Source organism: Sminthopsis crassicaudata, chromosome 2 (assembly GCF_048593235.1).
Source record: "Sminthopsis crassicaudata isolate SCR6 chromosome 2, ASM4859323v1, whole genome shotgun sequence".
Classification (NCBI taxonomy): Eukaryota; Metazoa; Chordata; class Mammalia; order Dasyuromorphia; family Dasyuridae; genus Sminthopsis; species Sminthopsis crassicaudata.
In genome coordinates this window covers 603,311,981-603,456,159 of record NC_133618.1, presented here as the reverse complement: position 1 = coordinate 603,456,159, position 144,179 = coordinate 603,311,981, and the positions used below count along the sequence as shown (strand labels likewise).

The 144,179-nt window shown below is 34.4% G+C and overlaps 1 protein-coding gene across 3 annotated transcripts; it reads right to left on the bottom strand.

Moving 5' to 3' along the window:
- Positions 1-44,453: 44,453 nt before the first annotated feature.
- Positions 44,454-134,203, bottom strand: KIF20B (kinesin family member 20B). 3 transcript variants are annotated; one of them, XM_074295822.1, is made up of 35 exons: positions 134,044-134,203; positions 132,128-132,266; positions 124,130-124,277; positions 120,640-120,726; positions 120,414-120,530; positions 118,621-118,759; positions 118,276-118,460; positions 117,313-117,349; positions 116,555-116,779; positions 116,126-116,237; positions 115,712-115,783; positions 115,467-115,613; positions 113,397-113,559; positions 112,512-112,781; positions 111,809-111,948; positions 109,280-109,421; positions 106,141-106,267; positions 103,849-103,910; positions 103,348-103,467; positions 99,680-99,845; positions 89,515-90,751; positions 87,517-87,655; positions 78,738-78,857; positions 75,609-75,669; positions 72,315-72,440; positions 70,492-70,631; positions 69,410-69,565; positions 66,755-66,931; positions 63,549-63,716; positions 62,258-62,383; positions 54,009-54,209; positions 51,590-51,685; positions 50,014-50,167; positions 47,106-47,248; positions 44,454-45,206 (listed from the first exon to the last, which is right to left on the bottom strand). In XM_074295822.1, exons 3-35 carry the CDS (start codon positions 124,274-124,276, stop codon positions 45,129-45,131), a joined length of 5,580 nt encoding a protein of 1,859 aa, XP_074151923.1. In that variant the 5' UTR covers position 124,277; positions 132,128-132,266; positions 134,044-134,203; the 3' UTR covers positions 44,454-45,128. The 3 variants fall into 3 exon arrangements, with proteins under 3 accessions (XP_074151923.1, XP_074151924.1, XP_074151925.1); XM_074295823.1 differs by having other exon boundaries at positions 50,014-50,116; XM_074295824.1 differs by lacking the exon at positions 132,128-132,266 and having other exon boundaries at positions 134,044-134,191.
- Positions 134,204-144,179: the final 9,976 nt, after the last annotated feature.

The following is a 144,179-nucleotide window of genomic DNA, read 5'->3' as shown; positions in this document are numbered from 1 at the left end:
AGAAAAAAAGTATTTTACATATGATTATCATTAAAATATTACTGCTACCGTGTATGAGTTTTAGTTCTGCCCACTTCACTTTGGACCTGCTCATATTAGGCTTCCCAAGCTTTTCTGAAAACCTCCTTCTCTTCATTTCTTACAGCACAACAATAATTTTTCATTACAATCATATACCACAACTCATTTAGGCATTCCCCAATTCCCTAAATGATGGGCATCCCTTGATTTCTAATTCTTAGCCACCACAAAAAAGCTGCTGTAAATATTTTTGTATATATGGGTCCGTTTCTTTTTTCTCTGATGTCTTTAGGGTATATGCAAGATATTGGTATTGCTGGGTACATATTTTATGCCTTATAGGCATAGCTTCAAATTGTTCTCTAGAATGGTTGAACCAGTTCATAGCTCCACCAAAATTGTATTAGTATAGCTATTTTTTATATTCCCTGCAACATTTTTCACTTTCCTTTTCTGTCATATTAACCAACTTGACACACATGGGAGATGTTATCTCAGAATTTTTAATTCACATTTCTCCAATTACTCATAATTTCAAGCATTTTTTCCATATAACTATTGAAAGCTTTGATTTCTTCTGAAACTGCCTGGTCATGTCTTTTGGCTGTTTATGAATTGGGGAAAGACTTATTTTTTATAAATTTGGCTTAGTTCCCAATATAGTTGAGGAATGAGACTTTTATCAAAGAATAATTTTTCTTCAATTTCCTGCTTTCCTTCGAATTTTGGTTTTGTTTGTGCAAACAAATTAATTTAATATAATCAAATTTATCCATTTTACTTCCCATATTTCTCTCATTCAGTCATAAATTATCTTATTTAGTCATGTGCTCTTCTTTAGCTATAGATGCGACAGGTAAAGTTTCCCATACTCCCTTAATTTGCTTATGATATCACTCTTTCTGTATAATGCATGTACCCATTTTGGTTTTATCTTGGTGATGTAATATGTTGGATTATTTCTAGTCACTGGCACCACCTTCCCAGTTTTTCCAAGATTTTTTTTGTCAACTAGTAAGTTTTTTCTCCAATAGCTTAGATCTTTAGGTTTTTCAAACTGTGCTCATTTACTTCTGTATATTATATAACCTAATCTATTCCATTGATCAACCATTCTATTTTTTATCCAGCACCAGATTATTTTGATGATTGCTGTGTTATAATATAATTTTAGATCTAGTACTGCTAGGCAATCTTCCTTCATTTTCCCCATTGATTTCTTGATATTCTTAACCTTTTATTCCTCCAGATGAATTTTGTTATTATTTTTTCTAGGTCTATAGAAATATATCATTTTAAAGAAAGTATTTCTTAGCAGCTAAAATGGATAAGTTAATTTTAACCTTGACTCCTAATAGAGAAGTTATAGAGATATTTAACTCCTCCAGACAAAGATTCTTTACTTCAATCACACTCCACTATTGATCATTTTCTTTCTTAGATGACTCTAAAGTCTTAATCAATAAAGTTTTTTTATAAAACTCAGATCCTGGTTTTTTATGGGCATAGAAGATAGAAACAGATGAAGGGAAGAAAAAATAGCTTATTGTTAGATCTTACTTTTATTCACATTATGGTTTGGACTATATCCCTATAATAATAATAATTATTATTATTATAATTATAATTATACCTTATATTCAGAGCTATAATTAGTGATTATGGTACCCAGGATAAACACTTCAAAATTCATCCCAAGAAATTTTTATCACTACTATTGGTATGACATGGAAATACCTATGACCTATAAATATAGCAACTCAATTATGTACATGAGACACAGAGGTTTATAGGGAACATGTAGGTTCTTTCTTAGGTATATCTAATTGGTTTTCCACCACTGCTGTCACAGGCTGACAGCCACCAATAAGCAAAGTTGCATAGAACATAGAAATTTCTAGAATGGAAGATTTCAGGCATAGGGGATTTAAAAAAAATGGAGAGATAAAGGGAGGATAGAACAAGCAAAATGAGCTCAGATGAATAGATCAAATAGGCAAATATACGGCAGCCTCCCAGAGGCTATGATAACTTGGCTAAGTGATTAATAATTTATATTTGTATAACATATCTAATAACAAAGGTGATTTACAGATATCTTTTTGTTGATCTTTAAAATAATCTTAAAATATGGGTAGAGTAAATAATATTGGTTCTACTTAACAGATGAGGAGGTTAAATAAGTCTCAGAGGTGATGGATATGATGATAGATAAATCAGGAAAAGAGCACCAAGGCCAACTACTGCAACTTCATCATTCTTCAGATGAGGAAACAGGCCTAGATGACAGGTCCAAGGTAATACAAGTAGTAAGCAGCAGAGCTGGGATTCAGGTTTAGGTCCCATGACTTGACCAAAAGCTTAACCCTTCCATATTGTCTTTCCCTCCCACATTGATCCTTTTTATATGGGCAAACCAGGCCATTTTTTCTCAATTCTTATCCAGCCTTTACAGAATGGGGGATGCTTCAAACAAACTGAGAGTTGGGAAGGATTTTAACTTAAGAAAGCCAAGATATTGCACTAACTCTGGGGCCATCACAAGTTATCTTGACCTATATCTTAACCCCCACTGACTGTGGAGAAGATTGTAGAGAGTTGGAGCTCTGGAGAAGTATACTCACAACAAGGTGTTAAATCACTGGAACTGATGAGATGATGGTTCTCTAGTATATATATATATATATATATATATATATATATAATGTATATATATATATATACTTAGTACTTAGCATGAGGCAAAAATGTCATGCAACAACCAAAATGACCTGATATGATCTTGGGTTGTACTGGGCAGCATAGCTATCAGGAACAAGAAGGTAATAGTAATCTCCCTCTACTGTGCCCTATCCAGACTCCATCTCTAGTAAAAGGTTCTGTCCTGAGCACTACAATTTAAGGAAAGTAAACTGAGGAATGAGGCTACTAGCAGGACTACAACTCCTCAGTTTCAAAAGGAATAGTTGAAGGAGTTTGGGAGGTTAACTTTAGAAAAGACAACTGATTTCAAGTATTTAAAAGACTCTGATGTGAACCAGGAATTGGTTTTAATCTGTTTAGCCCCAGAGGGTGGAGTAAAGATCACTATGTCTAAGTTTGTTGTTGTTCAGTCATTTTTTTTAGTCAAATCCAACTCTTTGTGACCCCTTTTGGATTTTCTTGGCAAAGACACTGGAGTGTTTCCTTTTTCCGTCTTCAGCTCATTTTATGAATGAGGAAATTGAAGAAAACAGGCTTACATGACTTGCCCAGGGTCACATAGCTAGTAACGATCTGAGACCAGATTTGAACTTAGGAAGATGAATATTCTTGATTTTAGATCCAGTTCTCTATAACCTCTGGGTGAAAATGCCAAAAAGGCAAAATATAAACTTGATGTTGAGTAAAACTTCCTAGTAATTAGAATTGCCTCAAAGTGGAATGGGTTACATTAGGAAGGGGTACATTACTGCTCATTGAAGGACCCCAAACAGAAGTTGGATAACTATTTCTCTGGTATATCCTCTGCCTGAAGTAAAATTTACTGTATGAGTTTATTAAATAATTGCTGAGTTGCTTTCTAACACTAAAATCTTGTGATTCTGTTTTTATAACTCTTTGGACAGCCTTGTGGGTATTTTGCTTGCTTGCTTGCTTGATTTTGTTTTTTTATTCAAAGGAAGGGATCTATAGTATTATAGGGAGCAAGCTTCCCTATTGTTTTTTTGATGATGCAAAAATGGCCCACCCTGATAAAAAGTTGTCTATGGCTTCTGTTCATTTCTCAAATGAAAACAATTCAAATTAATTTCATCATGAGAACACTACTTGAAATTATTAGCGATGCATTGTGAGTGGTAAAAACTATGACTGGTAATCACTGACATAAAAATGTCCTTATGAACGAACCATATGCAATTCCAAGCTTTAATATTCATCTATGAAATCACTTGAATTTGTAATTATCATACTTAGATATCAGAAGGTACTTCTTCAACAGTTCAGATGGCAACACTTCCATGCTTTCTAATTCACTTTAATTTTTCTCCATGTCTTTTCATAAATACTACATATCAAATTTACCATATATGTTGGCAACTTTCATCCTGCTTTTGCAATATCTCAGGTGCATAAATATAGGACCTCTCATTTTCCCTTCATGACAAAGCCATCTCCTCTTTTGGTCAAATATGTCCTCAAAGATTACTTTTATAGTAATTTTTATTTATTTCATCATTGGTTTTATGTTATGAACCTTTTGCATGCAAATCTACCATCACTATCAGTATCCATCTATTCAAATAATAATGATTCAAAATAATCCATCAATAAAAAATGTCTTTATTTGATGTCTGTTATGTGCCCAGCACTCTCCTAGAAACTGAAGTATTAGGTTCTATGACATTATAATCCTAGAAGACATGGCTCTACCTTCAGGAAATTTATGAAGTGTAAAGTTTAGGAAGTAAAATAATGAGGCTAATTTTAATAAATATACAAAAACACATGAATCAAAAAGAATATTATCCAACAAGGAATCTCCTTGGAGAACTATATATTTCCATTATACTAACATTGTTCAAACTATTTTGGGAACTTTTCCTTAGGAATAATTTTCAGATCCTACAACATGTTCTTTTGAAAGAAGCATCAATCATTTGGACATTTTAGTATGAGAATATATACATTCATCTTTCCTACTAGCTTAGTGGTGTCAATAAAGAACTCTTCCCCTCTCTGACCCTCAATTCCCTCCTGCCCAATGGGTTGGATGAAACTATCTCTAAAGTCCCTTCCAACTCTAACATTCTATGATCTATACTTTAAAAGCAGCTATATAACATTTTTATAGTCATACCTCACATACTGTGAAGATGAGATTAAAACTCATAAAATTAATTAACATTACAGAACAATAATCAGCTACCATGGAAAATTCATGAGCTTCTCTCATCACTTGAACCATTCAAGCAGAGATTTCTTTAGTGTTTATCAGTTTTGTTACTGAGGAGATGCCTGCCTGGAAATGAGGTTGTACTAAAGGAATTTTAAAATCAATTTTAAGATTCTAGGTGCCAAGTGATATGGGATCAGGTGAGTATAATATCAGTTCAGAGAACAGAGAGATCAATAGGAATTAGAGTAATTAGAGAAAGCTTTGAGAAAAGGGCAGCATTTGTCACTATTAAGTGAAAAAAAAATTTTTTTCAAGAGAAACTCATTATGCTAGAGATTTATCTGATATGTTTAACATACAATCAACATGCATATTTTTAAATATCAATTAAGTTACAGGAACCAACAAATCAAAGGGAAAAGGTTAGTCCTTGCTCTCAGAGAATTTACATTCTTCTAGATGATACAACATGTACATAGAAAAAACAAAGAAATATTTACATGACTTCAAAAGAAAGGTCTTCTAATAACCTGGGAGATGAAGAAAGGACTTATATAGGAGATGATGTTTGAACTAATCTTTAAAAGCAATTAGGGATTTTAAAAAACAAAGACATGGAGGCCTGAGACAATATGCAGATAGAATGGGTGCATAAACATGTTAAAAACTTCTTTTTAATACAATTGAAAAGAATAAGAAATTATTTTTCTTTCATCAAAAATACCTTCTGGACTTTTCCCTTCAGGATAATTTATAAAAAGCCACGAACAAAGATTAAGATATTCAGAAGTGGATTAAAGGCAAAAAGAAAACTTTGAACCAAAGGTTTCTCTCATAACATTATCTTCCCCATCCCATGAAGTGATTGGTCTGTGTCTAGTAAAAGTAGTCTTCTTATTCAGAAAGGTTTAAGATTTTGATTGTTATGTTGGAGGCAATGTGGGAAAATTGGGACGCTGATACATTGTTGGTGGAACTGTGAACGTACCCAACCATTCTGGAGAGCAGTTTGGACCTATGCTTATTATAATTAATAGACCTATGCTTATTATAATTAATCATAGTTATCTATTACTTTGTTCTATTATTATTTTGTAGCATCATATATTACTGTTATCAATGATTTAGTATTTTATCAGTTACTGTTATCAACTACTTTGTTGTTATCAATTATCTTGTGTTATTATTAGTTACTGTTATCAATTACATTGTTATCAAACTGTGCATACCCTTAGATCCCTTAAAGAAGGGAAAGGGACCCACATGTGCAAAAAATGTTTGTGGCAGCCTTCTTTATAGAGGCAAGAAACTGGAAACTGAGTGGATCCCCGTCAAATAGAGAATGGCTGAATAAATTATGGTATATAAAGACTATGGATTACTATTCTGTAAGAAACAATCAGCAGGATGATTTTAGAGAAGTCTGGAGAGACTTACAGGAACTGATGCTGAGTGAAATGAGCAGAACCAGGAGATCCTTATACAAGGCAACAATAAGATTATATGATGATCAGTTCTGATGAACGTGGCTCTCTTCAACAATGAGATGATTCAAACCAGTTCTAATTGTTCAGGGTTGAAGAGAACCATGTACTCCAGAGAGAGGACCATGGGAACTGAGTGTGGACCACAATATAGCATTCTCACTTGCTCTGTTGTTATTTGCTTGCATTTTGTTTTCTTTCTCAGTTTTTCTTTTCCTTCCTTCTTGATCTGATTTTTTTGTAGCAAGATAACTATATAAATATGGATATATATTGGATTTAACATGTATTTCAACATATTTAACATGTTTTGGACTACCTGACAGCTAGGGGAGGGGATGAGGGGAAAGAAGAGGAAAATTTGGCACAAATGTTTTGCAGGGATCAATGTTGGAAAGATTACCCATCCATAAGCTTTGCAAATAAATAAATAAACAAAATGAACATAAGTAAATAAATAAATGAATAAATAAATAAAAATAAACTTTCTAATGCAAAAAAAAAGATTTTGATTGTTGAAAATTGATTAGAACTAGCTAAAGACTGAGTGATTATTAGTTAACTATTGTTCTGGGGTGGAAGCCAAAATTGCATTTTAACATTCCTTGTCCAAATTTTCCATTAATTTTATTTTGGATATTCCTGGAGAAGAAAGACTTCCAAAGTCATTTTGGACACTTCTTTCTGAATTAGAAATATACGGATCTAGAATAATTATAAGTTAAACAAAATTGCTTCTGGCAGAGGTACCTAAAACAGAAAACAGTATTAATTTTTTCTTCAACAATGAGAAAAGGTGAGCAGGTCAATTTGCCTGGGGAGGATAGGAGGAAGAATGAAGGAAGGGGAGTGATTGAATTGGTAAATAAGAATCAGAGTTTAAATACTAGGCTAAAGATATTACATTTTATCCTAAAAGGAAAAGGGAGCTACTGACAGTTCTAAATAGGGAATAACATAGTGAGGTCTATATTTTAGTAATATTATTTGGGAGATTTTATGGTAGAGATGACAGTGTTATCAGGGAAGAAGCTATATTGCAATAATCTTCAAGGCTCCTGTAATCAATTACTTGGCCCTCTTATCAATAAGTATTTTTCAATTGCTGTTATTAATTACTTTTTTGTCATCAATTATTTTGTATTATAATTAATCATAGTTATCTATTACTTTGTTCTATTATTATTTTGTACCATTATATATTACTGTTATCAATGACTTAGTATTTTATCAGTTACTGTTATCAACTATTTTGTTGTTATCAATTATCTTGTGTTAAATATTAGTTACCTTTATCAATTACTTTGTTCTGTTATCAGTTGCTATTCTCAATTTCTTTGATAAGATCTCTGATCAGTTACTTTGATCCAGAATTGGCCAACTTTCTTTTCTAGTTATTCTTACAAGTGTCTGGTCTAAGTTATGGCTTACAAGTCATTAGGATAAGTACTGTATCCTTTTCATTGCCCTCTGGACCACCTTCTCCTGAGATATTGTCAATTTATAATTTGCAGCTATTATAGCCAGGTGAGGCAGTTAGGCAGTCCAGTAAACAGATAGCCCACCTGTTTGTTTCTGTTGTACAATGGGAATAATAATACCAACTCTTCAGAATTGTTGTGAGGTTAGAATGAGATACTTATAAACCACTCAGCACAATCAATAAGAAACTTCAACAGTCAATAAACATCGATTAAGCACCTACTTTGTGCCCAGATCTGGTCTAAGCAAAATAGTAGGTACTATATAAGGGCTAATATTATCATCATTAATATTATACACCCAGACTAGTGTAGTAGTGCTGATGGTAGCTGAGATCTAATATGGAATGAAATAAGACACTCATGGAACAGAAAGCAGTTTTTTAAAAAGGAGATTTATTTAGTCAAAAGAAGGAGGAAGACGTTCAATGAGGATACCATATTGATTCAGTGGAGCTCAACTTTCCTACCTTCCTGCCTCTGTGCTGTCTGTCAAGGTGTGGGGACCAAGCATTAGACCAGCTGGAGTTTATTATTTGTAATCCTCAGGCTACCAGGAAGCCATAGCAACAATCTGAGCCTTCATCCTTAGAGTCAACTGAATCTCAAGGATAGTTTAAAGAAAGCAGCATGGGGCAAGTCTTACAAGATTGTTCTCACCACATTATAGTACAGTACAGTTCACAACTGCACCAAAGAAATAGCATTGTTACGAAGGTGGGGGGTTGCAATAGCAAACCACTTAGGATCATTGAAATCACTTAAAATTTCCCCATGACAGAGATTTTGATGGAAATCTTTCTACAGTTGTCATTACATATTTCTCTACTTCAGTAAACACGGGTTTAAAAGGTTAACTTAACCTTTTCTTGGTTGATTGTAGGTTATTATTCCAAATATTAACTATTGCTAAATAGAATATGGATATGCCTTCCAGGAGTTACTAAGGTGAATAGCCCCTCAGACTCATTTGTATTTGTTGTTTTGTTTTGTTTTTTTTTCCTTCTCTTCCATCTTGTCATATCCATACTCCTTAGCCTCCCTGAAGTAAGGCAGTTTCTAGATGCCCCAGTTACTGCTTCATGTCTAAGAAAAAACTTGCTGTCTCTGGCATCTTTCTCCTTGGTCAGGTTGGGGGTTTCCCCCACTATTTTTATTTACTTTTCCTTTCTGTCATTTTCCCCATATATCATCTCATTTGGGTTTCTCTAGGGCTTGACTTCACCAGCTAGTAAGAATATTCTTTCCTTCTGGTTGGCACTGTCAAGTCACAAGTTTACTAATCTTTGATACTTCATTTTCCAGTTATTTCTACTTGGTGAGTAAATGGCTCTAAACACTTGAGATTGCCAGGGCATCTGAAAAATATATTAGAGGCCTTACTAACATTGCTTACTCTAAAATTTAAATTTAGCTTTTTTCTTCCCACTTAACAGTGAGAATTGGCAGAATTCTAGTACCTGATAAAAGGTGCACTTAGGAGACAATGTAAACTGATTTTATGTTTACTTTCTAAATGACTTGCGAATAAAATACTTAATAATTTTGTCCTAAGATTGTAAAAAGCTAATACTTTTAAGAATATGCTCTTGGTAAACTCTGGGCACTTTAAATCCTTTTGAGGCTAACATAGATTGACACTTTCTAATGCATCCATTCATTATCATATTTTGTAATATTCTCTCAGTTCCCTGTGCTCCATGAGGGCAGGAACTGTGTTTTATTTAAACTTTGTGGATCTCTCAGGGGTCTAGTGCTCTTCATCATATAATGGAGCTTAATAAGCATTTGCCAAATTGAACTGAAACATTCCTCAGCTTTCAATGCTCTCAAGAAAAATCATCATATCCATGGTTATTCTAAATGTTTGTTCTTCAATGGTTGGGTGGTGATTGATAAAAGATACATGTTAGTCCATTTCTTTTTGCCTTTGAAGCAGCCAAAAATATAAGCCTCTTTGTTCTGCTATCATTTTAAAAGCTTTGTGAGCTCTATTAAAAAGGTGAGTCATTTGAGTTGAAGTGGGAAGAATAATGAAATCCTTTTTTCACACTATTTACCTTCAGGTATTACAGCTCAATATAACTATCCCCCTTTCCTCAACATATTATTTTCACCTCAGAGCCTATACCTGGAATGCCTTCCCCCCCTCACCTCACTCATCTCACTCACCTCATTGGTTCTTACCCATCTTTCTAGATACCACTCAAATTTCACATCTTTCATGAAGCTTTTCCTGATCCCTCCAGTTGACAGCAATCACTCCACTTGAGCTCATAGCCTAAAAATTGGTAAAGTTGACAAAAAATGCAGTATTGGAGGGGTCATGGGGCAATGGATAGAGAGCAGGGCTTAGGGTCCAGAATATGTTCAAATCTGGCCTTAGTCACTTATTAGCTGTGTGACCCTGGGCAAGTCATTTAATCCTATTTGTTCCAGTTCCTCTTCTATAAAAATGAGCTTTCCTAGAAAAAGAAATGGCAAACTATTTTAGCATCTTTGCCAGGAAAATTCCAAATGGGATAATGTAGAGTTGGACATGACTGAAAAATAGAGACTTAGCAATAACAAAAAAAAAGTGTACATGTATTATACAGAAAGAGATTTTTATGTGTACTGAGTCTTGTGTCATTTTGACTTTTTAAAATTTAAAACTTAGAATCTGTCTTAACATGAGCAGAATGCAAATATGCTTCTATTTTTCCATTTTGGCTTCTCCAAGCTCTTTTAAAGCCATTCTGGAGACCTTATATTTCCTGCCTTAGATACTCATTAAAGTAAGATCTAAGAAGTTATATGATTTCCTCATGATTGAATGTCATGAACTCTGTTCCATCTTTGTAAAATAGAGCTGATGATCATATTGCCACCTCACAGTGTTGTTGTGAGGGAAGTACCTTACATAGTTTTGTTAAATACAATATGTTACATAAATGTGAGTTCCAAGATTCTTGTATTTTACAAGTATATGCAAAAGTATTTTTATTTTTTATATATTTTTTATTTTGGGGGGGGGACTTCCATCTTCATGCTGTACCTGATAATTTTTTTAAATTTTATTTTGTTTTTTATTAATTTTTATAATTATAACATTTTCTTTGACAGTACATATGCATAGGTAATTTTTTTATAACAACATTATCCCTTGCACTCCCTTCTGTTCCGAGTTTTTCCCCTCCCTCCTTCCTTCCACCCCCTCCCCTAGATGGCAGGCATTCCCATACATATTAAATATCTTATAGCATATCCTAGGTACAATATATATGTGCAGAACCGAATTTTGTTGTTGTTGTTGTTGCAAAGGAAGAATTGTATTCGGAAGGTAAAAATAATCTGGGAAGAGAAACAAAACAAAAACAAAAACAAAAAAACAATGCTCACAGTTTACACTCATTTTCCAGTGTTCCTTTTCTGGGTGTAGCTGATTCTGTCCATCATTGATCAATTGGAATTGGATTAGCTCTTCTCTATGTTGAAGATTTCCACTTCCATCAGAATACATCCTCATACAGTATCATTGTTGAAGTGTATAATGATCTCCTAGTTCTGCTCGTTTCACTCAGCATCAGTTGATGTAAGTCTCTCCAAGCCTCTCTGTATTCCTCCTGTTGGCCATTTCTTACAAAACAATGATATGCCATAACATTCATATACGATAATTTACCCAACCATTCTCCAATTGATGGATATCCATTCATTTTCCAGTTTCTAGCCACTACAAAAAGGGCTGCCACAAACATTTTGGCACATACAGGTCCCTTTCCCTTCTTTAGTATTTCCTTGGGATATAAGCCCAGGAGTAGCACTGCTGGGTCAAAGGGTATGCACATTTTGAGAACTTTCACAACTCCACCAACAATGCATCAGTGTCCCAGTTTTCCCATAGCCCCTCCAACGTTCATCAATATTTGTTCCTGTCATCTTAGCCAATCTGACAGGTGTGTAGTGGTATCTCAGAGTTGTCTTAATTTGCATTTCTCTGATCAATAGTGATTTGGAACACTCTTTCATATGAGTGGAAATAGTTTTAATTTCATCATCTGAAAATTGTCTGTTCATATCCTTTGACCATTTATCAATTGGAGAATGGCTTGATTTCTTATAAATTAAAGTCAATTCTCTGTATATTTTGGAGATGAGGCCTTTATCAGAACCTTTAACTGTAAAAATGTTTTCCCAATTTGTTACTTCCCTTCTGATCTTGTTTGCATTAGTTTTGTTTGTGCAGAAATTTTTTAATTTGGTGTAATCAAAATTTTCCATTTTGTGATTAATAATGGTCTCTAGTTCTGCCTTGGACACAAACTCCTTCCTCCTCCACAAGTCTGAGAGGTAAACCATCCCATGTTCCTCCAATTTATTTATGATTTCATTCTTTATGCCTAAATCTTGGACCCATTTTGATCTTATCTTAGTAGGTGGTGTTAAATGTGGGTCCATGCCTAGTTTCTGCCATATTAATTTCCAGTTTTCCCAGCAGTTTTTGTCAAATAATGAATTCTTATCCCCAAAGTTGGGATCTTTGGGTTTGTCAAACACTAGATTGCTATTTTTATTCACTATCTTGCCCTGTGAACCTAACCTATGCCACTGATCAACTAGTCTATTTCTTAGCCAATACCAAATGGTTTTGGTGACTGTTGCTTTATAATATAGTTCTAGATCAGGTACAGCTAGACCACCTTCATTTAATTTTTTTTTTCATTACTTCCCTTGAAATTCTCGACCTTTTGTTGTTCCATATGAATTCTGTTGTTATTTTTTCTAGGTCATTAAAATAGTTTCTTGGGAGTCTGATTGGTATAGCACTGAATAAATATATTAGTTTAGGGAGTATTGTCATCTTAATTATATTTGCTCTGCCTATCCAAGAGCACTGAATGTCTTTCCAATTATTTAAATCTAACTTTATTTTTGTGGCAAGTGTTTTGTAATTTTGCTCATATAATTCCTGACTTTCCTTTGGTAGATATATTCCCAAATATTTTATACTATCGACTATTATTTTGAATGGAATTTCTCTTTGTATCTCTTGCTGTTGGATTGTGTTGGTAATGTATAAAAATGCTGAGGATTTATGTGGATTTATTTTGTATCCTACAACTTTGCTAAAATTCTGAATTATTTCTAATAGCTTTTTAGTAGAATCTTTGGGGTTCTCTAAGTATACCATCATGTCATCTGCAAAGAGTGATAGTTTGATTTCCTCATTTCCTACTCTAATTTCTTGAATCTCTTTCTCGGCTCTTATTGCCGAGGCTAGCGTTTCTAGTACTATATTGAAAAGTAATGGTGATAGTGGGCAACCTTGTTCCACTCCTGATCTTACAGGGAAAGGTTCTAGTTTTATCGCCATTACATATGATGTTTACTGAAGGTTTTAAATATATGCTCATTATTATTTTAAGGAATAGTCCATTTATTCCTATACTCTCAAGTGATTTTAGTAGGAATGGATGTTGGATTTTATCAAATGCTTTTTCTGCATCTATTGAGATGATCATATGTTTTTATTAATTTGATTATTAATATGATCAATTATACTAATAGTTTTCCTAATATTAAACCAGCCCTGCATTCCTGGTATAAATCCCACTTGGTCATAGTGTATTATCCTGGGGATGATTTTTTTGAAGTCTATTTGCTAATATTTAAGATTTTAGCATCAATATTCATTAAGGAAATTGGTCTATAGTTTTCTTTCTCAGTTTTCGATCTACCTGGTTTAGGTATCAGTACCATGTCTGTGTCATAAAAGGAATTTGGTAGGACTCCTTCAATCCCTATTTTTTCAAATAGTTTATATAGCATTGGAGTTAGTTGTTCTTTAAATGTTTGATAGAATTCACATGTAATGCAAAAGTATTTTTAGCCAGAGATAGGATGGTAACAAAACCATCTGGGAATTAATAGTTCTTCTTGGAAAAAGAGGAAACTAACTCACAATTGGCTCTCAAAGAGAAGGGTGGTGAAAGTTTTCACAGGGGGAATAGTGAGAGTTTTGGGGAATACTCTTGAAAAAGAGGAGGGAAGAAGGGAAAAGTAAGCATCATCCTTTGCAACAAGCAGCACAAGCTAGTACTGGTCACATCTATATTTCCCCTTTATAAGACCATGAGACATAACCTTGGAAAAGCTCAGGGGAATGTGACTATATATGTTTTATCAGGTAGACACTCACTCCAGTAGCCCAAGCACAGAAAGAAATAAATCATCCCAAAAGAACAACAGACAAGTCCTACCCTGCCTTAGTCTTCATTCTATTTTTCTTAAATCTAATTTGTTAAGGAATGCATTTAACAAATTTAATGTTATTTCTCAGAAACATGGATAATCAACTCTGACCTAATGTTGATGAGTGTCCCTTTATTTGAAGCATAAGGGTTCAAAGGAAGGCTACAAAGGAGACAGAGATGTTTTTCTAGAGCAGAGATTGGAGTTTGACCCCTATAGTTAGAATGTTTTTCTCCCTAACTGGGATGTAAGTACAAATCATTTCATAACTACTTTTCAAAGTACAGAATCTCTTTGAATCAAGTCATTATTTATTGCATAGATCTACCTGTTAGATGTAAGTCAAATTACACCTGTACAGCATATATAAATGTGAATCATGTTTTTTGGTAACTCCATCTGGCCCGATTTTCATTTCTTCCCCCTTTCATTTTCTGTTAACATTTTCTGTTATAGAAGAGTAGGGAAGGTAAATATTTTAAGATAAAGGCATTTGCCTAAAAGTTTTATATTTTATTTCATAGGATCTTAAATCAGAACTGAAGAGGTTATTTAAGGCAATCTTAGGCCAACATTCTCATTTTACTGATAAGGAAATTGATGTAAACAATGGTTAAGGAGCTTAGCCAAAGTCTCAGTAAGTGTCAAAGGTGGGATTTGAATCCATATCCTCTGATTCCTGAACCCTAATCTTTGCATGAAGGGAATATTAGGGAACTCATAGAGAAACTTGCAGGAGATGCAACAGTGAGTCTTGCAGCAGCCTCTGAGTATAGTCGTCTTGTTTAATCAAGAAATTCTCTATTGTGCTATAGCAATACAAGATTATGCAGAAAATCCCTAAGAGACCTGCTGGAGACCAAGAAGAAGAGATGAGATAGAATGGACATTAAAGTTGGCAATAAGATTAGATTCTCAAATGGTATGTGACAAAGCCATTCTAAGAATCAGTGAGCTAATTTGGGGAAGATTTTCACCCTTAGAAAATCCTAAGCAGAAATCCAGACGAAGATATTGAATGCTGAGACCCCTGAACCCCATTGAAGAAAGTAGAGAAAGACTGAAAGAGGCTGGAGTCCCTTTCTTCAATGGCTAAATTTCATTCAAATACTTGCACAGAAGAGAGAGCAACCTAAACTCAGAACGCCATCTGGTTGCTTGCACAAGGATTGTACCCTGAATAACTTCCAGCCTCACCTCCCTGGGTGTGTGGGCACAGTGCTTTCTGCCTGTTCATTATACAATTGCAATCAAGTCTAAACTTAGAGACATTTTCTCTCATACATTTTTCTTTTTTAAAAAATTTATTATTTAACATTTTTTTTCTTTTTCAATTTTGAGTTCTAAATTCTCTGCCTCCCTCCCACACAATCACTGACCCAGTGAGAAGGCAAGCAGTACATCAATTATACATGTGAAATCATGTACAAAACATATTTCCGTATTAGGTATATTGCAAAAAAAAACAAAAAACAAAAGTGAAGTGAGTAAAAAGTTATAGTTCAATTTGCACTTAGAATTCATTTCTGTCTCTGAAAATGGAGAGTAATTTTTCTTCATGAGTCCTTTGGAATTGTCTAGGTTCATTTTATTGATCACTGTAGCCAACTCTCACAGTTGGTTATCATTACAATATTATTATTATTACTGTGCACAATGATCTCCAATTTCTTCTTACTTCTTTTTGCATCAGTTCATATAGATATTGCCATGTTTCTTTTGTCTAAAAGCATCTCATTTCTTATAACATAATGGTACTCCATTGCAATTATATGCTACTACTTGTCCAGTAATTCCCCAATTGATGAACATCTTCTCAATTTCCAATTCTTTGTCACCACAAAAACAGCTGGTTTATTTTTTGTATATGTAGGTCCTTTTCCTTTCCTCTCTTTAAGATACAGATCTACTGGCAGTATTGCTGACTAAAAAGGTATTCATAGTTTTATAGTCTTTTGGGCATAGTTCCAAATTGTTCTCCAGAATGGCTGGATCAGTTTACTGCTCTACCAACAATTCATTAATGTACCTATTTTCCCTTATCCCTTCCACATTTGTCATTTCTGACGAGTGTAAGGTAGTACCACAGTTATTGTTTTTCTCTAATCAATAGTGATTTAGAATATTTTAAATATAATTATAAATAGCTTTGACTTCTTTTCAGAACTGCTTTTCCATATCCCTTGACCACTTATCACTTGGGGGATAGCTCTTATTTTTATAAATTTGATTCTATTCTCCATATATTTGGGAAATAAAGCTTTTATCAGAGAATTTTGCTGTAAATTTTTTTAATGTTGCTTTATTGTCTATGGTGCTTTTTTAACAAAATGTAATTTACTTGATTTTCTCTTTTAATTAGGCTTATTTATGCTTTTGCTTTGTCTAAGATCAAAATTGCTACCTCTGCCCTTTTTTTTTACTTCAAAAGAAACATTATATTTTGCTCCAGCTCTTTATTTTAACTCTGTATCCATCTTTCTAATTCAGGTATGTCTCTTGTAAACAACAGATTATTGGATTGTGGTTTCTAATCTATTCTGCATTTACTTCTATTTTATAGAAGAACTTATTCAATTCACATTCACAGTTATAATTACTGTTTATTTTCCTCCACCAATTTTCTTCTGTTTCTTCTCTCTCTTTTTATCCTGTCACTCCTGAAAAATCTACTTTGCTTTTAACCACTGCTTCCCTTAATCTTTCCTCCTTTTTATCATTCCCCTTTCCCATCTGTCTATCCCTTTCCCTCAGTATTTCCCTATTAGGTAGGATGGATTTCTATACACTAGTGTCCGTCTGTCTGTCTCTGTGTGTCTGTGTGCCTGTGTATTTTCTTCCCTCCTTGAACCAATTCCCCTGAGTCTGAGGTTCAAGCATTGCCCACACATCCTTATTTTTCTTCTGCTGTAAAATCTCTTCCTCTTGAGACATTTTTTAGGTGAGAAATTTTGTCCATTCTACCTCTCTCTTTTCCCTTCTCCCTGTGCAAATCTCTCACCCTTTCATTTTTTGGGGGGTGGAGATCATTTCAACATAATCAAATTATACCTATGCCCATCTATGTAAGTTCCTTTTTGCTGCCTTAATAATGATAAACCTCTTAGGACTTAGTTCAATCATCTTCCCCTATAAGAATATGAGCAATTTCATTTTATTGGGTCCCTTATGATTTCTCTTTCATGTTTATCATTTTATGCTTCTCTTGACTCATATTTTAATGTCAAACTTTCTATTCAGCTCTGATCTTTTCATCAGGAATACGTGAAAGTACACTTATTTCTTTAAGTATCCATTTCTCCCCTAAAAGACTATTCAGTTTTGCTGAGTAGGTAGGTTCTTCTTGACTGTAATCTTAGCTCCTTTGCCTTCCAGAATATCCAGAAGCCTTTTGTTCTTTAAACATGAAAGCTGCCAAATCTTTTGTCTTACTGACTATGGATCAATTAATAGGTTTCTTTCTGGATGCTTGATCTATTTTCTCTTTGGCTTGCCCACTCTGGAATTTGTTTTTTTTTTTATTTCTCCATTTTCCATTTGACCTATTCTTTTCTTCAGTGAATTTTGGTGCCTCCTTTATCATTAAGCCAATTATGTCATTTTTTTAATGTTCCTCTTTTACCAAGCTATTAGTTTTCTTTTCATAATTTCTAGCATTATACTTATTTCTTTTCCCATTTTTTTCTTCTTCCTGGCTTATCTCTTCCTTTAACTCTTCCAGGAATTCTTGTTGGGGTTCTGTCCAACTAACATTTTTCTTTGTGGCTTTGGATTTTTATATTTTAGTTTTCCTTGCTACCATGTAGTTTTATAGTTAAACTTTATTGTTGTTATTGTTGTTTGCTCATTTTGAACTTTATTTTAAAATTGGGCTGTACTTACCTGGGAATGTAGATGCATTGTCCCATAATTTTTTCATGCTATTATTTCAAAGTTAGTTCTGGGCATATGCATGTTTTCAGTGTTTCCAAGATGGTGTGATTCAAGGAAAAGTTGAGCTATTGTGTCAAATCTTTCATCTTGTCTTCTTCCCCACTACTGGTTTCTAAAATGTTTTTTTTTAATTCTGAATTTCTCAGGGACAACTGTTTCAACTGTGATATTCTTGAGAGTTTTTTACTTTCTTTTCAGCCATAGTTTAATAAATATTTGTTTGCTTGTTACTAACTGATATTTACAAATAATAAGATGCTTTACATATATTGTTTCATTTGGTCCTCACAATTTCTCTCTGTTATTATTATGCCTATTGGACACATGAGAAAACAGAGTGAGAGAGGATAGTAAAACATAAAGCAGGTCTTTCTGAAAATAGGAGCTAACTATGCTTCCTTTAAATAATTACACACAAAATCTACAAATAATTCCAAAGTCCACAGAAGCCAAATTTTCACTTTTATTGTACTGTATTAGAACTATTGACACCAATAAAATTATATTTCTTTTTACTCTTTCCAGTCTTATTAGTAACAAATTGAAAAAGATAAGAGACTAAGAGAATCCAGAAATTAGATTCAAATAAAACAAGGGATAGCTATATTTCAACTAAGCTAAAACTAACCCTAAATTGTTTGTTTTGTTTTTCTAAGTCACCTCTAAAACTTCATCACACTGTCTTCAGTTATACGTTTTGTCAAAGCTGTTAAAAACTTATAAACTCACTAGTCTGAAACTTGCTGAGATATCAGAGTATTGTAGGAGGTTGCTCAGGGAGGAGCTATTTCTATATCCTGAGTTTGAAATGTGAGAACACCCTCCATAAATCATGCCTGACACTGTGCTATCAACCAGCATGTCAGACTTAAACTGTCAAAGTTAAAGAAGCAAAGCATGAGAATCCATTAGGGAAGGGGGAGGAAAGAGAAAGGATGTCAGGAAACTATGAAGTAAGAGAGGAGAATTGGAATGGAAAGAAAAGGGAAATGGCCCTAAAGAAAAATCTTGCCTCCATTCTTAATTCTTCTCTACTCAGAGGCCAAATCCTGTTGTCATTTAATGTTGGTAAGATCCTTAACTGCCCCATCTCCCTGCTGTTTACACATAACAGGCAATAATTAGTAACTGTGTACCGAACAGTTTGGCTACAAAACTAATTTCATTCAAGATGTTCCAAATTGGGCACAAGTCAATGAGTAAGACCATTGTCAAAAGACAAGAATTAACGTCTATCCGGAGAAACTGCTCAACAACATCAGTTTGCCTGGAGGCCAGGAGGATGGCTGCAACTTTCCTTATTTGTCTTTAGATACATGATTCAGTCCCCTCATAGAAAATTTCTGTCCCACAACTGGGAAACTATTCCTTTGAACACTGGGGTATTTGAAGCCTATCTTGTTTCAAGCCAAGTGTTTAATATCCATTAGAATGGAGGAAAGGGCTAGGCACCCGATGTCAATATAGGCAAAGTTGAAAAGAGACTTGAAACAAATGTTCAAACTACTTCTAGCTGTAAAAAAAATACATTAACATTTAGAAAAGACTATTTGTTTCAGCTTGGATGATTTGTATTATTGGTTTATGATCCTAGAGTATAAAATATCAAAGCTGGAAGGCATCTTCCACATTTCTCAAATGCCTTTTCAATTCAGCACATTACTGATATGCCTTGATTATGCAGAGTCTATCCAAAAGAACAAATGTCTCCTACCTAAATCAGACAATAGAAATGATGTGGAAAAACAAGCTTGGCTTCAAAATGCTATGTGAAAACATTTCCCCCCCAATCCTTTGCAGAGGTGGGGAATCCATATGTGTAAAACATTTCATGTAATGTGTGGATTTTCTTTTTTTTTCTATTTTCTGCACTTTTTTCTTTTTTCCTTTTTCTTCATTAAAAAAAAAATTCCTTGTTATAACAGATGGCTCTCTGGTAATGAGATGGGAAAAGAATAGAGGGGGAAATCCAAACAATGTGAAAAACAAAAAAGATATAAACAAAAATTAAGTGTTCTTTTTAAAGAAAGTAATGTGGGGAAAAAACATTAAAAAACAAAAAAAAAAATTAAAAAAAAAAATAAGACAACCAAAAAAAACCTACTAATCTTCTCTGCTACATAGCTTCTTAAAGGTTCTATACCTTGAACTGACATCACTATGAACATGTAAAATACAGGAACTCAGAAGGATCCATGTGGCTCAATGATGGAGTCAGACTGGAACAGCTGGTTGATGTGGGATGCCCAGAATAATCCCACGGTACAAAGGGTGACAAGGATGCAATATTAGTACTTCTTCCCATTCTCTAATGATTGTAGCTTGGTAGCCTCGAAATTTTGGGATCTTTTCATTATACATAATTTGGAAGTAATTATTGCTGCATAACTTGTTATGGGAAAATTATTTTCTCATCTTGTTTGATGGAATTCAGATAGAAATAGCTTTGCATGGTATGGTCATTCTGAAAAGCAATCTAAAGCTATGCCCCCAAAGTCACTAAATTTTACATGCCCTTTAACTTTCCAATACCACCACTAAGTTTATACTCCCAAAGAGACCAAAAAGAAATTGAGTCTTGAAAAGACTTTTATAAACTGATATGGAATGAATGAACAGAACTAGAAGAAAAATCTATACAATAACATCAACAATATAGAAAAAAAGAAAGAGAGTGAGGGAGGTAGTAAGGGAGGAAGAAAGGGAAGAAGGAAGATAGTCATTAATGGGGGGGTTTATTTGCTTTTTGTTTTGATTTGGTTTTTGATTTTTTTTTCTTTTTGCAAAATAACAGAAGGGAGTCTAGAAAAAAATCACAGATAAGCAGGACATGTAGAATTTATTATGTACTTTAAAAGAAAAATCAGCTGTACATAAAAGAGCTTCTTAATGTTATGTAAGTCTTTTTCTGTTCTATTCCATATATGTTAATATCAATTTTATCTGGTCTTTTCTGGGCTCAGAACAAAAAATATGATTTTTAAATGTTCTGGAGATAGGTTACATGCATGACATGTATGCAGACTATTTCATAGGTGGATAAAATCACCTTTTTGTGGCTGCATAGTAGGGTTGTATGCCCATGCTCTGTAAGCTCACTTATAGCATCCTCAATATAACTGCAGTAGCACAGAGATTCATGATAATACTGACAATAACCAAACCCCAGGAAAATCAGATACACTTAATAAGAAAGTAACTGTGCTGAGCTGCCTCTCAGAAATCTTACGCTACCATTCTGAATCCCATGTATAAAATTAAAACATCTTTTCTCATGTTCTAAAAAATTTCCGTTATACAACAACATACTAGAGATGGCTGCTTCCTTAGCTCATCTTACAACCCCCAAAGGCACCAAAAAAAAATCATTCTCTGACAAAGTAGTTGAGATAAGAAAATTTAATTCCAAATCAAAGCAACAGAAAGTTTTCTCTACATGTAGTACTTAATTCAAGTGACTTGACTGTTATTTTATCTCAAAATTTTCTTCCTTCTTAGTGATACGTTGTACTATGGTTGATTTGTAGATTTGGGGATTTTGGCAATCTTAACCTCATGAACACCAGAATCTTACAAACCTGACTTAGTTTACCCTCCCAATAACCTGAGAAGATCTATATAATCTTTTTTAATGGTGAGGAATAGAAATCCTATAGGTTAGTAAAGTAAGTTAAGTTTGACCTTGTATTGGCTATCAAGGTTTTCCATTTCCAGATGGAATAATTTCCTAGTTTTCATCGAACCTAAATTCTTACTCAGATTTTAAATTTCAAATAGAAATGGGACCACTAAACCTTATATAAGGATATCTGCTGGCTACACATGAACTTAGAAAACCACATAATAATATTATCTATGTTCTGTTGTATTTTTATTTATTTTGTTAAATATTTCCCAATTATAGTTTAATTGTTTAGCCTTACTAGAGAATGGGAGACACTTCTGCTCTAAAGCCTTTCACCAGCAGCCCAGAACTACCTTATTGCAAGATTCCTGATATATTCAAGCCCATTTCCTTCATTCATCTCGAGATTACTTTTCAAAACCACATCAACTATATTCTACTCATGCCTTTCAAATTTCTCTAAAGAAGCATCATGTACCTAGCATTGCCTTCTATCTGGCCAAAACATTTAAACAATTCCATCAGCTTATCTGTGAAAAGGGACTTCATCTTCTGCCTCTGTAAATCAGACTATGGACCTCCTATTGCTATTCTCCCTAATTTCTTACATTGTCAAAAAAAAAAACTAGGAATTATTGAACTGATGAATCAGAAGGGAAGTCATCTTATATAAACTTCTCAGTACATGGCTCCCTTCTACTAGGATTGGGCAGCTATGAATCCTTGTGTGTTTTACTGAATAAAAGTAGAATAAAGAACATATAATTGTGTGCCTGATGCTATTTTCATACTGAGAGAACAGGGTTTCAATGTGATCTAAACTTCAAAAGTAAACAGGAATAATTATTGCATACATGTTGATGAAACTGGGCATGTTTGCTCATCATGTAGGTGCTGTAAATTAATTTCTTGCCAATCTAAAATAATTGGTCATCAGAGAGGTTAAAAAAAGTTAAGGGCTTTTTGTAGTGGCAAGGAAGTGGATGCTCATTAGTTGGAGAATGACTTTATAAGTTATGAATATGAATATTACAGAGCATTATTATTCTATAAGAAAAGATCAACAGGATGATTTCAGAAAGGCCTGGAAAGACTTACATGAACTGATGCTGAGTGAAATGAGCAGAACCAGGAGATCATTGTATGCAACATCAAGACTATGTTATGATCAACCATGATAGACCTGGCTCTCAACAATGAGGTGATTCAGGTCAATTCCAATGGACTTGTGATGGAGAGAGCCATCTGCATCCAGAAAGAGGAGTATGGGGACTGAATGTGGATCACAATATATAGTTGCACCTTTTTGTTGTTGTTTGCTTGCTTTTTTCTCATTTTTTTTCCTTTTTGATTTGTTTTTTTGTGCAGCATGATAATTGGGGAAATAAGTATGAAAGAATTGCACATGTTCAACATATTTGATTGCTTGCTGTCTGGAAGAGAAGGTAGAAGGAATGGAGAGAGAAAAACTTGGAACACAAGGTTTTGCAAGGGTGAATGTTGAAAACCATCTTTGCATGTGTTTTGGAAATTAAAAGCTATTATTAACTTTTTAAAAAAATTTTAAACGGGCTTGAAAAAAAATCACCTTGTTAAAAAAAAGTTACTGAGAAGAGACCTTTGTATTTAGTAATAAGAGATCCTTGATGACTTTGGATAAATGAGTTTCAGTAAAGACACATTATAAGGGGCTGAGAAAGAAATGATGGGTAAGAAAGTAGAGGTAGTGAGCATAATGTCTATCATTATGTCTATCGTGTCTAGATAAATGTCTATCAGTAAAGGGGAAGATAGAATGTTAGCTTTTAAGTATGGTAGGATCTAATGAAGGTTTTTAAAAAGTGAGGTAGATTTGAATATGTTTATAGAAAGCAGGGAAAGAGAGCCAATAGATAGAGAGAATATGATAGTGAAAAAGAGAAGAAATGACCAAGTGGTAAAGTTTCTAAGGATAAAGGAGGGGAATAGATTGGAGGATATAAAGACAAAGAAAGTTGGACTTGGCAAAAATAAAGTCCACCACTTTCTCAGAAGAAAAAAGTAAAGGAAGAAAGGATAAATAAATAAATATAGAGGGCATGAGGGAGTATGAATGTATGGAGCAGGTGAGAAGAGATAGTTCATGTACATAGTCTCTGCTCAGTAAAATAGAAGATGAGTGCATCTTTTAAGAAAGAAAAAGGCATCAAGGGTTGAAAGAGAAAAGAAACAGTTTGGAATAGCTACTGAAGAGAGCAAGAAGAAAATCAAACAAGGAGAAATAAAAGTTTTGCAGTGAAGTCCCAAATGAGAGAACATGAACTGAGGGAGGGAGTGAGGGAAAGGCATTGTTCACTATCTCCAGAATAACATTAAACGGGGAAGACAGGTAAAATGATGGGGCTATTCTGAAGACACATAGAACTAAGAAATACGAGATAGTAAACAGTGTACAACTGTACTGGTCACCTACCTGATCAAGACTCTGAAGAAAAATATGTGAAGCCAAAGTGATGGAATGGGAAAATAGAGATATAAAACTGGAGTTTGTGGTGAAGATGACAAAAATAGGTTTAGGAGTGGGCCAGAAGAGGGAGAAAGATGGTTAATTGTGGTTATTTGATCCATCTTCCTCATTTTTGTATGACTATCTGGCAGGCAAAAAAAAAAAAAGTGGTGATTCAATTTGGATGAAAATCAATTTTGCTTTTTAATATTCCTCCCCCCCCAAAAAAAAAGAAGTGTTTTAGCCCCATCTAGTGGACATTTTCTTATTTTATCACCTTTTGAACAATCTAAATCCTTGGCTCCAATAGTGTTTTCAGCTCAATCAGAAAAGTAAGCAGTGTTCTCAGCATTACAATGATCCAAAACAAGTCTAAAGGAGCTCTGATGAAAAATGCTATCCATTCCCACAGAAAGAACTGATAGTCTGAATATAGAATGAAGCATATTTTTTTAACTTTATTTTTCTTGGGTTGGTTTTTGTTTTGTTTTCTTTTATGTGATAATATGGAAATACGTTTTGTAGAACTATACATGTATAATCTATATCAAATTGTTTGCCTTCTCAATGAAGGGTTATGGGAGGGAGGAAGAGAATTTGGAACTCAAATTTTTAAAAACAAATGTTATAATTTGGGAAAAAATAAAATATTAAATATTTAAAAAGAACACCTAAGCGGTAACTCATTACCACAAAAGAGAAAGTCCAGTATGGGTGGATGTTACCACAATTTTTAGTTAGAATCTAATAGTAGGTTCTTTCCTGAAGGAAGAAACATCTAAAGGTAAGCTTTCCCATTGTCTCATCCACAAATTGAGAAACCCTGTAATTTCCTGATTTATTCATTCTGCACATTCGTTCCCTGTTGCGTGCAGAATGCTATTCTAATTAATGAGGAGATGCAAGGTTTCTATCAGACACAGCTTCATCCACCAACTCACAGTTAATAGAAAGGAAAAGGTCACAAGGCAAAAATAACCATAATAGACAATTTTATATGATAAGCATCATAAACCTGCTATGCTTGTCCAATATCACCTTATTATCTTCTAAAAAAAAAACTTTTGCCATATGGAAAAAAAATTAGAGATTTCTTTGTTCAGCTATCCAACCAAGTGGTAAAGACTTTCAAGTCACTTATCTTCCTTGGCATTCAATTTTTTTTCCTAAAATGAAGAGGTTAGACTTAGTAATCTCTAAGGTCTAAATTTTATTTTCAGAGTATTAAAAATAATGGACTAAATAAGGGTCATGCAGGAATATCACTTAATGGCTGGAGACAATCAGGAAAGGCTTCATGAAGGAAGTAACATTTAAAATGGCCTTTAAAGGATAGCTGTGGCTTCAGTAAAGGGGGAATAGCATTCCAGTCTTAGGAAATAGAGAAAATATATACATTTTATCTCTTGGGCTTGTAGTAATGACTACAAATAGCTCTTTCCCCAGAAGTCTTTTTAATTTTTTTTAATTTAATATTTTATTGCTTCCTCAATTATATGTAAAATAATTTGACATTATTTATTTTTGCTTTTTCAATTGTTTTCCTTATGTTTCTGATTATACATGTACATTAATTTTTTTAAAATACCTGTTTCTTTATGAGTCATGTTGGAAGAGAAAAATCAGAACAAAAGGGAAAAATCACAAAAGAAAAAAAAAACAGAAGACAGAGAGGAAAAGGGGAACTATTCTTTTATTTTTCAAATTCTGAGTTTCAAATTCTCTTCCTCCCTCTCCTTTCTCCCCTCTCCATTGAGAAAGCAAGGAATTTGACATAGGTTATACATATTTAGTCATGCAAAATACATTTCCATGTAAAGCAAGCTGTGAAAGAAAACAGGGGAAAAAAGGATAAATAAAATGAAAGTTTCTTTGTTCCATATTCAGGTTCTAGTAGTTCTTTTTCTGTAGGTGAATGGTATTTTTCATCACAAGTTCTTCAGAATTATTTTCAATCATTGCACTGTTGAAAATAGTCATGTCATTGTTATGAGAATCACACCATATTGCTGCTACCGTGTGCAATGTTCTCCTGATTCTGTTTATTCCACTTTGTATCAGTTTATGTAAGCCTGGGTTTTTCTGACAACATCTTACTTCTCATTTCTTATAGCACAATGGTATTCTATCACAATCATCCTCAACAACTTCCTTTTTCATGAATCTATGTTGCTAGTCCTGTAGTTCATATGTTCAGCAGCTCTCGGAATGTCACCTGTCCCTAGTCCCTGGTATGACCTCTTTGTGCTATCCTGCTTTGCTTTGCCCGAAACCCCAGCCTCCAGTCATTTTCAATTTAACTCAATATATAATTACTAAGTGCTTACTACATGCAAGGTGAATGAAATGCCTAAAGGAAAGAGAATGGGTCTTTGAATTGGGTTTGACACACACTATCTGTGTGATTCTGGATAAATTACTCACTTTCTCAAAGCCCCAGGCAACTATCCCAAAGCCTAAGTTACAGAAGTTTATGATTTGCTTTGATACAAGGCATTTTCTCACTGAAAGCTCTCTACTACACTAGATTAAAATATAACTGAGAAATATAAAAATGCATAGATAATATTACATTTTTAAATCAAGTCAATATGCATCACCAAGGATTATGGGGCTACTTTTTTTTATTTGAGTTTGACACCACTACTCCACAAAGAGAAAAAAATATATATTAGCTGCCCTCAAGGAACTTATATTTGGAAGAGGCTATACTTGGATACAAATGATTACAGTACAAGGACAAGGAACTAACACCTAAAAGGATTGGGAAAGATTTCTCACAAGAGTTGGCAATTTATAGTCATATAAAAAATGTCCTAACATTATTGATTAGAGAAATGCAAATTAAAATAATCTTGAAATATCATTTTATATGCCTGAACTATGTTGTAAAGGAAGATGAAGATCCTAAGAGAGGGAGGACATATATTCCAGGCAGAAGGAGATGTCTTGTACAAAGAAATGGAAAAATAGAATTTTTAGATCAGAAAAAAAAAAATGTTTTGCTATTCCAATTTAGTGAGTTCATACTCTCTGAGCTTCCTTTCTTAAATTGCCCTGGCATTGGAAGTTTGAGTCGTCACAGGGTGTAGCATTCTAGAGATCATCCCATAAAGAGGACTATTCTAATATCAGCTCAGGAACCCCCAGTGGTGTGCTTTCTTTTAGCAAACAGACAGTAGATATTTTGGGTCCTTAGCAAAGCCATTTAAATAGTATAACAAGAAGACTAAGTTACAAAGAATTTTTCACTCTCCCATAAGTATACATAAGATTATATGGAGGTAAGAGTAGGTCTACAAAATTCATACCTGGCATAGCTAAGGCAACTCACAACTCTAGAATTATAGAATCTTGGTGTTTTTTTCTTTCCCCATGGGATACTCACAAAGTTTGAGGCAGCTGCTAGGCTCACTCTTCCCAAAGCACAGCATAAGCTCCATGCTGAATGGATGCTCTGCCGGGCTTGTTCATTGTAGATTCACATCTGGGATAGACCAAACAAGTTATTGGATGGGCATGTCACTTGGCCTCTGGGAAGCTGCTGTCATGCAGGATGAGGCTAATCTCTTTGACTCTGGACAGCTGCTGTGGGGTTGGGCAGGCTAGTTGACTACTTCAACGAGCCAAAGACCTCTTCACAGGGCTCAGCCTCTGTCTGACCTTCACTTCTGATGGGCAGCTGCAGTGACTTTCCCCACTGGCTCAGGTGGGTGACATGTGCTCTCTTCAGCTGAAGTATAGCAATGCTATTTTTAGCTGGAATGCGAGCTAGGGCAATAACTCTTAGCTCAAGAGCGGTGGAAGCCTCTTCTCCTCCACTTCCTCTCAGCTTCAGCTCTGAAAATTGTTGTCTCTAAGTAGGAGGTGGAAAGTCATGCCTTTTTTGTTTGACAATCCTTCCAGAATCAAAATTAACTCTGTAAGAGATATAGAGTGATCACTTGCTTATGAAAATGAGTAACTAGGAACAAAAATACAAATACAAAAATACATTTTATCCTTGGATCCTTCATAGTCAGTTAATCTATTAAAGTCTCAAATCAAACCAAAGCCATACCCATTATATTTCACATTCTCTTTTTTAGCTCCTCTAGTCCTCCAACATTTACTGAAACCTCACTGGGGTACCTTATTTCAATCGAGTTTGTGAAGGGAAGAAAATAATAGCTAGCATTTATATATATATATATATGTTAATTTATCTGAATCCTCATAAGTCTATGAAGTTGGTGCTATCATGATCTCCATTTTACAGATGAGGAAATTAAGGCACAGGGGGATGAAGAAATTTGCCCAGAACCATACAGTAGGGGTTAGGCGAGCAGGTGGGGATGGAAGACAGGTTTCAAACTCAGCTCTTCCCGACTCCAAGTCTTGTGCTCTCTCCATTGTCCCATCTAAAAAAGATGTGGGAGTCAGTTGGTAGAGGGCCTTATATGGAAAGATATGAAATTTGTATTTTATCCTATAAGCAAAGATTTTTAATAAGTCACATGAACAGTGACATGCTCTTCCCCTAGCATCATTTTTGTTCTTTCCCCTAGATATTTGACTAGATCTATGCCACACAGATCTGGGCAGTGGGAAGTGGGATCATATGGCCCACATATGAACAAATTTTCATGTTAAGAAATATGTAATATCTACAAGTACTGTTACTAGATGCTAGGGATACAAAGATAAAATGGAAGAGAGTTTGTCTTCAAAGTAAGGTGAGTAATATCATTAAATAGAAAAGAACACTGACTTTGGAGCCATGAATTAGGGTACCAATATGATGCATAACCTTGGACAGATGCTTTCCCTCTGTGGGTCTCTTTCCTCACGTGTAAGATGAAAAACTTAGACTGGATAAGCTCTAGGCTTCTTAACAATGCTTTCTTTGTGTGATTCTGTGGTAGTAGAGAAGGCATTACATAATTAATTCTAACAAATTAGATCTTGCCAAATGCAATTATGAGGTGCAAAACCACATAAAATTTAGAGATGGAGGACACCTTAAGAATCCCCTGGTTCACCTCCCCACAATAGTCCCATAAACACATACCCATTTTACAGATGAGAAAAATAAGGATCCATGATAGGATGGTAAATCTCAAAGCTGAGATTCAAACCTATCTTCTCAGACTTCAAATCCCATACTTTTTCTACCATACCATATTTCCTCAAAGTAATTGATTTCTTTACCAGCAGACTATACTTAGAATGAATAAGACCTTACAATATTCTAGTCTTAAACACCTATATTTTAAGGATGGAGGAAATGATGCAAAAAACCCAGTCAGTTAATGTTAAAGCAGAGATATAAGACTGAGTCTTTGGTATCTAGATCCAGTGTTCCTTCTGCCAGACCATATGGTCTTCTTTCCATCTTTCTGCCTCCCATTGCATATGTGTATGTGTGTGTGCATTCATGAGTATGCATTGGTAAGAGAAAAGAATGGAAAAGACATTATTGAAGGAAAATCTGATATAAATGGATTGATCACAAATCAAGACTATTAATGACAAGACAGAATATCCCATAGTACATACAATATTACAGAATGACATCACTATAAACTAAAACTCAGCTAAGATGAAGGGATAACTGTCAATGTGGGCATGAAGGAAATCAGGGGAGGGTTCTTGGTAGAATTAGGACTTATTAGTCCTTAAAAAAAGAGAAAGATTTCAATTAGCAAAGATGCAGCCTCAGCAAGGAATAGGATCCGTCCTAGTCATGGTAATGTGACAGCAAAAGTTGATGAGAGGCATTTTTAAGGGAATCTGACTGAAATCAGTGAAACATTCTCACTGTTGAAAGATGAGTAATAAACCTCTTGAAATCTATGGGACTCAAACAGTACATTCAATTGACATATTACCAATAACATTTTCTGAAAATGTCCTAAATTCCTTTGAGCTTTTCCCCTCAGCTATGATCATTTTAATTATACATAGTGGATACCAAAGACCATGAGAGATTACAATGAAAAGGGCCCGAAGTAGTTGCTCTATATTTTCAGAATTTTATTAAGAATCCTAATCCTGTACTTTTAATGAGCATTTTGCCACATTGATACTATATAAATATTGGCTAAATACTCTATATATGCAGGTGAACTCTGATTTAAGAAGAGTTCTGGGCTAAGTCAGACAAAAATAATTTGTTAATGCCTATCATATGTCAGGCACTATGCTACGCACTGAAGATGCAAAGAAAGACAAAAGATTAATACTCTCTTGGAAGCTCGCAACATAATGAGGAAGACAACATGCAAACAAATATGTATAAATCAGTTGAACCAGAAAGACTGTATGCAACAGAAGGAAGGCCCTTGAATTAAGAAGGATTAGGAAAGGGTTCCTATAAAATATAAGATTTTAGCTGGGAATTGAAGGAAACCAGGAGGCAGAGCTGAGGAGGGAGAACTTTCCAGGCATGGAGAGCCGATGAAATGCTTGAAATCAAGAGATATATGTCTTGTACAGGGAACAAGAAAGGTGACCAATGCTACTGAATCAAAAAACAGCTTTATAGAGGAAAACTGAAAACAAATAATTCAAACACTATCTATTGCTATTGCTATGATGCAAGACAGGAGGTAGATGGGGTGCTAGGCTTTAAAGGGCTTTAAATACAAAATATTTGATCTTGGGGCTTGATAGGACATCCTTGAAGTTTAATGACTAATGAGTCAGACCTCTGTTTTAGAAAGATCACTTGGGCAGCTGAATGGAGAATGGACTGGAGTGTGGAGAAACTTGAATGTGGGAGAATAACCAGCTGGCTTTTGCAATAGGTTACAAGTGAGGAGATAAGGGCCTGTATTAGGCTGGCTGACAGAAGGGCAATGGGTTAGCTGTAAGAAAGGTAAACATGACAATTCTTGGTACCAGATTGGATATGGGGAATGTGCAATAATGAAAAGTCAAGCAACGCACCTAGAGGACTGGATGATAGTGCTGTACTCGAATGTAATAGGGAAGTGTAGAAGGGGAAGGCATTATTAAGAGGGGGATTGTGAGTTCTGTTTTGGACAGACTGAATTTCAGATGTCTATAAGGCATCAGTTCGAGATCTCTAGAAGGCAGGTGGAGATGTGAGGTTGGAGATCAGCAGAAATTAGAACTAGATAAGGAGGTTAAAGACTCATCAGCAGAGAGATAATTGAATCCATGGGGATCTATAAGATCACCAGTGAAATCATATAGAAAAGAGAACAGGACCTAGAACAGAGAGCCTTGTGGGACACCCATAGGTAGTGTGCATGAGCTGGATGAAAATCCAGCAAAAGAGACCGAGAAAGAACAATCAAAAAAGGAGAAACAGGAGAGAGTGGGATTATGAAAGCCTAGAGGGACATATCAAGGAGAAGGAAGTAATCAACAGTGTTGAAACCTACATAAAAGTCAAAAAGGATAAGGATTGAGAAAAAAGATCATTAGTAATTTTGGAGAAAATCATTTCAGTTGAATGATGAGATTGGAAACCAGACTGTAAAACTTTCTAGTCTGACAAAAGATAAAAAATGATTATTCTCCCCACAAAAAAATTCACAGAGAAACCCTATAAAGAGTGAACTTCTTTTCAGAACGAATACATAGGAAACGAATGCAACTTATATTTGATTGACACATAGTTTTTCAGTAATTTAGCTATTATCAAAGCAAACACAGACAGTGACTACTTTTAGCCACAATGGGATCCTTGGAAGCTGCAATCTGTTTTTTGTCATCGTTTGTTTTCAAGAATGGATCCTGTTTTTAATAGTATCAGGGGCTGTGTTCTTTAGCATAAATAAAGTAACCGTATGGTAAGAGCAAAGTTCCAACCACCTTCAGCTTAAACATTCAGCTTTAAATATGAACAAGTCTATTCCAGGCTCTTTGAAATTGGCATAGAGTGCAGTGATTATATGCACATCATTAATGTATGCATGGCATTAATTGATGAATGAATGTGCATATGACTATACAAAGTGTATCTAATAATACACAGAAAGAAATGGTGTAGGGTAGATATCAGACTGGCCTTTTAGAATGTCGGTTCAAGGCTCATGCCAGGTGCATGGCTATAAGTGCAATACTTAACTACTTAGTCTCCCCGGGCAAGGCTCTAAGCCTCTAAGTAAGTAACCAACAACTTGCTCTTCTGTACCATTAAACGGAATTTTATTTTGCTTTGGTTGGGTGAGGGGAGAGAAGGAAATGGTGTTTTTGGTCCAGACTTGTGAGTTCTTTAATATACAGAACTTCAAGTATAGAAATCCCTTCACTGATTCAGCTTAGTTAATCCTGCATAATTTATAATCTCAGATTGTCTAGAATATGAAGAGATCAAGTAACTTGTCTAGGATCACATATCTAGCATTTCCAAAGTCAGACATGAAACAGAAAGGATTACACTATGCTAGTCATGCCTTAAGCCGTTTATATTGTTATTTGTATTATGTCACATTCAAATAACACTGATATAATGAAGTTTCCATGTATTGTTTCATTCAATCATCATAATCCTATGAGATTCTGTACCCACTTTATGGTTGAAGAAACTCAGAAGGGTGAAATCACTAACCCCTGGCTCCAGTGGCTGGGAAGGGTCAGAGAAAGGACTTGAACCCAAGACTTCCTGAATCAATCAAATGCTCTCCATTGTGCAACTCTACTTTGTACTGTTCCTTCCATCCTACTTCCTTCTTTTTCATTTCTAGAATTCTCCAATCTGTGATGTTCCTGGCTCCTGTTGCCTTCTCTCCTGTCTTTCACAAACCACTCATCAATCCCTCTGGATACACTATAGACTTGTCCTTGTCATATCAACCCACGCTCAAACATTTAATAACTTCCCATTGCCTAAAAAATCAAGTTTAAATTTCTTCACTTGGCATCTATTACCCATTTTTCATCGTCAATAATTTGCTTAAGTAGGTCAGGTTTTAGCCATTTCAAAAGCATATCATATCTTTCCCTTATTTTTATTTTTTCTTCTAGCTTTGTGCTAATTTTGATCTTGCTCTGAGTTGATAGTTAAGACTATACATGGACAGCTGACACTTACAAAATTGAGTTATTCCCTGTGTGTTACAGTATAGTTTTAATTTTTTACATAAATCCTCATTATATCCAGCACCACAGATAAGGAATATGATCAACATTGTTTAAGCACTGTGTACCAAACACTGGGCTAAGCATGATGGGGATACAATTAAGAAAAACGGTTCCTGTTCTCAAAAAACTTACAATTTTATTAAGACAAAAAACAAAGAGAAGCTAAAATATATTCACGATATAGGAGCGTGAGGCTTCCATGTAGTCTGCAAGTCTTTGAGCTCTCTCATTTATTGCCAATATTTCTTATCTATCTTCCTCTTTACATTGAAATTTCTGAATATCAAGTTATTTGTTGGTTTAATTTGGAAGGTCTTATCCTGTTATTTATAGAATTTCTCTATCTCTTTCTTCTCTTAATAGGTGTTTATGCATAAACTCCAATTATTTTTATGGTAGCATTTTGCAAATATTTTTCATGAGCACTGAAGTTCTCAAAACGCCAAAGTAATTTTGATTCTTGTTGCTTTTGTACAAGTTAGTTAATGTGTTTGCCTCAATTTCCTTAATTGTAAAACCTCTCAGGTTTGTTGTGAGAATTAAATGAGATTATACTGGTAAAATGCCTAACACATTAGGTAATATGTAAATGCTACCTATTATCTTTATAATAATTGGACAAAAATCTCCTATTTAAAGTACTATCAGTCAAGGAGAAGTTTATAATAGATGGTCTAAAAATTATGGACTTATGTCTCTTCTAGCTTGAAATTGAGGAATACAAAAGACAACAAAGTAAGCTATTTTCCTTAGAAATAGTCAAAGTAAATAAGCATTAATCACATTCCATGAGGACATTGATAATTTCAGAAGTTTTGAATAACTTGAACAATTAAACCAAAGGAAAATGAACTTAAGGAAACATCTTAATGCATTCCCTCAGACTTTATTTCATTTTTTTATTTTTTGCTTTATTTCTTGCAGGGATTCATGAAGTCCTTATAATAAATACATTTTTTACTCTCTTTTGAGTTATAGAGTATGTCTTGCTAAGCTGATCTTTTTGGCAAGTCTAAATCTACAATAAATTTTATTCTTCAGTTTATATTCTCTATTCTTGTGTCTTCTATGATTTATTCATCTCTCAAGCTTAGATCCTTCACTGGGGCTTATAGTCAGTCAGATTCTTCTCCCCAATATACTTTTGGGAGGTCTTGTTCTTCCTCTGAGTCACCTGGGTTCTTCAGTTGACCACCATCTCCCAGGAGGAATGATCCTTACACCTTTCCCTAGCCCTAATCACTGATATTTAAAGTTTTAGATCTTCAAGTGTACTAATGACTATCCTGAGGCATTCTGCTCTTGCTGCTTCTGAACACACAGTCCTACAGGTTTGATGTATTTCTGCCTGTTTTTGGTGGTAGTAGGAGTTAGTGGGGTTTTTTGGCCTGCATTGGAACTGATTTTGATGGCAGGACCCACATTCCTATTACCTGTTGGCTACTGTCGAATTCTTTTAGAGTTCTTGGGTGGAATAAGTCACTATAGTTTTCACTTATTTAAAAAAAAAATAATTTTGATTTTCATATTTATTTCTGTGCTCATTCATTGAGTTTTTGGTATTTTAAATTGGATGCTCAATCAAGGTTACAGGGGTGATTAGATGTTACAGGGTGGGGAGTTCCCAAGCATTAAGAAGTACCAGTATGAGACAGCAGCAGAGACATGGTTTTCAAATCTAGAAGTCATGAAAAGAATCAAGAGGAAAATGGGTATAAATATAAACTAGGAGTTTAAATTTACAGCTGGAGTTGGGGAAATGGGGGGATAATAAGGAATTATGCAAAGAGCGTATCTAAAATGTCCATATGCTTTGAGGCCCTGTGAGCCAGAGATTCCATTGTTGGATATATTGTCAACTTTCACAAGAGTAACATTCTCAGAAAACAGCAAAAATAAAAAACATAAATGTTGATATATTGAACTTATGGAAAATAGGAAGTTAGGTTTCCATGACCACTAAAAACTATCATCTTTCACTAGCAATTGCTGAAAACACATTTTTCTGCATATAATTCTTTATAATAAATCATTAACTCTGATAATATGCACCTTTCCTAATACAATAACCAAGAAGTAACCCATAAAATACAGTATGCAAAATTGATAACTTTTTTCTCACTAATAATTCCCTAAGAATTGTGATTTTTATGCTAATATCTCTTAAAAATACATTGATTTCATACGATATTTACTTTTCATAACATATGAAATCTACTGCACCAAGAATGCTATAGCAAATAAAATACATATGCCAAAAATATTTTTTTTACATTTAAAGCTTACCTTCCACTATATCAGATAGTGGTATAAGGGCATTGTGCTGTATTGCTGTAAATCTCTCTATCTTGGCTGCCTTCTAAAAACCAAAGGAGAGGCTGCTGGGACTTTAGTTGCTGCTGTTGGAAGACGTCAATATTGACTACATGACAAAATCACTTCTGACATTGTCCTTTATGGCTGGTTGATGACATTGGAGATTGTGAAGGAAGGACATATGGACCAGATAATTAGAGGCATAATGGCAATACAAAACTTTAGCTTTAAAAGCAAACAACGAAAATATAAAATGAATGCATGGGGAACTCTCTACAGTGGCAAAGTAAACAAGACCAATGAAGTATCTAGTATGCCAGCTGCTCCACAAACTTGCCCACATCGCACCTCTCAATATTTTCCTCTCCTTCCTATAGCCACAAATGTGCATGATTGCCAATGATAAAATGAAAACAAGGTTACTAATAAAACCATGTGAATGCATAAAGTTCCAAAAGTTAAATGTGCAAATGTTGAGGGTTAATAGTATACCAAGAGGACCAATGTCAGAAAAGAAGGTCCTATGTATAACAAAATAATTACTGCAGCTTTTTTGATGGTAGCAATAAACTAGAAACAAAGTAGATATCCATTGATTGAGAATGATTAAATACTACAGTACATGAATATAATAGAATTTTACTATGCTATAAGTAAAGATAAATATGAATATAAAGAAGTATGGAAAGACAAGTAGAACCAGGCAAACAATATATGTACAGTGGACAGCAATGTAAATGAAAATAACAAAACAATCCAAATTAAATATCATGACTTTAAAATAATCATGCTTGACTGGCCCTACAAGGAGCTATAAAATACCTCTCTTGCTTCTTTGCAAACTATGCGTCTGGAATACTGCACACAGTATCAGATTTTCTGACATTGGTTGGTTTTACTGAACTTTTTTATTCTAAGGGATAGCTCCATATAATGGGAAAGATAAATGAACAACAACAACAAAAATCAATTAAATTTTTATTTTTCAAAAATCAGTCATCTGGACCAAATAGTAACCAAAGTATTTTATTTGAATTGTTCTTTTCATTGTCTTCATTTATTATCACTACAGTAATTTTGTAGCTTATTCCTATGGTTTGCTTTCTTTGCCTTGCACCAATTCATACTTCCAATGCTTCTCTGTTATGCATATTGGTCTTTACAGTAAAATATATTCCTTTACATTCAAACTTAACAACTCGTCGGTCCACTGATCCCTACTTGTGTGGCCTTACTCAACCATTTGTCTGGACCTCAGTGCTAATTCTAAGGTACTTTAAATGCATGATTCTAGGAGAAACTCACAATTTTTGTTTCTAGCTTTTAGCTACTACAAATAAGCTGCTATGAATATTTTTGTGTACTTTGTATTCTTTAGATCACTGAATGCTGGATCCGCAATCAGGAAAAGATGAGTTCAAATTCAGGCACTTACTAACTTTTTGATTTAGGCAAGTCAAAATATCCTCTGTCTCTATAAGTTTGTCAAATACAAAATGGGAATTATAATAACATCTGTTTTCCACAGTTGTTGTGAGGACCAAATGAGGTATTTGCAAAGTACGTAGTTATGTTTGTGTATACACAGACACACACACACACACACAAGGCCCTTAATAAACCTGTTCCCTTCCCTCTTTTCTCACATAATTCCAAATTATTTTCCAAATAAGAACAGAACCACATTTCCACCATAACATTTCCACGTACTTATCTCCCTCTCAGCAGATGAAACAGAAACCTGTTTCTTAATATCCATACTCTTCCAGTGATGTTGTATGGGTGAAAGTAGTGGAACACATACACATTCTCTTAAGAAAGTGAAGTTCAGGGCGGAGAAGAAACACACGTCTCTGTGAACGTCCTCACTCCCTCACAACCAATTAGATAAATTAAGTCTCAGAATTAGCTCAGGACTGATAGATACCACAAGGACTGGAAGCACGACTTACCAGCTGAAGAGAATCTGGAGTTTCAACAGGAAAGGTCAGTTCTCAGGGGAGGAATAAGAAAGACCAGCACAGACGGTGGGGTAGGGGCACACTGCGCCCATTGCGCTGGGAGGGGCTCTGGGATCAGAGAAGCCACTGAGGTAAAGGAATCTGGCACAGGCTGTTAGCTCTTCTCTGCTAATTATTTAGCAGTTCAGAAGAGAAAGCCAAAATATTTTAAAACTCAGATTAGATTTCCCCCCCCCCCCCACCCTGGGGGTGACTCGGCAGATTCGGCACCAGGGGGTGTGGCCTCAGCTACCTCCTGAGAATAGTTAAGAGACTGACAAGTGGGTGGATACGGCCCAAGGCAACACACACTGCCTAGCTTAGCTGGAGGGAGTGGAATTCAGCTCCAGGAAGTCCCAGAGAAGCGGAACCTTTGAACTAGGGACTGCAGTTTCTGGCAGACACTTCCAGTTTGAGCGCAGGGGCTTCTCACGTCACCTGCTGCAGACATCCACTCCCCACCCGGACACATAGGCTGGGCTTCTTGCTGTCTTCACTATTCTACGCCCTCGAAGCACAGCAGTGCTGATCACCTCTGAGGCACCTCCAGGGAGGGGGTAGGGAACTCTCTCCCAGAGCTCTCTCTTAGCTCAGGCGCAGGAGCCGCTGCATCCATCCGGTCTGGGAGGAAGCTGGTAAAGAAGTAAATAATTTCCTACCCCAGGGACAGACCCCAAAAGATTTTTTTTAAGTATGAGCAAAAAAGCTAGAAAAACTATAGATTCCTTCTATACAGAGAAAGAGCGGGTACCCAACCCCGAGGAAGTTAACAGCAAAGATTCAGAAGATAACAACCTAAAGGGGAACGATTCCTGCCCCCCATCACATAACTCTCTCCTAGAAGAAGCTCTTAAAAAATTGAGGGAGATCGAAGAAAAATGGGGAAAGGAAAGGGAAGCTATGAAATTGGAGTTGGAAAAAATAAAGAATTCACAGGAGATGCAGGGAAACAAAATTAGTGAATTAGAAAAGGTTAAAAAAACACAGGAAAGTAGGATTTCTGAATTGGAAAAGATAAAAAAGTCCCAAGAAAATAGAATTTCTGAATTGGAAAAAGAAAATAATTCTCAAAAAAAAAAAATTAGGGAAATGGAAAAAAATTCAATAGAGCAAAATAATTCATTTAAAAACGAAATTGGGCATTTACAAAAAGAACTAAAAACTGTGAAAGAAGAAAATAACTCCTTAAAAGTCAGAATGGAACAAATAGAAATGAATGATTCACAGAGAACCCAAGAATCAGTCAAACAAAACAAAAAAAATGAGAAGCTGGAGAACAACGTCAAATACTTACTGGGAAAATCTATAGACCTGGAAAATAGATCTAGGAGAGATAATCTGCGGATTATTGGACTCCCAGAAAACTATGACCAAAAAAAGAGCCTAGATTCTATTTTACAGGAAATTATCAAAGAGAACTGTCCAGAGATAATAGAAACAGAAGGGAAAGTAGATGTGGAAAGAATTCATCGAACTCCTTCTGAAATAGACCCTAAAAAAAGAACACCACGGAATATTGTGGCTAAGCTGCAGAATTACCACACAAAGGAGAAAATCCTGCAAGCAGCTAGAAAAAAACAATTTAAATACCAAGGTGCCACAATAAGGGTCACCCAAGATCTGGCTGCCTCCACATTAAAAGATAGAAGGGCCTGGAACCTGATATTCCGTAAGGCAAAAGATCAAGGACTGCAACCAAGAATGAACTACCCAGCTAAGTTTAGCATCTTTTTCCATGGAAGAAGATGGTCATTCAATGAAACAGAGGAATTCTATATGTTTCTAAGAAAAAAACCAGACTTAAACAAAAAATTTGATCTACATCCACAAGACTGAAGAGAAACAGAAAAAGGTACACAGAACCCTTGAGAACTGTAACTCTGTTGTGGGTATATAAAAAATACTCAAGGATAATTTGATTTTACTGATATAAAAGAAAAAAAGGGGGGTGTAGTAAAGGGAAGGAGGTCGGTTCAGAAAAAGGGGAAGGAGTGATAAAAAGAGGGAAACTACATCCCAGGAAGAGACATAGAAAATACACCATATCTGAGGGAACTTAGTGAGGGGGAGAATCATTGTGTGAATCTTACTCTCATCAGAAGAGGCTCAAAGAGTAAATAATTAACATATTTGTTTTTCAGAGAATTTTCTCTCACCTCATTAAAAGGGGGGAGAGGAAAAGGGAAAAGGAAAAGGAGAATAAGTGAAGGGACTTGGAGGGAGGGGGGAGGGATCCTAAAAAAAAAAAAAAAAAAAGAGGGAGGGTTGCGCGTCACAAGGGGGATCTGTAAATTAAATATCGGGGAGGGGGATCAGGGGGGTCAAGGGAAAAAAGCATAATCTGGGGATAATACGATGGCAGGAAATACAGAATTAGTAATTTTAACTGTAAATGTAAATGGGATGAACGATCCCATCAAACGGAGACGGATAGTAGATTGGATCAAAAAGCAGAACCCTACAATATGTTGCCTACAGGAAACACACTTAAAGCAGGGAGATACATACAGAGTAAAGGTAAAAGGTTGGAACAGAGCCTATTATGCTTCAGGTAAAGCCAAAAAAGCAGGGGTAGCTATCCTTATCTCAGATCAAGCAAAAGCAGAAGTAGATCTTGTTAAAAAAGATAAGGAAGGAAACTATATCCTGCTGAAAGGTAGCATAAATAATGAAGCCATATCAATACTAAACATATATGCACCAAGTGGTATAGCATCTAACTTTCTAAAGGAAAAGTTAAGAGAACTGCAAGAAGAAATAGACAGTAAAACTATAATAGTGGGAGATCTCAACCTTGCACTCTCAGATTTAGACAAATCAAACCACAAAACAAACAAGAAAGAAATTAAAAAAGTAAATAGAACATTAGAAAAACTAGGTATGATAGACCTTTGGAGAAAACTGAATGGCAATAGGAAGGAATATACTTTCTTCTCAGCAGTTCATGGATCCTATACAAAAATTGACCATATACTAGGACATAAAGATCTCAAAATTAAATGTAGGAAGGCAGAAATAATAAATGCCTTCTTCTCAGATCACAATGCAATAAAAGCTACATTCAGTAAAAAGTTAGGGGTAAATAGACCAAAAAGTAATTGGAAACTGAATAATCTCATCTTAAAGAATGACTGGGTGAAAGAGCAAATTATAGAAACAATTAACAATTTCACCCAAGATAATGATAATGATGAGACATCATATCAAAATCTTTGGGATGCAGCTAAAGCGGTAATAAGGGGAAATTTTATATCTTTAGAGGCTTATTTGAAGAAAATTGAGAAAGAGAAGATTAACGAATTGGGCTTACAACTTAAAAGGCTAGAAAAAGACCAAATTATAAACCCCCAACCAAAAATTAAACTCGAAATACAAAAATTAAAAGGAGAAATCAATAAAATTGAAAGTAAAAAAACTATTGAATTAATAAATAAAACCAAGAGTTGGTTTTATGAAAAAGCCAATAAAATAGATAAACCTTTGGTAAATTTGATCAAAAAAAAGAAAGAGGAAAATCAAATTGATAGTCTTACAAATGAAAAGGGGGATCTTTCCACCAATGAAGAGGAAATTAGAGAAATAATAAGGAGTTACTTCGCCCAACTTTATGCCAATAAATTTGATAACTTAAGTGAAATGGATGACTTCCTCCAAAAATATAGGCTCCCTAGATTAACAGAGGAGGAGATAAATTGCTTAAATAGTCCCATTTCAGAAAAAGAAATAGAACAAGCTATTAATCAACTCCCCAGGAAAAAATCCCCAGGGCCAGATGGATTCACATGTGAATTCTACCAAACATTTAAAGAACAATTAGCCCCAATGTTATATAAATTATTTGAAAAAATAGGGGATGAAGGAGTCCTACCAAATTCCTTTTATGACACAGACATGGTACTGATACCTAAACCTGGTAGACCGAAAACTGAGAAAGAAAACTATAGACCAATCTCCTTAATGAATATTGATGCTAAAATCTTAAATAAGATATTAGCAAAAAGACTTCAGAAAATCATCTCCAAGATAATACACTATGATCAAGTAGGATTTATTCCAGGAATGCAGGGCTGGTTTAATATTAGGAAAACTATTAATATAATTGACCATATTAATAATCAAATTAATAAGAACCATATGATCATCTCAATAGATGCAGAAAAAGCATTTGACAAAATCCAACATCCATTCCTACTAAAAACTCTTGAGAGTATAGGAATAAATGGATTATTCCTTAGAATAATCAGGAGTATATATTTAAGACCGTCAGTAAGCATAATATGCAATAGAAATAAACTGCAACCTTTCCCAGTAAGATCAGGAGTGAAACAAGGTTGCCCACTATCACCATTACTATTCAATATAGTACTAGAAACGCTAGCCTCGGCAATAAGAGCCGAGAAAGAGATTCAAGGAATTAGAGTAGGAAATGAGGAAATTAAACTATCACTTTTTGCAGATGACATGATGGTATACTTAGAGAACCCCAAAGACTCTGCTAAAAAGCTACTAGAAATAATTCAAAATTTCAGCAAAGTGGCAGGATACAAAATAAATCCACATAAATCCTCGGCATTTTTATATATCACTAACAAAATGCAACAGCAAGAGATACAAAGAGAAATTCCATTCCAAACAAATGTTGAGAGTATAAAATATTTGGGAATCCATCTACCAAAGAAAAATCAGGAATTATATGAGAAAAATTACAAAACACTTGCCACAAAAATAAAATCAGATTTAAATAATTGGAAAGACATTCAGTGCTCTTGGATAGGCCGAGCGAATATAATAAAGATGACAATACTCCCCAAACTAATCTATTTATTTAGTGCTATACCAATCAGACTCCCAAGAAACTATTTTAATGACCTAGAAAAAATAACAACAAAATTCATATGGAAGAATAAAAGGTCAAGAATTGCAAGGGAACTAATGAAAAAAAACTCAGAGGAAGGTGGTCTAAGTGTACCTGATCTAAAGCTATATTATATAGCAGCAGTCACCAAAACCATTTGGTATTGGCTACGAAATAGACCGGTAGATCAGTGGAACAGATTAGATACAAAGGACAAAAAAGGGTACATCTATAGCAATCTAATCTTTGACAAACCCAAAGATTCCAACATTAGGGATAAAAATTCATTATTCGGAAAAAACTGTTGGGAAAACTGGAAATTAGTATGGCAGAAATTAGATATGGATCCACACTTAACACCATATACCAAGATAAGATCAAAATGGGTCCATGATTTAGGCATAAAGAGGAAGATAATAAATAGATTAGAGGAACAGAGGATAATCTACCTCTCAGACTTGTGGAGGAGGAAGGAATTTATGACCAGAGGAGAACTAGAGATCATTATTGATCACAAAATAGAAGATTTTGATTACATCAAACTAAAAAGTTTCTGTACAAATAATACTAATGCAAACAAGATTAGAAGGGAAGTAACAAATTGGGAAAATATTTTTAAAAACAAAGGTTCTGACAAAGGTCTCATTTCCAAAATATATAGAGAACTGACCCTAATTTATAAGAAACCGAACCATTCTCCAATTGATAAATGGTCAAAGGATATGAACAGACAATTCTCAGAGGAAGAAATTGAAACTATATCCACTCACATGAAAGAGTGTTCCAAATCACTACTGATCAGAGAAATGCAAATTAAGACCACTCTGAGATACCACTACACACCTGTCAGATTGGCTAAGATGACAGGAACAAATAATGACAAATGTTGGAGGGGATGTGGGGAAATTGGGACACTAATACATTGCTGGTGGAGTTGTGAAAGAATCCAGCCATTCTGGAGAGCAATCTGGAATTATGCCCAAAAAGTTATCAAACTGTGCATACCCTTTGACCCAGCAGCGCTACTACTGGGATTATATCCCAAAGAAATACTAAAGAGCGGAAAGAGACATATATGTGCCAAAATGTTTGTAGCAGCTCTTTTTGTTGTAGCTAGAAACTGGAAGATGAATGGATGTCCATCAGTTGGAGAATGGTTGGGTAAATTGTGGTATATGAAAGTTATGGAATATTATTGCTCGGTAAGAAATGACCAGCAGGAGGAATACAGAGAGGCCTGGAGAGACTTAAATCAACTGATACTGAGTGAAATGAGCAGAACCAGAAGATCACTGTATACTTCAACAACAATGCTGTATGAGGATGTATTCTGATGGAAGTGGAAATCTTCAACATAAAGAAGATCCAACTCACTTCCAGTTGATCAATGATGGACAGAGGTAGATACACCCAGAGAAGAAACACTGGGAGGGGAATGTAAATTGTTAGCACTAATATCTGTCTGCCCAGGTTGCATGTACCTTCGGATTCTAATGTTTATTGTGCAACAAGAAAATGATACTCACACACATATATTGTACTTAGACTATATTGTAACACATGTAAAATGTATGGTATTGCCTGTCGTCGGGGGGAGGGAATAGAGGGAGGGGGGGTAATTTGGAAAAATGAATACAAGGGATAATATTATAAAATATATATATATATATAATATAAAAAAAAAAAAAAAAAAAGAAAGTGAAGTTCAAAATAACTTTAAAGGGCAATGAAAAATTATTACATACTGTATTACAAATAAGATTTGCAAAATATTATTGACCTAACAGATGTCATCAAAGAAATATATGATGAGTTAAAACTAGTTTAGTGATCAAGTAAGTAGAGCAGGAGATAATTGGGTCCGCATGTTCAGTTGTCATCAAAAAAAATACAACAAAGACCCCATCAAAATGGACAGAACCCATGATAATAAGTTATGGAAGTTAATGGAAAAAGTTATATAGGATTAGCAGGTGTAAGTCTGTTCAAGATAGATCTCAGTGGAAGAACATTTTCTATCAATGAGACAACAGACCCATAAACATAGTCTGAAAAAGATGTTTATTTCTTTGACTTATTACTTGCACATGATTGATTTTTGTAAATGTTATGTGTCATGCATAGAAAGATTTAGATGGGCAGGGCATACATTGAGGCTGAGAGATAATGAGGTACTTTATATCAGAAATATAAGAGCATTCCAGTATTTTGAATGGATAACCTACAGAAAATTTATGGGAAGACAGAGATGAGTGTAGCACACAATGGGTAGGCAGGGATAGCTTATGAATGGGCATTGGTGAAAAGAATTTCCAAACGATGAGATCACTGATCCATGAATATTTATGCTTAATTTTAAAAAACTATTCCCCTTTCCAAACCAGAGCTTCTTTTTCATGTACCAAAGCCCAGGAAAAACAAGTCAGGAGGTGGTGTCCTGCTTAATAAGTCGCATTAACCTCCTACCTTCATATTCAGTCACCTGGAAATTTGTACACACAAAAAGGTTACTTTTCCAAGTCTCAGTATTCACAAAATGAATAATTCTTGATATCTTCTTTAATGAATTACAAGTATAAAGTATGTATATAAAAACATGAATGTATACAGAGAGAATTAAGGAACCATACTATATACAAATCATCTTTTAAAAAACAGTAAGGTATAAATTACACTGATTAAGAATGAGAAGTCTGTTAAAATATTCTCCAAATCTGACTTATTTGGCCGTTCTGGCTCGGAGTCTTCGTTTGAGAATCTGGTGATCGCTTTCCTTTTCTTTTGGATCCACAAAAATCTGAAATGGATTAAGATTTATGTGACTTTTTGATGAAGAACAATGGTCTTATACTTATTACTACTTCTTTTACTATTTATATTTAAATGATTATGAATTAAAAGTAACAGCAACACAGATACAGATAACTGCCATTTGTTTTGATATCCTGTCTGATTAACTACTTACCAATTTTTATAGAAATAAAATAATTTTAAGCAAATAATCGTAAAACAAAGGCATCAAATAATCCATATATTAAAGTGTGAAAATGTTAGTCAAAAAGAATCATGAAAAAATACTTGGTTATAGAAACATAAATCGTGCTGAGTTTCACAGATGTATAGAAATGGCAAAACCGTAAGTGGCTGTACAAACATGAACAGCTTTATTGGAGACCCTGATGATCAGGTGAAAGAAAGGCTTATAGCTGTGAGATCCACAGAGCAAAGGGTGAGAAGTGAGATTCAAATTGAGAAAGAAGAAATACAGAATGAGTTCCTACTAGGTCTGAAATTATCTAACTCCCTCAAACTACCTAATTTTCAAAACTCAGCCATTATGTTTTATGTTGTGTGATTGTGGATAAATTCTCCCTATGGGCTGCATTTCTTCCTGGCAAAATAAGGATGGTTACCTAGATTTACCATAAAGGGTTTTTTAAAGTTCTAAAATTCAATTATTCTAATAAGCAAAGGATTATGGACAGGAAAGTCAGCAACATACAAATACATTTCAAAATAATTAGACAGCTTCCACTTTCCCCTCCCAGTTCTGCCACTTGCAAGTTTCTTTCCTTTGGCAGACTGCCACTGTTGCTAGCAGATCTTTCAAAATGTTTATAGATTATTTCCTGCTCAATTCTCTTCTATAATTGCATTTCCATTCAACTTTCTCTGCTTATTCAAACAAGCAAATATACATGTGAAAAATCAGAACTTTTCTTATAGTCATTTATAATTCAATTTCATAGAAAAAGGATAGAGAAGAGACTGGGTTCTACTTTGAAAAGATTTTCTTTTTTTTAGCTATTTATTTATGTCCCAACAGCAGAAGTGATAATAACAGTGGGTTATAGCATCATAGAAATTCAGAGTTGAATGGATTCCCAGAAGATGTTGTGGTCCAACCTAAACTTAAAACAGGATTTTCACTACAACAGCTATCCCCAAAGTAGTGGTCTAGTTTGTTTCAATATCAAGCGAGGGAGAATACACCACCTACATCTTCCAAGACTATTTGATCCAATCAATTTTCATCATTAAATTGTTTTTACTTACATTAAGCCTTAATTTGCTTCTCTGAAGTAGAGCAAACCTAGCAAATTTTTCACGTGATAGTTCTTCAAATACTAAGAAACAGCTGTCAAATTTCCCAAAAATCTTCTCTACTTTGTGCTAAACTTCCCATATTTCGCTTTGCTCCCTGATGCTTCCCCAGATCCTTATGAAGTGAATTTTTTGAACCAAGTTTAAAATTGTATTTATCCCTTAATTGTAATTTAATGAGAGCATCTTCTTAGCCTATTAAATTTCACCTTATTCAATTTGGTCCAAAGTGCTAGTTTATCAATAACTCTTTGGATACTGAATCTGCTGTTTATTTTGTTAGCAACCTCTTCCAGTTTTGAATCATCTGAAAACCTTATGAGCACACTCTTTATGCTGGGGATTCTTAATTTTTTGTGTCTTTCCCAAAGTAAACTATGGCCTGCAGGCCAAATCTAGTCCACCACCTGTTTCTGTACTGGCTATCATTTCTTTTTAAGAATGGTTATTATTTTTTTGAAAATGCATTCCTATAGCTGTGTATAAAGTATTTGTTTCTTATACATTTGGTTAGGATAAAAAAATCATACTAAGATTTGGAATGTTAACATATTCCTGACTGCCAAATCCCAGACACAGGAATTTTACTTACCACTTGGCCAGCAATATCTAAAGGAGTGGAAATCTCACTTGTATACAATTTCCGTTTGGCTCGCTTTGGTCGGGATCCATTTTCTTTACCTGTCTCAGCAATAGCAAGCTTTGAAGGGCTCATTTTTTCCATCAGCTTCTTTGCTAGAAAGTGAAGTTTAATTTCTTAAAATTCAAATAACAAAACAATTTATATTACCTGGGGGGGAGGGGAACGACATTCCAGGGAAAACTCTCCTGAAACTAGAGTGTATTTCTTAAAAAAGTATCAGAGATGACTCCTGAAATGGTACTTTGGAAAGAGAAGGTATTAAAGACTTCCAATCCTGTTCTCAACAATTTTGACTAATAAGTTCCTGCATATAGAAGACACTGTGCCAGGAGCTAAGAAATACAGACAGAAACAAATTAGCCCCTGCCCTAAAGAAGTTTATATTTTACAAAGTTGTTTCAGGAAAAAGAGAGGACATTAACAACCAGAAGGATCAGAAAAGAGAAGGCAATAGATGTGCTGAACTTTGAAGGAAGCTGGGAAGTTGTAAGGAGAAAGGGGATGGGGTGAGGAGGAAGTAGTGCCTCCCGCAGGGACAGCCACAGAAGTAGGAAATGGAATGTTTTATCTTAAGAATAGCTAGGAGATCAGTTTGACAGAAAGATAGAGTATGTAAAAAGATAATAATATGAAATAAGGCTTTAAATATTGAGCTGATGTTTTTATGGTGGCAAAGAGTAGCAAACTGAGGGGGTGCTCATTAATTTGGAAATAGATAAATAAACTATGTCATATAAATGTGATAGAATTGTTGCTCTTATCTTTCATTTTTTTGAAGATAACTAATAGCATCACAGGTGATGTTCTGACTTGCTCATGAATTGTATTTTTATGAAAAAGTGTCCCAAAGCCATTCGTCTTATTCTCTCTTCCAGAGTCATCGAAGTCCAGTGACAGGACAAAATTCAAGATGACTGGCGATGGTCTGGGAGGTAGTGGATGACCTTGGCATCTCTGATGTCTAACCAACCTCTGAGCACTTCACAGAGCCTGCTTCGGCCACCTCTTCATGTCCACTGGAGCAAATAATTCTCGTTTACCCATTCTGCTGGGGGAAGTTAGGGGACAGCTCCTAAGTCAATGACTGCTTTAAGACTTGCAATTACTCTCAATCTAGTTTAGTCCGTCGGCCAAGACAGTTTTACTATGTCCTAACAGTTTTTGAACCACAGATAAGAACCACAGGGAATCAAGGAAAAACAAAGGTTTAGCAGCCCTAAAGAAGACAGAGCAAGCTCTTACAACAGAGGTGCTGGTTCTCCCTGAACACCCCATATGCTCATGGGATACCATAGGAATGAAAGAAATGATGCAGGAAATGGTTACAGAGAAGCCTGAGAAAACTCAAATGAAATGATACAGAGTGTAGTAGACAAGAGAGAATAATTTGTACATTAACAATACGTGAAAGACAAATAACTTTGAAGGACTTCGGAACTCTGATCGAGCAATAATCAACTATGATTTCAGAGGATAAGTAATGAATCATGTCAGCCTCATCCTCTCGGAGCGGAAACCAAGACATACTTTTTTAGACAAGGTCAAAGGCAGAATTGTTTTGCTTGGCTCTATATATTTGTTACACGTTTTGCTTCTGATAGGAGTAATATAAAGGAGGAGAAAGAAATGGGAGAGAAATTAAGTTTAAAGAACTAAAAATAATAACAAAAAGTAAATTAGTATCAGGCTAAGGGATTTGAATTTTATCCTAAAGGCAATAAGAAGCTTTTTATGATTAGATATTCTAACCAGAGAGAACAGATGTGAGTACCAAAGGACAGAATTTACAAAGATGAGAGAACCCATGACAAAATTTAAGGAACACTCACATTAAAGTGTAGGAATTGTCAAAGATTCAGCATATCTCAGCACTGGGATCTGGCAAGGAACCAGTAGTGCTAGGACAAAGGATTCCAGGACTGAGGAGGATATATCATTGAAGTGGTCAACTATAAAGTCAGGCATTTTAAGGAAGGACAGTAAAGTCAGAGCAAGGATGAAGGATCAGAACAGGGAGAGACTAAGGGTTGCAATGAAAACAAAGAATAATCTTATGAAGAGTAAAGCAGAAGATAAAAAAATAGGATACTATGATCAGAGAGAAATTTCAGAACATTAGATCAAGGAAACTACAGAAAAATGGCAAGACGAAGCATGTGGTTGTTCATCTAGGTAGCTGAGATGGAGTGAAGATGTAAGCTATGGTAGCTGAAAATCAAGTGAGAGGCACCTGAGTTTGAAGGGATATCAACATAAATGCAAGAGTCCCCACATATTAGGCAAGAGATTGGGCTGGAAAGAAGAAGTGCAGGCCAACTTCTGAACTCTTAGATAAATAACCCAGATGCCAACAGATGGCCATGGTGACAAGAACCTAAGATGCTGACAGACAGAGAGAGAACCTCATAAGGAGAAGTTGTCTCAGGACACCCCAGTGTCCTATAAAGTCAGGCAGATGAGCACAGATCAATAAATCCTTAGTGAGTGAAGTGTACATGCTCCTCTTCCTGGCAGAGTGTGCTCAGAGATCGTGAGAGAAGCAGCAGCCAATACTGGAGAAGGCAGCCAGGGTGCAATGTGTTCCAGAAAGCTGTTTCCACCAACTTTTCCTCTGATGCATTTTCCTTTCAATCAATAGGGATGTGTGACATTAAAACTGTTAGAGCTTTATTTCAAAAAAATAAATAAATAAATACAAGGAAGAGATTTAACTAGGATCATGCCTCCCTTCCTGTCTTCCCCTCTCTCCCCCCCCCATCAAAAAAAAAAAAAAAAAAGATACATGAGATTTTCTTTAAGGGAAAAGTCAGGGAAATTTTACTAGATTTTTATCCATGGAACTAATTTTTTTACAAACCTTTTGAATGAAGAATTGTTGGCGAATGTTGCAAGAAATCTCCAAACTTTTGCAGTGTTCCATCTTTTTTCTTAGTGGATGACTTTGTGCTGAGAGTAGATACCTGATTCCGTAAAGAATAATATGCCTTTCTGGATGACAGGGTAGTGGAAATCTAATAGCACACGAACATTTTTATTTCTCAAAAATTTATAAAAAGGTAGAAAAATACCGGGAATTAAATGACTACGGTTCTTCCTCATTCCTTTATTATTTAGCATAGTAAAACTTTTTTTTGGCTTCAACTCAAAAATGAGTATAACTAAAAACTAATAAATACAAAATTAACTGACAACTTTGATATTTCCTATAAGGTTTAGTATAAACAATTTCTGTTTTGTTTTGTTTTGTTTTTTAACAAATCACTGAGTCCCTTTGTAGTCTACCAATTGTCGTGTTTGAAAATTAAGCTAAATTGAGAAATAATGGTCAGTTTATTAATTAAGCTAGTAGTGACCAATAAATTGGGCCTGTGGGCTCTTAATAACTAAAGATCCCAAGGTAGGGTTTACTAACCATCATAGAATTTGGAGAGTACAAGAGAAAAAAGAACAGAGTTGGACGAGGAAAGACAACATGATTGGTTGGTTAGAGAAGAGACACAATTGGGTAGGAAAAACATGATTAATTACATCAAGGAAAGCGCCTAAGTGGGGCTGTCATTAAAGAATATTCCTGAGAACATTGTTAGTGGACCAGGGATAGCAAACTTTGTGACTCCAAGAAAAGTTTCTTAAGGAGATGAAACCCTCCTTAACCATACAATGTTGGGCAAGGGTGGACAATATTCCTTGTGGAAACATTTAAAAATAACAATTATATGTCTTAGAATTTCCTGGAGATGAAGGTACAATAGGGTAATAGTTCTCCCCATTAATTATAACTTTAAATTAATTCAAAAGGAAAACTTAATTCTTGAGCTCAAGGACATAGACAGATGGTTTTAGGCAGATGCAGACTTAATTATAAAAAAAACCAATACAGCATAAAATCAATTACATTGTAGAATCAATATAGTGGAAATCAATATAGTAGAAAGTAGAAATAATATTAATTTTGATCTTTTCACAATGAAAATAGATTATAATTTATGCCAATCATGGGCAATCATGCTCTCTTTAGGGACAAGGTCAAGGAAAGGAAATTAAAATGGAGATAAGAGCATGGGCCAAATTAGAAGAGAAAGCTTCAATGACTACTTAACAGAGGACTATGAGAAAGCAGACGTCACCACACAAGAGTAATAGACAGGTATACAGGGATCGAAGCTGGAGACTGAGGTGATGAAGGCAGGGAATAACACAAGAATGTTAAAAAATCAAGCTGAATATGACAAAGTATCCTATATATTTGATCTGTTATATTCAATCAAATTTGTTGCACCAGAGGTATTCCACATAGAGCTTAAATGTTACAACTTAATAAATTAATATTTTGAATTTGAAATAATAATTGATAATGGTACTTCATTATCATTTTTAAATTTTGCAAATAAAATTCAGGTTAATAGTTACTATTAGAGAGTTAAAATATTAACCTTTTGTTCCTTTTTGATAGAACTGCAACCATCTGAGCCTGGCAATTTAGATCTGGGTGTGGTAACATTTTTCTTATTTTCATGCTTCACAAAGTTCTGGAAAAAAATTTACAATATTAGTTTACTGTGAAATTATTCTTCACTGACTTCTCTGAAATCTTAAAAAAATCTATGTTGTTACTTAAGATATTAACTTATTAACTCCAATGTCAAAAAGATACCATAAAATATAAAATCTAAACCTGTTAAATAGAAAACAATTGGAAGAAAAGACAACTTTCTTTTTTTAATTCATTCTTTAGTGGATATATCATATATCTCACTCCATCTTCAACCCTAATAATTCAGCCCTTAAATGCCGTACACCCCCACATGTCTGAAATAGCCACAAACTAAAGATTCTTCTGCTAGGCATACACCCTAAAGAGATGATGGACAAAAAGTCCTCAAAGACAATGAAATAATGATGGCTGCACTTTTTGTAAAGAATGACAAAGTAAATTCCATGGGGAATGGCTAAACAAATTTGTGTTTTGTAGAGAGCCATAGACGGGGGCAACTCTCAGTGAGGTATTAGACCCTTCAGCCCTGAGGGAACCTGCTGAAGATGTGTGGCTCTCATCTCCCTTGGGGCATCTCCACCTTCCTGAGAAGCTGGGGTAAGGGGTGGGGGATGGAGGGGCAGCAGATGACAACCTATGTTCTATTTAAAGCAGAGATACAGTAAGAGAGGCATTTACATATTAATAAAAGGATGTTATAGTTAGCACATACTCAATGTGCTGTAGTGATGCAATTGTACTAAGATATTTAGGGGCTGAGAGGACTGGAAATAAATGGACTTCATCTTTGACCACCCTCCTGAGTTCCCTGCCTCTTCACGCCTCCACTAAGACCAAGGACTTGGGCTAGTCCCAAGATCCTCCAGAGAGCTAGTCCGGATAGCATATTTTGGCACCCCAGCATGGGGGCTTTAGAAAGCAAAGTGCATTTTGACACCCCAAATCAGAGGCTCTAGAAAGCACACTACAGTATTCTATGATGTAAGGGGATATTACTGTGCTGTAGAAATGAAAAAAATGATGAATAGAGAGAGGCATGGGAAAATTTATGTGAACTAATGCAAGTAAACAAAGCCAGGAAAATAATACATATGACTACAATATAAACAGAAAGAACAATCACAAAATAATCAAGACCAAATGTTGTGAAATTATTAAAAAACAAATCTAAGTCACTTAACCCCAGCCTAAAAAAAAAAAAAAAAAAAAAAAAAAAAAAAAAAAGGAAAAAACAAATCTGACAACTCTCCCAATTCCTTGGCAGAGATCAAGGTTCACTGGTATGGAACACTGAATATAATATTACATTTTTTTTTTCACTAGGTGATCTGATTTGCTCATTTTTTACCTCTCCTTCCTCTTTAAAACATTATTTGTCAGAGGAATGGTTCTTGGGGAAAGGACGAGAAAAGATATGGGGATATATTTAGATAATAAAGATATCAATAAAAATCTATTTTAAATCCCCAAAAAAGATGTGTTCAGTTATATGTGGGAGATTCAGCACAGAGTCCAAGTTGAAGAGGGATTCACTAAGCATGATAAGGTCCCTCCAGATTTTCTTACTTGCATACAACATCGGGCTAGCTACATCAAACCCCAGAAAACTGTAGAACTTCTTAGAATATTAAATATTAATAATAAATAAATAAATCCTTATTAAATATTGGGCCACTTTTTACTCATATCCACAGCAAGGATCATTAAAGTCTGCCATTTTAAATTGACCCACACAAGTAGAATACTAAGGAAAAAGTGCAATCCCATGTGGGAGATTATGGTTGGGCCCCTGTATATTGCAATGAAAGAAACAGGCCTCATGAAAGCATTTTAGGAGAAATTTAACCTGTGGAAGAGATGGCATTTCAACCAAAAGAGCCTTTGCTCCATAAACAGCTACAGTACAAGGTTTATGCTTCTTCCTTGGAAATATAACAGAAGAGATGTAGTAATGGAAATAGCATGGACACACAAAAACTCCCAGCACAGTGATAGGGAGGGTCTAGGCTAGACTCTCTGTGAAGAGCAGGTAGAAAAAGGGGAGTACACATACTAATCAGAGCCAGCAAAAGCACCAAGGCATATTTTCTCTTTGACAACTTTATTCTTCATCTCTTGCCTGTGTCAGGTCATTTTTTTGTATAATTCTGGAATCTGTGCTTATGATAGCTGTCAGCAGCTTCTGAAAGCATCAAGTCCATCATAAATAAAACTTGGACTTTTTCTAAAATTCACATTTAAAGTGTGATTCTAGAGACTTTAGATACAACTAAAATTCAGCAGGTCTATGAGAATTCTGGAGAAGATAAAACAGGAGCAATGTTTTTTGGAAGCTGACTTGTCAGAGAAAGACTTACCTCTTCCATCTCACTACTCTTCCTCTTCCTTGGCTTGGCTATTTTAACTGTTACTGGAATAGAACTACCAGCATGTTTCACTGACACCTTGTTAGGCTGCAGAGGTGTAAACTGGATCTCTAATTCTGATTTTGGAAACCGAGTTGTGTGTTCATTTTCTGTAGATACTTCAGAAGAGTCAAGGACTACGACTGAACCATCCTAGAATTGAAATGGAAAGACAAAAAAAAAAAAAAAAAAAAAAAAAGGCAACTTTAACAAATACCTTGGATCACAGTGACTGTTCCTTCTTAGGATTATCAAAAGGAACTGTAGAGACAAAGTGAAACTGAATGTTTCAAGTGTACTGCTAGAGAAGCCCTCAATTCAATTAAACAAATATTAAATAAAGCACCGTGGGTAAAATACAAAGAGTTATTAAAAAAATAATAATAATAAAGCACTTTTGTAAGTAATAGAGGAGATACAAATATTAGTGGTTCCTGTCCTGGTCATTTAGCTTGTGGTGTAGCTAGAAGGGCACATACACAAATGATTATGGTTATTAGAAACAAAGTGAGACTAAACATCTATAAAAGAGCCTGCCCCAGGTCTTAGGGCTCAATGAGCCACATCAAGATCCTGCAGCAACCTAACTCCATTAAAACTACTGCTAGGGACTTTTGTCTTCGGTCCTAGCGTTTTTCGCTAACTTCTAAACATAATTTGATTTCTAAATCCCAAACTGAGGTCTTGAGTCTCCTGGTCCTTTCCAGTGCTCAATACCTCCTTGACTATTTTTTTTAAAAAGCTCTAGGTTCGAGCCAACAGGCCTATGCCATCCCTCTTCCAAGACATTCCATCTCTCTCCTCTTCTTTGTAGAATCCCTAGATTTCTCCAAAATTGAGCTCAAATGATACCTTCTACAAGAGCCCATCTTGGTGTCCTCCCCTGCAAATTACCCCACATATGTTTTGTATTTAATTTTCTTTATACAAGTTGTTTCCTTTCCCTATAGAATGAGCTAACTGAGGCAAGGATTGTTTCATTTGTTGTCTTTTATCTAGTGACCAGCAGTGTCTGGCACATAAGAGATGCTTGCTGAATGAAGACCGAGATAAATCTTACCTTACAGCTGATTATTTTCCCCTTCTTCAATCACTCCCAACATTACCTTGTTACCTAGTTATAGCAGCACTTTGTTTCTTTTTCTTCTTACTCTAGCTACTTCTTACTTCATAGACTAAATGAGAGCCTATTTCCTAGCATTTATTTACCAGAAAAGAGAACATGCAAACTCAGAATACATGGGGAAAAAAGGGATTCCAGATGAGATAGCACACTAACTCAAACACAGAAGAGAGGAAATAGGCCTGATGCTAACCAATTTCTAAGATTTCCCCTTCCAGCTTTAACATTCTGAGGTTCCATGATTGCCAAGCTATAACTAATTGTCATTCCCCAGGGTCTGGCTGGGTTCATCAAGATTTTTGTTGTACCTGAAAAATCACTGCTTCTTTGTGGTCCTGAAAGAAGAACAACCTTCAGCTCAATAGCCCCACATCCATTTACCTGTCAAATCAGAGAGCCTTTTGATTGACTTAAGTTTGGGGTTTCCAGTCATATTATTATTTAATTAACTAATTAAATCAATGAACAAGCCTTCACTAAGCACCAATTATGTGCCTAAGAATTGAGGATACAAAACCTGAAATGAACTAGTCCCTACCCTCAAGCTAAAAGAGAGAACTGAACTTAAACCCTCTCCCTAGCACTATCCCCCTAATGCCCCAGGTTCATATCTTTGGAGCCCCCCCAGATTCTTCAATATCTCACACTGTTACCAATTTCACCTTTCTAGCCTCTCTAAAACGTGTCCTTTTCCCCTGACCCTACCACCCCTCTAGGGCAGGTCCTTATTACCTCACTCTAGATGGTATCATAATAGCTTCTTCTGAGCCTGCCCATCTCACATCTCTTCCTACTTTAATCCATTTTTCCATTTAGTGATTGTCCTAAAGCACAGATGATCATATCACATTCTTACTAAACTGTCAGTGGCTCCTGGAGACTATCCAAAGTAAAGTTCACTGAGCAAGCATTTATTAGGTTCAAGTGCATAGTAGGTACTTAAATGCTTGCTCAATGAACTTTGGATAGTCCACAGGGAGAGGGGTTTTTATTAACATACAAATCCCCCTGACTCTTACCTCTTAGTATCTTTCTCAAAACCAGCATGTTTTGTTTATAATCATTTATATAAATATAATTTTAAACATTAAACAGTCTTTAAAAACTTATTTAATTTCATAATAAGATTATGTATTAGTGTTGACAAAATTATGGCTCAGACAATGCTTTCCATGTCTGGTTTGAATAGCTCCCCTAAAAATGAATACAAATGCATGTTTTCCATCTAAGATTTTTGTAATTGCAAGTAAAAATCCCCATGCAGTAAATGCCAATAAATCGATATCACCTGCTAGAAAGTATGGTGATGTCATTCACCAAATATCTAGAGGAAGCAACACTGATACATTGAGGACTTTTCTCTCTAATATTAAAATCATGTTGGAGTTTTTCTTTCCATCTCTATCTAGGTCAGCATTCCCAGAGGGTAGAATCCTAAGGAAACCAACTAACTGCTTAAAGCAAAGGCTTTATAATCCATTACCCAAAAGAACATGCCTCAAGGGCTCTGAGGTGGTAAAAATTATTTAGAGATAATAACAGTTTGGAGTTAGTTCCTACTGATGGGTTTAGTCTGTTTATCTGTGCAATCTGCTGCCCTTTTCAATTTTTGCCTTTTTCTGCTGGGAACATCTAGCCATTTCCAAAATCATGTTAATTATTATCTCAGCCTAAATGAAGGAATGTTTCATAGCACCCTAATTCCTACAGATAACAGAATTATACCTTTTAAGTAGACTCCTTCCATCCTATCCTATTCATCCCACCTAGCCAATTACTGCTCTCAAATCCCTAGGAACAAGACCAAGGAAATACTACTGATAAGTCTCAGAAATGGGACCTTTTTTCTGTTTAACCAGGGAAATGTTGTGAGTCATGTTTAGTTCCTCTACTGATTGCAAATATTATCTTCCTTATAATAAACCTTCTCAGTACATAGGGCCTTTTTCTTTCCTTAATGAATATAATCTTGAGTTTACCATAAAATTAGTGATTTACAAAGCAACCAATTAAATACGGAAAGTAATGGATGAAGGAATCTAATTTCTCTTTTACAATTTTATCCTGTGGATTCCAAAAGCAATCTTAATTCATCTAATGAAAGGAAAAAAGGCACCAAGTGGTCACATCCAAACAATTCTCTTGATTGATCCATTGAGAACCAGAATCCACAAATCAAAATTCATAGTGAGAATAGAAGAATAGTGTGGAAGTGTAATGAGCCAGAACTCCAGAGAAACATACTTGAAACAAAGTGTTAACTCAGAGGAATTGATAAGACAATGGTTATCTAGTTTAGCATGGTGATTAATAGTTCTCTAGGTCAGTACAAGTACTTAGTACTTAATATAGTTCTACAAGATTCACATCTACGATGATGTAATTATAACAGAGTATATAGGGGCAGCTAGGTGGTTCAGTGGATAGAGCACTGGCTCTGAATTCAGGAGGACCCCAGTTCAAATCTAGTCTCAGACACTTAACACTTCCTAGCTGTGTGACCCTAGGAAAGTCACTTAACCCCAGCCTCAGGGGGGAAAAAAAGAATAATAGAGTATATAAGCTGGGACAAACTCAGCCAGAGACATTCATTCCATCTTCCACCACCATGGTGGACAGGACAGACTCGGGGAAGGAAGAGTTTGTAAACAAACTTCTTTGAAGGATAATAAAAACAGCCTATCAATTAAGCCTAAAAACAGCCATCAATTAAGAAAGTGTTAAAGCTCAAATTCATATTATACTTAATCCCCAAAATATATCAAAATCCCTGAACAATTCTATAGCTATATAGAAGATATAATGCTAATATTAGTAACATGAACAGATTCTCCTTGCATAAGCTTAATTTCAGCCTGGAACAACCACTACTACTTAATCAAACAAAAAGCACAAGTCTTGGTGGTCTTCCTGTCTCCCCCACAGAAACCAAGACACATTCTGGAGCACCTCCAGAAAGCTAGCCTAGGCCCCAGGCAAGGAAACAGACTGGGAAGGAGATAATAAAGAATTTGGACTTTATCCCTGGCTAGTCTCGGGTGATTATTCAACTGAAACAAAGGCTGGTCCAAAGACCTCCAGAAAACCAACCAGAACACTACATGGAAGGAATAGTCTTTTCTTTGCCCTCATCATATCATCTAATATTTCTGCTTCCCTACAGCTCTTAATACTGGGGGTTTATAAAACCTAATGAGCAGAATAGTCAAAGCTTCTCTGAAGAAAGCTCCAGGCTTTCAACATTTTCCCAGGTTGTTGGTCCTTTGTGTCCATAGTGAATTTCCTCTTAAGGGAAAGACAAAAATAGATGGTTGGTGGAGTACAGGTAAGTTCTTCCACTCTTTAAAGAGCTGAAGATCTACAGGAAAAGAAGGCTGCATGTACTACAAGATTTGGTTATTAAGTGTTGGTTTTACTTAATTGTTTTTCTGTAAAAAGGAAAAGTTCTTTTTAGATGGAGAAGACATTAAAAAATTATATCAAAAAGTTCAAATAAAACTTCCTTTAAAATCACACCATTAAGTATCAAGAAATTTAAAAATATTAAAGTAATTTCTTCTACCAGGCAACTACTAAAAACCAGCCAAACTTCCAAAACAATAGGAAACTGGATTCCTGGGGAAATGCAGAGTGTATGGCTGGGGCAGAGCCAAGATGGCAGAAAGTAGACAGGACTTTTGAGTTCTTCCTGGCTTCCCTCAGATTAACACCAAATCAAGCCTCTACATGGGTTTTGGCAACAGAACCCACAAATATTCAGAGTGTAACAAATTTCTAGCAGAAGTTATTTTGGAAAAACTTCGGGAAAGGTCTGTCTCAATAGTTGTAGCCCAGCAGAAGCACAGCACAAGGCGGCCCAGAGGGGAGAGACTTCTGAGCACTAGGGGAAACCTAGTGGGAGGCTGTAAGCCAAAATACTGTGGCATTGGCTTGTTCAGAAGTCAGCAGATAAGCTATGAGACCTGCAATGCAAATAGAGAACCCCTGAACCCCAGCTTAACAAGCAGTTCTTGCCCAGGCCCATCCAGCATGGGAACTAGGCCAGAAGCACCAGTCCCAAGGCATTTTCAAAGTGCTGTGGCCTGTAGAAGAAGCTCAGGACAATCTCCCCCTTTACCCCAAGAGCAGAGCTTAATCTTTAAAACTTAGTAAAAAAGCAAAAAGAGTTCTGACCATAGATAGCTTCTATGCAACAACAGAACCCTGAAGATAAGTTTAACTCTTGAGAAATGTATCTTTGTTAGTGGTATACTTAGAGGGTGTAGGTATAATTTGACTTTATTGTGATATATAAAAAAAAAAGAAACTAGGGGTAGAAAATGGATTGTAAAATGAGGTAAATCACATCACATGAAGAGGCAAAAAAAACCCCAATCCTATGACAGGTGAGGGAAAGAAGGGAAGAGAATGAGAATTGTGTGAACTTTAATCTCATCAGACTTGTCTTAACTTACAGGAAAGTAGGAGAGAAAGGGGGAAAGGAAAGGGGGAGGTACTAGAAGGGGAAAATACAGCACCCATGCTCAGGTAAACCAGACGGCAGCCTCACTAGTTCTACTATAAACAGGGCAGAGAATTTTTTTCTGATGATATCAATAGTAGAAACCTGCTCCAAGAAATTCCCAGGACTGTGAGGATCCCACAATAAAAGAACCAGAAGTAGCAACCAGTACAGTATGCCTGCATCTTGAAACACAGGAAAATTCCCCGAAAATCCAGCACCCTACTCCAGAGGGCCCTAATCCCAGTAGGTGAAGAACAGTTCAGGAATCCAGGTTGAGACTAAGTAGGGCTATCTACCCCACTCAAAAATACAAGAGTCATAAAACCTTAAGTGCAGGAACTAAGGTTGATGAGATAAAAAAAGCAAACTACTACAAAGAATTACAATATACCCGGAAATGACCAATAATAGCAAGCAGAAACCCAAAGAAAAAAAATAAATTTCCACAAGGAGTATATGAATACTAAGAAGAAATGAAGTAAAAAAAAAAAAAACAACAGAAAGGAGCCTGCTACAAAAGAAGTGATATGGAAAGGAGATCAAGCAGAGAAAATTTAAGAATCATTGAACTTCTTGAAAACTGATTTTAAAAAATAGCCTGTACATTAAATTTCAAGAAGTCATAAAAGAAAACTTCCCATATGTATCAGAAACAAAGGGCAAATCACTTGCTGGGGGGGAAAAAAAAAAAAAAAGCCAAAAGGAAAGTCCCAGCAAAGATATAGCCAAAATTCAGAGCTCTCAAGTGCCAGAAAAAACACCACAAACAAGGAAAAAACAAGTCAAGAGTCAAGGGCATGTTTGATTCATTGTTTTTAATATACAACCATCTGTTTCTCCCTGTATTTGGAGTCCAGTGCCAAGGCTGAGAGGGCCTGGTTCCAATTTATTATGCAATTGGCACATTTTGCTTATTAATAAATGGATGTGCTTGGAAACTCACCTTTGTTTCCTCAGTTATTTTATCTTTCATGTATCATAGTAGAAATATGTCCAACTGAGGAAACAAGAGTGGAAAAGAAATGGTAAAAAAGAAGGATAACAATGGGGAGGGAGTAATCACAAACAAACCTTAAAGAGAAAATTAAGAGGAAAAGAAAAAAAAAAAAAAAACCCTCAATTGAAGAATTGCCATGTGAATGTAAAGAAATATGAAAACATCGTAAGAAATGATGAAACCAATGACTTCAATGAATTCTAGGAAGTAGGAACTGATATAGAGTTAACACAATGTCAACACTGTGAAGAAAAACAACTTTAAATGATCAATCTCCAGAGGACCCATAACAAAAAATATTACCCATAACTTGATGGTGAGATGATGAACTCAAGGTGTGGAAGGAAACATATATTCTTGAATGTGGCCATTGTATGAATGTTTTGTTTGAATATGCTTAATCATTACAAATTTGGTTTGTTTTTGTTTTAATTCTTTTTTTTTTTTTGAGATGTCATACTTTTTATTAAGCTATTTATAGATAAGTAAACAGAGTCTGAGAGACATTAAGTGACCTTGTCCAGGACAGCACAGTAAATACTGAAGAGAGTATTCCTAACTTGAAGTCCAACATTACAGCCACGAGCCAAGCAGCCTGTCCTCATTAAAATCAGATTTTTTTTTTCCTTTTAAAAACAGCTGGGTGAGGGCAGGGAATAGAGTTCTGGGCCTGGAATACTGAGTTTAAATCTAGTCTCAGAAATTTAGTAGCTGTGTGATCCTGGGCATGTCATCTAACGTCTCTTGGGTTGCTTTTGTTTTTAGCCTTTTATTTTCAAAATACATGTGTAAATATTTTTCAACATTCGCTCTTGCAAAACCTTGTGTTCCTTTTTTTTTTTTTTAATCTCTCCCTTAGACAGCAAATAATCAAATAGGTTAAACATATGCAATTTCTCTATACATATTTCCACAATCATAGTGTTGCACAAGAAAAATCAGACCAATTGGAGGGGGGGGGGGGGATGACAAAAACAAACAAAAAAAGCAAGCATGTATATTTTTTAAGTCCTTTTTCTGGGGGAGGGATTGAGGGAGAAGGATAATAACAAATGAACAAAAGAGCAAGTCCTCTGAAGCATTTTAAAAGGTGCAGAGTGCCTATAAGATGGTTCGGATGTAAGTACAGACAAGAGGACAGTTCTGAAGATAGTGAGTTTAGTTACATAATTTTTTTTAAAAGTACATTATAATGGAGTTTCAGTTTTATACACAATTCTCTTTTTGTGATATATGTTGTATATTGAAATGGGTTTTTGGTGTTTGTTGAAGTTCAGAATTTTTAAAAAAAATTTTAAAAAGCTTTTAAAAAGAATTAAATATGACTTATCTATTCCCAAAGAATAACATAAAGATAGTAACCTGGGGTTAATCTCTACTGGGAATTTCTAAAATTATGATTTTAGACCAGTAAGAATAGTTTAATATCATATCAAATGGTTAAATATTCTCTCAAAAGAAAATAAACATTTTCAATTAAACATTTAAGTATTGGTCAACTCAAGATAATTTTTGGAAAATCAGTACCACTGATGATAACACCATCAAATTCATTAGTTCTCCAACAACAGACCCACCTCTGTTTCAGCCACGGAGAGCTCATCACTTGGATAAGGCTTTGATGACATCTCCCTCTTGACTGTGTCAGAATTGGGAAGAGCATTTCCAGACTTGCTGTTATCCAGATTTTGTTTGTCCTTTTCCTTAAGGCAGAAGATTCAAATGAGCTATGAAACTTTTAAAAATATTTTAAATACTCTCGATAAGGAATATAAATCCCAAACTGGTTTTTACAAATTGTAAATTGGACTAAACTATGCAGATGAAGCATTTATCTTCTCCCAATTCTTCAATGTAGTCACACGGTTGCTATTCTCCCAGTGCAAGAAGCCCAAGTTCCACTTTTATGGTGTCTCCCATTTTTCCCCCCCTTCTGTTTTACTTCATGCTAAATTAGCCTTGGGTCCTATTAATTCATATTCGGGTGACAATAATAATCTCATAAGTCATTTCTCTCTTCTGATCATTCCGGCAGGATCTACTTCCATGTAGACTGTGTTTCACTCTGTTCCTCCATGTAAACAACTATTCAACTGACACCCTTAATGTTAAACCAATGAACAAGCCAACCTAACATGAAAAATCTGTAACTATTGGAAATCACATATAATTACTTTTCAGTGTATACCTCATAAACATACACATGCATACAAACATGTGCATATTTATGCACTATTGTAAAGATAAAGTTTCAAAGTCATGTGCTAGTAACAAATGGTTTCTGGGCAAATGATGTTATGAAAATATCTTGCTATATTCTCAGAAATATAAAAAGATCTTCCTCTCAAATGTAGAGGAAAAATCTAAAATCTCATAATCCATGCAGAACAACTCAGATTTTGATACCTAACACATTCTCAACCCATCCTACTTACTTCTCCTGAAGTACTTACTTTCCCATGAAAACATCATATGGCTGTCTAAATAAAAATTTTCATTATTGCTGTTATTCTCAACATTGATACTTTATTAAGTGTCAAAATCACAAGAGATTAGGGAAAAAAACAATTTTTAATTCCATTCCTGAATTGCTGTATACCTACTCTACAAAAATTAGAATTCAGTTACTTGACAGGAAGAAAAGGAAGATGTTACAGAAAAAAAAAAAAAAAAAAAAAAAAAAAAAAAAAAAAAATTCATTATTTTATAGTCACATTAAGGATATATTGAAAAAATACAATAATGTTTAAAATTCCCATCATCAAAATGTATGTCAAATTATATCCTGATGTGTTTTTATGGTCATTATTCAATTATATTTTAATAAACACCTGTTCTAAAAACTGAAAACCTTCAATTCCATTTTACCTGTATGTTAGGAGACAACTGTTCCCCCGTATTCATCTCTATATCAGCTGCAGTCAAAGGTGTTACTTGCAAAGCATTAGAATTCTCACAATTCAATTCTTTAAACTTTTTAAGGACTTCTTTGTCAGCTAACACTGTCTGCGATTCTTTAATTGTAGGCTTATAATCCTGTATTTAAAACATTAAACAGATAAAATAATTGAAAGGTAAGTTGTGTTGAGATATCTTTACACATCAAAATGTTTAAAATTATATAAAACCAAATTCCCTTCACTTTCATATTTTAAAAGTAAGCCCTAAAAGGTAGTTCAAAATAAAAATAGAATATTTCCTTAGAAAACTGAAATAACCTATCCAGATACAAAACAATTTCATTAACTATTGCATCAGAGTGAAGTTGTTTTAATTGTAATCTGGATTTTCTCCTTTTTATCTTTACTTCTAATTAGATCTAATAGGTCAATAGCCCCCAATACACTCAGATAAAATATTTAAATCTTTTACCATTCATTTCCTTTACATTATGGCAGGACTTCTTAACATAGGATCTATGATCTTTGGTTAGATTTGGGAAGGGGGCAGTAGGGAGTGTTGGTGATTAAATGAGAAAACTGTTTCATTTTTCTTCTAACTTCTGACTGAAATTTTGCTTTTCTTTTAAATTATGAATGCAGGAAACAAACATTATTTCCAAAAGGGAACCATAGGCTTCAGCAGTCTCTCAAAGGAATCTGGGACAAACATAAATGTTAAGAAACCTTACATTTATGTGTAATCAATTTCATTTTCTATGATGTTGTTCAGTACTTGTCAAAAGTGGAATTGATTACACTTAAATGCTTTAAAAGAACTCATTAGTCAGTCTATTAACTTAGAACAAAGATCAAAATCAATATCAAATTATACTATATGGCAAAATATATCTTGCCTTAGTTACAGGACTAAAAGAAAAGGTAAGGGAATTGAAGAATACCTCTCTATTCTGCAGGTTATTGGGGTGATGGAGTGTTTCCTTTAAAGGGATAAAGTGTGAAAACCAAAAACCAAAAAACCAAAAGAATTTGAAAAGGTAGAGATGGAGTTTGACCTTGATCATGAAGTTGGAGGTTGAAAAACATCCAACAAAGGAAGAAAGGAAAACCTTGGAGATAAGAAACAAGTATGAAACTTTTTTTCTGAAAATAAAGAGTTAAAAGAACTGAGGAAGTAGCAGATACTGATCCATCCTCTGGGGAATGAAAAAGAAAATCCATAGAAACCAACACAGGTGCAAGATTATCCAGTAAGGATTAACAGAAGAGGCCTGGTGGTTGTAATGTCTTTCTAAAGGGTATAAATTGACTGGAGATGGACGGATGACAGCTTCCTGGTATTAAGAGCAGAGGTCCATTATTCCCCAGGTCAGAAAGATCTGATCCCAGAGCAGCTGCTAAGATTAGTCAGAATGGATGACTCTGTGAATGCCCAGTTCAGGCCACTGCTGGCTTATGCCCTTTGTTTTTGAAGAGGATCCATCTAATGGATGATGTCTTGATTTGGCATAGGAAGTGGATTTAAGTGAGGCAGAACTGCACAAAGTCATCAGCCTCCCTCTTCCAGAAATTCATTTTCAGTGGCAAGACTAGTGGCAGAGTCTAGATGGGATGCAGTGGATGACCTTGGCTCTTCAGTATCTGACTAAGATCTAGGTGCTCCACAGTGCCGGCTTCGGTCCCCTTAGAACAAACTTTTATCTTCTGCCGATTCTGCCAGGGAAGTTCCTGGCACATGGAAGGGTGTGAGTCCTGTTGGTTATCCCCATCAGGTGTAGTCCAACTGCCAAGATGGTTTTATCCAGGTGTGGCTTCTTGGAGCCACAGACGCAACTTAAGTGGCAGATGAACACCAAAGATGGAGGAGCAGCCCTGGAAAGGATTCAGCAAACCCTCACCCAGAGGTGCTGGCCCTTCCTGAATACCCCACACATCCAGTGTAAAACAAAAATGAAGCTGTAATACAGAAAGGAACCTAATATATAGGAGAAAAGTCGTTCCTGCCACCAACTAGAATTGGGGAGGGGGAGTTTTCCCCTTCCCATCTGCCATTCCAAACAACTAAATGGTAACCTTGTAATGACTGTTAATCTGTGATATCATCAAGGAGGGCTGATAAGGAATACTTTTAACAAAGCTAAATTAGAAAAGCAGGGAAATAACACTATACTACCAGTTATAATTACAATAAGGAGCTTTACTTAACTATAGGGAGAAAATGCTTTAAAAAAAAAAAAGAGAGAGAAAGAGAAAGAGAGAGAGAGAGAGAGAGAGAGAGAGAGAGAGAGAGAGAGAGAGAGAGAGAGAGAGAGAGGGGGGGGGAGGGGGGGTTATTTCTATCGGGTCAAACCAAAGCTTAATAATAAAAAGGATTTTCAAACTTTTTCTTGATCATTTTATCCAAGATCCTAGAAATCAATGCTTGTTTTGATTGCCTCTAATTCCTTAAACCTTTTAAAAAGTGAAATGGCAATGAATATAATATAATAGGAGCAAGAAATATCATCTTTCTAAAAAATACAATTGGCGACAATTTTAGAGAAATCAAGGAAGATATATGAGAACTGATGCCAAGCAAAATGAACTGAAGGGTAATTTATACAATATAACATCCACATTTAAAAAATGAACAATTTTTAAGATTGATCAATGTAGTGGAGAGGAAAGAAATTAGAGGGAGAAAAAAATAAATGCTTAACAGTTGAAAAAAAATTTAATTCTTATAAATAATAAAAATAAAATATGTGGGGAAAAAAAAACTTTTAAAATGACTGAATAATGCCTACCATGCAACAACCCATGTAACAAATCAGGAAAATCAAAAAATATGTAGAAAATCTCAGGAAACAATGGAGAATTGCAGAACACGAAATATTATATTTATAGAATTAAGAAACACAAACTATGAATTTTTACAGATAATAGATCACATTTAGGCAACCCTTTAAGATTACAAAGCTTTTTACATACATTTACATCTTATTTGACAATTATAACCAACCCATGAATGGATAGTGTAATAATTACAATGAAATAAAAATTAGGATGGTCTACTTTCCATTCTAAGGCTCTTTCTCCTATATAAACCTAAACTTCAAATCTTTATGGTAATAAGTTAACTTACAATTCCTATGGCTGAAGATGAAGAAAAAAAGAAAAGCAAAGAAAGCTAACCTTTTTGGAGTCCTCTGATATGGTCCTTTTTAGTTGCTCAATTTCATTATCTTTTTGCGTGTTACTAGAGACTAGTGTTTTGAGCTGTACTTCTAATGCCAAAACCAGCTGATCTCTTTCTTCTCGCCATTTTTGTAGGTCATTATCTTTATTTGCTAGTTGTGCAGTAAGCCTTTCCTTTTAAAAAAAAGAAAAAGAAAAGAAAAATCGTAGGAAAAAAACACTACATAATAATCATAAGCTTTGAAGAAATTTTATTAAAAGATTCCTGTTTAATGTTTATTATGAACAACTCCATCTTTATTATTAAAAGATACATAAAATAATGTGGTCACACCTTTGCATGTTGTCACTGTGAAAACATCAAGATAATGCACTAAATGACTACTTTTGGCAATTTTTTCAAAGTTTTAGACAAAATAATGTCTGTTTTCCAACGCAGTCTAAAAACAGAATAAAGCAAAACAATTCTTTTGATTTTCTGGCAAAAGTTCACAATATTAAAATTTCATAGCTCATTGTGAAGAAATTTCAATATTATCAAAATGAAAAAAATAAGAGTATGGTTTTAGGGTCAGGAGAGGAACAAAGGGGAGGTCATGACCAGATTATCCTGACACTTTTCCTCATCCATCATTTGGAGGTTAGATATCCTTGAATTATTAATATTTGGAACCATCTATCACATTTAAGTGTTCTATAATTGGAAAACTACTTTATAAATTTCAAATGCTATGAAAAAGTGAGTTGTTATTATTAAAAAAAAAAAAAAAAAAAAACAAGAATCTTAAATATCATCCATTGAGTTATACAAATTGAATGTATAAAACTCCTTGTGGTTTTGTTTATAGCCCTATGGTCAATAATACCAAATATTGTGTAGAAGTTTAAAAAAACATCATTAATGATCAGGTAGGATCTTAATTTTTATTAGATGAATAACTGACAAAGACATCTCTTAGGACATCAAATTTCTTAATCTATAAAATAAGGGTTTTAATTTACATACTCTCTAAAGTCTTTTCCAGCTTTAAATTTCTATGAATTAGAACTTATTCTATTAAGATTAAAAAAAAAAGGATAAAGAATCAAATTCTCCAATTATATTGTAAACTTCTTGGATTCAAATTCATTAAGTAGAGGGACAAAGTCTTCTACCCTCAAATAATTAAAGATGGATACTGAATGGAAGAGAAGATAGAATTCAAAAGAAGCAATCAATCAATCAGATCCTACACTTTTAGATAATCAGTGCAGGGAAGCAGGGGGAGGATTCAGCAAAAACAACATTGGAAAAGAAGGCACATTGGACAGATAGTATTCTACTTGACAGCACTGCCAGCAGCTAGTTGCCCCCCTGAACAGGGTAAAAAAGTAATGCAGTGTAATGGAAAACAACATGGAAATTAAGGCCAATACTGGGTAATTAACAAGACAACATACTTCCTTCTTCTCAGTAAAGAAACGTGTATAAAGCATTCCATATATATATAGCCCTCCCCTCATAATGAGGAGGGAAAATTTTTTCCCCCAAGTAATTGTATAATGATGGGCTTAACTTCCATGTCCTTTTTTTCATTTATATTAATGTAGTCACTGTGTATATGGACAACTAAGTAGCGTAGTGAAGAATGCTGTTAAAAATTCTCATCTTCCTGAGTTCAAATCTGACCTCAGACACCTGCTATCTGTGAATGGCTTTGGGCAAGTCATTTGTTCTTGTCTGTCTGTTTCCTAAATGATGCAAAGAATTTCCCTGTTCTCAGCACTTTCTTTGATTATAGGTGGATTAATTTTGTTCATGAAAATTTATAATCAATTTTGTCTATTTTCAATCTTTCCTTTTAATATTTTGGTTAGGAACTCCCTCTGTCCCATTTATTTCTCATCCCCCCTTCTTCCATTCATGTTTAGTGTATTTATTTTATGACTTAGGTTGAACATTCAGAATTTATTGTGGTACATTGTAAGCTGCTGGTCTTAATTTATACATTTATATATCTATAATTTAACATATGATATAGCATATATACATGCATATTATCATTAACCTAATTTATACATTCCAGTTTTCCAGCAGTCTTACTAAAGAAGGAGAAGTAACCCTTTGACCAACAGCTTATGTTCTTTAGTCTATGATCCTATAGGCTATTATGTTTGATTGTTCTTAAGTCATACTGATTAGTGTGCTCCACTGTTTTACTTTTCTTTTAATTTATCAAAGAATTTTGGTTATTACTGTGTTTGAAATCTTAATCCCCTTATTTTACAAAGGATCATTTAAATAAGTTTAGTGTATGATTTAAAACTGGTAATGTCTACCTTTACCATATGATCTTTTATCATTTTTCAGGCATCTTCTGGCTTGGTTCTGTTTACCTGATCAGCATGTCTCCTGGGTCCCTCACAACAGAGGAACCCCTATCTTCTTGCTTTTTTTGAGCAGTGTCCCACCCTATTCTTTCCTTGCCTCAGTCCCAAAAGATTGGCTGAGTTCCATGCCCCAGGAGAGAATGTGGGCTTCTCTCTGCCTGAGGAAAGCTGAGAATCTGGGGAGAGGCCAGAGAAAATACTTTTTGCAAAATAGGCAATGCACCAGGTGCTGCAGCAAAGGGTAAACCAAGAAAGCAAAGCCTCTCTCAGTCTCCCACCTACCACTTCATTATGAAGCTGTAAACAACGGGCTCGGTCTTCGGCGTACTTTTTCATCTCTCTGTTTCGATGATTCTCAGCTTCTTTTGCTTGAGTGATAAGCATTGTTTTTTCTTCCAACCATTTCTTTCTATCATCTTGATGCTTCTGTTCTGATTCCTATATACAAAAAATTAAGGGAGCTGTTAAGAACAGTTTATGCGGGTCAGATCTGCAAAAAGTTCCTTCACTTACGATCTTTTCAAAACAAGGCCTATAATTCTGCATATTAAAAAGGCTTCCTCGAAGAAGCAGAATGGACATGCTTCTGGATTTCTCTTCTAGTTGGGATTATAGTCATAAAATATTCAAATATTCCTTAATTTAGGAATGTTAAGTACAAAAGTATTCTAACATATAAACATGCCTGACATAATATTGAACTGAAGAACATCAGTGTTAGAAAGGATGCTAGACATCTAATCCAACTAATAGTCCAAAACTTTTAAGATGACATTTTAAAAGGAGAGCCATTGAATTGATATAACATTTGGTAAATCCCATGAAAGGAATTAATCATCTAGTATTCAGGCCCTGTTGCAGCATTTCTACTTTCAAAAAAATAAAAATAAGAATGACATTAATAAGAGAAATTCAATTTTCTTAAATATCATTTTGTCAACCCAATTTCCCTAGAGAAATTTTAAATTTTTAAAAAATTGTTAAAAATCAAAAGGAATGCATGGCCAATACTGAAACAGAAGAAATTCACCATTACTCAATAAAGGAAAAGAATCTCAGATCACAGAAGGCAATGACTTAGTTGCTACAAATTTGATTTTTATGACACAAAATTTGTTTTAGGAAAAATCTAAGATTTTTAGCTTTCCCACATACACGGTCATATGTATGTATGTGTGTATATGTGTCTTTATATGTATTTATAAATGCAATATGTATGTAACTTATGTAACATATATATGTTACATACTTCTTACCTCTGGGTTTTAATAGATTGCAAGTGATTCACTGACTCGGCCATCCTAAGTTTACTAGTCCATTGTATTAACATATAATTAGAAATAAAGATCAAATAAAGATATTACCTGTAATTCTTCTTGTAACTGATTGAGCTTTTCATTAAGTATATCTGTGTTAGCCTTATCACTTTGAGCTGAGTTTTGTAGCTCCTGCTGACTGATTTCAGTCTCCAGATTCTTGCATTTTTTCTTCCATTCTTTCAATTCTAGTGATAAACATAAGTAGACCAAGAGAAAGTGGGACTTGAAAAAAAAAAAGATTGACAAACATAAAATGCCATACAGGGACGTACTTTCATTTTCACTTGTGTTTTGGTCCATGCTCTGATTTTATCAATATAGGGGAACTCCATGCAGGAAAATCCCCCCTACCATGTAAATCAGCAATTTATTTTAGCACACTGAAAAGTTGTGGCTTGCCCATACTCTAATATGTATTTGACTAGTCTATACAGAGGCAAGATCTGAGCACACATCATCTTGGCTCCAAGGCCATTCTTCTATCCACTCCTCCATATGACTATCTTATGGAATCATTATAATTTATCACTGAATGTGGTAATGTGCCCACATTAACTACTCCATGCCCCCAGCAGACTTACTGATGATGCTGAGAGACTGGACAGGATGTCTAAGGATATAACATCTGGAGTATTGCTAAGAGGTAAGGCTATGAGCAAGAAAAAAGTGAGACTTAGTAGTTTACTAATCTATGATATTCTCAACTATTCTGCAAAACAAGCTCGAGATGTGGCAAAAATACTCAACACAAGTGATTCACCACACAATTTTCCCTCCTCTCCATAGTGGTTGAGATTTTTCAGCCTTGGTTCTCGATAAAATAGAATATGAGACTGATTCTAGTAACATAAAATTCAATAAAGGTAAACGTCAAGTCTGGTACTTGGCACACTCAAAAATTAACTGTACAAATTAGAGAGGATGGCAATTTTTCTGAAAAAGATTTGAGTGGTTTTTGAAGACTTCAAAAACAACGTGAGTCAGGAAGTGTGACGTGAAGGCTAAAAAACCTAGTCGGATCTTGGGCTACGTAAAAAGTCAGAGCATCCAAGAGTGGGAAAATCCCACTGTGCTCCCCATCTTTGTCAGACTTCATTGGGAGTACTGTCTTGGGCACCAGTATTTATCAAAGAAATTGATAAAGTGAACAGTGTCCAGAGGAGTGAGACCAGGATGATGAAGGGTAAGAACATAACATATGGGGTTCATTTGAAGAAAAAGGACATGTTTAGCCTGAAGAAGAGAATATTCCGAGGTTCCATGAAGGTTCCTTTGAAGAAGAAACTAGACTTCCTTTAACCTCATCCCAAAGGGCTGAGCCAGGAGAAATGAGATAGAAATTACCAAGAAGCCAACTTACATCTGCTAGGAAAAATTTCCTAATAATTACAGCCAACCACAAGTATAATTAAATGCCTCAAGAAATGCTAAGTTTTCTAGCAAAGGCTGAAAAATCACTTGTTGAGTATATCATATTAGGAAGTCCTTTCATGTATGGGCTACTGAGGTTTACTCCAACTTTCAAATGTTGGGATTCTGTGTCCAAATTCCTTCCAAGTCCTCCAATTTTATCTACGCAAGTTTATACTGTCTTTTGTATTTATATGTACACATATATAACACTGTGATATTTATAAAAGTAGAAAAGTCAATTTTAGAAGAAATAGGAAAATCAAAGCCTTAAATCTGAGATATTTCAAATCATTCTAGGTAGAGATAGGTTGATAAATGAACAGATAGACAGACATAGACTGATAAATAGATGGATAGATAGATGATAGCTAGATGGATGGATAGACAGATAGATATAGATAGATAGATAGATGTACTATTATTATTATTATTAATTTTTTTTTTTTTTTTTTTACCAGAAGTCAGTTTTACAACTTCTTCTGATCTGGACTCAAGCATTTCTTCCATTTCTACTTGAGTTTGTTCCTGTTCTTCCATTGTTGCTCGCATTCCTTCAATTATTTTCTCCTTAACATCCAGATCTGGAATTTTTTACAAAGTCATTTCACATATCATTACCATTCTAAGTATTCCATTTCCCTTTAGTCCTTTCAAAATTGAGAGATACTATAAAGGTAATACATTGAAATATACTTAAAACATATTCAAAACTCTTTAACATCAGGACTTAAGATAAAGTTTTATTAAGCAACATTTCAAACACCCTTCACTTTTATAAACAAGTTTTCAATAATTTTAACAGGACTCATTTGTGGTACCCAAACATAGGCTCAATCTAAAATTAAAGCTTTGACTAATAAGTCACCTGGATGAACTAAAACAAACTTAAAAATACAAATTTCTTTTACATTTATACAAATAACATAACTGCATAGATAAGCAACTGTTCTTACTTCTATTTTTATATAAAACATATAGCAAAATATTTTAAAAGACCAGAGTTATACAAAAATCAATGCAAAGAATAATAAAGATTACTGATGAACTAATATTCTTTTTTTTTTGTTGTTGTTAAATACTTTTGTCTGGAGCATGGTAGCAAATGTTATAAAACTGATTTTAAGTTGTTAAAGAAGGAAAAAGGAGACAACTTTGAACTGGATCTTCCTGTTTCAACATATGACTTTGTAACCACAATGTATACATGAAATGCCTCATTTGAACTTTAAGAAGAAATTACATAGTCTGAGTTTAATAAATGTGCTAAGAGTTATACATGAGAATTGTTCTTCTAAGTAAACACCTGGAGAAGTTGTATATTTATTCCATTGAAGCCATCAGCTTTCCAACCTCATCATTCAAATGAATCTTCCCTCTAAAGCTATCAATGATTTCACTAATTGTCAAATCTGAATGTCTTTTCTTAGTTTTTAGCCCTCTCATTCTCTTTGCAGAAGGTAATTAGTACTGCAAACACTTTTTCCTTCTGGATACTCTCTCCTCTCTGGTCTGGCTGGCTGGCTGATTTTTCTCAATCAACTTTGCAATATCATATCACCCTCCCTAATTGTAAGTGTTTCCCTAGATTTTATCCTAGGCCTTCTTTTCTCCTCCATCTGTATTTCCCCTTTTGACAATCTCCACACTCCCAAGGGTCTAACTATCATCTTTGTACATATGATTCATAGCTATATGCATCTATCCCCAGTCTCTTTGAAAGTCTCAGTCAAACATTAATAACTACCCATTGGACATTTCAAACTGGACCTTTCCCAAACATATTTAGCTTGAGAACTCCCAAACTGAATTTCTTACCTTCCTTGCTCAAACCTTACCTCTTTCAAGCTTTCCGATTTTTGTCCAAGGTAGCACCAAACCATTTTTTAGTTTATCAGGCTGATAATCTAGGCATTATCTTGGACTTCTCACTGTTTTGCAAACTACATATACAATCAGTTGCCAAATCTTGCTGTTTCTACCTTCACAATATTTCTCAAATCCTACCGACTGACTCTATTTACAAAGCTTCTACTTTAATTCACATCCTCTTATGGTCCACAAGCTAAGAATGATTTTTTTTTTTAAATTTTAAAATACAATAACTTTATTTTTTCCCACTTACTAGAATTTTATTCCCCCCCATTTACATATAAAAAGTTTTCAACATTTACTTTTGTAAGATTTTGAGTTACAAATTTTTCTCCCTCTTTCCTTCCCTTCCCCATCCTCAAGACAGAAAGCAATATGATGTTGTACTGTATAACCATTTTAAACGTATTTCTGTATTAATTATGATAAGTTTATTTTTTTAAATGCAAAAATCTCTCTTAGCACACTAGTGTCAAAAAAAAAAACTCAAGCAGTATTTTGCTGACTCCTGGTTGGCAGCAATAGCTTCCTTACTGGTCTACCAGCCTTGAACTTCTCAAAACTCAGATTGATGCCTGAGTGATTTTCTTTAAGCACACATCTAACCATGTAATTTCCCTATTCAACCAATTCCAGTGGCTTCCTCTTGCCTCTAAGATAAAATATAAACTTCTCTTTTTGTCTTTAAAGTCCAACATAATCTGGTCCCAACCTCACTGGACATTATACCCTATATTTTTGCAATCTAGCCAAACTATCTCTCTCTGCTCCTTAAACACAAGCAGGGGTCGGAAAATATTACTTGAGTTTTTGTAACACCACATGCTAAGAGAACTTGTTCCCATCTCCATGCTTTTGAATTGGCCAGCAAGTGATTAAAATGAATTTACTCAACTTCTGCTTTCTAGAGTCTTCTCTTCCTTTAAGACACAACTCAAGCATGTTTCCCCAAAACTCTTCCTGATCTTCCAATTGCCAGTGAACTTTCTCCCAAACTATCTTGTATTTAATGTATATGCATGTATTTCTATTTACTAACTTTGTATTTATGTTTTATACATTTTTACAAATATTTGTCTTTCTCCACTATAATATAAGCTTTTTGTGAATAAGGTTTATTTTGTTGCACAGCTAAGTGGTAAAGGGGTTATAACACTGGACAAGAAGATTCATTTTCATGAGTTCAAATACAGCTCCTGGGTAAATCCACTAACTCTGTCTGCCTCAATTTCTTTATCTATAAAATGAGCTGGAGAAGGAAATGGCAAATCACTCCAGTCTCTCTGTCTAGAAAATTTCAAATGGGATCATAAAGAGTCAGACACAACTGGAAATGACTAAACAACAATAAAAATTGTTTTTGTTTGTTTTGTTGTGGTTTTATCACCAGTGCCTTGCAATAGGCTTGAGATATATACTAGGCGCTTAATATTCATTAACTAATTTGCCACAAGGATTTAATATAAAAGGAATTTTTAAAAAATGAAGTTATACTTCCCCCCCAAAATAAGCACTTTCCTTTTAGAAAAGGCATGTAATTTATTTTTTTTTAAAGATACATAACCACAATGCTACATATGGAAAGAGTTCACTATGTATAACCTTTCAACTGATTTCTTAAAATACTTTACTCTGTGTAAAAGAAACACATTAGCAAGAATCTAGTCTTCTGCCTTTATAGCATATGCAATTCATGCTACTATTTATCCAAGGAGAATGTAAAAAACGAGAAATAAATAAAACCTAGTTACCCTTTTTCTATTTTGTAAAAATAAGCACTACCAATTCCATTTCACTTAAGAATTGTAAAGATATTTCAAAACAAATTTAATAGAACATATTTTGCCCCATTTTATTATACAAGGTCTATTATTTCTTACCTTTACATAGGTTTTGATATTGTTGCATAACTTCTTCAGTATTCTGATTATGCAGCTGTTCCTGAAAAATTTAATGAAACTAGGTTAATAAATTTATACCTCAAACTTTAGAAACTGGAAAATAAAAAAATATTTATGGGATTTCTAATTTGCAATGTCTAGGGTAGTGCCAGACTTGAGTTTCAAAGTTGCTCTTACCTTACAGAAAAAGAACATTCGAAACAACACAAATTCTCCCTTTACTTCTATAACTACTAGATTCAATAAACACTTCCTCTTTCTTGATCCAAAACAAATTTAAGAGACAAGATCAAGGAGAACCCACAAACTGAGAAGTAAATATGAAAAGATGGTAGGTGATATTCAGTGATGTTTAGGAGGAAAAGTATATGACATCTTTGTCAAAATAAAATGTGATCTAAGCTTATTTGTCACCAACCCAGCAATTTAGAAGTAGTTTTAGAGTGAGAAAAGGAATGAAGAGTTAGCTATAGCAGATCCCTAACCTACTTCATGTCAATCACACCAAAAACAAAAGAAATGAGAGAAAATCTCTAAACAACAAAACACCTCCAGGGATCACAAGAATATAAGTTTGGAACTGGAAGAGTCTTTAGAGATGATCTAGTTCAACCTTCTCATTTTACAAATAAGAAAACTAAGACTCAGTCATATCTAAGGTCACAAAGAACAAAAAAAGAACAAGGATCTCTCTGCCAAGGAAGATATGAAATAACAAAAGATTTTTATATGACATTTTAAAATTTATACAGTGCTTTATGCTATATCATCTTAATCTGATCCTCACAAAGCAGTGAATATTACTGCATTTGATAAGTGAACTGAGAAAAAGATTAAATGACTAATACAAGGGTTGACTAGTTAGTGTCTGAAGCAAAATTCTAACTCAAAGCCCAGGCAGTGCTCTCTAATACTGAATATGAATACTGAATGTGGCCTTTGTACATATAGGTTCTTTTCCTTTTTTTTTTTTTTTTTTTAAATCTTTTTGGTATATAGACTAATGGTTTTGCTGAGTCAAAGTCAAAAAAACAGTTTTAATAGCTCTTTGGGTATAGCTCTAAATTGCTCCCCAGAATGGTTGAATCAATTCACACTTCCACCAACAATGACTTAGTGTCCCAATTTTCCAACATCTCCAGCAAAATTAATCAACCAAAATTAACCAATCTGATAGGTAGGGGGGGTACCTCAGAGTTGTTTTAATTTGCATTTCTCTAACATTAATTTAGAACAATTTTAAATATATTTTAGATAGTTTTGAATTTTTTCTTCTAAAAACTGCCATTTCACACATTTTAACCTCATCTTAGTAGATAGTGTGAGAGATGTTGGTCTATAACTAGTTTCTAGGTTTTCCCAGGAAAAAGATAAACTCTGAAATACTAAAGCCATAAAAAAAAAAAAAAAAAAAAAAAAAAAAAGTTTTTAGGAATAAGGATGATATCTCTAATTACTGGACACAAGACAATGAAATTTATATTTTAAAAAACCAACAAAATGGAAAAAGATACACTAAATCCCAGAAAAATTTCTAAATTTGTATATTTATACAATTTATCAATGGATAAATGTTCAAAGGTTTAAACACATGATTTACAAAATAAAAATAAAAATTAATGTTTAAAAAAAAATGCTAAGTAAGTACTTCAAAAAAGTTTATCCTTACTAACATTGTGTTGTATCTTGATTTCTAGAGCCCCCAAGTTGGGAGTGACAAAAGGTACTATTGCTTTCTAGAGCCTCCAACCTGGAGGGATTAAATATATCTTCCTCCTTCCTAGTACAGAAGTAATGAGACAAGACTCCTGAGGAGGGTGGGAAAATGGAGTCTGTTTATTTCAAGGGCTTTCCCCTTTTTATAATGTAAGAAAAACAACTCTGAGAATATAGGACCACATAAACAACTTGCTATTTGTGGTTTGCCCCTTTGGTATCACTCTTCCACCTGCTATCACTCTGCTTCAATATCCACACAGGTTGTCATTGCCCCCTGACTTCTCAGGAAGGCTGAGAGCATTTAGGGGAGATGGAGAGCCGAACCAGACATTGTTGGCAGGTTCCCTCTGGGCTGAAGGGTCTCATACCTTATCCAGAGCTTTCCCACTGATTGTGACCCTCTATATTACAATTTCTAGAAACCCTGATTCATAATCTAGAAGTCATCCTTTATTCACTCCTCAAAAGCACTTATTGCCAACTGTTATTCATTCTACTCCCCAAATACACCAAAAATAAACCACCTCCTCTCTGCTCATATACCCGTCTCTCAGCAGCAGCAACATCCGCCTTCTTCCCATTTGCTAACACTAATTCCTCTAACTACACTCTTAATTACAATCTCCCCAAAACTACTCAGACTTTATTCCAGTGATCATCCCTTCTCATACATCTTCAAATTCTCTTTTCCCACAGCTTTTTTCCCATCTTCCTTCACAGGCTCATGTTTCCTCATTCCTAAGAAACATTCCTGATCATTCTGTTCTCCATTCATCTATTATCCCACTTCTTTCCTTCTCTTCATAACCAAACTTCTTAAAACTTTTAGTATCTGCCTACTTTTTTGTCAAACCCTTGCAATCAAATTTTGATTCGTACAGAAACTTCCTTCTCAAATAGTCAAATCACCTTTTTTCAATCCTCCTCCTGTAAGAACTCTCTGAAGTATATGACACTCTGTGGTGCCAATTTAAATCCTATCACCTTCACAAATATTTCCCAGATCCCTCAATCTGCCCTATCACTCCTCATAAAGGTCTGTTTGCCTTTATATTAGCTATCTGCATATATGTCACATCCCCCAACTACATACCATAAGGTAACACATCTTATTTAATTTTGTATCTATTTCCCAAGATCAAACTACAACAATATGCACATAATAAGAATTTAATAAATGTTTGTCAAATTGATTGAATTAAGTAAATTCAAAGCTTCCTTTGTCATGAAAGCTATACAACATAAAATTAAATAAACAAATTTTTTTCCTAAAATGAAACTAAAAAAAACAAAAACCTTTTAAGAAAAAAAACCTGAAATAATTTGCTTCTCCATTTTACCAAAGATTAAACTATAACCAAAAGAAATTAGTTAAAAGAAGCACATTACCTTAAGCTGTTGAATGGTTCGCTGTTTGATATCTAATTCCTGGGAAAACTGGTTTTTAATTTTCTCAAGTTCATTAACTTTATTCCTCAGTAATTTCTCTTGGTCACGCATTATAGATATCTGCAAAGAGTAATGTTTATTAAGCAGACTGAACATTTCTAAAAGAAGCAATAATCTTGACCACTTTTAAAGATTTACATAATTTTTCAGATATTGAAAAATAATAAATTCCATCATTATGTAAGGTGTCAAGATGATTCCTCATTTTTCTAACATAGCACAAAGACAAATCAATGTATATTTTCATGTTACATTGTTTTCAAAAACAAACTTTTTAAATCAATTCTATAAGAATCAACATAATACTTTTTATGTAATGATAAATTTTTTTAACGTTGTGGAAAATATAGGGTAAAGACTGCTGAATTTAAATTCATAGGCCATGGTTCCAAATTGTAACTTTGTCACTAATTACTTACTACTTTGTGTCTATGGACAAATTCCTTAGGTTCTATGGGGCACACTATGCTTAGCTATAAAATCAGGGATTACCAAGTGATAAATGATTAAAAGATATTATCTATGCCAAAAGGGCTATAAATTTACACATATTCTTTGACCTAATAATACTACTATTAGGCATGAATACCAAGAGATTTTAAAAAAAAAAGGAAAAGGACCTTTACTTATAAAAATTATTTATAGCAGCTCTCTTCTCAGGGCAAAAAATTGGAAACAGAGGGAATGTCCATCAATTGGAGAATGGCTAAATAAATTATGGTATGTGACTACGATGGAATATTATTGTTCTATGGGAAATGAAGAGTAGGATGCTCTCAGAAAAATCTGGAAAGTCCTCCATGAACTCAAGCAAAATGAAATGCACTGTATACAAAATATTAGCAATGTTCTGAGAACCAGATGTAAATGACTTTCCTATTTTCAGCAGTATAATGATTCGCAGCTATTCTGAAGAACTTATGGTGAAAAATCCTATGTATACCCGATAATTGTGTCCCAATACAGATGGAAGCGTTTTATTTTTCTTGAGGGTTTTGTTGGGGGTTTTTTGAGGTGGCAGAATTATGTTTTTTTTTCACAACATGAGTTTTACAGAAATGTTTGGAGATAAGGGAGAGAATCTGGAACTCAAAAGTTTTAAAAACAGGAATAGGACTTAGTGACTTCAAGGATTACTTCCAATGCTATAATTCTATAAGAATTTATGACTCCCAAGTTAATTATTCTTTCTTTCTAGCACTACTCCTAGATAGATATGACATAATGAAAAGAACACTGAATCTGGAGTCAGAAAGTTTGAATTTGATTAACAGGCTTACTACTTTCTACTTGTGTGTTCCTGGGCAAATAACTTTCTCATTTGTGAAATGATATTAATTGGACTAAATAGTCTCTAAGATTCCTTCCAGCACTAGGTACTGTTACAATGCCTGCATTTGTTTTATTACAAGTATAGAATAATGGCTGCTATTAGAATATTTCTTAAAGCATTGAGAAGCTTTGTCTATTGAATCCACAAGCAATAAGTGAACTAATTGCTCAAAGTTGCAAATAAATGATTACAGATTCTAGTGATAATAAATTATGTTAACCAAACAATGTAAAAATATTAATAAAATAAAAATAAAATAAAACATAAACATTACATTTTAAAACAAAAGTAAATAAGTAGCCAGTTAGGGATCTTTATGTATAGACTAATGGCCATTTGAGTTTGAAGCCAAAAATTTAGGGTATATGGATACCTCTCAGAATCAGCAAGTACATAAGTAGATAATTAAAATGCAAATCTGAAATTGTCTCCAGATCACTTAAGTCAGGAGAAAACAAAGGATCAGTTTGGCTTAAATGCAACATGAGACAGGAATCAAAGTGGGACAATCTGGGAAGGAGTTAAAAAGATGACAAATAAGCAAACTTTAGGGATCTTCATCTTATTTTGACTATTGTTTCCCAAGAACTTCTAAATCTTTCCCTTTCTAAATTTCTCTAAGTATAACCTGGTAAAAGCACTGTTTTAGTTAGTGAATGAAAACTGAGTTAGTTTTTAGGTTTATTCTACTCTAGAAGTGATTCAGATTTATATTTCTATTGTAGTCTGATGTTTAGCCAGTACTTTTCAGAAATCTATTTTTTCAGACCACTTTTAGTTTTAAACATTTCTATTATGGTTTTACTTTTAAGTATCTATTTCTCATTCCTTTCTGAAATTTCGTTTGCTTCTTGTATAGGGTTTTAGAAATGATCTAATTTATTTTAGCTTTATTTTACTTTAAAGTCATCAAATAGAATTATAAAATTTACTTTATTTTTTTTAATTGAGCTTCTTCCAATATGTGTTGGTACTACAGCTGCAAGATCTTGTATCAAAAAAGACAATTTTAGAGCTTTCTAATTGGCATTTAAATTCTCAAATAAATCTGTGATCACATTGATATAGACATTTCCTCTAACAATAGAGACTACAACACAGCTAAGCTTCTTCATGTATTTCATGTCTTCCTATTAAGTTTACCATAAGAAGTAGAAAGAGGCAGAAGAAGAGGCTGGATATTCCTTGGATCTCAGCTAGAATATACATCAACTACTCACAAACCCCAGCACTGCTGGCTTCCATACTAGGAGCAAGCACTGAGTGTAATAACTGTCATCCTTTGGCTCTTTCCTAAGAGTCACTTCCTACCTCCACCCCAGAAGCTTGACAAGGATGCTAAGCAGAAGGCAACTTGATTTACTTTTATTGCTGAATAATCTCTTATCACCCAGCAGATCAATAGGAAGATATTCAAGATACTATAATGTTATGGTACACATTCATAAAATAGGAGACAAGGGGAAGCTAGGTGGTGCAGTGGAGAGAGCGCCAGCCCTGAAGTCAGGCAGATCTAAATTCAAATCTGGTCTCAAAAACCTAACACTTCCTAGCTGTGTGACCCTGGGCAAGTCACTTAACCCCAACTGCCTCAGCAAAAAGAAAAAAGAAAATAGGAGGCAAGCTGTATTTTGAAAAGAAGACTCACAACTTATTTTCCAAAAGATTTTTCCCCAGAATCTAAAGATGATTTCAAAGGCTTTAACATTGAAGAACTTATCATTATATCCATATATCACCAATAAGGTTGTGATAGAATTGAGAGAAAAAAAAAATGGTAAGAAAATTTAGAAAGTAAATCAAGGGGACCAGCAAAAAGACTTTGTTTTGGAAATTCACTAGAAGCCACTATTGCCAATCACATAAAAGTCTTAAGGGCAAAAATCCACAATTAGTCAATTTTTTTTCTTTTAAAAAAACCTAAGGATACTTTAATTGGAGAGTGAGAGATGGGTGGAAGAGGTTGGCTCCTATTTCAAAATTTTTCAGAAAGGTTGGTCAATACATGTAAAATTTCAATGAATGTTACCTGGGACTTGTATCTTTGCTTTGTGAACAATGTCTCAACTCAAAACAACAGGATTTAAAGCCTGTTTTCATATGACAAATGAATATGTTGCAATATACTTTGATACACTGCATATATTGAAAAGATCACTTCACATATGTGAATAGCTAAAGAATTGTATTTCTTAACAGATATTTAGGACCTTACCAATGCTCCATGAAATAACAATGGATAACTATTCAGATATAAAGCACTGACTAGCATCATTTCTTTTAGATGTAATTACAATATGAACTTGAAATAAAATTGTGTTTTCAGGAAAGGCAGTTATTTTAAGAATTGATTTAAGAAAAATATGTAAAGAAACTTTAAAATGGTCCCCTTTCTACACCTGCAAATGAGTCACATAGGCAAGAACTGTTCTTCCTCATGAAATTAATAGTGTATCTTTTTTTATAATTGGGATTTTGTTTCCTAAACAACATTATGGACAATTCTAAAAGAATTGTTTTTGATGTGTCTTCATCTTAGGTTAGTTTAGCCTGGGTCAGAACTTTTAGGGGGAGCTACTTTACAAATAAATATTGGCTTACAGAGACTTTTTCTGTAATGCAGAAAAGACATTTTGTATTTTAGGAGGTTTTATGATTTTGTCAAAATCATATAATAAAAATTGACTCCATGCACAGCATTTGTTTTTTCTTCAGAGTTTAAGGATCCTAATTTTTAAGGCTCCTATACTTGGCTAAATAAATTTTGCCTCCCTTGTTAATGCATTAATTGTTTGGAGTTTGTTTGTTTTTTAAATCCATCACAAGAAGAATTCCCCACACTGAGACTTCCTTATTTTATTCTATTATTGGAGTATGTTACCACCTACCTATGATCACCATATATCTTGGTCATATGCCTTTTGTTCTTATATCTCCCCAATACTACCCTTACCAGGTTTTATTCCAGATTTCTTATTTGTTATCTGTTATAGTATGCACATACACACCAAGTACCAATCCTACCAATCTTTATATTACTCATTTTTAATAAGAAAACCTTAACAATAATGCACTATTGGTGAGATTATGAGAAATAGTATATATAGTATAACCATTGCAGATATCAGTAAAGAAAACTGCAAGAACAGTGATTGAACTGTCTGTGCCTTTTGATCACATAATCCTACAGCTGGGTCTATAGCTCAAGAAAGCAAACAAATCAAAGGTCCTATACATATCTCAAAATGTTCATAAAAGGATCCTTTATGATTAGAATTAGAAACAAAATGGTACTCATTGATTTGGGAATGTCAGAAAAAAACTGACATATGAATGTAATAGGCTATCATTATACAACATAAGAAGTGACAAATGGAAAGAAAAGAAACATGAAAAGATTTATATGAACTGAAAGAAAAAGGCAGAATCAAGACAACAATAACTATGGCTTTAATAATGCACACAAAGAAATCACTAAAATAAAGATGATCTCGAGTTTTGGGGGGAAAAAATCACTTTCAAAGCACAGAGTTGAGGCACTAATATATATTTTATCAGACAAGGCCTCCCTATCAGAAGTATCATCTTAATCATTTTTCTTTGTTATAAGATAGGGTTCAGTCTAGAGGAAAGGAGGAAAATCACTCCCATTAGAGTAAAGTATAAAGCAAAAAACATTAATAAAACTTTTTTTTTTTTTAAAAAGGACTGATCCTGGTTTAAAAAATTTAAAAAGCAGTTCAATAAACAGGCTAGATAAAGAAGAATCAAAATCAAATAGTGGATAAAGTACCAGCCCTGGAGTCAAGAGGACCCGAGTTCAAATATGCCTTCAGACATATATCATCTGTGAAACCCTGGACAAATCACTTAGCTCTTATTGCCACCAAAAAATAAATTCAAATTAGGGGAAAAAAAACACAAATGAATTCAGTTACTTAATATTTGTCAAATCCAATAATAAAAAATTACTTGGAGAATGTGGGAAAACTAGAAAATAGTTATGGCTGAATTAGGTTTTAGACTAATATCTTATACTACATAATCACAGCTATGGTTAAGTGATCAAACAATAAAAGTCAAAACTTTAATTCTGGAAAATAAAGTACCTTTTATAGCTATGGATATAAGGAGATCTTAGCCAAACAAGAGATTCATAAGAGATAAAAATTTCAATTACATGAAATTTAAAAGCTTTTGCAATAAGCAAATTAATGCAATTAAGATAAAAAGGGAAAATGTCAACTGGGGACAAACACCTTTACACAATAAGATAGTATAAGGAATTTAAAACAAAGATATTAGTCCAAGAGACATTCCCCTATGGATATGGGGTCCAAAAGATATGAACAATTCTCAAGAGAACTACAAACTATTCTCAACCATATGAAAAACGGTTCCAAATCACTATTAAGGAAGAAATGAAAATCAAGCTAATTCTGAGGTTTCAACTCACTCTCCAACAAATTGGCTAAGATGACAAAAGAAAAAAATAGTGTTAAAGAGACTACAGAAAAACAAGCACACAAATACACTGTTAGAAGAGTTATGAATTGGTCCATCTAATCTGGAAAGCAATTTGAAATTATGCCATGAAAATTTAAATATCTACAATCCTTTAAACCAAAAATCTCACTCTAAATATATACTCACAAACAAGTCAAACAAAACACTGTGAGAAAGATCCTATAAACACCAAAATAATAATAGCAGCATTTTATGTAATGGAAAGAAATGGAAACAAAACACATTATCAACTGGAAAATGGCTGAACAAATTGTAATACATTAATGTGATGGAATTTAACTGTGAAATGAATAAAGACTACGAAGAATACAAGGAAGCAAGGGAAGGCTTATTAGAAGGGTTACAATGTAAAGAAAGCAAAACCATGAAAAAAAAAACATACATAAGGACAACAACACTGAAAAAGAACAAAGGAAAAAACCACAACTAAACACTGCATAAATGTGAAGACCATGCTTGGCTCCAAAGAAAAGATGAAAAAATATATTTCTTTCCTTTATTTGCGAAGGTAGGGAACATAGATTTAGAACACTGAATATGCTATTCCAAACTGCTTTAAGTGTTAGTTTTGCTTTTCACCACTAAAAAAAAAAAACATAAAGAGGAAAAGGACATATTTGAATGTGAGCGTGATATCCAAAAACAAATGATGGAGGTGGGAGATTCATAGATATGTAATACTGTACATTTTTAAAAGATTTTTCAATATTCTGAACAGTTTTACTGATTTTTTTCCTTTTTCTTTAAAAAAAATCATACAGATAGTTCTTCAGGGGAAGGGAGAAGTATATAAAAGGGAATTTAGAAAACATAAAAAGATATCAATAAAAGTTTATTTTTAAAAATTAGGCAGCTTTTTAAAATCAGCTTATGTTTCTAGAAAAAATTTGGAATTTTTATAGGAGTTTTGCAGTTTGTTAGAGATACTCTAAGCTGTTCTATTCTTGCTTAATTCTGGAAATAACTTATCTATTTGTATTGTCTGTTTTAGACATTCACAATCTTACGCACAAACACACATAAAGACAAGCTCTTCAATCTGTCCATCTAATTTTATATCATGATCTAGGTAAAGCACATTATTAATCTGCTTGGTTTTTCCTATGTAATACACAAACATGAGCATATGGAGAACTCATCAAATATATGGAATCCCTCTTTAGATTAAATTTTGAGCTGGGTCTCCTCTCTTATAATGACAACATAACTTTTATTCATGTTTATGTGATCAAGGTCATTGAAGGTGATTATTTCTATATAAATAACTTTCAAGGAATCAGTGATGTTGATATATATGGGAGATCATTTGTTAGAAGAAAGCCTTTAAAGAGGCATTTTATTCTATTAAGTCAAATGCTTGTTTTATAAAAGCAAATAATAGTACAGTAATATTTTGTATTCATTACATCTTTTACTCAGTTTGTGAGAATAAAGATATAGCATACTAAGAACTATCATTTATAAATCCTACTAATATTAGGGATGCTCAAGATGCATATCCACGTGACTCATAAAAAATTTTGTGAGAAAACAGTACTATAGATTAGTAGTGATTGATGTTTTCTTGACTGCCTTTCTTCAACATTAATAAAGTACAGAAATCAGTATTTTCCCTTTTTTGTTATTCAATCCTCTAAGATCCTTGCAAATTTGTAGTCAGAGATATACATTTGTGTGTGTATATGTATATATATATATATATATATATATATATATATATATATATATATATATATATACATATACACACACACATACACACGTATTCTAATTCAGATAATTTCCCCACCTTTTTAGTTTTTGGTGACACAGCTACCTAAGCATGCCCAGGACTATGATGTTAGAGTCCAAGTAAGTGGCTCTATTTACTTGACAGTGAAAAGTTTGCTATAAAAATTTGCAGAGCTTTTCCATTTTTGTTCTGTTTGTTGCTCTCCATTTTTCATTCATCCTCAAGATAACTCTGTTTATTTGGATCTGTTGCCAAGTTTTAAAAATCAACTGATTTTACCTGCCACTGTTTATCTATGCTTGGTGAGAAAATACTATTCATAATCTTCCATCATCCTTCTCCACAAAATCTTACAAAATGATGTTTCATTTGATGTTCCCTTTGGTTGCAACTCTGCCCAGAGAAGTCAAATATTTGTTGACTAAATTGTTCTTTAGGTTCTTTTGTTCTTCCTGATAAGGTGATTGAATTACAGTGGATAAACTTCTGTATATTACTATATTTTTCACGATCCTTATTAGACTTTGGTAAATTGTCAAATAACATAGATTTTACCTTAATTCAAAAAAATTCCTAAGAGTAACTAAACTATGCTATTATCAGAATTTAATGCAAGTCTCTAAAGTGTTAAATGGAACAATGTTAGCCAAGTAGCACAAAGCATTGGTTCTACGGTAAAAAGTTATAGATTATATATTTTCTCTTTCCTTCTCTTCCTATCTTTTTATTTCCCCACCTCCCTGCTTGCACCTTTCCTTTTTTTTTTTTTTTTTAAACTTTTCTTTCCCTCTACTAGCAGAATACAAAATCACAGTTGTGGGATTTTTTTAATGTTGTAATTTCTCATTAAATGTTGTGTGTTGTGATAATGATTATTTGAAATATTTTTCAGCTCTGGGTGTTGGTTTTTCAAAATTGTTCCTTGCTGTTTTTTAATAAGTCTTGCAATTAATTGTTTTTATCAAACTTCCCAGAAGTTTCTAATCCCAATTCTAAAATGTTATTTCAAATATGTTAATTATGACTAAAGTTTTTCGAAACTCTTAATTTTAGGGATAGAGATCCCATTGCTAAAACCAATTTACAACTTCATGTCCATTTGATATGATCAATCTAAAATAATTTACCTCTTTCTGTACTTGCACAATTTGCTTTTTGGCATCAGTAAATTTCTCTTTCAGATCAACATAGTCCTCTTCTTTCCGCTGAAGATCTTCTTTCAACTTATGTGTAAGAGTAGAGTTGGTAGAGAGTTCTTCCTTCAATCTTAAAAATACCATAGTTATTTTCCAATAGTAAAGGAAAGATGCAATGTTTTATTCTAAAATCACAGATGTTAAATATTTAAATACAATTTTATACAATTATATCTTATCAGTAATGTTTAAAAATTCAAACTACAGTAAGTTATAATAAACCAAGTTCATAATATCAAAAAATTACAAACCAGGGCTTCCAGATATGATGGCTGCCAGAACAGAGGATGGCAGCCCAGATCTCACATACCTGTTCAAAGAAGAACCTATAAAAAAACTGAAAAACTACCATGATTTTTTCCATTCCAGAATTACAAAAAAAAAAAAAAAAAAAATCAGCCAGAAGACTATAAGCAATAGTAGCAAAGGGCATCAACCAGCAGATCCAGCACCAGCACAAACAAGTGAATGGCCTCCAAATACAATAAGGCCAGAGATACATGTAGGTTGGAAGATTCAGTACTTAGAAGCAAAGGAAACAGAAGTCGCCACTAAGGCAGTCAGAAACCCATAGTGTGGGTTTTGAAAGTCACTCAGAGCGCCAAAGAACAGAGCAGGAAAAGCAGCACTCAGACACCACTTATACACAAAGGGTTTAGAAGATCCAGTATTCTGAACTTCAGATATTTATGAAGGACCTGATCCAAAGAGACAGAAGTCAACATAGGAGCCAAAAAAAGTCAAGATTAGGAACAATCAGTACCAACCATTCTATCTCAAAGTATACCAGGGGATGATGGAGACTAGCTTTGGCACAAATCCCCAATTCAGGAATTAAGACTAGAAGCATAAGTCAATGGAAGAAGTCCATGACTACAATAAACATTTACTATATAGAGCTGCCCAAAAATCTAATCTAAAAGAAAATAGCAATTCTACAACAAAGACACAAAGACCTGAAGGAAAAAAAAAAAAAAGTACTCCCACAAACTTGACATGAATATCAAGAAGAAATGATGCAAAAGATTTTTTTAAATTAAATTTTAAAATCTTGAAGAATTAAAATAAACAACTTAAGGGGAAAAAAAGCAGATACATTATTGGTGGAGGAGAGAACTGATCCAAACATTCTGGAAAATAATTTGTAACTATATGAGTAAAGTTAGACAATTGTCCATATCCTCTAATGCAGCAATCTCAATATACTAAATGATAGAAAAGTGTCATAGTGACTAATATATTCTTATCAGTACTTTTTTGTTGAAGCAAAAACTGTAAATAAGCACAAGTACATAAATTGATTGAGGTAATAGGAAATTTCTATGCTATTAAGAGATGTTAAATATGAACAATTTGACACAGAAAAATTTACATGAAGAAATGATGCAGATTAAGAAAGAACTAGGAAAGTATACAAATGACTTCCATTACATAAATGGAGAAACATAAGACAATTCAATTCAAACACAATGACTGATGTTGGTTCTAGAATCAGAATACTGTTAAAATACATTTTCTTCCCCTTAGATAATAGCGAACTTTGTTACATAGAAAATAGATTTGGGATTGAAAAGGATGTTAGCTGTCATCAAGTCTAACCACTTGATTTTAAAAAGATAAAAACTAAAAACAGCTAAAATAACTTGTCCAAGGTCCCAGAGGGAGTAACTAGCAGAACTAGGACTCAAAAACCAGATCTTTAGTGCTTTATCAATCACTTACAAATACTATATAAAAACAGATATTGGTCTTTTGTTTTCAGGTAGAGAAAAGTACTATGGAAGGGGTCAGGAAGTGACTATTGTACATAAATAAAATGTACTGACAAATCTTTTGAGATTTTTTTTTTAATTTAGCTGTATTGAAAATTTAGAGATATATAGCTGCTTAGCATTTAAAATAATTTGCTATTAATAACCTTTAACTTACTTTTTTATTTCTTGATTGTTGTTTTCATTTTCTTTATCTTTTATTTGAAGTGAATTGTTCAAATTTTGCAAATTATTCATCAATTGTGTGACTTCCTCCTTTAATTTAGCTTCCTTGTCACTTAATTCTTTGGTATTTTTGCTGGAATTATGAAGATTTTCTTCAAACTCTTTCAGATTTCTTTCCAGTTTCAAAATAGCAGATTCTTTTTCCACAATTATTTGTTCCAACCTAGCTAACTGATTATCAGTGTCCTTGGTACCCAAGACAGTTTCAAGTTCTTTTATTTTTTCCTTCAGGCTTGTGATTTGTTGTGTAAATTCTGAAAGTGTTTTCTCTGACTCAGCTACAAGCTGTTCTTCAACAGCGAGCTTAATTGTTTTTCTTTCTAATTCTTCTAAAAGCTGCTTAATTAAGTTTTCTTTTTCCTTTAGTAGATTATCCTGATTATTATTCTCACTGATTTTCAGTTTTAGATGATTGTTTTCCTCTTTAATGTTTCTCACTTCTTCATATAATTTTTCAATTTGTTGCTCCAATTTCTGGATCTGGTTGCTTTTATTGGAGGAGATATTTACCATTGCCTTGCACTCTTCCCAAATGGCTTCAATACTGCAATGAAAAGAACTCTTTCTCCTTAAGCACTCAACACCAGATTCTTCAACCTGTGCATTTACAGAATAGTCCTTAGCATCCATGATAGCTGGAGTATTTGGCAAATTATCAGCACTAAGATCTTTCAGAGAGTTCGTTAGATTTTTTGATTCTGCCTTTACAGTCTGAGACACAGAATCAAGCGTATGCAACTTGTCTATTTTTGTTTGCATTATTTTTATTTGTTCCACTTTATTTGTGATATTTTGTCTGGTTGTTGCTATCTCCTTCAGCAGTTCCATAACCTTTTGTTCTTGTTCTTGGTTTATGGTTTTCTGTGCATGTAATTCAGATATTGCATTTTCATAATCAGATCTGATTTGTTGAACTTCTGTATTTAACATACAAGTTTTCTCTTTTGAGCAAGACATCTCCTGCAGCAAACTTGCAATTTGTTGACGTAGCTCCTCTTTCACTATTTTTTCATTTGAAAGTTCCTTATTGATAACAAGTATGTTTTTCTGTAATCTTTCATTTTCCTCTTGTAAATCTCTAATTTCTGCTTCTTTTGCTGAAATGTTTTCTTGCAGATCTCCAATTTCCTTCTGCTTTCCAGGGAGAGTAGTGCTAATATTAAAAGATCCTATAAAAATAAAAGTGTTAATATTCTGGAAAATTACAGTAATAATAAAAAAATATTTTTCAAAAGCAAAACCATCCAAATAGGCAACATTTTTAAACTTTCTAATGAAAATGCCTATATTTCCTTTAAACACCTACATTAAACTAAATATCATGTTAAACTGAGATATCTTGGATCATGTGTTTGTTATGGAAGTCATGATTGACTTCTATAAGGTTAGATTCTACTAAATGTCTGTTATTTTATACCAAATATGCAGAATCCCAAGACTCCCCATAATACCTCTTTTCCAGGGTTACTTTGAGCAAAGGTCAAAAAAATAAGCTTAATTTGTAAGCAGGAATCTCCAAATTACATAGCTTTGAATTGGACCTGGGTTTCCAGACATAAAGGACAATACAAAGGAAAGTTCTCCCTCAAAATATTTCAAAATCAGGGCACTTCAGCTCTTCCCTAGTCCTCTTTCAACTATATTACAAGAGATCACAAACTTTTTGTTTGGGGAATTGACTTCAAATCTTGAATATATTCTCCTTTTATTTTAAAAGTTGATTCGTTTATCATTAATCCAATATTCTTCCCATTAATCATACTCTGAATTTCTAGTAAAATAATAACTTTTTTAAGTGGGGTCAAAAGAAATTATCCCATTCCTTATTTTCCCCACTCTTCACCTTATTAAATTATTCTGAATGACATCATCAGTACAATGTTGACAATATTATGCTGTTGAAGTGAAAAATGTTAATATTTTTCAGCTACTTTTATTGAATGCTGTGTATTCTTTTTTATAATTAGAAAAAAAAATGATCTAAAAAAGAGCTCAATGGCTTTCTTTTCTCTAAAAATTGCATGAATTTTAGTGCATGGGCCTGATTGATCAGATCCCTTTTGGACTTACTCCCAGGCTCTCATCCATCTTTGGATAGCTAAAATGGTCAGAAATAATGTATTGAAGTAATGGGTCAAAGTTTCAAAGAAGTCAAAAATGTCTCCAAAGTTAGAGGTGTTCAAAAGTTGAATGTGCTGCTTCAGAAAAACATCTAGCAAGAGACTACACGTAGTCTCTTAGAGACTATGTAGTAATAGGGATTCCTTCTGATTACTAGATGAACTAGGTGATTTATAAAAGGGGGAAAAAAGAAAAAGCTATTATAGCAAAAGCTCTGACATAAGAATGATGATAATTAATAAAACCAAGATTTCTTTTTTAATGATATAACAAATGATCTAACAATTATGCATGTGTGTATGTATATATGTGCATTTGTATATATACAAACACACATACACACATACACACATATACATATATATGTACAAAAATATATTTCTAAATTTTATTAAATTTTTGTTGTTTTTATTAAATTTTAGTTGTGCTCTACTCTTCATGATCCTATTTGGAGTTTTCCTGGCAAAGATATTAGCGTGGTTTGCCATTTCCTTCTCCAGCTCATTTTTCAGATGTGGAATTGAGGTAAACAGTAACTTGCTCAGATGCACACAGTTAGTAAATGTTTGAGGCCAGATTTGAACTCAGGAAGATGAATCAAAATTCCTTATTCCTTGAGCAAAGTTCTATCTGTATTAAATATTCCCCTCTTCTTAACTTCCCTATTATTATCAATGGTACCACCATTTTCTCAGTCATCCAGGCTCACTACTTCATTGCTGGAAATGATTCCTCATTTTCATTTCTCATTGTCAAATCCTGTCACTTTTACCTTCACAAAGTCTCTCATATATGTGCCCTTCTCTCCACTCATATAGCCATAATATTAATTCAGGCTTCTCTCAGCTCTCATTTTCCCTTACCTTTTAAATGTTCTCCCAATTGAAGCAGACTAGCACTTGATTACATATGTGGGGTCAAAGAGAAAGAAACATCATGGGTAACAACAAGGTTATGAACTTCAAACCTCTTTCTGCTTCAACCAATCCTCCGCTCAGATGCCACACTAATTTTTTTAAAGTATATTTCTGACCATATCACTACCCTGCTCAAAGAATTCCAGTAACTCCCAATTGCCTCCAGGATTAAGTATAAAGTCTTTTTTCATCATTTAAAGCTCTTCATAACCTGACCCCTTTATATCTTTCGGGCTTTCTTATCTTTTACTCTCTTTTGTACCCCTATGCTTAGAATAGTCTGCTCCAAGAATGATTTCAGAAAGGCCTGGAGAGACTTACATGAACTGATATTGAGTGAAATGAGCAGGACCAGGAGATCATTATATACTTCAACAACAATACTATATATATAATGATCAGTTCTGATGGACATGGCTCTCTTCAACAATGAGATGAACCAAATCAGTTCCAATAGAGCAGTAATGAACTGAACCAGCTACACCCAGAGAAAGTACTCTGGGAGAAGACTATGAACCACTACATAGAATTCCCAATCCCTCTTTTTGTCCGCCTGCATTTTGGATTTCCTTCACAGGCTAATTGTACACTATTTCAAAGTCCGATTCTTTTTGTACAGCAAAACAACTGTCTGGACATGTATACATATATTGTATTTAACATATACTTTAACATATGTAACATGTATTGGTAAACCTGCCATCTGGGGGAGGGGTGGGGGAAGGAGGGGAAAAGTTGGCCCAAAGGTTTTGCAATTATAGCCGGTCAGGAAAGCGTGCCACCACAAATTTATATAAGCTATCCACATAATTCTTAAATCACAAGGAAATCTTGGTTTATCAGATACAATAAAACCATATTTGGCCTCATCATCTAGAAACTTTGCCTAAACCATAATCCTTACAATTGGCTAGCAAGTTAAGTGTTTTAAACTGCTGAAAAGTTACTTAAATCTTCAGGGAAAAAAACAAAACAAACACTTTCACATTTTTTCTTGCCTCTAAGTTGTAACTATTCCCCACCCCTCCACAACTAAAATCCCAAAGCCCAATTTCTACCTGCTGAATTCAGTGTTTTATTAAATTTCTACTTTGTATAAGATATTGGACAAAAAAGAAACCATTCCCAGACCCAACGAATTTACATGAAGGAGAGGGACAAGAGGATGGGAGTGATAGTATAACAAAGACATAGATGGATAAATAAATAAAATACAATTTCAGGAAAGAGAATATATCAAAAAAAAAAAAAAAAAAGTCAGAGAAAGTCCCACTGAGGAGTTGGCATCTAGTTTTCGCTTGTCTCTGAAACTCAATGTCTAGGTACTTTGATTATACTTACTCTTCTGTAATTTTTTTTCCTCTATAATAACATTCTTCCTTTATATCATAAATTCCCTGATGGTAGAGATCATGATTTTTTATAGTTCTTTATAGGGTTGGTCACAAGGTATATACTCTATCCAATATAACAGTTTCTAAAATATACTCTTATTTAAAGACCTAGAGTTGTCACAAATCATAAAAAAAAAAAAAAAAAAAAAATGGAGGTGTGGGGGGAAACTAGCTATTTTTGGTTTTATTTTCAAGTTTTTATTCCCTTCCTTCAATAACTTCTGAAAACCATAGAATTATAAGAAATCTCTGAGACTCACTGCTAAGTAGAGCTAGGATTAGATTTCATGTCTTGCCTCGTATTTGAGCTACCATGAGACTTCCCTACAAAACACATCCCTCTTCCAGACTTCCTTATTTCTAGAGAATTCTTTTAGTCTTACAGCTTTATAACATCATTACTCTTGATTTCTCACTCTCCCTTAGCCCATATATGCAGGTGCCAACTGACCTCTGTAACATCTCTCACATACAGCCCCTTCTCATTAATCACACAGCTACCACCTTACTTCAGGCCCTCATCACCTCTAACCTAGATTACTTCAACATTACTAATTGGTCTATGTCATGTTTATTCTCCACATGTCACCTCCTTAGTTAGATCTGACCATGTCATTATCTAATTTAATCAACACCAATGGTTATCTATTGCCTCTAGAATCAAATGAAAACTCTTCAGTTTAGCTTTTAAAGCCTCAAACAACTTGGCCCCGTATTAGCTTTTAATATTATTGGATCTTACTTCCCCTCCCATAGTCAGTGATCTGGCCAAACTGGACTTCTTTCTGCTTACATGACACTCTCTCCTCATATACCCTATCTTCACACTGGTCATCCTCCACATGCAAAATATACTCCTTCATTTTCATTTCATGGACTCCCCTTCCTCCCTCAAGATATAGCTGAAACTTTTCTTCATCTCTCCTGCCTAGCTCCTGCATGTCTCAAGCTACCTTACTATTTATTTTATGTTTATTTGTATTTCTTTTTTATCATTTATTTTGCATATACTTACATACAGACTTGTCTCCCCTAATAAAACATTAAGTTTCTGGTAAGTAGGTATTGTTTCATTCATTGTATTTCTATCCTCGGTATCTTGAATAGTAACTAGCATATAGAATGTATTTAATGAATACTGGTTGATAATTATTTGCTAAAATAAGTATATCATTGGCAGATCCCCTATTGGCTGTACTATAATCATCAACTATGAATTCTCTTCTAAGGTGTATTTTGGTCATTAAGTCAATAATCTGTTTCTGTGCTAAAATCAGATCCTTAAAGGATTTTCTCAAAGGTCTTTTCTGGGTCAAACCCAGAAAAGCATTTTTCATGCTTATCTAAAACTTCGGAAGTATTCAGATACCTTTAATTTCCTTCTACTTATGAAGAATGCTCTGAATTGTCACCATTGTTTTGAACTTCATTTTTATCATCCATGTTTGTAATCAGCATCATTTCTGAAACAAATTTGGTCATTTCCAATTTTACCAATGTTTAAAGAGCCCAGGCCCAATAAGAAATCTATTACTCCATAAAAGCAGAAGAGGACTACAAGAGTCTTGAAAATTCACCAGTATTAACAAAACACTATTTTACAATTGATTCCAGTTCTCATTTACATTACAGGATGTTATTGTAAATACTGTCCACTGAAGTCTTACTTTAATGTCTGGTCATAGAATATAAGGGTGACCGTGAGTCCTCAAAGTCTATGAGAGTGTGGAACTGGCTTTAAAAAGATCTATTATTTGAGGAATGATATTAGTAAAATCAAAAAGGAAGATCAAATAATTTTCTCCACAGATTCATCAAGCTTTGAACTGATTAAAAGGGAACCTATTCCATGCAATCATGGATCTCTAATATATTGTCAAATATATTCCCTTTGATTTTCCTAATTATGAAAGTCATATGGAACAAATATCATCCCAAAAATCTAGCTAGATTGTCATTATTTCCTTCTCTCTTATCTATTATGTTGAGTGACGTATCAAAGTTAAAATTATTTTTGACTTGTAGGTTCTATAAATCATTGACTAATAGCTTATGTCAGTTCTGCCTCATCAGTACTTTAACCAATTGCTAAACACAGTTAGGATCCAGAGCCTTTCCAGTACCTAAATGAAACTGCTTACCTCAATTTGTCTTTACCAGGAGGAAATTACTGAGGCTGATTTTTTTTTCTTTTACCCTGAGAAAGAACACACTTTTCATTTTCTAATCTTTAGGCACTTAGTTATTTTTTAAACTTTTAGGAAGTCAAGTTCAAAAGTGGTTCTATAACTAAATGTGTGGAAGATGCAGGCTTTGCCTAAGGGCATGCATATTCTGAAGGAAAACAGTCCTGCTCCATGCTGTTCTGTATATGAGCCAAACTTCATTTCTGATTTTAAGATGAAGGCTCTTAAACCTTAAGTTGGTAACAGGGGAAGAAAAAGCACCAGTGGGACAAAACTTCCAATCAAAATGTGTTCTGCTAATGCTAAGACAGGTATACATATATTTAAACTTTAAGTTTGCTTGTTTCACTAGCGAGGGACAAGGCTTGACAGCTAAGGCAGCACTTTTCTAAAGCTGTAGATGACAGCTTATTGACTTTGCTATTTAGAGCCTCCAGAACCATTCGATGATGTAAGTTAAGAGTAGGAAAAGGACAGTGGAAGGCTTGTGTGGAATCAGCCACTCTCTGTATAAGGTTACCTGAACTACTAAATGATCTTTTTCTTGACTGAGAACTGATTAAAACACCAGGACATTAATAAATCTTCCTGCCTTCCCTCTAGGACCACCCAAAATATATCCTGCATGTATCTTCTTTGTACATAGTTATAAGTTGTCTCCACCATTAGATTGTGAGCTTCTTGAAGGCAGGAACTGCTTTTGTCTTTCTTTGTATTCCCAGGCCTTCGCACAGTGCCCAGCACATTGTAGGTACTTAATGCTAGTTGGATGATTTTATAGAATAGTATAGGTGTGTCATGTCACTGATATAAGAAATATCTGATAAAGAAACATCTTCTCCTCATATAGGTCAGCCTTTTCCACCTAGAACATTGACTTGAGAAATTAAGTGGCAAACCCAGTAATATCACTCAGGCAGGATGATTTGTCAGAGCATAGTCTTCCTCCTCCAAAGCCACCTTTCTATATACCATGCTTTTAACTATAGCTAAGTTATATTTTAAAGTTTTCAAAGCACTTTACTTGCAATAAGCCTAATTTTTTTAGGTTTCCCAGATTTTTGTGCTCTGGATTTCTCTATTCCATTAGTCTGATGATGGCTCAAGTTTCTATCTAACTTTGAGGACATTTGCCCCAATCATTTCTTCTATTTCACTATAATATTTTTCCTATTATGTTCAAATTACATCGTTACAGTTATATGGGGCTGATTGTATTGTTTTTCAACAAATATTTAGTAAGTTACCTAGCATTAGATTCAATATCAAAAAATGTGATAATTTCTGACTTTTATTACTATAGTTAAGATTTCAGGTAAAACATATTATCTTTCCCTTAATTTACCAATATTCTATATTTGTACTTTTGATGTGTACTAAGTGAATCATAATGATTCTATCTTCTTATTTTTTAACATAAACTTCAATATATAACTTTTGTGCTGCTTTTTAAAGCATTCTTAAGGTATTCTTCACCAAAACAAATCCTGATTATAATGGTCAATGTTAAGAGAAAAGAGAGGATAGCCAACCTCCTTTACAAAGTAAAATTAGAGAGAAGGCATGACCAAAGCCACAGATACATTAAGTGACTCCAATTTGAAAATTAACTCCATGATAAAATAATGGTCTACAGAGATTTGGAACTTACAAACTAGGTCCTAAGTTCCAAAGAGTAATATTTAATGCCATTATCTCTGTCCATTAAAAATCTTAATCAAAGAATGTTAAAGCTAGAAATAACTCTAGAGACTATCTGTGCCAAGTTGCCCAACATCACACCTAGAAAATATCAGAAGGCACAAACCCAGTGTTGATTCCATAATGGCATGCTTGTTTATAAGTGGTGGGGATATAATGAAGACATAATGAAGACACTTGTAATCAGTAAAACCATGTTGCTGTCTAAATTGTTCCTCATTTCACAACATGAAGATTAGAGATTGAAGACTATCCACTTTACTTACGACTTCTGATTTATTTTTAATGTGTGTATGTGTATACACATGTACATGCATGTATACATACTTGTGTATACACACACATACACACACAAATGCCTAAAACATATGTTCTAAGTCCTAATTAGAAGATATAGCCCTGGCTGGAGGTAAGCCATGACAGGCTTAATTAACTTATTGTTAATCTTTAATCTTTATTCTTAGGTATTCTGTTGCTTATGAGTAAAAAGAAAAATTTATAAATATGTGTGCTGGTTTTTAAAACAAATGAGTACATTTGTCATATCCCTGCTTCACCTAAAAAAATACTACATCTCAAATCTAAGCAATGTAACTTGTGTGACAGTTACCTACCTATTGGACTTCTATACTTTTATTTGTATTTTTTCAGTAACAGAAAAACCATCATTTCAATCAGTTCCTACAGCCTGGATAAAGATAATGGAGTACTTTATAGGCTTTTATGAGGAAGGGAAGAATAGAGAGTGAGAGGAGAAAAGTAAGTAATTATCCAAGATTAATTACCTGAACTAAGACTGTAATTTTCTTCCAGCTCTCATACTAAATACTGTCTAAATATTCAATAATATATTTTAAAACAAACTGCTCAAATACTTTTCCTCCTTCTTTCACTTTAAAAGATGAGTGAACATAGATGAAAGTAAAACTTCAGAAAGGCATTATTGAATAGTGGAACATCTTTCAGCAATAATGTGAAGGAGCCTCTTCTCATGAAAAAATAGGATTAGGAAAGATGATGGGAAGAGTTAGACTTTATATTTGGAAAGATCACTGAATTCAAATTCAGGCAATCAGGATTCAAATGTTAGCTGTTTCTATCTACCTGAGAACTGTGCAAATCACATTATCTCTAGACTTTAGTTTATCAAATGATCTCCAAGGTTTGTCCAGCTCAGTTCATGCTTCTAAATATCAAGTGATCTCTCTTGCCTTTGAAACTGAAACTATTTATTCCTTTTGTATTGGAGATGTAGCACTGAATTTGTACTTGAAAAAGGAAACTTGACAAAATGTCTCGTCTTCCAATTTTGCACAAAGAATGATGGCATGCAAGTTTGAAGAGGAAAGACAGTGAGGAAGAAATTCAGAGAAAAGGGGAGAAAAGGGGGGGGGGGGGAACGGACCAAAAAAACACAAATTGAGAAAGACAGAGAGGGAGAGAAAGAAAGAGAGAATTACTGAGTTTAATCAAGAGCCATGAATACAGGAACTAAAGAATTAATAAGTATGTAAAAGCAGCAAAGAGGAAAAAGCATAAAATCTAAATAGACATTTATTACAATACTTAGAAAACAGTTTTAAAATACAGTCCTGACTCTAAAAAAAAAAAAAAAAACTGCCCATCATCTCAGATTAGAAATGGCTGGCATTTAGTTTTTAATCCAAGTTTTTTCCTTAGATGAGAAAATTTATTCCTGTTTGCAATCCTCCTGTTTAGTTCTGGTACAGGAGTTAGTTTTCTGAAGTAGGCCCAGTTGGCAGTTGAAGAAGTTGTACCTTTCTTGTTGGGCAGCTCTTCCTGTTGAAGTGAACTATCTTCAAATGATCGTTTTCTTCCCAAAGAAGTTATATTTTCCTTATCCTTCTCAGTCTGAATATCCTCAACTTTTTCATTACTGTTCAACTTTGATATCTCTCTTTTAATAGTAAACAAAGTCTCATCCTAGAACAAAATAAATTCAAATTATTTTTCAGGCAAGTTTCCAACATAATTCAAAAAAGATCCCAAAACAAAATGAAACAAAATCTTATGAACAATCCACATATAAAATACAAGTTTAAAGTTTACAAATTGCTTTCCTCACAACAGCTCTGTGATTAGGTAGTACAAACAGTATTAATTTCACAGAGCCTCAGTTTACTAATCTGTAAAATGGAGATAAAAGACTTTTTCACAAAAAATCTTTTTAATCAAAAAGATCATAAAGTAATTAAATGTCTGAAGTAATAGTTCTGATTCTAAGGATTGTATTCTAACCACCACAGTACAAGTTAGTGTCTCGCAAACACAGCCCAAATTCTTACTCTCTAATGAGACAAGGTAAAAAAATGTTTTTCAAATTTGTAAGCAATGATTGGAAACATTTTTTTCAAATAATTTCCTAAGTAATATTTTTTTATTCTTTTCTGATTTCCTCTAATTAACTAGAGATTTTACTCATTTTTACACCAATACTCGTGTATCAATGAAAGATTATGGTATAGGAGTCAGAAGGCCAGCCTTGAAGTTAGGAAGACCTTTTTTGAAGACCTGCCTCTGAAATGTTCCAGATCCCTATTGGTGGAAGAAATGTCTATCCTGGGTATTCCTCAAACAATAAAATTAGAGGTCTAAACCAAAAAGGAGTGGGGAGGGAAAGTAATTGTATTCATTATGAAGGATTTAAGAGTTAAACTGTAACTATTTGTCTCCATTTACATTTGTAGTTGCAGTAACTATAAATTATAAAATATCTCTCAGTTCTAGGGAATCTCAGAAAAGAGTTCTATCTGGGTCATTTCTAAAACTTGTTTCTCTAAAGTTTGAAAACTTAATGATTTCATATAAAAGAAATATTTTTAAAAGTCATGATTGGCAGCTTGTTGAACTGTTGCAGGCAACCAGTGTGGTACAATGGAAAGAGGGCTGGATGTTAGAATGAAAACATCTGGGTCCAAATCCTGGCTCCAACACTTACTACCATTCACCTACTATCTCTGAGTTTTAGTTTCTTCATCTGTAAGATGGGTGGTTTCAACCATGTGACCTCTAAAATTTTTAGAATTCTAAATCTATGATTTGCGTACTCCACAGATATGCAGAGCAGAACTGTTAGCTTTTCAGAACTATTTGATTTCTTATGTAGGTAATTAAAGCACTGGAGAACTTTGGATAAATACAAAGCATTTTGCAAATTTTGGAGTATTATATAATACAATATACAATGTTACTATTATAATTATTAACTATGAAAAGCCTTACTATAATTTTGATACTTTTGAAAGTGATGTTTTATAAACAAAAATCACTAAATTCATATGTTCAATTAGATATGAATATATAAGCCTACAAATAGTAGTTCTTTTTACTCATCTTTCACCCACCCCCTAAAAGTATTATTTATTATACAACTAAACTATATATGCAATTAAACATATAAGCCTTCTATCCATCCAAAATGCTTTCCCCAAAAATTAAAGAGAAGCAAAAAATGGAAATAATAGGTTAATGCCTCCCTTTAGAGGATTTACATTTCACTGTTCAAGATTAAAGCTGGAGGAGTCCTCATAGTTATCCCAAACTAGGAAATGTTATGAGTAAGCACAGATTAACCCTCTTTCTGTGCTTTTAAAAGAAAAAAGTTCTCTTCTTCAGAAAGAACAGGAAATTAAGAACATGACATGTTTTATTTAGTAAACATCTTTTCTATTACAATGGCCCCATCTACTGGAACTTTGGGGTTTTGCCATTAAAAACTATTAATTCAGGCAAAGTTGGATTATACCTTCATAATTGCCAGTAAAAGCAAGCTTCAATACTTCCTTCTATCCTATGGACATACAAAACCATTCTAAGTTATAAAACTTCTTGTGCAATTTTACATCACCAACTTAGAAAGACCAAATCCCCTAGTTAAAATTACTACTATATTTTCTTTTTTTTTTTCCCCCCTGAGGCTGGGGTTAAGTGACTTGCCCAGGGTCACACAGCTAGGAAGTGTTAAGTGTCTGAGACCAGATTTGAACTCAGGTCCTCCTGAATTCAAGGCTGGTGCTCTATCCACTGCCACATGTAGCTGCCCCTACTATATTTTCTTAATAACTTGAAACTATTTCTTGTGTTGGGGCAAAGCCTTTAATTTCACTAAGGCACCTCATTCCCCCACCCCGAATGCATATCAGAACCAGCTCTGATATTTATTTTTGGAGTTACTTGGGGCAATCAAAGGTTAAGCACCTTGCTCAGGGTTACCTGATAGGAATGTGTTGGAGTTTTTAATTTTTAGCTATTTATTTTCTTATAAACCGGGTTGCATTTTATCCTGGTTCAGAAGTTATAAAGAAAATGTACATGCTAAAAAGTCACAAAATTGCAAATTTGGATTTGAGAAGGAACCTGAAGAGACCAAAGTCTAACCGTTTACAGAAGAGGAAAATTGAGTCTGAGAAAAATTAAAGTGACTTGGTAAATGGCAGGGCCGGAATTTCATCCAGCTTCTTTGATTACCAATTCAACTTCTTTTCTATTATACCATGCTCCTTAAAAAAGGCCTGATACAGAAGAATATCAAAATGTCAATAAAGTCCCCATCCTCCCTGTCCTCAAATTAAGTATTCTAACGAGGTGAGTACATTAGTAAAATGGTACTTTCTTAACCACTACACTTCTCCCTTTGACATTCCTAAATTCATCCTGATCTAAGATTAAATTAGGTCATGATTGTAGTCTCTTAAGGGTAGCATTAACAAGCAACAGTCAAGACAAGCCAGAATCTAAACAGAACTCCTTCTTGTACAAGAATATTTCTGAAGGAAGTAAAATACAGGAGACGTCAGCTGCCAATACACCTAGCATATAAATCAAACCCAACTCAAAGAAAAATAACAATAATCTTAAAAATCAACTTGTAGGTCACTAAATATAGTAATACACCAAAAAAAAATCTTATTATCAACATAAACAGATGATTAAAAATAATGGTTTAACTAAAGTTTTTAAACTTTTACAGAGAAAGTATAATAGGACTGCCATGCCTTCCTCCTTCCTATACATGTAATTTCATTTTAATTTATAGGCGCTTATGTTCTAAGAATTCCTATGCCCTGATCCAATCTCTCAGAGTTTTTAAAGCACCATTATCCATCTATACTAAAGAAAAAAAAAAAAAAAAAAAAAAAAAACTGTCCCAAATAAGGAACTTACATAAGCAAAACATATCCATAATAAGCCAAAAGAGAAAATAATGAACTGTAAAATGATCTATAGCCAACATCTCAAAAGTTTTAGGTATTTTTGTGTAGGACATGAAATTACAAGTAATTTGATCTAAGTTTTAAAACTTTACTAAGTAACATAAACCATCATAGCCCAATTTGAGTCAGAACAAAAATACCAGCTTCTTTTAAAATTTTTATAAATTGGGAAATGAAACTATTTTATAAACTAGCATTGTTAAGACTCTTACACAGCCTTTAAATGTATCTTCCATATGAGACACCAAATTCTGTAATCTGTTGATTGTATCTTCTTTTTGATCAATGATATCCATTAACTCTTGAATTCTCTGATTCTGTGCAACTATTTTCTTTTGGAAAGAAAAAAGACATTTTTAGAGTACAGATACAATTACAGATGTCAAAATATTAGATTTCTTTCTAAAATCGCTTCTTAAGTCCTCTCAACTTTGGGTCCATTATTGCTAAGGGAACTTAGCAATAATCTATGACCTATGACATTTGATAACTAAACATCAACACCAAAACATTTATATCTTGTGTGTGTATGTTTTAAACTGCATGTATCAAAGCATTAAATATTTTACAAGGCAGGAAAATAAAGCTAATAGAATGATCTGACTTACTTGTCTAATTTACTAACAAAAGCCACAAAAGAAAGTAAATAGCATGAAGAAGCACATTCAGAACGATAATAAATAATGATATTACATAAAATTCTAAGACATCACCTTATTAGCATTTTCAAGCTCATGAATAGATATCTTGTAATCAGTTGTATGCATTTCTGATTCTGAGAAAACAGAACATAGAAAAGCAGACGTTAACTTTATGAAGCTTGAAAACAAATAGACAGCATACAAAACACAGCTCCCCATGAATCGCAGATTTCTCCAAATGAAAGTACTAGCGGTGATAAGAATAGCAGTATAAATATTTAGAAGTACTTCATAACTTTGTCATATCAGGATGTGGAAGGGGCAACCAGAAGACAAACTAGCAGTTAAGGACTTGATAGCTTTGATAGTGGCCACTTGTTCTAGATATATAATGATTGGTATCAATTATTGATCATACTTTCCCACCCCTGTAACTAACTTTTGGAAGTTGAAAAAAGCTAAACAAAAGTGGTGGCCAAGTACTTTTTGCATAAAGCAGACATACCTACTACAGTTACAAATATAGTTACCCATCTTTTTTCCACAGTAACATGATTTAACATGTTCACACAACCCTTGTAATCAAATAATGTACCCATCAGATTAATAAAATAAGCAAAAAAGAACATGTTGGAAAGACTTTGATGGAGACATGAATTGGTCCAGTCATTCATTCTGGAAAACAAATAGAATTATGCCCAACAAGTTACTGAACTTTGAACACCTTTGATCCAATCATACTTTACCCAATGTTATACCTACTACCTCCAAGAGATCCAAGAAAGAGGAAATAGGAACGATATACAAAAATATTTGTAATTGCTCTTTTCATAATGGTAAAATGTCCAAACCAGGCAGACAAATATAGTATGAATGTAATGTTCTGTACTGTTAAGAAATGATGAAGGAAAGCTTCAAAGAAAACTGGGAAAACATAAACTTACACAAAGTGAAGTGAGCAGAGCCAAGAGAATGAGTTATGCAATAAAAACATTGAAAAGAAAACCAATTTTGAAAGACTTAAGATCTGATCCAATCAACACAATGACCAACCACTATTCCAGAGGATGAAAAACGAACGGAAGCATGCTAACTCACACTTCCTAACAAAGAAACAATTGACTCAGTCAATGTACAAACTGAAAATATGGTTTAGAAAAAATTCCCAACTGGGCAATTGGTTTTGCTTGACTATACATATTTGTTACAAGGATTTTGTTTTTATTTTTTTCCAATGGGGAAGACATAGGAAGAAAAAGAAAGATTTTTGTTTATTTAAAAAACAAAACAAAACAAAACAAAAAAAAAAAAAAAACACCACAAGATGATGTGTACCTTAATACCAGGAGTTCCCTATCACTTCAACTTCAAATATAAATATTTTTATTCTTAAAATATACATATGTAAACATACATATGTAATAAATACTATTTCAAATATATTCTCTTCTATATGAAGCATAAAATATGATTTAGCATATACCTTTCCAGTATTCTTACACCTTATCTGTCCCCATCCCCAAACTCAAACCACTTATCTTTTTACTTTTCCTCCCTAAAGAAACGCCACCAGCATCCCCCTTACCAAGAATTCCCTTACTCTTCATCTTTACTTTCTGGCTTCAAGTCCCCACAAAAATCTGACCTCTTACCAGAAGTCTTTCCTAACTCCCTTTAATTCAAGTGCTTTCTTTATTGATCATTTCATATTTATCATTGGTACAGAGCTGTTTGTATATTGTCTTTCTAAATCATTGCCTCTCTCTCTTCCGTAGCCTATAAGGTCCTGTCGAACAGGTACTGCCTTTGTCTTTCTTTGTACTGCTGATATTTAACTCTATACCAGGCACATAGTAGGGTACTTAATATTTTTTGATTACATTTGATATTGTTTATAGGACTTAGAAAGAACTAGAATAAGTGCAGCGATACCCTTAAATACCATATGAACATTAGAATAGGATTCAATTAAAAGCACAGAGCACACTATATCTTAAAAGGGGAACCCTAACCTACACACATAGGAAAATAAAAGGTGGAAAACAAAACATGGATCCTAACATGTTTTTTAATTCCTTTGTAAAGTTCATCTAAATATTTTTATAGAATCATCCTTCTAAGATCAGACCCTGATATAAGCAAAAGACTACTCATAGGTTAGACCTTTTCATTACATATGGGTATTTGGTTTTGTTTCTAATACTCAAAGATTTTTTTTTTAAGTCTGATATATTATGAAATCTGATGATTATATTAAAGAACTTTCTCCATAATTATGAGATTAAATACATTCTGTTTAATATTGACATATTACAAATTCCTCTATACGAGCCTAAACGTTGTTCAAAAAAAGAAAGTACTTACTATTTTCTCTCTTTAATTCTTCTTGGGTTTTGACTAATTCTTGCTGGACTTTAGCATATTCTTCTTGGATTTTAGCTAATTCAGCTGTAACTTGATTATACTTTAGTTCTAAACAAGCCATAGCTTCCTGGGGGTCAGCAAGAGATGCAATGAATAAGTGAGCAATTTCAGTCTGTTTCTTAATATCAATGATATCATCTTGAAGGAAAACAATAATGTCTTCAATTCCTACAAGATTATCTGATTCCTAAAATTAGTAAAAACCATAGGACTAATGTTAATAGTGGCTTTCACTATTACAATATTACAAAAATAGTCCACACTCTTTTGGATATATTTTAAAGACAATAAGCAAAATTTTTTACAACTTTAGGAAATCATTAGAGTCCCCATACAGCCTTAAAAAAAAAAAAAAAAAAAAAAAGTGCCAACTACAAACTTATATTGAGACCACAGGCTAGGAGTTCTGAGAACACTAAGAGATAACTTGATGAATGCACAAATTCAAAACATTAGCACCATATCCACTAAGTTAAGCACCAAACTCACAATGTGATGGTGCAGATGAAATGGAAGTGTATACCCAAACACTGCCAATTGTCAGAGAGTAGAGAGCATATAGTCTCTTAATTTAGTTACATGTTGCCTTTAGCTATATGTGTTTACTATGTATTGCTGTTTTAAGCATCAGTTAATACAAGCCTCTAAACCATAGTATAAATGAACTACTGCTATGGAGGCATATTCTCTGTTCCCTCCTGTGATCTACATAACTGGTCACTGAATGGAACTGTCATATGCTAAGTATTTGAGATTTGTACATGTAGTTCAAGATATTCTATGTTGTTATGAATGCTACTGATTATAAATTATGTAATATATTAACCATATGCACTAATACTTGTTAAATGAAGTTCTAGCATAAGCACCAAATATGAGGTATTTGTTTTTAAAATATATCATGTTAAAAGAGGAAAAGGACACAAGTGTGCAAAAAAGGTTGTAGCAGTTATTTTTGTAGTGGCAAGGAACTGGAAATTGAGCAAATGTCCATAAGTTGGGGAATGGCTAAATAAGTTATGGTACGTGAATGTAATTGAATATTATTGCTGTATACAAGAAGTGATGAGCAGGCTGATTTCAGAAAGACCTGGAAAGACTTACATGAACTGATGCTAAGTGAAGTGAGTAGAACCAAGAGAACATTATACACAGCAACAAGATTATATGATGATCAACTTTGATGGACATGGCTCTTTTCAAAAATGAAGTGATTCAAGGCAGTTCCAATAGACTTGTGACAGAAAGAGCTATTCACATCCAGTGAGAGAAGTATGGAAACTGAATATGGATCAAAACATAATGTTTTCACCTTCTTTTTGATGTTTTTTTTCCTTATTTTTTCTTTCTTTCACCTTTTGATCTGATTTTTCTTGTGCAGCATTACAAATATGAAAATGTTTAGAAGAACTACACATGTATGATCTATATGCTATCTAGGGAAGAAGAATGGGGCAAGAGAGGGAGAAAAAGTTGGAACAAAAGTTTTGCAAAGGTGAATGTTGAAAACTATCTACATGTACTTGGTAAAATAAAAAAAAAATTGGTAATATTTAAAATGGAAAAGTAAATAAAATATATTGCTAGATATTATATGTCAATTTATGCTGATATTTGTTCAAAGAAGTTCATGCAAATCTAGGTAATTTGCTGGGACAATGAATCTTTACTTGAGGTAAACAAAAAATGGAGAAATTGTTTTTGTTTTGTTTTTTTTTAGAACCAAAGCAATTAGGCTTTGCAATATCAAAAATATTAGGCCTTGCTGTAAACAGATATATAAAAATGAAGATATTGCTAGGTAGGTAGAGAAAACTTTGTCTCCTTAGACAAAATTATCAGACTCAACTTCATTAACTGCTAGACCAGAGAAGATCTTTAAGGAGAATCACTAGCCAGAAGGTAGTTATATGTAGTGAAAGACTTTAATCAATAGCCCACAAAGGGACTAATCTTAGGGAAACAGCCCTTTCAGATTTTTGATAGATATGGTGGGGCAATAATCTTATTTCTTGCCACCATCCCTCTAGCAGATGGCAGAACTGTTGGGTCAAATAGATATACTACTATGCATAGCAAGGAATAGGCCCAAAGAACAATTTGGCCATCAGAGAGGCCATGCTCAGCCAGGAAGAGGTTCCCTGAGAGCAGTGTGATAACAGAAGACATCAACCTGAAGGTCTAGAAATATATGTCTCTTCACAATTATTACATTTCTGTGATCCCTGTGCATGTGACTTCTCCCAGACAATGATACATGCATTTTGGGAAAATGTGCTCTACGTTTACGGGAACAATGATCTCTTGCAAATCTTCTATTTCATTAATATGTTGCTATTGAAATTTACTTCAGCTTTGAAGGATATTTTTCCTTTCACCAGGGTTTAAGCAAGAAAATGATAACTTTGACAAAATAAATCTAAAAGATTTAAGAGTTCAAACTTTTTTTTTTAACCACAATTGTTTAGAACATGTAATACAGTTTCTTATAGAAAAAGTTATATTATTTAGGTTCCTATGTAAAGATCCATTTTACATTCTAGATGGCATATCCTTTCCCCCAAACTCTTGACAGTCACAAAACTAAGTAGAGGCAAGAAGTTCCCTCCCCTCCACTGGGCTACAAGAGCAATAACTAGATGAAGTCTTAAAAAACAAAAATGAAAACGGTAAGGAAGGAATGAGTCCCCAGCCTTGTTAAGAATGGACTAATGGACAAATGCTTATATCAAAATGGCCTTTCATATGTAAACAGCAGTAATGGTTCAGGAACAAGGCTCAAATAGGGAATGGATAGGAAACCATGAAATTAAAATTCAGTGGCAAAATAGACAAATTTGAGACTCTAAATTCTTCATACATCTAACTTGTTTCAAATTATGTAGTTAAGCTTCATCCACAATTAGTCATATGTTGACTATGAATGTGACCATTATTCATATCCTTAACTATTATGTACCTAATAAATATCTAAATGAAATAAGGGTTTTGAAAGTTATATCAAAATCTGTGTTACATTATGTAGCCCCTAATGACAGAAGCTCCTTCTCATAATTTTATAATTAAAACACATACATACCTTGGATTCCACTTTCACAGTATAAGTTTCATCCATTGGTTCCTCACGGGAAGTTTCAAAGTCAGACACCAAATCCTTAAAAATTGCCATCCGACGTTCAGAATTTTCTTCTAACATTTCACGTTCCTGAAGAAGGGATTCCCTTCAAAAAACAAATAAATCTTACATAAGCAACAAAACAAGTTCACCTTTGGAAAGAAGGAAGTTCTTTCCCAAAGTTTTAGAATGTTACCAAAAAGGCAAAAATAAAAAGGCAATAAAATGTCCACACAAAGTTGTTCTAGTCTGTTGAGCTTTGGGAGACTCAAAGAGTTCCCATTTATTAAGAAAACCAACCAAAAAGCAAAAGGCCTTGATTTGGTAGATTTCTGCTTTCCCTAGGAAAAATGGTCTTATAGTATAATTTGAAATATCCAGAGAGCAAAAGGACTAGAGGAGAGACAAGTAGTATAAGACTGTATCAGTTACTGTCACCTGAGAAACAAGGATATAATTGAACAGCTGGGTGGTTCAGTGAAGAGTGCTGGGCCTGAAATGGCTTCAGATACTTTCTGTATGACCCTGGCTGGCCAAGTCACTAATCCTGCTTGCCTCAGGTTTTCATCTGTAAAATGAGCTGGCAAACAACCCCAATATCTTTACCAAGAAAAGGCCAAAGGAGATCACAAAGAGTTGGACATGACTTAATTAACCAACAACAAAGATAACCTCAAGGCCATGCATGGTGCAAAAATTTATGAATAGTGTAAGCAGTTCCCTCTACTTCCCCAGGTTGAAAAAGTCTCTTGACCTTTTTTTTTTTTTTTTCAGGTCAATATGAGCACATTTGAGCATAATATGAGCACACAGTAAGACTGTGGAAGAGAACCAGACCTTTCCTAAAGAGGAATATGATCTTACTTAGGTGTCCATCTTTCCCACCTTTAATATTACAGGTAAGTGCCAATTAAATGAGGAAGCTAAAATTTTCAGCAAAGAAAATTGCATAGATTGAGTGCTGGGAGTCTCAGAAAAGAAGTCAGGAGTCCCAGATAGGAAGAGGGGAATATGTCAAGCAAGACTGAATCCAGAAAAATCTAAGGTTTTCCTGAAATGCTACAAAGGGATATTAAGACTAAGTCAATTTCTCTTATTAAAAAAAGAAGCATTAGAAAAATACATTAAAAAGCCCACAACAGATGGTGCCTTCCAAGGTATTCCCTCACCTTACCTATCTCTCTTCTCCTTCTCAGACACCATTAAAGATCTGCAGCCCCCTCCCATACCTTTCTTTAAGGCCATTCCGCAGGACTCTTCACTAAAGTTTCTATGTAGTCTCCTTTCAACAACTCTCATGCATACAACTATGAATCACTACCTGCAAAATGACTACTAAGACCAATATACTGTTTCCATCCTTCTCCTGAGCTCAAGTCTGAAATCTCTCAATGTCTCAGCAACTCCACTAGGCTGGCCCAGAGGCATATGGAACTCAAAATATAACTTCTTACCTTTTCCCCAAAACTTACCTATCTCCTAATTTCTCCATTTCTGTCAAGGGCACCACCAAATCTTCCAGGCACCCAGAGGCACAACCTCAGTCATCCCCCTAATACCAAACTTTGTCAATTATGCTTCCACATCTATCATATCCACCTGCTTCATTCCACTTCCATGCTCACTACAATATTTAAGATTTCATAACCTCTCACAAAAATTGCTGAAAAAAAGTCTTCTCTCCAACCCATTCCCCATAGTTGCCAAGTAGATATTCTTGAAGTAAAGGTTTTACCAATCCAAATCGTGAAACATCAAGAGTCCTTATTATCCCAAGGGTAGAGGTTCTTAACTTATAGTCTACCAAAATGTTCATGAACAGATTATCAAGTATCCAGTAACAAAAATGGAGGGAAAAATAACATATTTATTTTCACAAAACTCTAACTGAAATTTCCTTCAATTATTTAAAATCGTTATTTGAAAAAGGAATTCATAGTCTTTGCCAAACTGACAGATTGTATATGACACCAAAAAAAAAAAAAAAAAATTACATTATAAACTTCAGGATACAATATAAAGTCCTTTGTATGCTATGTCACATCCTTCATAAGGGCTGACCAATCTATCTTTTAACACTGATTATATATTACTTTTCCTCATATACTCTGCATTCTAGAAAGACTAGATTAGTAAATGTTTCCAAGTATACTTCATCACATCTCAAATCCCCCCCACACTTTCACATGCCTCATTGTTCTCATTTCTCATCTTTTTCTTGGAATTCCTAACTGTTTTCAAGGCTCAGACAAAATATTAGCTCATACAAAAAACTAGTCCTGATTCAATTAGTTCTCCCTATAACATTATATTTATTTGGCACATAAATATCTATGTACACATTGTTTCCCTCCCATGCTAGAATGTAAGCTTTGCAGGTAAGAATAGTTTTGTTTTTCTTAGATATATATCGTCTAAGAGGGTCTGGTATAGACAAGGTCTTTAATAAGTGCTTGTTGGACTGAATCAAAATTTAAAATTTTTTAAACTTACTTAAAATCAGCTTCCCGTTGAGCCAAGTACTGTGTAAATTCTTGTGTAACTTCATCGCGAATCTTTAGTTCCAAGGTTAACTTTTCTTTCTTTTCATTTATCAATTTGTTCTTCAAGTCTTCTATCAGTGACAGTAGTTTCTAAAATTTTTTGCAAAAGTCCATAGATCATTCCAAGAAAAAAAAATATCCATTTCTTTAGAAAACAATGCAGTGTGATTTTCCTTTGTGAAATCTTAGTTATTATTTTATCCATAACTGTTTTTTAAAGCAACAATACCTTTGGGGAAACCTACTCACTGATAGATAAGCTTCTTCTAAATAGTCAAATTAATGCTGCCTGAACATAGATTGCATTACCATTTTAGGGGGGAACGGGAAGAGAGGAAAGGAACTAGCCCATCCTATTTTGCTCACATTGGAAATGAAGCAGCCACTCATGCATTCAATTGATCTGCTCCATCTCTGACCAGACTAGTTTGCCTCTTGTTAAGCAATCTGGTAGCTCCCTGTTCCTGCAGATTCACTTTTGTTTAAATCATGAAAATCCAAATTAACTGCTCTCCTACTAATCAATATTTTAGAATAAATAAGCAAACTAATTACAGGCAGGCAATTGATAGTATTTAAGCTGAATAAAGACCAACAATTATTTTAAGCCCTAGAATAAAAATAGAATGCAGCCAACTTGTCATAATACATACCGCATACTCCTCTTTGCTGACAGCTTTTTCTTCTTCCAATGTCATCTCTAGTTCTTCCATATTATGGTCCTCTTCAGCTTCATCAGGATTCTCTACCATATCATCATCTTCTATCAAATCTTCAAGACTCCTCTCCCATTCAATAGTGGTTCTCTTCATTTCTAACATTTTAGTATCAGCATTATTAGCAGTGAGTGATGTATCTTTGGAAGATTTAGTCTGACCAAATGGTTTCTCTTGAGAAAAATTTAAAGTGTCTGGAACAAAAACCTGTTAAAAAAAATCCAGCTGTTGTTTTTTTTCCAAGTGAAAGATCTAGATAAATAAAATTAACTAACAACTCAGATTTGTAAAGATCCCAAAAGTGCTCAAGAGTTTTTGCTTATTTATATTGCATTTAGATTTATAAAAATATATAATTATTAATATTTTATTTAATTAACTTGATCATTCATACTAATAAGAGAAAGCATTGGTAAAGAAGGAACTCTCAGATAACCTAACTAGAGGTCATTACCCAAGTCCTGATGGTACCAGCAAGATTTTCTCTAACACCGATCCAACCAACCCTCAAGCTCAATGGTCATTAAGACAGACAATAGAATCAACTAATCTCAGAGATAGAGCTGCAATGCACATAATTGGAATTGATTTTTCTATTAGCACATATTAAAAAATTCATTTAGCACCAGAATCAGGTATTTAGTACTTGTATTCCCTTTAGACATCTATTTAAAGCTTAATTTTCAAATAACTTTTTAAATTAGTAATATAATTATTTTATTTGCCATTATATTTACAAAGAAAAAGTATTCAGTATACCCTAATGTCAGAAATGAATGAGAATGCACTATAAGCAATTATGGTGGTTAAAAATATATTTACTTTTTGTGCAACAGCTGAGAACTTCAACACGTTGAATGTTTCATCATAAGCAGAACAACACTGGCTAATGTTGACTATCATGTTTATTTTCCCTTTGCCATTAAAAAAGCTTTGAAAGTAATGGGTAAGTTTACTTTCTCGGAAGGGCACATGCTGTTGCAACCTAAAAAAGAAAAAATTTTTAAAGTGAGAGTATGTATTTAAATTAGATTCCAAAATTAGTTGCTGACAATTTATAGAGGAATGAATAATTCAGCAACTATAGGTATAAGTTTGGACAACATTCTCTAAAGTGGCAATTGCCTTCTATTAATTCTAAAAAGTATTTATTAAAATAGTCTCTTTATGGATTTTGGAGGTTTTTTGGCCTAAAAAAAAAAATCATACAATAAATCTGATATAAAGAAAATTATATTTGAAAATTGTAAGTGGGCTTAGTTTACTAGTGCTCTGTGTCATAAGTATTATTAGTAGATGTTGGTTGATTACTCAGCCTAAAATGTTAACTGATCTTGAACAACTTTGGATCTAACTAAATGAGCAAATTATAGTAGTGAGAGTGAAGTTTTTACAGATCCTGAACAAATAACTTCAGAAGTTTATTATCTCAAAATATTTGTAACTAAGAAATATTCTGCAGTAGAGTAGAATGCTGGATTTTAAGTCAGGGTAGCCAAATTAGTTGTTTGATTTTGGACTCTGGATTGTCATTTAACACCTCCAGCCCCAGTTTCCTCCTACACAAAAATGACAATAGAAACCACCTGACAATGTTACTGCCAGAAATTAAATGAGGGAATGATGTAAAGCAATCCTTAAAGAGCTCTATTTCCATAAACTACCTGAATAATAACATCCACTAAGTCAGAATTTACATTAATATTATACTTCTAGAATGTCTTTTATCTAATATTTCTCAATGGTAACTACAATCCACAACTCATTGTGTGAGAAGAAAACTAAAAAATAAAAAGTTTAGAAAATAGTAGAATTGCAGCAGCATTTTTTTGGTAGCAAAAAAGTGAAAACAAGTATATCAGTTGAAAGATGGCTAAAAAAAATTGTATCTGAATGTAATGAAATGTTACTATATTATGAGAAACATTAAATATGATTACAAAAAAAAGACTTATATGAATGGTTGTAAGTAGAAGCAATGACCACAATGTAAACTGAGAAAAAAACCAAAGCAATCAAAAACAAATATTTTAAAAGAACAAGCTTATTCCCAAAAAAAGAGATAGGAGAAAACATCTTCCTCCCACCTCCAACTCCTTTGCAGGATAAAAGGAACAAAGAGATACAAATATATGGAATATCAGAGTTTCAATGTATTGACCAGCTTTGCTTATTTTTTCCTCTTCTTCCATTTCTTTCCTCTAAAAAAATGTCTTTTGCTATATGGAATAGGTCTTTGAGAGTAGGGAAAGTGGGATAGCAGGAAATTTGAGTGGTGTAGAAACAAAAGAAATCTATAATAAATGAAAAGAACTATACAAAAAAAAAAAAAAAAACAACAACAACAACTAAGAAAATGATAGATGTCAAGAAAGATTGAAGTGAATATATATGAAGGCACCTCCAACCTACCCCTTTGTGGAATTGTAAACTCCACAGGTGGCACACCTGGAAATATATCAATTTAATATATCAATCACTTGAACTGATTTGGTTCTCTCTCTAAAAAATATAGTATTTGTCATAAATGATAAGTAGGGTACTCAAGAGATGGGATATTTAGTGTAACTATGGTGATAAAAGAAACAGACAATATCAACAAAATCCTATTTCTTTAAAAAAAGGAAATTTATTTTTTAAAAATAATAAAACTGAAGGGTTTAGGGGGAAAATTATGTAAAACCCTTCTGAGAATTTTACAAACACTTAGGACTTCATGCTTTAATAGACTGTTTATAATTTCATCATATTAGTTCTCTCTCCACTATTATCAGTCCCTTCATGCTTTACAATTCATTGTTGTCCACATTTACCTTTAAATCCTTCACTGAGAATCTTGTATTTAGCCCAACAAAGTTATCTCTAAATATTATGTCTATTAGTAACACTTACTTTGATTTCTGGCTGTTCCTTAGAGCATTAATACATTTTCCCAGAGTTAATAAAGAAGTATTAATGTTTCCAGTTTCTCTTAATCTTTCACCTTCATTTTGGGTCTTCATACTTCGTTCTGAACCAGCCAGATCACACAGTGATAGTCTGGGCAAGATAGACGGAAGAAGAAGAGAGAAATTAGTCTGGAAAGCAGCCTTATAATTTTAAAGCATTTAAATTTAGGAAAATGTTTATTTACTTACTCACTGACTCCTGTTACATGGGGTATTTCGGAATCCTCTATTTGCAGTGTTCTAACAGTGAATATGCTGTGACTATAACAAAGATTAAACAATGATTGCTTATGTTTTTAGTGCTAGATTTTACTCAAATTGTACATCTAGTTGTAAAATACTTTGATTTAAAACATAGTTTTAAAGCTACCATTATGTCACCTATAATCTCTATACAGAAGACTCAAATATGTATTTCCAGCCCCAATCTCCTTCCTTGTTTTAATAATTGAGGAGTAAGCTAGCAGTACTGCTGAAAACATAGCATCAAAAGCAGCCTAAGTCCCACTTTGACCTCAAAAAGGAAGGGAGAGTTTTGCTTTCAAATGATTGGTTATCTACTATCTAAGTAGATTGTAACTCCAGTCTTTTTTCCTCACTTGCCTTCGGCTAGATGCATTGTTGAGTTTTGTAGAAGCAGAACTCTGGTGCTTCAGTCCTAATTTGAGAAGTCTATATGCCTCTTTAGAATCAGAAACTTGAATCCATTGTAGATCTTAAAAAACAGAAGCAAGATAAAATGGGTCAATGTTTAACAAATAAAACAAAACCATGATAAACTTTATGATTTTTTAACCAGTTAGTCTAGGCAAGGTCATACAAGTCTATCTGTAAATTGACTGCTATGGAAGAAAGACTCACCCTTCATAACCCAGACTTGGGCTCTTCCCTTATGAACATACAAAACAGATTAAACAATTCCCCTGACCAAAGTTTATTAAAGATTAAATGAGAATAATTAAATTTTATGCTGTTGAATAGTCCAAAGGCTTAGATGGTAGAAACCTTCTTCCTCATTTATTATGTATTTACCTTTTATAAATGAGCAGCCTTTGATATCTTGAGAAAGACGCAGCATCTTTCTTTTCTGAAATTTGTCACTTGATACAGGAACAAATAAATCATAAATAAATTCATTGTAAATTTCAAAAAAAGAAATCCAAACTGAAAATTTCACTGTACTTTCCACATTCAAAGAAGGTTGTTCAAAATCTTTAGAATCTTCAAAATCTGAGATGTTCACTGAGTTCCAACTTCCTGTCCAAAAAAAGAAAACAAAATTCTTTAAATAAGCACCAAACTAAAAAAAAAAAAAAAAAATCTCATAGGTTATTTTTTTTAATTGTTTTTTACCTTTTTCCCATCACTCTTCAGTTATAGAAATATTAATGGATAATAAAACATCCTTTCAAAAACATTTTTGGACAGTGAGTAAGAATGTACAGATTCAAAGTTACATTTTCAATGGCCCCAACTAAATTCCATCTTTGAATCCAACTGACAAATAGTTATTAAGCACCAATGTTACAAAACTATGAGAAAGTTATCTCCAATAATATATTGTAAGATCTACGGAGAATAAAATTCTATTTGGATATAATTTATTTGGAGATAAATTCTCTATGGACTTTTGACATTCCAAAACAACTGAATTTTAGTTACCAAATACAGGTTACTATGTTATTAACATGAATTGGATTTTAGAAACTGCTTTTGAAAGCCTACCAAATTTGTATGTGTCAGTGGATCAACATGCTGAAAAGAAAAAAAGGAAAGGAAGGAAATCTTACCATACAAGGTGTCACAACTGCCATTTTGAAGAGCAACCTAAAAATAAAAGCAAACATTAAGGTTTAGAAACATCTCATATAGGGAGTTTTCCCAACAACTAGTAAGCCAAACAACCAACAGTTAGCTACTCTTTAATAGTCCCTTTTTCATGCTGAAATGTATTTCCAATAATAATCTCTAGTAAACTTTTTTCCCTTGCAACATTAATAATAAACAATCTCTTGATAGGAAGGACTCAGAATAGAAGTGAACAGATGCTTTTAGGATAGTATTACTTTGGGGGCAGCTAAGTGGTGCAGTGGATAGAGCACTACTCCTGAAGTCAGGAAGACCTGAGTTCAAATCTGGTCTCAGACACTTAATAATATTTCCTGGCTGTGTGACCCTGGGCAAGTCACAACCCCAATTGCCTCAACCCTCCCCCCCCCCCAAAAAAGGATAGTACTACTTTGCTAACAAAAAACTAGTAGTAGGTTGGCAAAATGCCTCCTGTCTAGCTATTACAGGAATACAAATCCTTATAAGCTTTATGTCCAATCACACAATCTTTGAGAAAACAGGAAAAAACTCTGAAACTTAAAAGAAAGCAAGGAATAGAATTTAATAAAATTAATCTTTCGAAATTAGTAAGATTTAATTCTTCCTTGAATTGCACAGCTGCCTCTAAACAACATTAAACACAACAGTTCCAGCTGTCAATGAGGTAAGAATGACTACCACCTTCAAAAGAAAATTCCCTACAATTTTAGAAATAGATTTCAAACCAGTTAAACATCTTGGTCTGGGAATGTATGAAATTTAGCCTGAATTATCTGTGTTCCTAATTCTTTGCTTCACACACTTAGCTATACCACACCCCATTTTCACAAGCATGGATGAATATTATTAAAACTAAGATATTTGAAGATTTTCTAGAGGTCACACCACATATATACATTTGACATATTTAAATTATATCTTACCTCTTTAATTTGCCTAAGCAAGGCATTTTTAATAGCAATTTCTTCTTTCACTTGGTCAGCAGATAACCGTAAGTAATCTCTACAACGATGTGGTTTTAGATCCATCTTTTGATACAGTTTATCTTGAATGTTATGAAACAGCATGTTCATTGTCCTAGGCAAAATACCAGTATTTTCTTCTGTACCTGAGAATACAATTCAATGAAAATTTATTTTAAGGTATTATTGTCGGGAGTAAAAGGAAGGTATGTTAGAAGTCTTTCCGAGTATCATACTACTGAAAACTTACAAGATTATGCTGTTATTTTTATGATTTGAGGAAAAAATTTTCAAAGTTTCATTTACCTTGGAATGTATAAGTTTTACCAGAGTTAGTCACACCATAAGTAAAAATCAGACGATTTTCTCCTTTCAAGAAGTCTTTTACCAGTTGCATAATGCTCCCTTCAAAGAACTCTTTCTGTGTAGTTTCAGGACCAAATACCTAAATGATAATTTCCATGATAATTATGCGTAAGTTAGTTAAAATTAACAGAGTTATATCACTAACATGGCAGTCATAAAACATATCCTCAGTTCTATTATTGTATTATTTCACAAATGAAAGACTGGTCTAAATACTTTTCTAAAACCATACTTTGCTCAGAACACTTTTTCTTGAAGTGATTTTCTTTTCCTCTTGGCCTCTGCCCCTCCCCCAATTGCTGAAATCCTACCCATCTTATAAAACACCTGCATGAAGCTTTCTCTGATACCCACCAAGTATTCTCTCCCTTGAACTCCCTTGGCCCAGTTTGTTTCCCTTTTATGGCATTTATAACATTTTATTCTGTGCAATTGTTTTTTATGGTATTACAGAAAGGTTTCCTCCAACCAAAGTCCTCATCTGATACCTCAACATGGCATGGGGGAAACCTTAAGTTCTCAAAAGCAATTCTATCAGAGCATAAGCTCCACCAGGTCACATTATGCCAGAAAAGGATCAAGCACAGGCCCCAAGTTTGCTGTTCTATGATCACCAATGTTTAGAAAGGTTCTTTACAAAAGTGACTGTGCAGTAATGAATTACTTAGAACACTTCTCAAAGACCACTTTCTACCTTACAGAGGAGTTGTACTCTTTATGAGAGAACTCAGACCAAACAAGTAATAGCTCCTTAAAGTGTTGGGGCATATAGTAAAAAAGACTCATATCATAAAGCCTGGATTCTACTCCTGGGAATAAGCAGTAAAACTAAAAAACTTATCAGCTATATAGTGATCAAAGGATCTAAACAAACAATGCTCAGTTGCAAATCATCACAACCATATAAAAAACTGCTTGAAATCACTAATAATTAGGAAAATGAAAATTCCCTCACATTCAATAAATTGACTATTCTTATCTTTGCCAGTATTGGAAGGGTTGTGAAGAGTCAGACAAAATAATGCTCCTAGGTAGGGCTCTGAATTTGTCAACTATTCTGAAAAGCAATTTGAAATGATTTCAAGAAAATGACTAAAATACCTATGCCCTTTGTTAGACAAACTACAAGGAAGTCAGAGTTAAAAAGAAAGATGTCACATATCCCCAAATATTTATAGCAGCACTTTTGGTAGTAGCAAAGAGGTAAAACCAAAATAGACAGCCATCAAATGGAAAATAACTAAACTAACTGTAATATATGAATATCATGTAATATTACTGTGCCATAAGAAATGATGAATGTGAATAAAATTAGATGGATTCAGAGTGGATTAAATGCTTTAACTCAAAAAACTAGTAGCCATTATTAATGATTCAGCATAAATTTAGAGAGAGGTCTTCAGTAGAGAACTCCAAAAATCTGAGGTACTTGGTCAAGTGCTATTTAACATTTTTAACAATGTCTTGAATAAAGGGATGAACAGCATGTATATCACTTCTGGAAAAAAACACAAAACTGAGAATGACAGCTAACAATATCTGAGAGTCAGTAGGCTAGGTCATCAAGGTGAATCTAATAAATGAAATTCAGCTGGGATAAATGCATTTCTAATTTCTATGTCTAATTTTCCATTTATGATGTCCATTTTTAATTAAGCATTACTTTCAGCAAAGCTCATCATCTCACTACATACTCTATGAGAATTACTTTTCTTTACCACAGTTATACTTACTTTGGAAAAACTGAATTTCTGTGCCATCTGCCCACAGCACTTTTCACTCAACCGACCAGCTAGACTTTGGGGATCTTTAAGCAGAATAGTATTTGAATCTTGAATGTATATGCATCCCTAATACAGCAAAAACAAACAAAAAATTTTATGATTTTTTTTTTTTGTTCTTCTATCAAAATTTAAAAGTGTCAAAGACATTTAGCAAATAAAACTACCACACACAAACCTGGGAGTCATTTTCTTTTTCTGATGGTGTGAAAGGTCTTATTCTAAGGCAAACTTGTAGATGGTCCTTAGACTGTAATCCACTTTCCTTAAAAGGGAAACAAAGTAGATTAAATAAGAAACTTAAAGCAAATAATTAATTGCCCTTATCTTCAATATCAAGATTTGAAGATATATAATTTGTCAGTACTGCCAGTGATTACAATGCCCATCTGTATAACTTGGTAAAGTCTTCATGAATTGTGTGGCCAAAATCTTGAAGATCCTATAGTTAACCTGATGATGAGTACTTCTAAACTTAGCTAGGTTGTTCCTTAGGCAATATGATCTAGCCTGGGTCCAAGAGAGCAAATGACTGCAGGCCTTGAGCTGAAACAAATAAGATTTAAATGATTTTTCTAAAGATCCACTTTATAGTAAATTACCACAACTATAAATTTTTTTTAATATATCAGGAAATTATGTCAATAGATCTCCTTAGTGAGAATATTTTTTCCATGGGTATAGATAACAACTCTATCTTATTTTTTCATCCTGTACAACACCTGGCTATGTCTCATGGTGAGCCACCTAATATATAAGGTCTTTTTTTGGTCCTTTTAACACATCATGGTTTTTAGTTCTACACTTAGAAACCATCTATCTGTATTACCTCACTACTATAATAGATATTTGAGAAATACTTGATGTTAGACTAAAAAAATACATTTAGGCCTTTGCAAAGAACTTCTTAGAGCATTTACATAACCTGAGGAGAGAGATAGAAAAGGAAAAAAGCACTTTGATGACTAGTGGTACAAGAGAATAAATCTAAAACTGTGACAAATGAATTTCTCGTTCGGACTTCTTGCTACCATTAAGATAAAAAGACATTGCCCTAGTCCCTAATTTACATTTTCAGGCATTGTCCCTGGAAACTGAAAAATCATACTTATAAAATCAAGAATGAAAAAAAAAAAGCCATAGCACCTGTTTTGACTAGTTTCCCCATTCTGTCACTTCTTTCCAAACATATATTCCCTTACCATCCCCTTGTGCTTTCTGTAAAATTTCTTTTTTTTAAATGTTGCTCATGTATTCATATTTTCCATAGGGTTGGGAAAGCTGATACTTTGAGCACTCTACACTTCTTGTACAGAGGAACCTGTTCCCTGAGCATAAAAAAAAAACAACCTGCAAATATTTACCCCTGCATCTTGATACAATGATTGTCCATAGCATTCTAGTTAAAGGACTCCTTGGATAATTTTTTTATCTTATCTTTTCCCTCTATGAAAATTTTACAGATGTGCCCCACTACAGCATAGACATGATCTTAAAACCCTATAGTTATGTCAGGGAAATATGTCACTCTGGAAGATCCTACTAGTAGAAAGCATTCAGGATTGCAATAGCAATGGACCTATCTATATCTATCAGAAGTGAAGGTGCCTAGCTAAGTTCAGAGAGGAATATACCATTTAGTTAGTTGGCCACAGATTGGAGGATTTGGGGACATTGCAACTTTTTTTTTCCCCCTTCAAGAACATGTTAAAACAATTTGTCAACATTTGTTTTTTCCTAAAGTTTTGATTTCCAAATTCTATCCCTCTTTTTCTTCCAACCCTCCCTTCTCCTTGAAATGGTAAATAATTAGTTTTAGGTTATACATACATAGCAATCCTTTTAAACACATGTTAATCCACACTAGGTACTACAATCTGCTTTACTGAAAAGAGTATTCACACCAATAAAATCACAAATTGTAATACACGATATTGGTATAATTGCATAAACAAGCTTTCTTATACAGTAAATAAATTTAAATTGTATGTAAAGTTAGCAAAATACATACAGAAAAGGCTAAGGCTATGAAAGTTAAGAAATTAAGAATAAAAGACATAGTTCAACTATTTGTCTTGCCTCTGCTAGTTTTGAATTGTCCTCATCCTTTGCTCCTCATCTGTTGCTAACTTGGCAACAATCTCATTAATAAATAAGCTAAAAACCTTGTTAGAATTTTTACAAGGTGCTAAGTCACTGGAATGAATAGAGACAATTGATTTGATCCTATAAGGAGATGTTATGGGCCAGAACTTGAAACAAGGTACTGAGTGGAATTGAGGAGACAACGATTAAATCTAATTTAGCATTGATTTAATCCTACAACAAATAATGGTTTCCTAGTGATGAAATGATTGGTGTATACTCAGTGTGCACCATATAAGCAAGAAATTCTCAGGGTCAAACATACAGAAGCCCACAATACCACACTCTTGGAGGCAGAGTCTGATTCATTCCCATGTCTACCTTCGTGCTGGTTGAAGGTTTTGGATTCAGAGGGAGCTAGAGACTGAAGCTGGCTGGAGACATTCTGACAGGAAAAGATTTAAGACTTTGAAGGACACATTATAGGATCCGGACTTTAACTCCTGGCTGCATTTTGGGATTATTGAACTGAAACTAAAACTAAGGCTGGCTCCAGAAGCTCCCCAAGAGATCTGCTCCCAGAAAACGATCTCGATTTAGAGACAACAGAACTTCACATTTTGGCGCCCAACATGGGGCAAGGACTTTTGCTTATCCTGACTCTGGCTCATTCTGAGCCCTTCAGGGAGCTAGCCCGGACTTTACAAAACCTGAACAGAGAAAGTAAAAGATATTTAGTACTAGGCTTCAAGAAATCCATTGTGTCCCACCATAAATAATGGTGAACATTAGGAAACTTCCCAAACTGGATGTCAACTTAATTTTTGAGAAGTTAAAGCACGCTTTACCAACAAATCTCAAGCTTTTTGATTTTAGAACTCTTGTATCACATCTCTATTATTTTCTTAACAGAGAAACAAATCAGGCCTGCAACTAGACTTAAAGAAGAAATGCTATCACTAGTCCACCATTGTCTAGAGATCCTGTTCCTCTTAAGAAGATAATAGATATAAAATAAGGAATCCAAAAATCACCACCTCAGGATTAACTACATATTTCCTAACTCATACCATAGGCTCTCTCGTCATTTGACGGGAATCTGAAGGAATGGAATGGAAAAAAGAAGGAACAGAAAGCTAAGAAGGAATTATTGTGACCTCCCCAGCTAAGGGACTATATTGTCAGCAGTAAATTCTTCCATCAGAAATAAAAAGTTTTTGTTTTGCTGTATTTTTTAACAAAAAATATTGGGAATCTTATAAAAAATCAGAGAGCTCAGGAAGTAGAAATGAATCTATTTATATGACCAAAAAAACTATTTTCAAATACTACACAGCTTTAAAGTCTCTCTTCAAATTCTTCCAAGTTCAGAATGTTTGAGAAACAAATTTAAAATAAACTTAAATGAGAGGATCTCCTTAATGTTATACAATTATGTATAAATATAAATAGAATTATTTTGTAACCAGCTCTCTAGTTAAAGCAAAACTACTTTGTATCTACAAGTAGCTTATGTATTAATAAATGAAAATTTCCCTCAATCAGCATATTAATCAGCATCCTGACATTTCTACCAGACTTACCTCAGAACTAGAAGCAACCAAGGAAAATTCGTGGGATAGATCAAGCTTAATATCATCAACATCTATTCCTGTAGGCCTTTCAACTGGTTCAGCACTAACAAGATAGGAAGGTCTCTGTACTGCAGTTCCATCTGAAATAGATTCCATTCTGCAAGAATAAACCCAATTGCATTAGAACAAATAAAGTTTTGGGTTTCTTAACCCACATTCGAAAATCATATTCTCCTATATACCTCTCTCCATTTGTTCCCTATCAAAAAAAAACCAAAAAAAAAAAAAAAAAAAAAACAACCAAATTCAGCATATTGACAGTATCTACTATATGCAAGATACTATGACAGACATATTAGACATTAAAAAGATACTAGTTCTCTGTCCTTCAACTTCATTTTTCTAGAATGACAAGATGTGCACAAATTTAAAGTTAAAATTGAGATAAGATGCTCTAGGAAAATTTCAGGAAAGACAAGAATAGCTAGAAGTAGGGGCTGAGAAAAGGACTTTCGAGGCAGATTTCAGGCTTTATGGAGGATATAACACCTAAGCTGAATTCTACAGGAAGGATTATAAAAAGAAACCTTTTTCTTTTCTTTCAGAAACATTCTAAGAGGAAGCAGAGAAGAGAACCACAAAAAAAAAAAAAAAAAAAAAAAGGCAGAAAATAACGTTAGGTTCAAAAAAATTTTAATGTTACTTCAGTTTGGTTGCATTGGAGATTTGAAGAAGAGGAACAATGCAAAATCAGGTTATAAAAGGTCTTCAAGGCTAGACTGGGTTTGCATTTTGCCAGTAAGGGTTTTTGAAGCATATGAATGACATGACTGGATCTGTGACAGGAAAATGATTTTGGCATCTACATGAAGATGGACTGAAAAAGGAAGGAACAGAAGGAAGACAGATCAGGAGTTGTACTACAACAGTTCAAATATGAGGACATAAGGGTCAAAATCAACATAGGAACAGTGTGTATATCAGCAAGACTTAAATAAGATGTAAAAGATGAGGGAAAGGAAGTTAATGACAGCTCCAAGAATTTAAATCAGGAAGATCTACTGGAACCAACATAAATCAAATAAGCATTTATTAATCACTGCTATGTGTAAAATATGATGCTTAATGCTAGAGAGAGAAAGAAAAAAACACAAACATACTCTGTCCTCAAGGATCATATAGCCTACTGGGTATACATATAAGCAAATACAAAATAATTTAATAAGAGGAAAAAATAATTGGGAAAGAAAATGCAGTGAAGGAGTGAAATATCAGACAAAAGACTGGCACAGCAGCTAGCATCTGTGATTGAAACTTCTTCCAAGTGCCTTCTTAGTTTTCACAGTAGGTTTTGTTGAACAGATTTTGGTGAGCATTTACTCTAGGGTTCTGAGATCTGATTCTACTGAACACCATTCTAATTTTTGTTTGTTTCTCAATGTTATATAGCTATTCTATTCAACCAACAGATTTATTTCTATTTATTACCTGGCTACAAAAGTTTGATAACTATTACTCCACAGCATAATTTGTGTATTTGAAATCACTACTAGACCCTCCCTACCCCACACCTTTTTTATTATTTTCCTTGAGATTCTTGATCTTTTGTTCCTCCAGATGAATTCTGTAATTTTTCCAGCTCTATAATCTTTTAGTATTTCCACTAATATGCACTGAAGATGTAAATTAACTTAGGGAGTATAGCAATATTATACTGGTTCAAGCCTAATCATAACTAATTACTATTTCTCCAATCCTTTAAGTCCACATTTCTGTAAATTTCTTTAGTACTTGTATTCATACAGCTTCTGTGTATATGACTTAGCAGAGAGACTCTCAGACATAATTCATAATTATTTTGAAGGGAACTTCTTTTCCTAACTCTTTCAGTTGGTTTTTATTTTTAACAGTATAACAAAAAGTTGATAATTTAGGTGGATTTATTTTATAAACTGCTATTTTGTTGAAGTTACTAAAATTCTTCCATTTAATATTTTAGAAGATTGAGGTTCTCAAAATAGACCATCATATCATTTACAAAGAGCAATTTTTGTTCCTCTTTGCATGTGCTTATTCCTTCCATTTCTTTTTCTTGCTTTGGCATTAATAGTACTACTTCATTAGAGTGATAGTAAAGAACATCTGTAATCTACTCCAAATTCTTACAGGAAAAGCCTCTAGCATTTTTGTCATTATTTATGTTGGTGGCCTTCAACATGCTGTTTATATTAAAGATCTATTTATTTCTGGGTTTTTTTGTTTTTGTTAATAAAAAGAGTGTTGCATTTTGTCAAGTTATTTTAGTATATGCTGATATAATTGTGTGATGTTTGTTAGCTATTAATTTCTATTACATTAAAAGCTTTCCTTATATTGAGTCAACAATGTATTTTTGGTATATATACCTAACTAGATCATATATTGACTCAATTTTAGTATATATCTAAACTAGATTGTGTAAATAACTTTTACTTGATATGTAACTGTACTAATGTATCAATATTCATTGGGGATATTTATTTTAATAATAGTTTTATTTCCCAGTTTTGTCTCTCTACAATCTAAGTTATCAAAAACGTGAATAACTGACAGTACTTACTAAATTATACTTATGATTATAATTATAAATTATAAATAGCTTATAAAATAATAGAATTGTTCTTACAATGTTTGATAGAACTCATTTGTAAATCTGAAGATCTTATGAATTTTTTCATAAATTCACCTATGACTTAGTCAATTTATTTTTGAAAAATTCTCTATTTTTTGTTTTGTTACTCTAATATTTTAAATTTTTAAGTATTAATAAATTTCATCTAATTATCCACTTGGGGGCATCTATTTGGGCAAAATAATTTCTGATAATCAGATTAGCTAATTTGATTTTATCAGTTGTCTGTGTGTGTGTGTTCATTCCTTTTCTGAATTCTACAATACCTCTTTTTGTGTTTATAATTTTTTAATGTGTTATTTTTCTAGTTTTGTTTTTTTATCTACAAATACAATTCAACAATCTGTTTATGGTCTTTTGTTGATAACGGTCTTGATCAATATATATTTTAATATTAGGGACTGCTCAAATCACTATTGATCAGAGAAATGCAAATTAAGACAACTCTGAGGTATCATTACACACCTGTCAGATTGGCTAAGATGACAGGAACAAATAACGATGAATGTTGGAAGGGCTGTGGGAAAACTGGGACACTGATGCATTGTTGGTGGAGTTGTGAAAGAATCCAACCATTCTGGAGAGCAATCTGGAATTATGCCCAAAAAGTTATCAAACTGTGCATACCCTTTGACCCAGCCATACTACTACTGGGCTTATACCCCAAGGAACTACTAAAGAAAGGAAAGGGTCCTGTATGTGCCAAAATGCTTGTGGCAGCCCTTTTCATAGTGGCTAGAAGCTGGAAGATGAATGGATGTCCATCAAATTGGAGAATGGTTGGGTAAACTATGGTATATGAATGTTATGGAATATTATTGTTCTATAAGAAATGACCAACAGGAGAAATACAGAGAGGCTTGGAGAGACTTACATCAACTGATGCTGAGTGAAACGAGCAGAACCAGAAGATCATTATACACTTCAACAATGATACTGTACGAGAATGTATGCTGATGGAAGTGGATTTCTTCAACATAGAGAAGAGCTAATCCAATTCCAATTGATTAATGATGGACAGAACCAGCTACATCCAGAAAAGGAACACTGGGAAATGAATGTAAACTGTTATTTTTACCTTCTGAATCCAATTCTTCCTGTGCAACAAAAAATTCGGTTCTACACACATATATTGTATCTAGAATATACTGTAATATATTTAACATATACAAGACTGCTTGCCATCTGGGGGAGGGGGTTGGGGGAGGAAGGGAAAAAATCTGAATAGAAGTAAGTGCAAGGGATAATGTTGTAAAAAATTACCCATGCATATGTACTGTCAAAAAAATGTTATAATTATAAAATAAAATAAAAATTAAAAAATATATATATATTAGGGACTGCTTTGGCTCCATTCCAAGAGTTCTGGCATGTCACCTTGTTATCATTTTCTTTGGAGAAATTAGCTGTTTCTACAATTCGTTCTTTGACTCACTTCTTTGTTGTTGTTCAGTTGCTAAGTCATGTCTGACTCTTCATGATGCCATGGACTACCCCATGGAGTTTTCTTGGCACGAATATTAGAATGATTTTCCATTTCCTTTTTCCGTTTTCTATAGGAAAGAATTAAGTAGCTTGCCCAGGATCACACAGCTAGTAAGAACTTTCAGAGATTGAATTTGAACCATGGTCTTTCTGGTCCAAGTCTAAGCCCAATGTTATTCACCTCACCATCTAAGCACCTTATTTTTTAGCCACCTCAGTTCTTTAGGATTAGATGATTAAATTTCCGATTAAATTTTACTCCTTTCTTCAAAAGGCCTTTTGTTGAATACTTAGGGTATACTTGTTAGTAAAAGATGTTATTTAATATTTCTGCTTTTATGCATGTTTTTTATATTCAAATACATAATCAATTTTTATAAAAGTATCAAATGCAACTAAGAAATGTGCATCTTCCTTCCTATTCCTAGGCAACAATAATCAAAAATCTATTATATATAACCCTTCCAAAATTTTACGGCACTCTTGAATTTTCTTCTTGTTTATCTTTTTGTTGAATTTGTCTAAGACTGAAAGAGGTATGTTTATATTATCAATATTAATTATATTATATTGTTATTAATATTGATATTGTTTATATGTCTATCCTTGCTTATCCTACTCTACCTTTTTGAGTTCACTAAAAGCACAATATTATTTCTGCTTTAAGTGTATCTTTTCCATAACTCATTGTTGGATTCTGCTGTCTTCTATTTTATACATTAATTCATCCCATTCATATTTAATTATGATTAACTGAGTATTTATCTCCATTTTCTTATATTTTACTTTTTCTTCCTTATCTTCCATCCTCTTTACAAAGAAATTTTAGTGAGAAAGGGAGCTCAAAACTAACAAGGCATCTGTTTCTGTTCCATCACTCTTATTCTATTTGTTACCTAGATCCTTAGCCACAGATATTTATTCTCTATTTTTTCCCTTTAATTCTCCTTTCATGATTCACCCTCCAAAATTGGAGTTTGTTTGGTTTAAAACTATTCTCTCCTCCCATCCCTCACTCCTGTTTTCTTTGACTCCTCATCATAGAACAGAAACAACCCTGGATTCTTAAAGGTTGTGTGTTAATTATTAAAAATTCTCATAAGTCAATCTCAAGAGGTTTTCACCATAGGCCCAGTTACAGACTGTGTTTCATCCATAGGTCAACATATTCAAAACATGAGTACATACATCTGAAGGCTTATCATTAAGTAATTAATTTCCTATACAGGTAATGTGTAATACTTTGAATTTGTTTTGCTTAAGTACATATTTATAACAGGTTTTTTTTTTCCCCCTTGCTTTGTCAAAGAGGAAGAAAATTCAGAGCTCAAAGTAAAATAAAATGAATTAAATTTTAAAATAAAAATTTAAATAAAATGCAATCAAGAGTGACCTCTCCCAAAAAATTTCTTTGCCCGGGAAACTTACATGACAAATAAAACAGAAGGTACAGATACTGCAGGATTCCATTAAAAAGAAATTTAACTCCCTTTCCTAATAAAGAAATGTAACTATCCAAGATATCACTTTTAAAAATGTCTAATTAGTTTCTGTTTCAATGCAAGAAATATCCCAAAATCAGAGGCTTATCCTTATATGGCAAATTTCTGGCACTGCTTAAAAACTGCAGTAATATTTGAGGATGGGAAGCCAAGTTAAAGTATGGCCACATATTAAAATCTTCCTGTATACCAACATAACTTATTATAGAAAAACTCGTCCCCAAAATCTACCATCACAAATTTTTGAAAATAATGAGATATTACATCACATTCAATTAATAATTTTAGTAAAATTGAGACATAAGTACAACAATGATGCAACTTATAACACATTGTGATCAATAACAATGTTTTAAATACTGACATTCAAAGAATACTGAAAAGGTTATTAATTTTCCAGATTTAAAAAAAAAAAATTAGATTGCCTCAGCCTTTCATTTAATTACCAATTTATCAAAAGGAAAAAAACAAGAAGAAAATCATGTTACTATACTCATAGCAATATAGTTGAAGAGATGGATCCTATAAATCACAAGATATAAGGAATAACACAACTCAATGGAAAAGGCCCAGAGTGTCAAAAATCTTGGCTCTGCTTCTTACTCCTTCGGTAACCTCTGCAGGTCCCTTCAGCTGTCTGAGCCTCAATTTGCTCATCTATAACATGAAGGTCAAGAACTGAGCCTTGCTCTCCAAAATCAATCCTCACTGCATTGTACCATACTTTCTCCTCCTCCTTTTCCTTCTCATTCTGTATATGAAGAGATCCTTTTGTCTCTTTGTATGTCCCTTGGTTTACCCAGTGTGTGGCACAAAAACACTAAATAAATACTTGCCTGTTGATTGATTAGTTGGGTAGCAGTACATCTTGTGCCCCACATTCACAGGAGAGGAATAAGAATTCAAAGAGAAAACTAATACAAGTAATGAGTACTTTTTCAAGAAAAAGATTCAGGGCAACTCTTGGGGTCAATACCCATTCATCCTTATCTACCATCCAAAGTACATTTCACATAGAATACTAATAATCTTATTTCCCATAGAAAATAGTAAAAAATAAATATTTCAGTTAATTAGTTAAGCTTTACTAATCTGAAAAAAATTTTTATATTGGCCAGTGATGAAACTATGAAATAAGACTTTAACCTCTGTCCCCCAGGCCTGAAACCAGTCAAGTTGCTTCACCTCACTCCAAGACCAGCCCCTCTCCAGCAAATCCAGACTCAGCTAGAAAAGGGGTGGCTAGCACTTGGATCATCATCTTACAACTTTTCAACCCCAGATATTCATCCCTGGCCATGACTCCCCTATATATGTATTCTTATAATGACTATACACACTACTTTCTGCTTTTGTATATAAAGAACTTGTATATAAGAAGTTCATTTTAGGAGACTTATTTCGAACTGGTTTTTAACACTTCAATAACTTATCCAAAGGGAAGACACGAGGGAGTTTACAGAAAACCCAATTTACCCTGCTGCTTTGAGATTCTATTTTTTAACAGATCATACCAAGTTAATAGGCAGAAAAGCCCACAGGCTGTTTCAACTAATATATATATATATTATATATGAACTGTTTCAACTAATTTTGCTAAGTGAAATAACCAAAGAAATTTATGTCCTGATATAGTTTAAAAAATGAATCACTACTTTAAAAAGCTGTGCTTGTACCTCCAAAAAAAAAAGAAAGAAAAGAAAAGAAAAGAAAAGAAAAGAAAAGAAAAGAAAAGAAAAGAAAAGAAAAGAAAAGAAAAGAAAAGAAAAGAAAAATACATATAATACATCTTCGTTATTCCAATGATGCATCAAGGTTTACCATGAATTCACTTCTCTGGTAATTTATCAGGAGAAATTTCACAAGGCATGATAGGAACTTTTTCTCTTGATATGTTTTCATTTTTCTCATTTTTTCCTTTTCCAAATAATCTCCCAAAGGGCAAAAACAGTCTTTTACTTCTGTGTACCCCCTATAACAATTTGAAGAGGATCCTATACACAGTACACAGATTTTTTTCTCAAAGGGTTAAGGAGGGAAACAATACAGGTCTAAGTCTTAAATAGTAACCAATGATCAGCACTCTCTTTTTAGCTAATGATTTAACTTGAAATTTAAATGTTACCAAAAAAAAAACTACTTTTTCCACTGCCAGCTTCAAAGCTGAAGCTACTGATCTAATTGGAAGTAGTTCTCATTTTAGAGAAAAGCTATATTTTCTTATGTCTACATTTTCAAAGAATAAGTTAATTTCTTCATTTTATCATTAACATTATGACTATAACCTTCATAAATATTTCTTAACCTCTCAGGGATTTCTTATAACTAATAATTTTTCTTGAAACTTACTGTTTAAAGGAACTTCCAAAATAGAATGTTTCACAGTAAGTTGAGTTGTGTTTGATCAACTCTCATGCTTCCTCAAGGTGTGATAGTGATCCTCAGTTCTTAAAGGCAAGTTTTAGCTGGTATCAGGAAGCTGGAAGGGCTTCAAGAATATGTTAAGATTGTATTAATCTGTTTCCCAAGAAGCAGCTTATTAAATTTGGAAAGTTTTCTTTTTACTAGGTAAGATAATGTTACCATAGTAAGTCTTAAAAAATATGTTTTTAACTTAATAAAATATCAACAAACATGACTGTATTTCTTTGTACCACCAGTTCTCAACTTAGGCGCTTTGAATTTTTTAAAAATATTTTTAAAAGTGTGTTTCAGTATACTTGGTTTCCTTCATAATCCTATGTATTCTATTTTATGCATTGTAAAACATTACTCTGAGACTAAGTTTTCACCAAACTTCCAGAGGCATCTATCACACAAAAACTTTAAGTAAGAATCCCTGCCATTTTTTTTCAACAAATGATTCAATGCAATTCCAATAAACTTGTGATGGAGACTGAATATGAATCATAGTGTTTTCATCTTTTTGCCCCCCTCATGTTTTTTTTTTCCTTTTGATCTGATTTTTCTTGAGGAGCATGACAAATATAGAAATCTGTTTAAATAATTACACATATTTAGTTTATATCAGATTGCTTGCTCTCTTGGAAAGGGGGATGAGGGAGAAAAATTTGAAACACAAGCTTTGGCAAAGATGAATATCGAAAACTATCTTTGCAAGTATTTGGAAAAGTAAAATACTATAAAAAAAAGAATCCTTGCCATACATAAAGAATAAAATAGGACTGTATTCAAAAGTTAATTTTCCTTTTTTTTTCTTTTGTTAAATTTAACATGATAGCACCATTATTATCTTCCTTATGTTAACAACTTTTGCCAAGACAGAGGTTTTGCTCAGTGGAAATACTGCTCACAAAATAAAAATCAGACTCTAAGGATTGAAACTACTGAAGCATGAATTTGTGAAGAAAAATAAAACCCACAGAATTATATATCTCCATCTGTTATTCACTAAACTAAAGAATTGGGGGAGGGGAGAGGAGAGAAAGGATGGAAGGACGGACAAAGCACTTATGCAGCATTTGACAAATGCTTCATATATAATGTCCCATTTTTGTCCTCACAACAACCTGGCAGTATGTGCAATCATAATCCTCATTTTCCAGACGAGAAAACTAAGCTGACGGAGGTCGTGCCTAGCCCGGAATTAGTATCTGAGGGCAGTTTTGAGCTCCGGGACTTCCCGTCTCGAGGAGCTCCTAGAGCAGCCCGGCACATTCCAGAAGGAGTGGTTCCGGCAGTGCATCAGTAAGTACAGATTGAGGGTTTCACATTCTCCCGGAGAAATCAGCACGTGAGAAGGTGCAACCCACAACCCGAGCTGGTAATTTACAATCAATCCCAGGGGGTCAGTCTTTGAAAGGAGCTTCATGGCTCGGTCTAATAGAGGAGGAAACTGAGGGCTCCCGGAGGAGCGGTGGCCCAGGCAGATGAATCCCTTCCTCAGCTGCCAAAGATAGAGACCCTCGCCCCGCCCCGCCCCGCAACGCATCCCCCACCCCGTTTCTCAGCAGAGCCCCGCCCCGCTTCCCGCGGTTTCCTCCCCACTCCAAGCCCCCGGACAGACCCTGCACCCAGCTAAGGAAAGCGACGCCGCCCTCAGGCTGTCTATCGCACACTCTCCAGCATAACGCTCCGTTCATTTATGCACACGAACACTTTACCTGTCTCTTTCGGGCGGCCTAGCACACCGCAAGGCACGCAGGAAGCTCTTGATAAATGCTTCATTTGTTCATTCATTCATTCATCGAACTCGACACTTTCCTCGCCACCCCCGGCGGCTCTCTGCGGAGTCATTCACCTACCTTGATCTATCTTCCTTTCCCGTGGAATCTGAGGTCTCGCTCCCGTTTCGCTCCCCACGGCCTCCCTTCCCCGGGATCAGGAAGGCCGGGCCAGAAGGGCGCCCAGTGTTTTCAAATTCAAATGATGGCGGCTGGTGCGCCGCGCTGAATCAAGGGATGCGCAGAGACAACCCGGACGTGACGTCACGGAGAGGACACCCGCCCCCCCACACCTCGGAGAAAACCTCGGCTGCGTGTGTCCGGGCGACCAATGAGAGGGGGGGAGGAGGGGGTGGGGCAGGAGCCACCTCCTCATTTGGGACGCCGCGATGTCCCGCCCATGGAGGTCTGCTCGGATTGCTGGCGGGCGAGGCATTTAGGTGCACGTGGGTGCGTTGGCGTCCTCTTCCGGAAGGGCCGTGTCTTTTCCTGAGGTTCGGAAACTTTAGGATGCCCAGTCCCCGAGGTTCGGTGCGTCTTTGTCAGCCCCACTGGGGCTTCCCGGGAGGCCTAGCCGGACACCTCCGCGGGCCTGTGTCATTGTCGGCGAACGTCTGTGACTCTGGCCGTGGCCCTGACCCTGACCTCGGCCTTGGTCGGGAGCCTTCAATGCGGGAGTCAATGCGGCCAAATTCAAGACTTTCCTGACCCGTGTGACCCTGGACAAGTCACTTCCTTAAGATTCCTTTCTCTGTAAAACAGTTAGAATTGAATTCGGTATTAAGAGCATTAGTAAGCGTTTACAGGTGCTGGTGGATGAAAATGCAAGTCAGACCGCCCCTAAGGGTCTTCTATTCTAGTGGAGTAAGATAATCTCCTTTAGGCCCTAAATCTTTCCTTTTCTCCCAGGAAGTGTCTATTTTTATGTATGTGCTACTGGAGTCCCACCTACGTTATATCTGCTGTGGTAAAATACCATAAACATATTTAGTGCCTACTGTGTACAGCAGGGTCGCTAGGGGGCACCGTAGTTCACAGAGCCACGTTCATCTTCCTGAGCTCAGATCTAGTTTCAGACACTACTTGTGCGATCTTGTGTAAAGTCCGGTTAGCTTTCTGGAGATCTCGAGACCAGCCTTGGTTTCCGCAGAATAATCACCTCGGTAACAGTCAGGAATAAAGTCTTTATTATCTCCTTCACAGTTTGTCTCCTTCACTTGGGGCCAGGTTAACTTTCTGGGGAACCTTCAGATGGGTCTTGGTCTCAGTGGAGAAATGCAGAGCGACCAGGATGGTGAGAAATGAAATGTTTCTTTTCCAGTCGTTGTAATTACATCATTACAGCGTACTTGAACTTAGAGAACCATTTTACTCACCATGCTAAGTACTAAATATTTATGTAAACTAGATAACCATTGTCTCATCAATTCCTCTGAGTTAACATCTTGTTTCAAATATACTTCTCCAGAGTTCTGGCTCTGAACAACCTTGGGCAAGTCACTTTATCCTGTTTACCTCCGTTTCCCTACCTGTAAATGATCTAGAGAAGGAAATGACAAACCATTCCAGTATCTGCCAAGTAAACCCCAAATGGGGTCATGAAGAGTGGGACACAACTGAACAATGGCAATAGATGTATTCACAGTAGTACTGAAGCCGTTTTGTGGCCAAACCCCCTTCAGACTTACCCAGTTGCAGGATGTGCTACCAGTTCAATTTCAACATGTTTATAACCAAGCTTTTTGTAACAATAACCTACAGATCAATTTCAACATGTTTATAACCAAGCTTTTTGTAACAATGCCTCAAAAACAGCCCTGTGAGATGCAGCCCCATGTTTATAACAGGGGAACAGATATCATGGAGTAAAAACAGCTTGTCCGTGGTCACAGCTGGTGTAATCAGTTTACAATGTTTGTTGATTCTGCCTCCTTATGAGGGATGTTTTATGTCTTCTCCCAGTCTTCATTCAGGTTCTCATTACTTCTCAATTTGAACAGTTGCATCAGCTTCCTATTTTGGTTCTCCTGAAATTTTGGTATGGAGACAATCAAAAATGATGGGCAAATTCTCTCTTTAAACAATTATTTTCAATTAAGAATTTATTTTCTATCCTTCAACTTCCTTCTCCCCCAATTGAACAATAACAACAAAAAAAGGAAAAAATTTCTCATAACAAATACACATAGTTAAGAAAAGTAAATTCTTGCAGTGGCCAGAATCAAAAATGTGTTTCATTCTGCATGTTAAGTGCATCTCTTCTTAGGAGAGTATCAAGATACCATGTTTCAACTTGAGAGATTAGTATATTATCAGTGTTTCTTGTTCTAAGGAATTGTACAGATCTAATAGATCACTTCCTCCTACTCATAATGAGGGGCAATGGAAATGATGATATGGGAATAACGTTTCATTTCATTGAATATTTTTTAAATACAAACTATTCGCCTAGAATCGTACTATATATATATATATATGTGTGTGTGTGTGTGTGTCTCTGTGTGTGTGTGTGTGTGTGTGTGTATGATTAGTACGATTCTAGGCGATATATATATATATATATATATATATATATATATATATATATATATATATATATATATATATATATACAAACATAGAGAATAGAAATAGAAGGAACCTAGCCCCAAATTGAAGTATCTCAAAATTATTCTCAAAATTATATAAATGGGAGGTTTTTGAGTCTCAGAGTGGTACATTGTTTTGACACAAGATGGTGCTATTTCTAGACTTCCTGAAAATATTTGTGCATGAAAATCAATGAAGTTTTTAGTAAATCAGTTTTGATTTCTGATGGTCATTGTCTTCATGAAGAGCAATAAAAAATGCTATTGGTATTTAAATATCAAGCACTTTCCAAATAGCATTTTATCTAATCTCTCCAATATCCAATTATTGCTAAATATTATTGATTTTATTTCCACAATGTATTATATTTCTCTTTTTTCTCCACTTATACAACTATCATTCTAGCTGATCACTTCATATCTGTCTGGGTTGTTGCAATAACCTCCTAACGGTATACCAATACTTATTAAGCCATCCCCCAATTGAAGGGCACCACCCCCTCAAATTCCAATTCCTTACCACCACAAAAAGAACGCCTCCTAATCCATCTTTCTCACAGCTATCAAAATGATATTTGTAGAAGGGGAAATGGCCAATGAGGGCCCAGCCCTGAATGCATATACAAGGGACCCACACAGAGGTTGGATGAGCCTGTTTCTATTTACATGTAATAGTTACCCAGGAATCTACTTTAGAGCACATATAAAAATTCTGTGACTGTTTCTGGTCCTCTTATTGCACAGTGAAGAAGGCTGTTTAGATATGCTGCTGAAATAATCTGAAACTACATACAAAAAAATGGCAACATAAAAACTTTCATTCAGACAAGGTATAATGAAAATTGAACACTGGAGGATAAATGAGGCAGTATCTTTTCTCCCATGAGGAAGGACTTTTGAGGGTTGGCTCTCTTAGGCCAGTATGGACTCAGAATTAAGCTCATCTTGTTTATATATTCTCTTAATTTAGCATAGGGCTGGGTGAATTTCCAAAGGAAGAGGAACTAAAGTTCAGTGACAGGATTCCAAACCAGAGTTTGCCAGCAGCTGAACCTAGCATACTAATGCAGCCCAGAGGAATTTCTTGCTTGACCTTGCCCAAAAAGATATCAACTCAATAGTCTAGACTCCTGGTCCTTCAGAAAGGGAATGAGTTCTCCAGAAGCTATGACACATCCAGAAGTAAACTTTGTGAAGATGTTTTGTAGTAGCTGCTTTATCTTTGAATCCATTCTCCAAGGACAGAGATGGTAGAGGAGCCATTCAATTTAGGAGGATATTTTTGTATTTTGGTTCTTGCTAGATCTTTTTTTTTTTAAAAAATAAGTAGCCCCTTTGATCCAGCTATACTACACTACTGATTATCCCAAAGAGACTAATTTTTTTAAAAGGGGAGGAATGATACATATGTGCAAAAATGTTTGTAGAAGTTCTTTTTGTGGTGGTAAGGAATTGGAAATTGAGGGGATGCCCTTCAATTGGGGGATGGCTTAATAAGTTATAGTATATGAGTGTAATGGATAATAATTCTATAAGAAATGATTGAGCAATTGAATTTCAAAAAAAACAAAAAAACAAAAACAAAAACTATAAAGACTTACATAAACATACTGAGTGAAGTAGGAAGATCCAGAAGAACATTGTATACAGTAACAGCAACGCTGTGAAATGATCAACTATGATAGATTTATCTCTATCTCAAGATAATTCCAATAGACTCATGATAGAAAATCACATCCAGAGGAAGAACTATGGAGGCTAAATGCAGTTCAAAACATAATATTTTCACCTTTGTTATTTTTTTATTTCTCAAGGTTTTTCCTTTTTGTTTTGATTTTTCTTTTACAACATGACTATTATGGAAATGTGTTTAAAATGATTGAACATGTATAAACTTCCTATCTTGGAGAGTGGGGAGGAAAGAGAAGGAAGGAGAAAAAAACAAAATTCAAAATCTTACAAAACCAAATGTTGAAAACTATATAATTGGAAAAAAATAACTGTTAATTGAAAGAATTAAATATCCCTTTATAAAAACTATTTTATGTAAATTGAGCATTTGAAACACAGGGTTAATGATATGAAGAAGTTATAAATGAGAACTAGTGATTGATAAAGGAAAAAAACGTACCAGAATGAATACTCAAGGTAATAGCATTAAAAAGCTGCCTCACTGTCTATGAAAGGGAGATACAGGCTATTTGGGTGGATCATTAAATAGAGCCTAATGTCAGAAAGTGTGAAGACCGAATTAGCACCCTGGATACCTCAGAATCAGCCAGAGTCAAGATAAGCAAAAGTCCTTGGTCTTTATTCTTGGTCTTAGGAGTAGAAGTGAATTGGATCGACATAGGATCTGCATACTTCTCCTCTCTTTTCTCTACCGCCCAAGGTGACTCTGTCTTGTCTTACTCCACTCCCTAATCCTCCCCACAATTCTCTGTATACACCAAAAGATTGAACCAGCACAAAATAGTGGGAAGAGCCATTTTCCAAGCCTATGCTAATAGAGTATTGTCCAGTCAGTAATTAGCCTTAAATGCTCGGTTGTTCTACTTCAGTATATCAACTCAGAGTTTCAGCCTTTTACATCTTCCACTTTCTTTTGTTTTAGAACACAGGTAGTCACGCCATCCCTGACTTCTCAGGGAAGTGAGAACCCCAAAAAGGAGGTGATCACCCCCCTACCCCAGGACTTCTCAGGAAGTGAGGTGAAAGCATTAAAAAGGTGATGATCATGCCCTGCCTGACATCTCAGAAATGGAGGTGAAAACACCAAAAAGGAGGTGATCACACCTCTCTCCTCCCTCCCCTCCCCGACTTCTCAGGAAGGGAGATGAAAAGCACCAAAGGGAAGTAGGGATTGCTAGCAGGTTTCTGGACTGAAGGATGTTATTAGAAACAGGTATGCACAAACCCATCAGCATGGGAGGTACACAAACATATAGCAATAATGCACAGGCTATTAGTGATGACTCTCCAGTCAGTGCAAGCTCAATGTGGTGTAAAAAACATGGATTGTACATGCAAGTAGTGATATAACACACAATATGAATCAACATGGTGTAAAAGATTTCCAGAAGTCCTAGAAGGAGGGAATGTAAACTATCACATACACACCTTCTTCAGCAGCCAAGAGATAGTCCAAAACAATCTATTGTCCATTGCTTCACGTGTCAGGGAATCCAATGACCCTGGAAGTTTTTGAAGACCTGCAACAGTCTTATCATGTCTCAGAGAATCCAATGATTCCTAAGGCTTTTCCAGTCCTACAACAGTCTTATCATGTCTCAGAAAATCCAATGATTCCTGAGGGTTTGGGAGTCCTACAACAATCTTATGTCTCAGAAAATCCAATGACTCCTGAGGATTTTGAAGTCCAACAATTTTTGATGTCCATGAGTAAAACACCATAACTGCCAAGCTCTTTCAGTGGTGGGCACAATCAGCAATGGAACCACTTGATATTTCTTGTGTCTTCTCCTCCATTTCAAGGGTCTGCTCCATCTCTCTCTGATGGACAAGGCAAATACAGCTCATTGGCACTCATTTGATTCCTTCTCCATCTGTAGAGATGCAAGCAAACCCTCTCCCCCAAGCAGTTAACCTATCTGGTACCTTCCATTCACCACTTTCTGGGTCTCTCCTCATCACCTGGCGATTATCTAAAGATAGTGGAGCTGCTTGCACTAGACACTGCCTTTCAGGTGGGTTATAAAACCTGTCTGCCAGAGCCAGTGTCATCTTCATCAAAAATCAAGAAATGAATAGTATAAAGGGCTAGATTTTGAAGTTCTCTAGGGTTACCTGTGACTCTCCCTTCCTTTTGTTTTTGGAGGAGCATCTTAATGTCTCTGTTTCTCCTTTCTATCATTGCCTGTCCTTGATTAAAGGGTATGCCAGTAGTGTGTAAAATCTTATACTGTGCACAAAAGTGTGCAAAATGTTTAGAAGTATATGCAGGCCCATTATCTGTTTTTATTGCTTGTGGCACACTCATAATTCCAAATGCTTGTATAAGGAATTCAGAGACCACTGTCTCTTTTGCTTCTGGTATTGCAAAAGTAAATCCTGAAAAGTTATCTACCACAACACAGATAAAAGACAGACAACCAAAAGATTTATAATGGGTCACATCCATTTGCCAAATTTCATTAGGTCTCAAATCACGAGGGTTATTCCCTGGAGGGAATGTAGGAGCATGGAAAGGAAGGCAAGCTGGACAGGCTTTTACTATGCTCCTAGCTTCCTCTCTTGTTATTCCAAATTGTAAATGTAAAGCTCGAGCAGCCTGATGATATTTAAAATGAGATTCTTGGGCTTCTTGAAATAAAGAAGTATTGGCCAACATAATTATAAGGCTATCTACCTTTGAATTACCATGAAAAATAGGACCTGGAAGTCCACTATGAGAGTGGACATGCAAGATATAAATCTTAGCTGGATACTTTCTCACTTGCTCTTGAAGTTCCTTAAAGAGCTGATATATATTAGAGGCTAATTTTATTTGGGCTGTGGCAATTCTTTGTACCACACCTACTGAATAGGCTGAATCATATATTTATATCTCCTAGATAGTAAGTAAGAGCTAGAATGATTACATACAATTCATTCTGCTGAGTGGACTGAAAAGGATTTCTGACTATTCTCTTTATAGTTAAATTACAGCACAAATAGTATATTTGGATGCATTTGTAAAGATAGTTGGTCCTTTAAGAGGAACTTTAGAAACCTTTTCTTCAAGAATCCATCACCAATTATGCAATAGTCTGGTTACCTTTAATGGAGACTGTTAGAACTACAAGGTGAGAACTCAGGTTGTCTGGACAGTTCTCTGATGTTAAGTGAGAACTCAGGTTGTCTGGACAGTTCTCTGGCTCAGAATTCACACCTTTGGTTTGGGCCTTTGAAGGGAGTTTACACCTTTGATCTTCTGAGGTAGAGTTTACATGTTTAAAAGAAGTTTGCATCTTTAAGAAGCCTGAGTTAAAGAAGTCTTTAAGCCTCTGAGTTCTCACATGCCCCTTTAAAAGGAGCAAGTTCATTGGTTGAAGTATTTTCTCACAAGCCCCATTGAGTTCTCACTAAATCTCTGCAAGGATAAAAGAAGACAACATTAGGCATGGAGAAGGAGTCTATTCTAGGTCAGAGTTGGGACGGCTCTCTACAGGAAGAAGATCTGGCCGGGAGATTGAGTTGAGACAGCAGATCTCCTCCCAGAGAGCTATCGGCAGTTTCTAAAGACAATATAACTTTATAATTTGCAATATAGAAACAGGGTGCCAATGAGTCATATTCACCTTGTCCACCAGAGAGAGACACAGACAGAAGGAAACAGATGAAGAAGGAAACAGATGGGTGGCAAAAAGCACCTGGAGAGAGACAGAAAAAGAGAAAAACCTCAAAACAAAGGAGAAGATCTAAGAAACATCTGACACTGAAAGAGCATGGCTGATAATGAGACTGTTAAAGATTCCCTAACACAAGATAATTCTATTAAAGAATTTTAAAGCCAGCAGGAATCATTGGATTTCCTAACACAAGATGAGACTAATGGACAATGGACTTATGGACATTTATAAATTCTCAATTTATGATTATTTGATCATGTTATTTGTTACATACTTCTAGCATGTGTTATGTTACTATGTGTTTATGTAATCTATGTAATTATATATAATACCTGTTAGGATTACTAAGTGAGAACTGAGGTTGTCTGGATAGTTACAAGGTGAGAACTCAGGTTGACTTGATAGAGGGGGCAAGCTCATTGGCTGGGGTGGTTCTTCCCAGAAGCCCTTGCATTATCCCACGCCCATTCTCTGGGAGGATAAAAAGAGACAGCAATGGGCGCAGAGGGCAGATCGGCCTGGAGAAGGATAGGAGCTGGAGGAGATTCAGAGCCAGGATTCAAGAGGAAGACTCTCTGCATTACATCAGGCCTGACGGGGCTCTCTGCAGGAAGGGAAGTCACTTCTAAGGACAAGAGTTAACAGCAACTGCCTGGAGACAACGGTTCGTTACAGGAAGAAGAATCTGTTGGAGAGATTTGAGTAGACACAGCAGATCTCTTCCCAGAGAGCGATCCGGCAGCTTCTGGAGACGACAGCTCGTTACAATTGGCGCCCAACGTGGGGCAAGGACTTTTGCTTATCCTGACAAGAGGAGCTAGTCCAGACCTTTGCAATTTGGCGCCCGAACAGGGACTTAAAGAACTTAAAAACCAGCAGGAATCATTGGACTTCCTCACACAAGATGAGAATAATGGACAATGGACTTATGGACATTTATAAATTTTCAATTTATGATTATGATTATGTTATATACTTCTAGCATGTGTTATGTTACTATGTTACTATGTGCTTATGTAATTTATGTAATTATCTGTAATACTTCCCATATTGATGGATTTATGTTTCAAGGTCATTTATGTAATTATCTGTAATACTTCTCATATTGATGGATTTATGTTTCAAGGTCATGATTGTCCTATGTTCTAAATCAAAAGAAAGGGGGAGATGTTAGGATTACTAAGTGAGAACTGAGGTTGTCTGGATAGTTACAAGGTGAGAACTCAGGTTGACTTGATAGAGGGGGCAAGCTCATTGGCTGGGGTGGTTCTTCCCAGAAGCCCTTGCATTATCCCACGCCCATTCTCTGGGAGGATAAAAAGAGACAGCAATGGGCGCAGAGGGCAGATCGGCCTGGAGAAGGATAGGAGCTGGAGGAGATTCAGAGCCAGGATTCAAGAGGAAGACTCTCTGCATTACATCAGGCCTGACGGGGCTCTCTGCAGGAAGGGAAGTCACTTCTAAGGACAAGAGTTAACAGCAACTGCCTGGAGACAACGGTTCGTTACAGGAAGAAGAATCTGTTGGAGAGATTTGAGTAGACACAGCAGATCTCTTCCCAGAGAGCGATCCGGCAGCTTCTGGAGACGACAGCTCGTTACAAATACCTCCCATATTGATGGATTTATGTTTCAAGGTCATGACCACCCTATGTTCTAAATCAAAAGAAAGGGGGAGATGTTAGGTTCTTACTAAGTGCTAATGAGATAATGAGATATTAGGTTCTTATTAGGTGCTAAGTCAGTACTTAACAATTCTCTAGTTCCGGCCTTTGGGGGGAGTTTTACCCCTTTGAACTTCTGAGGAGGAGCTTGCATGCTTAGGAGGAGCAAGTTCATTGGTTGAAGTATTTTTTCCCAGAAGCCCCTGAGTTATTCCATACCCATTCTCTGGGAGGATAAAAGAAGCAACATTGAGCAAGGGAGAGGTGAGTGTACTCTAGGTCAGAGATGGTGGCCGAGAGATTGAATTAAGACAGCAGATCTCCTCCCAGAGAGCAATCGGCAGTCTCTGGAGACAATAGAACATTACAGGAGACCTGTGTGTAAAATTTAGAGCCATGGCTAATAAAATTTGCCACTTTGGGATGGTTTCACAGCACACATTAATTTGTGCATTAGTATAAAAGGTGTATATCTTGTCAGATCTTTTCCCAGGTAATTGTATTGCTCGCTTAATGGCCTTTAATAAAATTCTAGCCACAAGCACTGGGTAAGGAGTAAGGCTTTGTTCTGGTTGTGCTGGGAGGTTCACCCACTCTATGACACTATCTCCTTAT

Bases quoted from the DNA above. Each gene is read 5' to 3' on its own strand.
- KIF20B (XM_074295822.1), bottom strand. From the start codon at position 124,276: ATGGAATCTATTTCAGATGGAACTGCAGTACAGAGACCTTCCTATCTT. The intron at 103,468-103,848 runs GTGATGTCTTAG...TCTTTCCAAAAG, and splicing joins AGCTTGAAAATGCTAATAAG to AAAATAGTTGCACAGAATCA. The intron at 66,932-69,409 runs GTAGGTGGGAGA...TTTTTTTAAAAG, and splicing joins TACAGCTTCATAATGAAGTG to GAAAGGCTTACTGCACAACT.